The sequence below is a fragment of the Ictalurus furcatus genome, chromosome 16 (assembly GCF_023375685.1).
Source record: "Ictalurus furcatus strain D&B chromosome 16, Billie_1.0, whole genome shotgun sequence".
NCBI lineage: Eukaryota > Metazoa > Chordata > Actinopteri > Siluriformes > Ictaluridae > Ictalurus > Ictalurus furcatus.
In genome coordinates, this window is record NC_071270.1 from 4,610,163 (window position 1) to 4,753,183 (window position 143,021).

Consider the following 143,021-nt stretch of genomic DNA (forward strand, 5'->3'; position numbering starts at 1 on the left):
GAACCGTGATTAATGATTAGATTTTTAGATCAGATTCATTTAAAGCTACAATTAATTACAATATGTTGTGATACAGTACTGCACTGCAAATAAACCATCACAGAAATAATCCTGTGCTCCTCTTTCCATCAGAAGATAACGTAGAGAGGTGCCAATACTTTGTGTAGAGCAACAACGTGACCTGTATAGATAAACTGGCAGCTTGATGTATATTAAAATAAAGTCAAATCAGACAAACTGATCTAAAATCTGATGTAAACCCTTAGAAATGTAGAAGTTTTACGGTTGTTGCTCTGGAGAACCCATCTACGCAGAACCTTACAACACAGTGTTTTCCTATCAAATTGGATTCCAAGTAGAACCTATTTAGAAGCTAAGAACCATTAATTATACAATTATTGGTTATTATTATCTTTTAGAATCTGTCAGGAATTTAAAATATAGCTCTTGGTACTTGGGACACTCTTTTAAAAAAGGATTCTTCAAGAGATCTTTAGGGTTCATTGGTTAATTAAGGGTCCTAAGTGTACATATTAACTGGGTAAGTGTGCAGTACAAACTTCAAATTATTGCACTTTGTTTTCTTCTTAATACCTGGAACCTGTCAGGAGTTTAACTTTTAGCTAATCTGCCTTGGTCAGGTAAAACCCTTTCAGAAGGCTTAATTATCCAATGAATCCATGAATCCAAGAACCATTAAAGAACCCTTTTTTTTTTTCTTAACGAGTATTAAGTAGCTACCAAGAGCTAAATTTTAAACTCCTGACATGTTCTAGGTTTTAAGAAGAAAATCATGAGGAGAAATAACTTTTCCAAGTAATCCATGGACTCTAAGGGAAAAAAAAAAGGTTCCTCAAGTGTTCTTTAATGGTTCGTTGGATAATTAAGGGTTCTTAGCCAGTTCTACTTGGACCAAGACAGGTTAGCTAAATGTTAAACTCCTGACAGGTCCTGGTTATCAAGAAGACAATAACGAGCAATACTTATGTGTTAGTACCACACACTTGCCCAGCTCTCAACAAAAATGGTTTCTTCAAGGGTTCTTCAAGGGTTCAGGGGATGACGGGTTCCTAGCTTCTGATTGTTGTCCATTCTGACAGGAAACTATTGTTCAAGGGTTCTCCACAGCACCTTTAAGGTTCCCCACAGATGGAGGAAGAACTCTGAATAGGAGTTCTGAATTATTTAGGAGCATACATGGTCTGTTCAGTTACTGTACATATTTGGGCTATAAAATACCCTGTTCCTGTTTTTTTAGAACCATTTTCTGGGACTTTATCTAAGGCTCTAGTGCTCTCTAGTGGAGCTGCTTGACACCAGCCTCATGAAGAAAATCATGAATCACATGCTATAACCTAATACTTGGTGTTTACTTTGTAGATGATTGTCAAAAAAAACCAAACAAACAACAGATTAATTAAAGGAATATCGCTACACCTTATTCAGGATCTATGAATATGCACGATTATGCAAATTAGACAGATCCTCCTGTCCTTAATAATAACCTAATTTCACTAATGTTAGCTAATTCAAGCCGGTTTTATATTGAGATGTCCAACCACCTTGGGTCCCCAGAAGCCAGGCCTTCATACACAAATAACGCATGCTGAAAATGTAAATATCAATGTTAATACACCGAAATGATTTATATTGCTGTTATTTCAGTGACAACCAGGAGACACTGCTGCTGCATTACAACAGAGAAAGGAAGCTCAAGGATAATTGATGTAAATGTGTGCAATAGGTGAATAGGGCCCCATTACTATATTTTACCTAGGGGCCCCAAATCACTACATTTACAATGAACAGATTCTGTGACAGCAACATCAGGCCGAAAATCGCACATCGTTAAGGCGGCTTAAGTTAGCTAACCGGCTAAGCTCTAAGAATGGCCATACCCTCCACTGAGGTCACTGAGGTTCTGACCTTGGTATTTTTTCTGAGGTGTAGCCTATATCAGTGGTTTTCAAACTGGGGGCCCCCTTGGGAGCCGCCAGGGGGTGCCCGGGGGGCCTCAACAATTTGGTTGGAGCCACCAAGCCCATCCCTCCCACTAGTGTGTTTTCGCTTTCTCACGCTCAGACAACCACACACACACACACACACACACACACACACACACACAATCAATTCCTAATGTAATGTAATGTAAAGATGTAAGATGTAATTATTAATAAAAAAAGGGGGATATATTCAGAAGTCTTTGTATTTTTTATGTGTTTTAAAGGCACCTTGCAAAAGGGGGGCCTCGGACAAATGTTAATGCTATTTGGGGGGCCTTGCCATGGAAAAGTTTGGGAACCCCTGGCCTATATAAAAAAAAAAAGTTGTGAAATAATTGCCTTCTGGAAATCAATTTGTGCCAAAAGTATTGAACGTAACTTTTCAAGAAACAAACAAAAATATACAGTGAGAAAGAAGAAAAACGCTCTGAAACCGTGAACTCAGTGGCAAAAATTTGCCTTTTTTTTTTTTTTTTTTGCACATGTTAGGGATTTTATTCGTATATGATGTTTCCATCCAGCATTTTTATTTTTAAATGCGATATCCCAAAATTCTAATAAAAATACGTGGATGGAAACATAGCTATTTTCTCAGACAAACTTGTCAGAATGTAGCTAACGCTACCATAACAACCACTAATTTGTTATAATTAACTAAGTTAGCTAGTTTAGCATGCATATTCTGTGGCTAAATTAGTTGGTAGCACGTTATCATCCTCTAATCATCTAATCTCAGACGTGATTGGTCTAGAGATTATTTACTGACAGCACACAAAAAAATGAGCACGTCATAGCCCCATCCCAAATCCGTTTTTACAGAATTGCTGAAAGTATCTGCTTTTTTTTAATTTTTAATTTTTTATCAAACAACAGTCACGGTTCTTTTTTAAAAACGACTTTTTAAAGTTACTGTACTTGTGTTTGATCACCAGATGGCAGTGTGTTACTGCTGAACACCACTCAGGAAGCCTGATAATGATGGACAGTCACCTGAGCCAATTACTATTAATAGGGGGTGGGGCTTAATGTGACCAATATGAGCCATTAGACGGCAGTCATGTGATTATACTCAGGTTTCATGTGAGGTCCAGATGAATTAAACACTCAGAGACAACATGAATGATGATTTGGGAATGTATTATTAGCAAATATAAGATTATTAAGGCAGTTTTTTTTGGACATTTTTACTAAGTTTAATTTATTTTATTTTGGCAGAAAAGTTTGCTTTTAAAGAAATAAATATCTGCTTTTTAAAATATTGAGAAACTTTTGTTAGGGCATTTTTAACCGTGGGTTAATACAGAGAAAAATCAAGAAATTAAATGTTCTAAGAACTAAAGAACACACACACACACAGATCACAGTCACAGATCACAGTCACTCTAATGAAACACAATTGGTGTGTATATTGCAGACACACACTTTCTAATCTCTCTTAAACACACACACACACACACACACACACACACACACACACACTCATATACACACTATTTGTGTATTACAGACCAACACTATCTCATAAACACATTAATTGTATATATTACAGACACACACAATCTCATAAACACACTTTGTATACTGCATTTTTTATACTGCAGTCACACAAACAAATTGTGTATACAACACACACACACACACACACACAATTGTTTATATTACAAACACAATCTTATAAACATTTATTTTAATAAAAAATACACTGTAAATTGCAATCACACACACTGTGTATATCGCACACACACACACACACACACACACACACACACACATACACAATCTCGTTAAAACATTTTGTATACTGCATTTGTGAAAGACAGTTATTTTGCGCGTGTGTGTGGACTCCATGTTTGACTGACTTCAGTGTGTGTAGTCCTGTTACCATGGTGATCATGGAACCCCCAGTTTAGCATTCCAAGCCCTCTGATTGGCTGAAATCCTGTCATAGACATATCAGTATTGTCCAATAGGGGCAGAGCAGCACTGGTGCAGTTGCTATGGGCAGTGAGTGTGAAGCCTGGAATCTGTCTGTCTCTCTCTCTCTCACACACACACACACACACTGAGGTATTCACTGTCTGTGTGTGATTTTACGGCTGTGGTTGTAGACGGATGATGAAAGATGGGAGGAGACGAGGTCATGTTTCTGTATGTGATAAATAAAAGGACGCTCTGCAGATCCTAAAGCGTGTGTTTTATCTGAAAATCACACACATGCACAATGTAAAGTTAATGATGCACAGCTCTTGTCTCTTAATGATGCATAAATTGAATTAAAGGAACAGTTCAGCATCAGTATGAATCTCCACAATGTCCCCTTTACCTCAGATCTCATAGATCAGACAGGACGTGTTTCACGTCTGAGGTTTGCTTGTTTCAGTTCACACTAGTGCATTGATGCTAATGTAGCTAACAAGTAAAGAAAGATTATTCAGTCCGTATAGGATTTGCGCCAAAAATGCTTGATTCTGCTGGGGGTTTTTTCCCAAAAAATTTGCGATGCGACTTGCATTTGAGATTTTTGTGCTTTTTTTGCAGAAAACTACTCGCATCTGTGAAATGGCGATTGCACGAAATTGTTTAGCGTGCTCTTTCACAGCAATGTTTGTCGGTAAACGAGACCTTTTAGCTGTACTCGTGTTCGACGCGCGTGATTCGAAGAGGGCTTTGGATGAAGGTGCGTCAAGATGACGTCACATGATGCGTCACGGCCCAGATCTGTCAAAAATCTGTGGTGATTTTGAAAAATTGCACGCTCCTCAGAATATGATTTTGCGTTCATTTCTACGATCGCAAAATGCGTGCATTAAAAAAAAATCCCAGAGGGACTGATTAAATGAGACAGAGATTCAACTGATCGACTCTGGTTCGACTGAGAAAGAGATTCCACTCTAATGCGCTGACTCAGATCAACTCCGAGTACAATTTTTGCTCCTAAACTACCTCTGCAGCGTAGCGCTGCTTATGCTGTTATTTTTAAAGAAATTAGAACCACAGTGGCGGCCTCTAGTGGCAGACGGTGGAACATCGCGAGTTTGGTTTCATTCATTGAAGACAAACTTTGCAAAACAATTATTTTTTAAAAAAAACCTGCATTATTTGCTAACAGATGATTTGTGTGTTTTATTTTAATGAACAGTTGATTATGAGTTACAGTTTAGAGTTATCAGTGATAAGCCCCACCCCTTCTTTTCCGTCACACATGACAGGACAGGTGAGTTGATGTCATGGATCATCTGGCTCTTTTACTGTTTGATGTATTTGTGTTTCTCAGAGTAGGTTTGAGAGGCAGCTTGTCTAGCGGCAGTGTTGCTTTCGAGGTGCTACTACGGCGCTGTATCAGCTGCATCGCACATGCACAGGTGTTACAAAGTGAGTTTGCTTTGTTTAGCCTCCAAACAAAATTTCCATCATGTGTGCAATGAAAGCCTGGTGGGAAAGACCAAGCACCGGTGTGAATATTGCAAATATTTCACAATTCTAATTTATAAAACACACTCTTCAGAGCATTATGGTACACACCAGCTTTCCAAAGAGACCCCTGTTTCTGTCAGCTAGAAAATGGAGTCAACTGTGGAGGGCTAAAAATAGCTTGCAGTGTGTTGGCCTTGTTCCAAAACGCACACACATATATGCACTGCACACACATTCACATGTACACACAGTCACACATACACACACTCACACACACAAACGTACACACACACACACACTATAGCTGAAGTGCACTCCCACTCGGTCCTGATTGGCCATGCTGCCCTGAGTGGCAGAGAATGGCACACAGGGATTGGCTGCCAGGTTTTGACAGACAGGTGAGCCGTGTGCACGTGCATGAGTCTGCGACCGTCTGAGCATCGGAGAGAGGAGAAGAGGAAAGAAGGAGGGAGGAAGAGGAGGAGGAGGAGAGGAAGAGGAGACAGGTTCGGGTTCAGGGAGCAAAGGATCAGTGGAGCGGAGGAGGAGAAGAAGACAGGACTTTTTTTTTAAAAGGGAGAGGACGAGGAGGTGGGGAACTGCTGATGTCTATTTCTGTGGCTCTGCAACATGAAGACACCTCCTGCATGTGTGTGTGTGTGTGTGTGTGTGTGTGTGTGTGTGTGCGCTCATATGCATTCATAAGCATAATTTGATTGTATGTTAATTATCATTAAATTATCATTATGCGTGTGTGTGGGTGTGTGTGTGTGTGTGTGTGTTCCATTACGATGCAGATGGCATCTATATTGATCTATAAAAGATCATGCATGAAACACACACTTCAATCATGCATTTTGCACGTGTGTGTGTGTGTCCTTGTCTAGTGCAGGCTTTTACGGTGGGTTGCGGAGTGTGTGAATGTGTGCATTAAGCTGCTAGCTACACACTGACCTACATTCACTGGTTAATCACCATGCTGGGCTACAAACCACTAACATGTCATTCTGTAATGCAAAGCTCTTTAAAACACATGCACACACACACACACACACACACACACACACTCTCGCTCTGTTTCACCGCAAATCCATAAATCAGAATCTAAACCTCTCTCCCACGATGCATCACTGCAGGTTGAAACATTTGTAGATGTCCCTTTCAGGAGCGTAATTAACGATCCAGAGTCTCAGCCAATCACACGCTCTCTTTCTCGCTCTTCTGGAACATTAATCAGGCGTCTTTCTCTCACTTGTGGAACGGAGATTAGTTGTTGTATTCTTGTCGGATAATTAGACACATTTTTTGCTCTCTAGAAGGTTTATTTTACATTAGTCTACATGTAATGTTGTTGCGTTCCTTTGTATTCCAAACTTGGGAAAATGATGTGCAGTGGACAGGGCGTGTGAGTTGGAATTCCCACTCGGGAAAGATGAATACAGTCACACTTCATGAGGTTTTATTCTATAAAACAGGGTTTGTTGTTTTCAGTTATGAATAATTTGCTGTAACAGTGTTCTGTTTTGGGATATTGTGACTTATTAGATACCACAACTTACTGTAATGTAACAATGTAGTGTTGTTTTTGAGCTGTTGTTAAGATTAACATTGTTCGTTTGTTAGGATTATTTGCCACATTGTTATGTTGTGTTATTAGGATGTGATGTGTTTTTGTGCTGTAGGATTGTTAAAATGTAACTGGTGTTGTGCTGTAACGTTGTTAGTACGTAACATTGTTAGGGTGTAACATTGTTGTGTTGTAACATTGTTAGGGTGTAACATTGTTGTGTTGTAACATTGTCAGGATGTAACATTGATGTGTTGTAACACTGTTAGTCTGTAACATTGTAATATTGCATTGTAAAATTGTTAGGGTGTAACATTGTTGTGTAGTGTTTTAACTTGTTAGGATGTAACATTCTTGAGTTGTAACATTGTCAGGATGTAACATTGTTGTGTTGTAACACTGTTAGTCTGTAACATTGTGTTGTTGCATTGTAACATTGTTAGCGTGTCACGTTGTTAGTATGTAACATTGTTGTGTTGTGACATCGTCAGGATTTAACATTGTTGTGTTTTAATGATGTTAGGATATAACATTGTTGTGTTGTAACTTTGTTAGAATGTAACATTGTTGTTTTTTAAATTATGTTAGGATGTAACATTGTTGTTTTGGTACATTGTAACAATGTTAGGATGCAGCATCATTGAGTTGTTGCATTGTTACATTGTTAGGATGTGGCATTGTTGTGTTGTAACAATGTTATTATGTAACATTGTTAGGGTGTAACATTGTTGTGTAGTGTTTTAACTTGTTAGGATGTAATACTGTTGTGTTGTAACTTTGATAGGATGTAACACGGTTGTGTTGTAACATTGTCAGGATGTAAAATTGTTGTGTTGTTGCATAATAACATTGTTAGGGTGTAACATTGTTGTGTTTTAACTTTATTAGGATGTAACATTGTTGTGTTTTAATTTTGTTCGGATGTAACTGTTGTGTTTTTGTGTTTTAACTTTGTTAGAATGTAACATTGTTGTTTTAAAATGATGTTAGGATGTAACATTGTTGTTTTGGTACATTGTAACATTGTTAGGATGCAGCATCATTGAGTTGTTGCATTGTTACATTGTTAGGATGTAACATTGTCAGGATGTAACATTGTTAGGGTGTAACATTGTGTTGTTTCATTGTAACATTGTTAGGGTGTAACATTGTTGTGTTGTGCTTTAACTTGTTAGGATGTAACGTTGTTGTGTTGTAATGTTGTAAGAACGTTTCTGATCACAGTTAAGCGTCCCATTTAAACAGAATTTGGGTGAACAGTCAAGCTAGTGAAAGCTAACCTAGCGAGAGTAGCTACTGTGAGGTCGAATCCTGATTCCCTGCTGGAGTGGAGTTACAAGCGGAGTCTCAGACAAAGGGCTGTGGATTAGGCATGCTCATTAGACTATTAGGCCAGGCCCTTTAGGACAGTTCTTTAGTAGAGTTCAGCTGATGTTTGATCTGTCACCATATTTCAATCTTATTTAAACTTTGCTAGATGTTTGATATAACAACTGTACTCATCATGTTGTTGGTTCTACAGTAGCAGGAGCCTTATGTCCTGTAAAGTGAGCACACAGGAGTTAAGTGTCACCTCACCACACACACACACACACACACACACACACTACAAAACACACGGTTTGTCTTCATTATTCGAAGGCACAGCCTCTTGCAGAGTGTTGTGGTAGAAGATTTGAGGAAACTGCGTTCAGACAAAAAACACTCATGACGTCACGTAGGAGACTGCGGCTTCCTGCCACTCACACTTCACATCGCACTGACAAGAAGAGCGGGTAAATGAACGAAGTCACTTTACTACATGCTCTCTGGTGGGCAAACGTTAACTCGAATTATAACTCTGTCAAGCTTGCTAGCAAAGTAACAAAGATGAATGTCACACGAACGAGTTTGTGATTGGCTGATCAGGTTTAAGGGTACTTCCTTCCCTTGTTGTTCCAGAGACTCCTGTCACTCGCTAGGTTAGCTTTCCAGTCAGCCATGAAAACTATTGTGTTGTACAATTAACACCAGTAGTGGTGATGTCACATGATCAAGGAGCTTGTTGCATCGCCGTGTGTTCAAAAGTGTATCAGAAACCGGAACGTGTGTATACACTGGAGTGGCATAACAATTCTGAAGCTCATGGCCAGAAAAGTGTACAAAAGATAGCCATGGGTGGAGCTTCTAAGGCTGAAATGCCCCACCCACTTGATGGAATGTTCCATTTGTGCAAATGTTCGGGGAAGGGGGCCGGCATAAACTTATAAACTAGCAACTTAAAATGCATTAGTGAGCCATGATGGAGATTCGGTGCCACCGAAGTGTGCGTGGATCAGTAGTGTTAAAATGCACACACACATACACACACAAACACACACACAAACTACAGTGTGACTGGAGAATACAGTGATTTGTGTCTCCATTTACCACTGGAAGGTGATTTCTTTTGTTTTACATGGCAGTGTGATGGAGAGAGCATGTGTGCACAGGCGTGTGTGTGTGTGTGTGTGTGTGTGTGTGTGTGTTTGCTGACTGAGCGAACTTAAAACTTCATCCATCACATGTACAGTGCTGCAGTGTCTCCTCCTGCTGCAGAGCTTCAGTGAGCAGAAGGGCTATAACGTGTGTATGTGTGTGTGTGTGTGTGTGTGTGTGTGCGCGTCAGGTGAGGTTGTCCTGCCAGATTGATCGAGTGTGAGGGGAGTAGAGTGTGTTGCTGGTTTCCTTGGAAACGCATACTGTATACCAAAGGTGTGAATGAGCGAGAGAGAAGAGAGAGAGAGAGAGAGAGAGAGAGAGAGAGAGAGAGGAGAAGACTGAAAATACATATAGAAATAGATTTAGAGAAACAGGCAGAAAGACAAAGAAAAATAGAAACAGGTAGATGGACAGATATGAAAATGTATAGACAAGAGAGAAAAAGATAGAGGGACAGAGACAGAAGAAAGAGGGATAAACAGACAGAAAGCAACTGAGATTGAGACATATGGAGAAAGAGACAGACTGATAGACAGAGAGACAGAAAAAAGGCAGAGAGAGAGAGGGAGAGAGAGAAAGACATACAGAGAGAGAGGTGACAGAAAAGGAGGAGCCAAAGAGCTGCAAGCTGATTGGCTGGTAAAAATGGGCGGAGATTCTTTTTTCCCCCCAGCCTCTCTCTCTCTCTCTCTCTCTCTGTTTTTTTTTTTTTTTTTTTTTTTTTTTTGCTTTCTCTTTCCCAGCCATCCCCTTCCTTTCTTTGTCTGTCTGCTGGAGGGGGAACAAACAGGGTGGAAGAGAGAGAGACAGAGAGAGCGCACGCAAGAGAGAGAGACAGAGAGAGAGTGAGACAGAAAGTGGGAGTGAGGGGAGGGGGAGAGGGGGTGAGTGTGCAGGAAGAAAGGAAAGAAAGAAAGAATGAAGGAACTGCAGTCATCTGTGTGACACCGTCTGTCTGTCAGAGTAAGTGCTGCCTGTGTGTGTGTGTGTGAGAGAGAGAGAGAGAGTGTGTGTGTGTGTGTGTGTGTGTGAGAGAGAGAGAGTGTGTGTGTGTGAGTGTGAGTGGCGGCTGTTTAAAGGGACTGAACTCGGCTGCCATTATCTGCAGGCGTCCGGAAGCGTGTGTGTGTGTGTGTGTGTGTGTGTGTGTGCGCGCGCGCGCGCGTGTGCATGCATGCATGCATGCATGCAGGTTCTCTCCTGTGTGTATTCATCATATGCAACAATATAAAAATGCAAAGAAGATACAGATGATTGCCCACAATGCCGTGTGTGTGTGTGTGTGTGTGTGTGTGTGTAATATGATAGCAGTGTAATAGTGAATGCAGGAAGTGAGCTTATTACCTCCGCTTATCATGATCCTGCCCTCACAGTGTGTGTGTGTGTGGGTGGGTGGGGGTGTGAGTGGAAGGAGAAGTTATAAATAAATATATAATGCAGTACAGTCATTTTTGCACAATATGTATTAAACTATTTAGTTTTTCTCTAAATACTAACACACACACGCGCACACACAATAGCAAAATAAAATATCGTGAAACAATAAATGTATTGAAATTATCATTAATAAATTTTACTATAAATTTAAGTTGCTTTTAACAAATGTAAGGTGAACATACACTGAATACACTGTGGATAAAGTTTGTGTGAAGATTGTTGCTAGGCGATTGGGTGACAGACACCAAACAGAAGCTAGCTAATGGCTGAAGTATCAAAGTGCAGCTAGCATGTCTTCTATACAGGCAGGGGAAAGACACAGTGACAGTGAAAATGTAACAGAAATATCCGGAATGTCAACATTTACCTCAGATGTGTAGGTTAAATTACTAGGAAAATCTCAGAATGCCTGAAATTACACTGTAATAATACTTAGCATCAAACGCTAAATAATATTCCATATTCCATGGCTTCTGTCGTTTTGATGCCAACATTGCTGAGCTGTCTGAGGATTAACAACAGTAGCAACAAGGGAGGAGCTTCAAGGTTTTTCTGATTGTACTTTACGCGAACGCGTTGAAATTCTAGCTAGCTTGATTGTCTTGTGACGATTATTTGACTTGAGGTCTTATATACTGTTTACTTGGCAGATACGTTCTGATACGTTCCAGGTTTTCCTGAATGTACTCAATGTAGAAAAAGATTTTAGCTAGCTAGAAATCTAGCTAGCTTCCACCCCCCCCCCCCCCCCCTGCAAAACGGCAGTCGTCTGAGTTGAGTGTTCTTGGTCCTCAGACCTTCCGCAGTGGCATTATTTCAGCCATTGATAAAAGATTAAGTTCTACCAAAGCTTACTAAGTTAGCTGATATTTACGTTGTACTGTACATTCCAAAAGTTAGCGAATGCACTTCCGAAAGTCTGCTGCTACACGTGTGTGTGATGTGTTTGGTTGCCTGCATGTTGCATCCTCGACTCCTTTCAGAGAACCGACGTAGGCGCAGGGTGTCGAAATGAACATCCGGAGTCGCTCCCCCAGAAATCAGTGGGATGTACAGTAAACCTACCCCCTGTCCAATACTCACCCCTAAAATTGGTTTGTTCTGGAAAGTTTTCCTCAGTTTATATATTGGTTTGCTCGGTTTGCCAAGCCTTTCTTCTTCTGTAAACGTTAAACTGGGGCGTGCTGATTTCAATCATCAATTTGACTAAAGACAAAGTGCTTTGCTTGCGGCTTTCGCGTCACACCCTCGCACACATAACAAACCATCCTACACACAGTGAAGCATTTGCAGTTTATGGGGTGGTTCCTGGACACACGCTAATGACATAGTCTGAGATTAAAGTCAAAATAGAAACTTTGGTGCAGTACCTGTGTGTGAATGTTGCGATGATTCTAGGATGTATTCCTATTGGTTTATTTACACACATTCAATTGTTTGTACTCGAAGCAGTAGAACAGGAATCCCCGCATGTGTGTGTGTGTGTGTGTGTGTGTGTTATTGTGTTTTGTTGCCTGCATGTTGCGTTCTGATGATGAACTCCCGAGTCAGTCCAAATCCTTGGTAACTCGATCCCCTTGCCCTTGACCAGTGCTCTCTTACTCCTAAATCCTTCTCCCTCCCCCCTCTCGTCCTCTCTTTCTTTCCTTCCGGCTCTCGGTTTCCCTGTGTAGTTTTCTCTCTGCTCCGCCCCCTCCCTCTTCTCATGTGCTATCGGTTTCAGGAGATTGAGCTCGGTTGGAGATTGTTCTCTTTGTCTCGGTTCAGTCTGAGCTCTCGTAGTCGTCTCGCTGTCTCGCAAAAGTGCAAAGTGAGACAGACATGGATACAGATACCTCAAACTAAGTTTGTATTGATGAACATTAAGAGTGTATGGGTTCATTACCGGGGATGCCCTGATACAACCCTGGCTATTTTTATCATCTGGGGTTGAAGTTGGACTTAGTAAATGAAGGAGCTCTGCTTCTTTTAGCAGTGTGCTAGTGATAATTACCTTCAGATTCTTAGCTGGTATAAACCAGTAACCAGAGCCTCAATGTGTTTATGCCAGTGTAGGTTAGTGTGCCTTTATGATCACATCTGCAGCAGAAGTAGTTACTTTTCCACAGGAAATTAACACCACTTCCGTCTCACCTCGTTCCCATGCCAACTACACTATGCACCTGCCCACACACAGTTTTTCACATACAAATACAGGGTTGCATTTCACCTCCATTTAAAAAAGCTTTAGGCCACGCCCCCTACCTGAGCCTGATGCTTGAGCTTTCTGAGGAAGAAAGTGACTTGACTGTTTGTAGCTCTGCGATAGCCTTTTCTCCATATTTGTAGATAACAGGGTGACATACAGAGTCAGAAACCACATCAGCCATTGTGTTTGAGATGCTAAACAGCAGCACAGTTAGTGCATCATGCTAAACTGGAGGCTGTGAGTTTCCACTACTTTCCACTATAGCGCTAAAGAAGCAAACTTTAAACACAAACATGCCTCAGCTGATCAGCTACATTTGGGGTTTTAGTAACGAAACAGCAGGATGTTAGAATCACGAAGAGGGAGGACGTGTCCGCAAAATTGTGCATGAAATAGATCCAGTTTGATCCATTGGTGATTAGTCGATCATTTTTTGGCTTAACGTGTTCATTTTGCACTGTCTGTAAATCTTAAAACTATGCAAAGGACACCACATTGTACGATGCCCGTAGTTTAGATCTAGCGCACGAAAGAGGTCTTAGGAAACCCTTAAAGGTTCTAACTCTGCAACAAAGGATTCCCTTTCAAATACCCTTCCTCTAGGATGCTGCGAACCCTAAATTATCCATATAAATCTCAAGGAACCTTTTAAGGGTATATAATCAAAAAGCCATAATGTGTTAGTGCTTAATTTGGGATAAGTTTTAGTGTGTATGTATGTGTGTGTGTATGTGTGTGTGTGTATGTGTGTGTGTGTGAGAGAGAGAGAGAGAGAGCGAGAGAGAGAGAGAGAGAATGTGCAAGACAGAATCTTATTGGTTGGCTGTTGGTGTTACGAGGGGAATGTGTGAGCTTGCCACTTACTGTACAAGCAGAACTCTTCACAGCGTTAAATAGGAAACTAGGAAAACACACACACACACATAAACGCATGCCGTGGCCTCATTCCTCTCATTCTTCTCCTGCTGGTCCGTCTCGCCTCCACACTCTGATAATGTCTCTGACACAGCAGTGACATTCATGCGCTTATCAACTCATTGCACACACACTTCAGAAGATCTTGTGTGTGTGCGCATGTGCGTGTGTGTGTATCTGTTTCTTGTCATGGTTTGAGTCATGATCGGAAGGGTTTGGTGGTGTGGTTTTGTGTGGTGCATTTGGTAAAGAAGTGGGGGAAGAGAGAGAGACGACGAGCTAGAGAGGTTTTCCAAAATAAACACAGCTGTGTGGGTATAACAAACTTGACTACATACACCCACAACCGGGCAGTGCAAATGACATGTGTGCGCGTGTGTGTGTGTGTGTGTGTGTGTGTGTGCGCGTGTGCATGCTCTATTTTGGTTCCAGTTCCACTTCCAAACAATGGCTTACTGTTAACGATTTTCCTCTTGCTCCGTTTCAGGACTGGAAGTGAAGTCAGGTGCTGTTGTTGTGGTGTCACACTTCTGCACTGGAGGGATTCCCACACACACTAGTGTGGTGAGTTTTTATTCGCAGATTGGATGCTCACTTCCCTGTTCTGAATGTGTAGTCTGCAACAACATTCTCCGTGTGTTGCCTCAGGCTGGATGTATCACACAGAGCACCAGTATTCTGGCCGGTACTCATGGGACTCCTTCCCCTCTGGCGGTTCCAGCAGGGCTTCATGGGCTCCCGGCTCCAGCCGCCACTTTCCCCCTCCATCCAGGTATGCTTTCTAGTTACCAAAATACTGTCATTCATACACCACTGTACTCATGTACCTTCTCGCCGTACGTACAAAGGAGCAGTGGTGGAGGGTACCAGTCAACCCTGAGCCATGCGTCAGGAAGGAACTATCACAAAGCTTATAACAACAGGTCAGTCCGAGTCTAGACAATACCATTCAGCAACTTTCATGATATACTTTAGCAGACAAGTGGTTCAGCCACTTATACATTTTATTTGCTGTAATCTTTTAAATTTTCTGCTTGCCACCAGACCTCCGGAGTTCAGCAGGCACAGAGTTCACGATCACCCCAGAGAGAGGGGGCCAAACAGTAGAGATCGGGTCACATCATGGTCTTGGGGTTTGAATCAGCACCAGAACCCTGACCGGGCCGCTATGAATGGATACAGCTCAGGATGTGGAGGACGTGTTCCCAGTAATCAGCCTCCAAGGGTGAGCAAGGGTGAAATATAGAGAAATTTGTGAGCCTGTATGCAACCACTGAAAAAATTAGGAAACTTTGTTATTCATACATTCACTTTCAGTAACTGCTTTATCCGAGTCAGGATCTGGCACCTATGCCTGGAACACAGGGCAGGAATATGCCCTGGATGGAACTGGTTTCTGGACTCGCCTAGTACTGGCAACACAATGCTAATATTTCCTGCAACACAATGCTAATATTTCTGTTTTGGTATTACCAAAACAGAATACACCTCAATGTTATTACATATTTCATTCCATAGTATGGAGGCCCTCACCAGCAGCACCGGACTCCAACGGCAGACAGATGGAGTCCGGTGGCCTCGTCCAGATCCTTTCAAAGTCCCTCACTTAAACGTCCAGGCCCCCGAAACCCCTCACCATCGAGAGATGATTGTCCGAGCAAGAGGAGCAAAAGCGTCAGCTCACACCAGGTCAGTGACCCTTTTCTTTAACCTAGCCTTCATATATGTCTGTGAAGGTCTTCAGTCCTTACTGCATAATTTCTCCCCTCTTCCACATGGTTTTCCAAGTTATTATGGCTCACACCTATTGAAGAGAAGTATCTTAGCACCATCTGCTGGTCAGTTTAAGAACCGCTTGGGTAAGATTGATGTATTCCTAAATAGTTTGTTCTTATTTATTCCTCAGCAGGCTCTTCCCTCCAAAATGAAGCACCCTATGCCTATGAATCACCCTTCCTTGTCTCATCTCCCTCACACTTGTAGCCCTCCATACCGCAGTGATGCCCAGTGGAATCAGTCAAATAAGAGACAGTCTGCTTCAGGCTTTCAGGTCAGTCACCAAACGTCCAAATTTCCTCCTCATTTCCTCCCTTGTTTTGGTTTCCCTTAAACTAAGCCTGTTATTATCTCAAAAAGAACATCTAAATATTCCCACTCTGTTCCTGTTTCAACAGGATTCTAGTCAGTCCAACAGCAGAGATCACCTACACAGGATCTATCCAATGTTCTCGTCTACACTTGGTGGCCCTGGCCAAGATTTCCACAACTCAAAGTCCCATCACTCTTACAGCCACCAAACCTATGATCACCTGGGACCCTATGGAACCAAAGGGGACTGGGAGTGTTGTGTTCCGTCCTCACCAGCAAACCTCACCAGAGTGCCTTATAGCCCCCAGCATCAGCCTCCAGCGGGCCCACACAGGCATCCAGTACCTCATGCCAGCCGTGGTTCACCCACGCCAGCCTGGAAGGACAAGCAGAGCAGTGTGAGTGCTGTCATGCCTCATGAGCCATTTAAACCACCTTAAGAGCTTCTATCTTTGGATTTTTGTCCAATCATAGGGAAGAAGTGCGAGCAATCGTATTTGCTCCAGGATGGACTTTCAAATCCGTCAAGCCCTTAGTGAGTAACTAAGGGCTTAGGGTGTTGTAAGATCAGCACTTATCTAGTGAGCTTTGAGTGATATGTTTGTTTATCCTAAAATGTGGTCTGCTTCTGTTTCTGCACAGGAAACCAGGCGCTCTGGTCTAGGGCCTGAAGAGCGGCAGCAACTGCAAGGGTTGAAAGAGGGAGGACGGCATCACAGCACTCCAAAACACACCCAGCTCCGTTGCAGCCCTGAAGGCAGAAGTGTGCGACATGGCACCACCTGCGGGAGAGCAAGCCTGTCCCCAAGCCCACAACCTAGGTTCAGCTCTCAGAGGCTAGAGGGGAAGAAAATCAGGGTTTCTAAACACCGAGCTCCATCGACTTACACTAAGCCCAGCTACTCTAACCATGGTGGCCAGGAGAGCCCAATTCGTCGGCTGGACACAGACATGTTAAAGCATGTTGAAACCAAGAAGAGACACAGAGAGCGAGAGAGAAGACAAGAGAGGAAAGGGGAGGAGGGGGCGGATGAACGAAAGGCGAGGATACTAAGAAAACTGGAGGCAAAGAAAAAGAAAAAGGAGAGGCAAGAGAAAAGGCGTCACCGGGAAAGGAAAGGAAGCCATAGAAAAGGAGAGACAGATGGACAGTCTGAGAGAAAAACAAAAGATGAGAGGAAAAGAGCAAGGAAAGCAGAGAGAAATGGCATGAAGAGAGGGGAGAAGGACCATTTAAGAAGAGTAATGTCTCCCCAGACTCCTTCTTGTGACTCACTGGGTAAAAGTCCAGACTCTGCCATCCTTGAGTCTCCGCCAATGGCAGCTCCTTCAGACACATCACTGTGTATTCAAAAATACACAAAGCATGAAGAAGAGGAGGAGTCCAACTGTGACTCTGACTCTTCACACACCTCAGGGTTCATTTCGCCCTCCACTCCCCCTCCAGCAAATCAGAACCATCCGCTTCGGTGTCAATCAAAGGACATTGCCAATACCATAACCTCAGAAAGTGACAACAGCCTGCCATCCTCTGAGCCTACAAGTCCAAACACCAGCAGTTTTGGGACTCAAGACAAGCAGCTTCACCAGGAGGACATTACCTCTGAACCACCTGCTAGCAATGAGCAGGAGTTGCCAGTGTTGGTTCGCTCCAATTGTTTAGAGGTAAAAGTTCCTCAGCCTGAGGAAAAGAACCAACATGCTCCAGACCTGCTACCTGCCCACAGCAATTCTATGGAGGACCATCTGAGACTGGATCCCTCAGCTAGTCCCCCGGTACTGAGCTGGCAGGGCTCCCCTGTTTCAGATATCAGCGAGGAAGAGGAGGATGTAGCAGGGGCCAACATAGATGGAGTGATCAGGAGACCAGTCCTCCAGCCAAGCCCCACTCATTCTTCTCCAATCCGAGGCCTAGAGGAAATCTGGAAAGAACCAGGTCATTCCTTAGGTCTGGACTACTGCCACAGTGACCTGGCCAAACTGTATGGCATTGCTGAGCCTTCAGATGTTGTGGAGGAAGAAGAAGACAAAGAACCTATGGAAGAGCAGCAGGACAGTAGCACAACAATCTCTCAGGGACCGCATCTGCATGACACTGATGGTACCTTGGCCTCAGACAGCCATAAATACACCTACAGAGGTGGCCCCTTTGGTCGGCCACCTCCCAACACAATGACTGGGGTCAAATACTCTTCCTCACTCTCACTGGGACCAGAGATACACCCTCCAGAGCAGCACAGTCCGCCATCCATATCCCCAAGAGCTGTGTCTCCAGTTGCCGTGCCCTTGACCAGCCTTTCCCCTTCCATATCTACCTCAGATCTTTCAAATCCTGACACCAACATGCAGGCAAATGAAGAGAAAAAAGAGTGCAGAGTTGTTCAGAATGAAAGCGATGACCTGATCGAAGATGTACAATCATTAAAAGAACCAATCTGTACCTCTATAGTGAAGGAGGATGAGGTCAAGGTGTTGCCGTCCACCTTGTTTCCTGCTACCTTGCAGGCTAAACTGGCACACAGCTGTGAGGTGCTGCTGAAGCAGAGCTCCAGTACCCTCTGTTCGTCAGAAGTGAACAGTGGAAAGGAAAAATCTAAAACCAAGCTACAGAAGAAGAAGCGAGGGCAAGGCAGGGACATAAAGAGAGAGCAGCAGAAGAATCAGAAAACAAAATCTGACAGCAGCGGTATAACAGAAGAGCCAAGAACCAGAGAGGGAAGACATAAAAAGCAGAAAAGGAACAACAAAAGTAGAAAACAGCATTGCTCGTCAAGTGGTGAACCTGTCAAACAACTTGCCAAGGTCTGCAACAAACAAGAGGTAGCAGAGAGGAAACCGACGGAGACGGAGCAGGATCAAAGGAAAGGGGATAAGGAGATAGTCAATGCTAAACAGGAGAACAAGGATGGAGATGCAGGAATGACAAAAACAACCTCCTCCAGCGGAAGTGACTCCAGTACAGCTCCAGCTGTTCAGGTTCTGTCCTCTGTGCCACTGAAAGAGCTAAAGATTCAGCTGGTGAAGCTCAAGATCAGTGGGAGGCGAACCTTCACTGCCTCAGAGTTTGAGCAGAAGAGGATCCTGCTGAAAGAGATTAGCATCAACAACAGTGCAGAAGATATCATTAGAGCCTGCAAGTGAGTGTTGCTACTTGTTTGGGCTAGCATCTTCAACCGGTAACATCTTTAGGTGGAAAAGCCTCTTAAGCTGTAACAGCGTCTTTACATGGATCTTTCGATGTACCAATAGTACCAAGTTTAGCTGGAATTCCATTTTAGAAGAGGATATAATATTTACCTTTAGACCTTTACCTGGGTAACATATCAACTTTACCTGACTAGCATCTGTATAAGGAAATAGCATTGCTAGCTACTTTAGCTTGAGTAGCACCTTGAGTTGTTAGCTGCACGTCACTTTAATTACTAGCTTCATGCATGAGATGGATTAGCATGTATTTGAAATAGCTTCTGTGGGTGTAATAACATTGTTAGCTAAACAGGGCCTTTAGCTGGAATAGCATCTTTACCTAAGCAGAACATCACTAGGCTAACATGTTTATTTGGACTAGCGTCTGTAGGTGTAATAGCATGTTTATCTGGAATGTCATGCATTTGAGCTGATTAGCATCTTTAGCTGTAAAATAACCATTTAGCTGGACAAGCATCTTTTCCTGAGCAGAAAAGCATATTTTGCTGGATTCTGTTTTAATTCTGTGTGTGTGTGTCTGTCAGAGATGCAAAGGTGCGAGGTCGTTTCCGTGAGTCCTATCTGCTTCCTTCATTGTCTGTGAAGCCCGTGCTGAACGTCGCGTCTCCTATTCCTCGAGAGAAGCTCAACCCGCCCACGCCCAGCATATACGTAAGCTAGAGATTTCACCTTTTCACATGTTAGAAACCTTTTATGTGTTTATTAGGGGATGTATAATCTCCCTGTCTGAATCTGTGCGTGTGTGTATGTGTGTGTGTGTGTGTGTGTGCGTGTGTGTGGGTGTTTCTAGCTCGAAAGTAAGAGAGATGCATTTTCTCCGGTGCTGCTCCAGTTCTGCACAGATCCCAAAAACCCGGTTACTGTTATCCGAGGCCTGGCAGGATCACTCCGACTCAGTGATGACACACACACACACGCACACACACACACACACACACACACAGGCAGTGAGACACATCATCAACCAACGTACCTGATTAGTCGCAACACTGTCGTGCCTTATAAACCAAAGCTTATAGCTACCAATTTAGCATGGTTCACGAAATATACATTTTAATTCATAACACAGTGGCATTTCCTTAATCCTGATGCTTTAAAAAGGGTTTTATTTATTCGTTAACTGTCTCTTTGCTGTAAATAAACCACAAATAACATGAACGTATGACATCACCACTAGATTTAGTATCAAATACTATTTGAATGTTCAAATACATTAGCTAAGCTTGCAAACAAGCTAGACACAGCAATAGCATTAACTAGCCTGCTAAAAGCTTAGCTAATATTTCTCCAGCAGCAGATATTTGATGTTATTAGCCAGTCAAGTTTGCTAAAGTTAGGTTAAATATTTATGTAATTCAAATTACTAGTCAATTTAACTAGCATGCTAGCTAACATTAGGTAACATGACAATGTTATATTGGCATTGACTAAACAGGGATCTGCTAGGTTTTAGTGGGAGAGTGTTAGATCTCTCCGATGTCAGATCTCTCTCTCTCTCTCTCTGTCAGACCTGGGTTTGTTCTCCACTAAGTCTCTGGTGGAGGCGAATGCCGAACATGCTGTGGAGGTGAGGACTCAGGTGCAGCAGCCGGCTGACGAGAACTGGAACACGACCGGCTCGGCTCAGACGTGGCCGTGCGAGAGCAGCCGATCTCACACCACTATCTCCAAGTATGCTCAGTACCAGGCCTCCAGCTTCCAAGAGAGCCTACAGGTACACACACACACACACCACACACACACTACAGTGTTTATTCCATTGGAATGTTCAACTGTAGGAAGTGAATCAAACATTCCATGAAAATCAACACAGGATGTGAGAACGCAAAAAAAAAACATGCAGTGGAGCACAATATCAAACCGACCAGGAAAATAAAAATTAATTAAAACATTATCATTAAGGGTGCCAATCATTTCGTAGTTCTCTGTGAATATATTTTAACTCTACGGATCGTTACAAGCTTTTAAAGCGCAGATCAAACCTAAAATTGAATGGGAAGCCCTTGTTTTCTGGTCAGGACTTGTTTGTGTTTTAATCATCCCACAGGAAGAGAAGGACAGCGAGGATGAAGATGAAGGAGAGGGAAAAGAAGAATCAAAGTCAGACACTCCAGCCAGTGACTCTTCCTGCACACAGAGGTGTGAAGATACCTCGTTCAGTCATCCGTTTATCTATAAGTGTCCTCTAATGTTCTTCATAGAGGTGTGTGTGTGTGTGTGTGTGTTTGCATGAGGTGTGTAAGCTGTTTGCTTCCCTCTCGTTCAGCTCAGAGCAGAAGTCCGTCGGCAAAATCATCAAGTTTGGTACCAACATCGATCTTTCTGACCCAAAGAGGTAAAACATGCACACACAGACACAGTTGATTTAAACCGGTGTGTGTGTGTTAATTATTTGTGTGTGTATGTGTATGTATGTGTGTGTATGTGTGTGTACAGGTGGAAGTCGCAGCTGCAGGAGTTGTTGAAGTTGCCCGTGTTCATGCGTGTTTCATCCGCGGAGAACATGCTAAGCCACGTCGGACACACCATCCTTGGCATGAACACCGTCCAGCTGTACATGAAGGTCCCGGGCAGCCGTACACCAGGTACACATACACACAGACACACACACACTGAAATACTTTCAAAAATCATTCAGAAAGGTTCACATAAATCAGTAAATGAACAAAACAGCTAAAGGAAAAAAGTCGAATCCTGAAGAAATTACACATAAATTAACATAATTAAACAAACAGAAATGCTCAAAGGTGAGAAATTGTAAAAAAAATAAATAAATAAAGACACAAAAGCAAATAGACAAAAATATAACTCAGAAATATAAATAATTCAACAACAAAGAACTAAAAAACGTAAACAAAGTTAAAACGCAATCATTAAGACGCAACTAAAAAAACACAAAAAGAGGGAATAATACACAAAGAACCATAAATTAAATTTATTAAGAATAGTTCAGTAAAAATGGATTACAATTTAAATCCAAAATATAGTCATAATAACTCATGCTCATAGTAACATTTAAAACAAAAACCAAACTTGCAAAAATAACAAAGAATGACACACACACATACAAAATTTACGCATACCTGCACATACAATAAACTCGTTTGTACGCTACACCCACACCTGTTCATTTATAAACCTTGTGTTGGGTTTTCGTATTTATCTCCTCAGGACACCAGGAGAACAACAACTTCTGCTCGGTGAACATTAACATCGGCCCCGGAGACTGCGAGTGGTTTGCTGTACATGAACACTACTGGGAGGCCATCAGCCACTTCTGCGAGAAGTGAGTCGTGTCTCACATTCTGTCACTAATCCCTTTATCCTGTTCTCCGTAGTCTGATCAGCTTAGCATACAGCTAAACCAGCATTTCCCCAATGTCCCCTTGTTTGTCCCTTTCCTGTCCATCAGGAACGGAGTGGACTATCTGACGGGTTCATGGTGGCCGGTGCTCGATGATCTATATCGTTCCAACATCCCTGTGTACCGTTTTATCCAGCGTCCCGGAGATTTAGTGTGGATTAATGCAGGAACCGTGCACTGGGTTCAGGCCGTTGGCTGGTGCAACAACATCGCCTGGAACGTCGGGCCGCTAAACTGTGAGTGCTGAATAAATACAGAAAAAGTGTAATGATCTCCACCAATAACACACCAAACACTAAAGTTCTGAACTAAACATGAGACTTTCCAGTGTTTTTAAAAAAAATTGTGCAATATTTGGACAGGAACATGAGACACTCTGAGATAACAGAACAGGTTCTGAGCGAAATATGAGATATTAAACTAAATAATACATTCTGTGCTACATATGAGATAGTAAACTAAATACGAGACATCCTGTGTTCAATATGAGGTGCTAAACAAAACACAAGACAATCTGTACTAAATATGAGATACTAAACTATATATGAGACATTCTGTGCTAAATATGAGGTACTAAACTAAATACAAGATATTCTATACTAAATATGAGATATTAAACTAAATACGAGACATCCTGTGTTCAATATCCGGTGCTAAATAAAACACAAGACATTCTGTACTAAATGAGATACTAAATTATATACGAGTCATTCTGCGCTAAATGTGAGATGCTAAACTATATATGAGACATACTAAGCTAAATACAACATATTCTGTACCATATATGAGCTATTAAACTAAATACAAGATATTCTGTACTAAATATGAGATACTAAACTAAATACAAGATATTCTGTACTAAATATGAGGTACTAAATTAAATACGAGATATTAGACGGATCGTGGTTTTCTGACGTAAATATGAGATCATAGCTAATGATAAAATAAACATTAGATATTCTGAAATATATGAACTATTCTGAGGTAAATTAGATTAGTTTGGGAGTGGTCATACCTGAAATCATAATCAGAGTATATCCAGTGTGCTTATAAATTCCCACAATGCACTGTGATTGGTTAGTGTCCAAATGATGTAGTACAGCTGGTACAAAATAGTCACAGTTTTTGACTCACACCGTTTGAGGGGTGCATATTGGAACACTACAAAACACTAGTCATGCAGTGATGCAAATGTTTTAAGATGTAAGAGCACGGAGCAATAAAGCCTTTAATATGGTTAGTGTAAAGACAGTAGTGGAAATGAGATAGAATCATGAGGAACGTCAGCATTTCCATCAGATGTGTGGGTAAATGTGTGTGTGTGTGTGTGTGTGTGTGTTTGCAGCCTATCAGTATCAGCTGGCTCTGGAGCGCTTTGAGTGGAATGAAGTCAAAAAGGTCAAATCGATTGTTCCCATGATTCACGTCTCCTGGAACGTCGCCCGTACAATCAAGATCACCGACCCAAACACTTACAAAATGATCAGGTGACTTCGGTTGAGGGGGTGGGGGGTGGGGGCGAGGGGGGGTTGTTGTGAGATAATATGGGATAAAATAAATTTGAGGCTTTCTGAAAATCAGATTCTATGTTTTGGGCAAAATATGAGATATTCTGAACTGAACTGTAGAATCATTTTCAAAACTATGAAACTGAGTATGAGATGAAACATGAGACTTTTTATGCTAGATGAGATGTTCTGTCAAAAATATGAGACATTCTGAGATAATTGAGATTCTGTGCTCAATATGAACCACGGTGAGGTAAAAATTAGATACTAAATCTCCCTCTCTCTCTCTCTCTCTCTCTCTCTCTCACTCTCTCTCTCTCTCTCTCTCTATATATATGCAGTGCATCCGGAAAGTATTCACAGCGCTTCACTTTTCCCACATTTTGTTATGTTACAGCCTTATTCCAAAATGGATTAAATTCATTATTTTCCTCAAAATTCTACAAACAATACCCCATAATGACAACATGAAAGAAGTTTTGTTTGAAATCTTTGCAAATTTATTAAAAATAAAAAACAAAAAAAGCACATGTACATAAGTATTCACAGCCTTTGCTCAATACTTTGTTGAAGCACCTTTGGCACCAATTACAGCCTCAAGTCTTTTTGAGTATGATGCTACAAGCTTGGCACACCTATTTTTGGGCAGTTTCTCTTATGTGTATATATATATATATATATATATATATATATATATATATATATATATATGTATATATTTATATATATATATATATATATATATATATATATATATATATATATATATATATAAAAGCAAATGATACATATTCTGACAAAAATATGAGACCTTCTGAGATAAGTGTGATTCTGAGATGAGTGAAGCTAATATGAGATACTGAACAATCTATCACACATTCAGAGAGCACATGAGATTTTGAATGAAATGTAGGACATTTTAATGTAAGTAAGATATTCTGAACCACTTGTGGTCCATGTCTGGTGTAGACATTGCCTCCTGCAGTCCATAAAACACATCCAGATCCTGAGAGAGCAGCTCGTGGAGGAAGGGAAGAAGATCTGTTACCAGAGCCGAGTGAAGGACGAGCCGGCCTACTACTGCAACGATTGTGATGTGAGTTATGCACTACATATACTATACGATGAGGACCAATTCATTTTTTCCCCCTAATTAATTTTGTCCTGTGTGTGTGTGTGCATGCAGGTAGAGGTGTATAACCTGCTCTTCGTCACCAGCGAGAACAGCAGTAGGAAGACATACGTGGTGCACTGCGAAGACTGCGCTCGTCGGAGGAACTCCACCCTCAGCGGAGTTGTTGTGCTAGAACAGTACAGAGTGGAGGAACTGATGAGCACCTACGATAACTTCACCCTGGTCAGACACACACACACACACACACACACACACACACACAAAACACATGACAAGACATGTAGCATGTTTTTACATTATAGGATGATTTTTTTTTTTACAGATTTACAGGTTTTACCAATGTTCCTTCATTATCACAAGTGACATCTGTGCAAAAGTTTCTACCCCCCTTTTCTGTATTTGATGCAAATATAAACATTCTCTAATAACTTGTATATCCACTCTTTGCACTCTTCAACTTCAAATCTGCTTCAAATCATGTTAAATTGGTGAGTTTAAATACGGATTACACTGTCAAGTTTACACCAGTTAAGAGAGAAGTAATGGCACCCTATTAAAAGGAGGAAGAGTTTGTGTGTATCTATGGTAGTTGACGCGCTGCCGTGGCTGAGCTGCATTACTGGAAGATTTTAGCACATGCCTCACTTAGAAGCATTTTCTCACCATTTAGTTTAGCATTCTGCAAGCTTTGCCTTTTTACTGATGTAATGGAAATGCGCTTGGAAATTTAAGACTGATTGGTGTGTATTATCATATGGATGTGAAGTATGAAGTACATTTAATGTCTTGACTGTGTTGCACCACTAGGGGGTACTGAGGTGCATGTTTAAAGTAGTACAAATATTAAAATAATTAAAAAAACAAATGAGTAAATGCCCGATATTCCAATACAGAAGGCAGCACAGAAAGATGATTTTCTCTCTCTCTCTCTCTCTCTCTCTCTCTCTCTCTCTTTCTCAGGCTCCGGTGCCGTGTTCAAAATGAACCCGAGGTGTTTGATGTCACACAGCCATGACCAAATCTCCTGCTCGCTTTGCCAGCAGCAGTGCCAACGTTCAGTTCTCTCGTTTATTTTTTATCATTATTTTTATTGTCGTGATTTTTTTTTTTTATCAAAACCACTACTGCGGACTTTCCAATCCACAAGCTGTTTACTCGACACTGTTTACAGAACCACATCAGCAGGTGCTTCACCGACTCGCTCGTCTTCCCCCTTCACCAGCTACTGGAGTCATGACGCTGTTACGATGCTGTTACGATGCATTATAAGCGCTCTGAGGTCAGACCGGCCAGAGACGTGCCACACACATACACACCGGTACACACTGGACCCAGGCGCGTAATGCGAACTGTGTTTAAAAAGAAAAAAATTATATCACTCACACACACACACACACACACACACACACGCACACGCACACAGAGCAAACAAACTGCTGTGATCGTTCACAATCGCCGAAAATGTGTGAACTCATTCAGGTACTATTGTAGTGTACATTTATGCAAATGTCTAAGTTTATTTATTCGGCGTCTCTGGTGCTTTTATACGACACAATATATATAACAGCAGGGGAAGGAGCTATACACACACACACACACACACACACACACACACACACACACACACAGGCATTACGAGGGGTTGCTACAATGATATTGTCGTGAATACATTTTACTACAACGCTAAACTTTCTAAATGCTGTTTGCATACTGATCTGGGTGCTATTATTTTTACTTTTTTTTAATTTTTAAAGGTTTTCAAAAGAGAAAAAAAAACTTTAACACCATTTTGGCCTTGCGACAGATTTAAAAAGGAAAAAAAAATAAAATAAAGAAGAAAGCAGTAATTCAATATTAATAATTTTTACAATATTGCATTTTCCTCAGAGCATTAACAATTTTCACAAATGTTTAGAAAAAAACAAAAAAAACAACAACAATACGGGTTCAAATCTTATTTGCATTTGTCCAGAAAACCTTGTGAGTGTTTAGTGATTTTTTTAGTGTTATTGTTTTTTTTTTTTTTTAAAGAAAAAAGTAATAATAATGATTCCTGTTTTGTTCCCGAAGAATTTGATTTGCATTATTATTATTTTTTTTATTGTGATTTTATTTATTCGACTGCTTCGGGTGTATTTATTAAAGGGTACATGGTGCTCCTCTTAACGAGGAAAGTCCAGATTTTGTAAATGAATTTTCAATAATTAACCCTTTCAGACCCATTTTATAGGCACAACATCACTTGTAAAAAAAAAAACAAACAAAACAAAAAACAAAGCAAAATGACATCAACAACAAAGCATTAAATTCATTCATATTACAAAGGTATAAAAATGAAATAGCAAGTCAGAACTATTCTCCGATTGGTTAACGAACAGCCATCTAACAACCAATCGGTGTAGTGTATGCGTTTGAATGAGTCATAATGGCGTCGTGGGTCTGAAGGGGTTAACTGTGCTGATTTCAGAGGCGGTGCTGAAGCTGAGAAGGAGGACGTTTAATTCGTGATGGTGCTTGATCCCCCTCGGCTCGTCCGTTCCTCGGCGTGTATATGATCTAGAGAATTACATATGAATATTAACGATATTAATCTCACAGCTTGGTGCTTAGAACAAAGTCTGTACAACCTGAATGTCTTTGTACTGTATCAGATTAAAAGAGTTCGTTTTTACCTTTCCCCCCCACCCATTCCATTCCATGAAATGAAATAATATGAGATGTCGTGCTACCTGTGGATGACGACGATCATAATCGCTCTTCTGAACAATCTTTTTAACGATGCTGTTTCTCTTGCAGATTTCGACGAGACTGTGGTCGGTTGCTTTCTGTCCACTCGTCTCTCGAGTGTTGATTTTTTTTCACTCTTTATGATTTTGGATTTTATTGTAAAAAGTAAAAGGAAAAAAGAAAGAAAGAAAGAAAGAAAGAAAAAATAAGAAAAAGAAAAAAATACCTGAGCCAGACCTGTCTTAAACACCTGTGTGATTTTGTGTGTCATAATTGATATAATAATAATAATAATAATACCTATGATTGAAAAAAAAGAAAAGAAATAAAAACATTTTCATAAATTCAGCAAGTTATTTTGGGGGTTTATTACAGAAAGCTTTATTGCAGATATTTCCTTGTCCTCTGTGACGTGTGTTAAAATAAAGATGACATCTCTGCGCCCTCTGCAGGCGGATATCCTGGATCCAAGGACGGGAAATCGGTCCTGCGTGACTCTCAGGATATCCCCTTAAACACTATTTGTTATTCCTCTGCTGCTCCTGTTACTGCTGATGCATGATTCCTACCAAATATTCATCCTCTTTATCTGACTCCGCTCCACATACATCTCCTCTCTAGAGAGGTTGAACTCTTTGTGATGAAGGAGGTGAAGGAAGGAATGCAGATAGAGAGGAACTCAAACTCGTCTGGTATCTCATTCAGTCATCACTCAGTCCTGAAGTCCTGAACATACCACATTCACATTGTATCTCCATAATGTTTCTATGATGAGCTTTGACAAATATACAATTTGGCCAAAAGTATGTGGACACATGACCATCACATCCATATGTGGTTCTTCCCCAAACTGTTACCACAACGTTCTAAACACACAATTGTCTAGAACGTCCTTGTACGCTGGAGCATTATATATAATTTCTCTTCACTGGAACTCAGAGGCCCAAACCTGTTCCAGCATGACACAAAGCGCACAAAAAGTGCGAGCGCCATGAAGACGTGGTGTGTTCAGGTTGGAAGAAGGTGGAAAACTTGAGTACCCTGCACAGAGCCCCGACCTCAAAACCAATGTACACCTTTGGGATGAACTGGAACTGGAGCCTCCTCAACACCCCAACATCAGTGCCTGACCTCACCAAAAACTAGTGGAAAGCCTTCTCAGAAGAGTGGAGCTTATTATAACAGCAAAGAAGCAATAAATCTGGAATGGGCTGTTCAACAGGCATATATGGGTGTGATGGTCAGGGGTGCACATACTTTTGGACCTATCGTGTATTAAAACAGAACCGTTGACATTCAGGGTTGAGGATAACACACCTGCATTTATTTTAGAAAGGAAGTGATCTGAATTTGTAGGGTAGGGTCGTGTGAATGCCGTGACACACACACAGAGGAAGTCTGAGCTAAATTCCAACATTATAAAGTCACTTTGTTTCCGGTGTAACAAAAATAATCACGCTGAAATGACGCATTAATCTTAAACACATGCACACCTGCAATGTACATACATACCTCATCTTGCATTAACTCGTTACTGTGAGGACGTACTCAGTAGAGCAGCTTGGACAACATGTATCATAGAAAAGAATATTTTAATAAGCGATAAAAATGGCTAAAAAACGAATTCACCTAAAATTAGCTAGCCACTCAACACGTACTGAAGAATGTAAATCAACAATGTCGGTGATTATTGGTGATAAAAACCCAATAACACTGCAAAGGTTACGAGAACCTTATGAGGTATGTACGTACAGTACGATGAAGCTGAAACAGAGTGTGTTCCTGCATTTATGAGCCGCTCATTATGTTAAGCTTCCTGTCACTTTCTTTTCAGACGTTTTCTCAGTGACGTTAAGCAGACGTGAAGCTTTCTGCATTCCAGCGGTGAAAAAGTGAGCTAAGAGTTCATATTTGATGGAGTTTGGTGTTTGATGGTGGATGTTTGATGGTGGATATTGGTATTTGATACTGTATATTGGTGTTTGATGGTGAATATTGGTGTTTGATGGTGGATATTGGTGTTTGAGGTGGATATTGGTATTTGATGGTGGATATTGGTGTTTGATGGTGGATATTGGTGTTTGATGGTGGATGTTGGATGGTGGGTATTGGTGTTTGATGGTGGATGTTTGATGGTGGATATTGGTATTTGATGGTGGATGTTTGATGGTGGATATTGGTGTTTGATGGTGAATATTGGTGTTTGATGGTGGATCTTGGTATTTGGTGGTGAATATTGGTGTTTGATGGTGGGTATTTGTGTTTAATAATTAATATTTGTGTTTAATAGTTAATATTGGTGGTTGATGGTGGATATTGATGTTTGATGGTGGCCATTGGTGTTAGATATGAATATTGGTGTTCGATTGTAAATATTGGTGTTAGAAGGTGGGTTTTGGTGTTTGATGATGAACATTGGTGTTGAGTTTGTGCTTAAAGGCCATTTAATTTTGAATTGTGAATTGCTTTTCACACTGGAGCTTCTTTCCATTGTCTTCTCTTCAAAAATACTGTTAAAACATGTTCTACTGGGATTTTTTTTTAAATTTATTTCCTATTTAACTTGTTGATGGATTTGACCATTTGGGTTTGTGTTTCTCTTGCTCTCTCCTCCCATGCTGGATAAGGAGTTTATCTTCCCCACTACTCCCCAACACAAAATTGTGCAGGGAGGAATGTGACGGCTGTAATGGTAGAGTTACTCTTATGTAATTGGCAGACTTGGCTTGGAGTTTTGCATTTTTTCATGAAGATAAATTAGATAAACTGAACAGAAATTAATGTTATACAGTGTTGAGTAAGTCAGGAAAATCATCTGGAAAGCATCATCTGTAGCCAAGGTTGGCTTTTTTTCTCTCAGGTTTGAAAACTGTATATACGTCATTTTTTTGTCCTAGTCCACCTCCTCTCTTCACTCAGCTGCTGAATAAGTTGTACCTCAGTATCCAAACATCCTATCTACCGTGAACAGGAGAGAACCCAAGCCCAAGAGAGGGAAAGGAGGATACCCTGGTCAGAGGAAGGAAAGAGTGAGACAGGAAAAGAGATAGAGGGAGAGAGGGACAGTGGAGGAAGGCAGACTTTTCCGTCAGAGATCCCTGTTTTTGACACTGTCATTGCTTGAGTACCAACGGCTAATGACATATGGTAAGAAGAGCTGAAATAAAAAATCAGGACCAGGAAAAGAACAAAGGACTTTCTGAACATTTTCAAGTACAGAATTGAAGGGCTCTGTTTGCCAACTGGAGGATTAAAATCAACCACCTGAGAAAATATTTGGCAGATTTTGGAGAGGATACAAAGACCCAAAGTTCTTTAAGTTCATCCTAAAGTGAGTACAGTATAAAAAACAGGGAAGGGTATCATTATTATTTCCATGTGTTAAAGGTTTATTGTGTTTTTACTGCCAAACTTTTGGTGTTACAACTTCATCAAAACTTCATCTGCATTATTATTTCTTTCGTCGCTCTGGCTAATAAAGCTAAAACGAGAAGGTTTTACCTTTACCTTTCTTAAGGTTTTACCTTTAGCAAATTAGAATTATGAAATGTTTGTGATCAGTTTTTTTTATGGAAACAGTCCATCACTCAATCAAGAGCATTTTTTGTGGGTTTTTAAATGAACAAAAAGCTCTGATCGCTAATCCTAAAGCATTCTGTTGGGTTAATTTAGGATTTAGAAGGCATTGAAGCTCCTCTTCTGTCATGGGTTATTATCATTAATATAAGCATTGATGTAAAAGAAAGGAGAGTAACTTAGACCTTGATTTAAGTTTTTAGGATGTTTGTCAAATTCAGCATCAATATAGTGTCCTTATTATTATTATTATTATTATTATTATTATTATTATTATTATTATCATCATTATCACAGTGATGTCATGGTATGATTTACATTTCCACAAAATTATAGAACCAAAATGCAGCTAGTGGAACTTGTCTCTCTTCAATTCTCTTTAATTCTCGCCATGAACGATATTTTTAAACCACCGCGTTGGTCATATTAGCGTTAAAACTGGCACAATGATGTCATGCTGTTTGTGCAGGAAATATACAGCTGGACTCATGCCCGTAACCGGTGCAGGTAAAAAAGCGGGCCTTTTTCCTAGAAAGACGGATCTTACTGTTCTCTAGACCAGACAATAAATAGGTGCCAAAGGTGACTAAACCAAAGTGTCTGTAGACAGAGTTTTCCTGTCAGAAAGGGTGCCATATACAATCCTTTTTTTTTTTTTTTTTTAAATCCAAGAACTCTCAATTATCAAGTGAATCCACCAAGGAGAATCAATCCACCAAGGAGAATCATCCACTAAGAATCAATCCACCAAGGAGAATCATCCACTAAGAATCAATCCACCAAGGAAAATCATCCACCAAGAATCAATCCACCAAGGAGAATCATCCACTAAGAATCAATCCACCAAGGAGAATCATCCAGTAAGAATCAATCCACCAAGGAGAATCATCCACCAAGAATCAATCCACCAAGGAGAATCAATTAACCAAGAATCAATCCACAAAGGAGAATCATCCGCTAAGAATCAATCCACCAAGGAGAATCATCCAATAAGAATCAATCCACCAAGGAGAATCAATTCAACAAGAATCAATCCACCAAGGAGAATCAATTCACCAAGAATCAATCCACCAAGGAGAATCATCCACCAAGAATCAATCCACCAAGGAGAATCAAATCACCAAGAATCAATCCACCAAGGAGAATCATCCACCAAGAATCAATCCACCAAGGAGAATCATATTTTTGTCTAAAAATTTTTTAGCTAATCTGTTTTGGTCCAAGTAGAACCATTTTTGGAGAACCCTTATTTATGCAATGAGCCTATAAGGAACCCTTAATGAAGCATTTTATCTACAGTTTAGCTAAATGTTAAACTCCTGACAGGTTCTAGGTGTTGAGGAGAAAATAATAAGCAGTGATTTGGAGTTTGAACTGCACACTTATGCAGTTATATATAAACTTTTATGGGAGAAAAGGGTTCTGTGGGTAAATAAGAGCTGTCAGATTCCCAGAACGGATCTATCTGGAACACACTGGTGTAGAGTTCCTTGCAGAGGGACAACCAATGGACCCTTAAAAGTTGTCTAAGACTGTACTAATCCATACAGTCTTATGCTATTTATTTACAATAGCGATTTGATATGTTTTTTTAAAGGACTAATCATGACTACATTAGCACCCCGCTGGAAGCTCAGGGTCAGGGGGTTATCCGGATTTATTTGTCCCAGCATGAGCAGGAAGCCGTGTGTTTGAGGAGATGTCCTGCTCGTGCAGATATTCGCAGTCGGTTCCGTGCACATGCTTTCCTCTTGGCTCGGTTCCTGCCTCATTGTTTTGTGTTTTTAGTTTTTCTCTCAGTTCCTGTTTCCTCCTGTTCACAGTCACTCGATTATCTCTGTTTACCTTCCATACTCCGTGCCATGGAGTTCTGAGAAGAAGAAAAAACTTGCTTGAATTTTTGTGCGAGGTTATTTTAAGGCAAAGACTGATTTTTCTGTTTCTGGTATCTGTGAGATTTGAGCGATTTTTATTAGTGTTTTAATATGCATCATGCACAGTATTCAACTAGTGTGTCACATGGAGAGGAAAAGACTCGCACCTGTTTTTTAGGCTTTTACTTTTATGTAAATTCAAGGTCACATGCACAGACACAGTAGCTAGAACAGGAAACGTCTTCGACCCAATCCCAATCTTACAGAGCCACGCCCACCCTCCCGCCTAATGTTCACATTTAATTTGGGCATTTTTTTTTTTTTTATTACAGCCTTATTCTATAATATTATGTGATGATGCTTCTCTGAAGGTTATAGATATGTATTTTTGGTTAGCCACATTAGCCTCATAGCTTTAGCACTTGACTAAAGAAGCAAACTCCAGACACTGAACATGTCTGAGGAATTTGTGGACATTTTTCATTTAGGTTTTTGACTAAACTGTTCGTTTTACATATTACTATATGACTATACAAACCAGGGCAAGTTAACAAACAGCTAGAGTCGAAACGACTCCCTTGTCCCAGGCAATTCTTATCGATCTGAACCATTTTTCCTTCCTTAGAGTCCCCTTAGGCCACTTGTCTACTCAGGGCACAGAATCATCCCACACTTTACATCACTTCATGCCATTATAAAATCTTATTTGGATATATTTTTACCTTAATTCTAACAAAATAATTCGAAGCTTAGCTAATTGTTTTGGTACAAAGTATATATGTGTGTTACACAAAGATGATGAAATCACCAATAGCTGACAGTATTTTATGCTTTAGATGTTTTATGAGCTATACACAAACAGTTGTATTGAATTTATTTGCTAAAACAGAATCATAGTAACAGAAACAGAGGCTATCTAGTATAGAAATAGCATTCGGAAAGAAAACTGATCTCTCTAAACTTTGAGACTTCAAGCAGAATTTGTGTAGAATACTTGTAGAAAATAAGTATTTCATCTGCTAAAGATGTTCTTGAATCCCCAGAACTCCTCAGATGCATTCTTCTGAGCTCACTTTCTCTGTGATTCAGGATGAGTTTGTCTCGTAACGGGACGCTGGAGAGGACGCCATCTCAGCAGTTCACCTCTGATGCAGATGACTCCGAGTTGACCCGACTGCATCACGCGAACTCCATGCCCCCAGCGGTTGTTGACCCTGTGACCCCAGCGGCAGTGGTTCCTCCTCCGTACTCATCCTCCAGCGCTTCGGCCGAGCCGCTGGAGCTCAGAGCCTCGCTGGACTGCTGGGCGTGCTCGGTTCTCGTCACGGCGCAGAACCTCATCATCGCCGCCGTGAATGCAGCACTCGCCGCCGTCATCTTTGGAATCATCCTCACTCCGGCGCTCACCATGGTCGTGTTCGGCTTCCTCTGCCATTCCAAGGTCAGATAATAGCATGGGAATTTTGAGTATTTTAAATGAGTCGAATAATTTGACTCGCCCGAACAATGAGGGTCGACTCCCAGACGATTCATTGACTTTTTTTTTTATACTGGATAAAGATTTCAATATTTACATCAATAATTGTTCTTATTCGCCTAAAATGGTTAAACAATACCTTTTAATTGACAAAATGGTGTTAATTTGAAGTGCATTTGAAAAAATCTCATAATAAAATCGGCAAGACACAGCAAATGTGAATTGGCATTTAAAGTTAAGGTCATGTTTAATGCTATCTGTGCTTTGTTAAGAAGTTTCATTTCCATTTATCCTGATGGATATAAGATTGACTTTCCTCCCATCTTCTCATCCAGGTTCAGCCCCATGGTACTTCGGTTTATTGCTCGGACCTGCTCAACGACGCGTCCTGTGTGACTCTGCTGGTCGTGGGGTTCGTGTTGTTGGTTCCTCTGCTGGTGTTGGCTCTAGCGGCGTACTGTAGATTGGCACGTCTCCTGCAGCTCAGCCTCTGCTTCATCCCTTACAGCCGCGCCGTCTATAAAAACCTTCCTGTGTCTCAGCACCCGGGGCTGCGGGGCTGCTGCGGCCAACAGGGGGCACCGGAGAGAGACGCCAAAGCCAGCGTGTGGGTGTGAGGACATACGGGACGCTCTGCAGGGCATCGGGCTGAAACTGTGATGAAGAGTTAATAATCCAGTGATCAACATTTTTTAAAAAAAATTTCATTTGTATAGTAATTATGCACATTTTAAATCAGGCAAGACGAATCCACTGATTTCTTTCTGAACTTTTTAATCAAAGAAATACCTAAATTGCATGTTTTCTTCCCCTTGATTTTATTTTTGCATTTTAATTTGGAGGACTGAATGTCGCATCGAATGGTATTGCATGATTCTGATATGCTTAACATACTTTCATGTCCTGTGTAGTGGGGTTGTTTTAAAAAAAATAATAAAATATATATATATATATATATATATATATATATATATATATATATATATATATATATATATATATATATACAATGTTCAAATTCAATAAACTTAAAATTTTCAAAGTCAGAAGATGTTGATTAATTTTCTAGATCAGCAGGTCTGAAAGTAGCGCAGCTTCAAATCACAGGTTCCAGCAGTAACGTCTCATTTACAGGGACTTGTACGGTGGATGATCCACATAAACAGGTTAACAAAAAAGTGTACTCGTTGATATGTTTAAGTTTTCTGTAAGGAAAGGCGTGGAAGGAGTCTCCAGATTCAGAGCTTTGTAACACTCAGTGGTAAGTTTCCTGACATGTTCAGGATAGATGAGTTTACGCTTCTTTGCCATTTCTCCATAACATTTTTTTTTTGTCTGATTAACTTCAAGACAGAGAAAAGAAAAAACACTGAGACGTGGTGTGATATAAAACCTTTAATGGATGACATCATAAATTACGAATATATTGTATGACATCTTCAAGTATATAAAGTGAATAAGGTGAAATGTTCCTTTATATGTTGCCATGAAATCATTTGGCTTTAGTACGTGTAGCTGCTCCAAATTCGAAGTATAATTGAAAACCCTTCCTGTGTTACAGTACTGTTTTGACTCAGAAGTGCGTATGAAATGTCCGCTCACTGTTGGCTTGCTTATGCTAATTAGCTAGTGCTCTAATTAGCTAAAGGTACATTAGAAAATACCAAACCAAATGTTTTCTTTTTAATACAAGTTCTTCTTTTTTTATAATTGTATGCAGGAGAGTTAAAAGGCGAAAACACAACAACATAAAATTGTAAACTTTGTCAAAACGAGAAATACAATTCTGTGTTTTTGCCTGAGTGTTGCTTTAGGGAATAATTTCTATGAATTCATTCATGTTTTACTGTCATGTGTCGGTTTGGTTTTTTTGGCTGTTCTGTATTCTCTGTGTTGTTATTAGCCGCGGAGATCAGCACGGCTGGTTATTGAGGCTGGTGAGGATTTTGTGGTGTGGTGCTTTGTACATGGCCGTGAAACTGCCTGGAGGGAGAATGCCACGCCCGTCTTCATCGACCTGACCCATCAGAATGAAGCTTTGTCCTGAAACAGAAAAAAGGTGATGGGCGAAAAAAAAACCCATGAAGGAACTGAAGATCAATGAATTTCATAATAAGTTCATTCATTTTTTTTCTTCTGCAGTTAGTGTTGGAGTCCAATTCAGAGCAACACTGTTTATCATTCCTTCTCAAGTGGTCCAATGCAGCTTGCTGGACCATGTTAAATTTTCCTATTTTTTTTTCTGAGTGATTACCTCTGTAATGTAATGTATTGGCATTGCAAAACCACCATTTTTAAACTACGAAACCTACTACAAAGGCCATCTTAGTGTCGGTCATCTTCTGTTCAGGATGGTCCTACAGTGGCTCCTTGAAACAAAAACTGATCTCTAGAGCACATTACAAGGTACATGTACATATATAAACATTTTGCACATCCTTGTTCCGTAGACTTAGAACTTAAGTCCAAACGTAATGCTCAAGATTGCTCACAGTTCCACTTTCAGGGTCAGTTTATAATGGGAAGGGTTCGAGCCTCAGTCTTAATCTTTTTTAGGGGGTACCTGTATATAGTATAGTGTGCATGCAGAACATTTCAGGTTTGAGACTTCTCTCCTTTTTTTTTATGGTGGCATGAAAGCGCTTTTTTATTTTAAATTCCCCTCACTTTCAGGTTGAATATCTCTGGTATGGGACCAGATACAAACCTGAAATTTTCACAGAAATAAGTTTTCTGTAGTAGCATTCTGCTGTTAGAAATCTGGGCCTACTTTATTCATGCATTTTGAGAAATGAACAGAGGTATTATAAGCATAACAAATAATAAAAATGAACAGTATTTTATAGTAATATTAGCATATTCTATTACAGAGTTCACTACATTGGCATGATATATTATATAGTTCTTCAAATCTGCCAAGTTTAGCTCCAACCTCCAAACTTACCTGCCTGTAGTTTTCTAGTAACCCTGAAGATGTTGGTTAGCTTGTTCAGGTGAGTTTGTTTAGGGTAGGAGCGAAACTCTGCAGGACAGTGGACCTCGAGGGCCAGATTTGAAGAACCCTGATATATCGTGTTGGTACAGGTGTACAGTTAAATAGATTTTTATTGAAATATGGGATTACAGTGATCACCTGGGGGTGGTTACAAATGAACAGTGTCATAAACAGAGCTGTGGTGTTGTTTCTCCTGTGATAAAAGCAGTAAGTGACTTCTGAGCTGTAGTCATTGCTACTTCTGCTATGTCTATTGTTTGTCATTCATAATTTTTATGACTATGCCACATTAATTGTTTGTCACTGATACTTTTGGTTACTTTTTGATACTTTTGGCCATGTTTACCATATGTTGTAGGTAATTGTTCTTACTTTTATTGTTTGTTGTGTGTACCTTTTAGTACTTTTGTCCTGTCTAGGCAATTTATGTCATTTTTGCTACTTTAATCATTTGTTGTTGGTAATTTCTGTTGTCTTGTTTTTATTGTTTGTTGTAGGTCATTTTTAGTACTTTTGCTGTATTTGTGGGTTATTTTTGCCACATTTATTGCTGCCATAGGTAATTTTTGTGGCTTTTTAAAATTCCTTTTCCCTGATTTATTGTATTTTATATTTCATTTTTGTTAGTTTTGCCTCAAATGTCATTAGCTGAAAGTTTGTTAGATTTGTTTGGCTGTTTGGCATAGCTTACCTCTGCGTAAGACTGGACACGTCTTGCACATGAGCACTAGTTTAACAGTCATGGTCTCTCCAGACTGACTGATAGTCAGTCCTCCAGCTTTATAAGCCTTAATGATGGAGACGGTGGCCAATAGGCGGCCCTGTGGAGCCTGAGAGAGCGCGTTCACGGTCCCCGTGATCACTACAAAGAGAGAAAACATTTATTTTTTCAGTATTTATTTCTCACACATCTCTGATCTGGATCTGTGACTACGAACAGCATGCTCACCAAATTCACTGCTGCAGAAACTCGTCTTTATGCTGCCGTCTCTCTTGCACGTTTTAGGGCACAGAGGGTTTGGGTCTGAAAATTTGCACAATGAGAAGACAGATAATGTCACAAAACACATTTGATTAAATATCGTTTTTATATCAAGAAAAATGGTTGCTGTTAAACAAAGTATGTTGCTTCCAAGGCATGGAAAGTTTTACTATACTCCACTGTAATGTGCATGGCCTGCATTTTCATACAGAGCCCTGATTGGCTGTTGTATTTTTTGATACAAAAAATTTGATATTCCTCTCTCACCTGGACGTACTGGATTGGGCCGACCTGATTCTGGTCTGCGATTTGGAGGTCTGGCTGGCTGGTTGGGATTGGCTGGTGGGCGTCTGCGTGAAGTTGCGGTGGTGGTTGTGGTAATCGGTGCCTCTGTAGTTGTCGTGGTGATGGGTTTGCGGGTCGCGGCCGGTGCTGGGACGAGCCGTGGGACTGTGGGTAATGAGTGCACACGGGATCCTGGCTGAACAGAATACCCTCTGGGGACACTGGAATACAAGGCAATGAAGCCATCAGAGGTGACGCTCTGGTCTGAGACGAACTGGACCAGGAGAACGTTACTGTTGGTCACGATGGGCCTGGAGATGGAGGGAAAGGAGAAAGAACAAGAGAATATGGATGGAAATTAACTATGTAGTTATAAGACTGACCTCATTTGCATATGATGAGCTAATACAATCATTACCCTTTAATGGTCTGTTTATTCATTTGTTCAAGTACGAGCTTTCTCAACTAGGTTATTGTCACATCAGCCATGGACAATTCACCGCCACGCCACCAGAGGGCACCCTGCCACGAGTTTTAGTTCTTCGTTTGTCATTTTCATTTCCTGTCACCTGCCTATATAAACCACATGGACACTCACACACTTTGTGAAGCCTTACAGTTTGTGAAGACTTCTAGACACCACTAGGTTCAAGTATGTTGTGAAATGAATGTAGTATTTTGTTATTTATTATAATTATTAGAACTGTTTTTAGGAACCCATAACTATACAAAGAACCCTTTTCGTATAAGTGTAGCAGTCACACTAGTTAAACAAATCAAGCTGTACTCACTCAGGTGCCTTGTCACCGCAGAATTTTCCGATGCGTCTCGAGTCATCCCTCTCTACTCCGTTATAAAATGCCACGTAATCGAAGCGGCAGTACGTGTCACGCTCCACATCGAACTTATCGAACTTCACCTCAATCACCTGAAAACACATGCATCATTCATCGCACACCTTCTTGTTTTGTTTTTTTAAAAAAGCTCTAAGCTCAGAAATGAACACAGCTATGAGTTATATTTTTCAAACAGAATTCCATTTAGTGTGTAATAGTTAGACTGTAATGTCCAGGAGCTGTGCCAGATATCTTATATTTTGATTCTTGATTCTCAGAGTATCTCAATGTCACTAGTCCTGACCTTGTCTGGATCCACGGTGATCAGCCACGAGCAACTGATGCCAGGTGGGTAATTTTTCTCGGGCCAGTTGGGCGTATGGATGGTGCCATGTGGTTTTGTCATCTTTCCACCACAGAACTGTTGCTCTGAAAATTTCAAAACAATTGATCAGAAAACCGTGCCAAAATCTAAAGAACCCACATGTCATACTTGATTAAGAGAAAATGATTGCGGTAAAAGTATTTCTCTCACGAGAAAAGTCAAGTATCTAATATTAAATGTACCTAAATGTCATGATGGCATCACATGTCTCAATCACTCACACCTGTGTCTCATTTCTCCATGATTAGCACCACTATATAAATTCCTGTATTTCACCATCTCATTGAAAAGCTTTTGTTGTTGTCGTGTTCATGTGCCACGGTCTCGCTTCTTGCCTTCTTTTTCTTAATCATCATAATTAACTTATGTTCAGGATTTATGATTCTTGTTTTCACGTTTCTAGTTGTTGTGTTTTGCACTTTGTACAGTAAACTATCCGCACTTGCATCCGCCTCCTCTACAAATCCCTGACACTAAGTAGTAAAGATAGCACTTATAAATATTACAGAACTGCTGGTGGTTGTATAATAATTTAAACTCTAACATGTTTAAAATGTAAAAATGCTAATGTTAGCAATGCTAGTTGAGTTGGAAGGATGATGGTATCTAGTACTTCATTTTTGGGGGGGGTGGGGGGGTTCGTTAATTAGTGAATTAAGTGATATAAGTAATGACTACCATTCAGGTGTGGTTTTGCTGCACTAAAGTGGGCGAGGAAGCCACGCCCTCCGGTTGCTGAGTCTGACTCCATTTGCAACATCATAGTGCTGGATGTGGAGATGAGCGTGCCGGGCCGAAACGTCCCGCAAAAGCGACCCAATTTCTGCGCCACGTTCGAGTGACCGTTATATACGTCCACGAAATCGTATCGGCACAGAGTGTCAGCCTCAAGGTCAAAAATCCTGAAGGAGAGCATGACCACGTTGCCTTCTGGGACCTGAGAGAGATTGAGAGACAGACAAGTTTAGCAACAATTACAGTCATGCTAATAAAGCTGTCAGTGTGTATTCAAATACAATTGCGTGTTTACGGTCTTTACGTGAACGTCCTACTTTTGTGCTAACTTTGGAAGTCAAAATATCCCACATAGTTCTCACACAGTGAGTCCTTTAGCAGTTCAGGCTAAGTGTACTTATTGTGTAATTTTAGTCAGAGTCTTTATTTTTAGAAATACACCAACAAATCAGAGGAAAATGTTGACGTTTCGGACAGTTTTGTATCGTTTACACTGTCACCGTACCCTTGCATTGCTACATACTAGCTATTTAAAAATCATAAGCGTCAGTTGTTAGCTAGTTTATGTTCACTCTCTTATGATTCTTTCAAATGTGGTTGTGTTTTCACTGTGTTTAGCAGAAGAGTTCATATTAGTGTCATAATCATTTGCTGCTCATGCTTTACGAGTTAACTTTTTCTGACAGCTTAATGATGACAGCTTAAAGACGTTTGATTAGATTCCAACCCGAAATGTAAGTACAGTCTTTTTTTTTTTTTTTTTTTTTTTTTTTAAATAACTAACATATCCAAGGAAAATATTGACATTCCTGTGTCATTTACACTGTCACTGTACCTTTCCAATGACTATATATCACACTTAACAGCTACACTAGCTAGCTAAAAGTGCATTTTAATGTATGGGGTGTCCAAAAAGTCAAGAACCAATGAGAGTAAACCTACATATCCTTAATTTTGTATTCATTATTTACACCATATACTCTACATTTCCACCATTATGCTCTTATACCCTTATGATTTTGCTTCACATATCCCCATTGGTTCCTGACTTTTCAGTCACTGTGTAGCTGTGTTTTCACATTGTTTGTATGAAAAATGTGCTGTTAATGATTTTTGAGTTAACAGTTTGTTCTCAATACAGCAGGACACTTGGGTTATCGATCAATGCTAAATGTAATAAAAGTGTGATTATAGTCACATGGAGTCTTTTCTTAGTAATTAACCAACACATCTGAGGAAAATGTCGACGTTCCTGACAATCCTATCTCATTTCCACTGACACTGTGTCTTTACAATGACTATATACAGTAAAACACTTAATGGCTATCAGTAGCTAGCTAAATGATTAGCATCAGTCTTTAGCTAGAGTTTGAATCTCTTAGTTCCAGGTACCCATAGTTGCCCAGTTGTAGTGACATAACTTGTTCTCATCACTTGATTTACTTGCACGGTGATTTTATGGTGTTTTGACTCCCCGTGTAGAATGAAATTGATGAGTTCAACTAAAACGCACAGATAGAAATCTGTCTAGAGAGGAAAACGGCATGTTAGTATGTATGTGCTCATTTGTGTCTCAGACTTTGTTCAGTTAAAAACACACTGAATGGACTCATGAATAAGAGGAACATGAATTCACACTCACAGTGATGTACCAAGTGCACTTGCTGTTTGGTTTGTAGTATGAAGGAAAGTCCTCACTGGCCACAAAGCCCGAGTCTCCATCCAGATTCCCTCCGCATTTAAACACCGGCCTGAGAGCAGGATAGAAAGGACACACACTCTATGAGAGACAGGAAACACTTGGGTGTTTCTTGGACACGTGTTTGTTTGGTAATGTTGCCGGAAAACCTCTGCAACGATTACGTTTGATTTGCATGGCACAAGCGATCTCTCTATAATTCATTAGCATAAACCAGCTTCTTTCCTATACAGAAGGTCAGGAAGGTGTCTTCAACCCCGAGGTCAGCATATGATGTCAACGTCGACATGGCCACTCACACCGTCAACAGTAAGTAAAATATCACTTCACTATTTAAAATAAGTTTACAGCAGTATTAATCAACATCGACACATTAGTCGGTTAAATCTAACACTGATTATACTGTACAGTTCACCGTTTTGAAAATGAATACATCCTAAACTCATAAACGCAATGTGAGCTGGCTAGCTTGTTGAACAAAACACTGGAAAATTGCTTCAATCACAGAGTCTTCACGACACACGCATGCTCTTCACATTAAACCTCCCACACACACCTCATTTTATTACAAGAATTACTGTACCTGTGCTGGGAGCTCAACAACTTACCTAAAATCAAGCCATAACTGAAGTGATGTAAAACAAAATCACAGCAATCAAGTGCGGCACCAGTTAATACTGAGGTTTAGACTGAAGTCATTGCAATTAGGGATGCTCCAAATGTTCGGCAACCGAAATTATTCAGCCGAAAAAGTGAAAAGGCCGAATAAATTTGACCGAATAATGACGTGTTTGATGACGCGACCAAATAACCTAGCAACCAGAGTGAGACGCGCGAATGTCACGACCTTGATGAGGGGGCGCGCGCATGTACGAGCTACGTGCACGAGCTACTGCTCTTCGGATGTTTACTGTGCGTTTGTTTTGTTTCTGTCATGTCACAAGACGTAAGGTAGTAGAGTATGGAAGCAGGTAAAGATGTATTTATTTAAGGGCAGACAGACAAATCCAGTATCTACTATAATACTCCGCGAGGTGTACAGGGACGCGAGCGGTATATATCCCCAATATAATCAGCCGTATAGAACCGAATAAAACCATTTTTTGCACTCTTGTCAATGCACTTTTTAATGCACTTTTTTGTTGTAGGCTACAGAGTGTTACATTCTTTCAGCAGTCAGTTATAGGCTTAACATAGGTTATTCAAGGGGGCTCAAAGATGACCACATCAAAATATTTTTATTTTACTCATTTATTTATTTAAAGTTATATTGTGCCTTATTGGTAGCCTATGCCTGCTGGAATGAAAAAAAAATATTCAGTGTTAAATAAATATTTTGAAATTGTAGTTTTTGTAATTGATTTTTTCTTTGAAAAGCAAGACAAAATAGTAAAAAGCACATTTTGACAATTTAATTTATGCAATGGTGAAAAAAATGGCAAAATAAATGGACAAAACGCGAAAAAACGTCTTTGGCCTTCGGCTTTCGGACAAGTTTTTCATTATATTTGGTTTCGGCTTCGGCCAAGAATTTTCATTTCAGTGCATCCCTAATTGCAATAAACGATAAATTACTGTATATAAGGTCCTAGAACAGAATCTTGTGGGAGACTTGTGCTTTACTTTCATAACTTCTTGTATTCTGTTCTCCTCTTGTGTTATTTTGTGTCTTGCACTGCGGTTATTTTATGAGTTTATGGATCGATTCATGATAAAAAAAATTTTTTAAAAGTCTGGAAAATGAGGTGGTCCATACTGATTTAAAGTCACAGAGAAGATTCAGAGAAACAACATGGAGGCAGCGGGTAATAAATGTGGTTATTAATAGATACAGTGAAAGCTGGGTAGGACAGTTATCATGCCATGAACTTTTCCTTCCCTCTAGGCTTGGAGGTTCGAATCCTGCCTCTGCCCTGTGTGTTCTCCCAGTGATTTGGGGGTTTCCTCCAGGTACTCCATTTTCCTCCCCCAGTCCAAAGACATGTGTTGAAGACTGATTGGCATTTCCAAACTGTCCATAGTGTGTGAATGTGTGTGTGAGTGTGTGTGCGATTCTGCCCTGAGAGGGGTTGGTACCCTGTCCAGGGTGTCCCCTGCCTTGTACCCGGAGTCCCCTGGGATAAGCTCCAGGCTCCCTGTGACCCTGTGTACTATAGGTGCTATAGAAAATGGATGAATGGATGGATATTGTTCTTGACAATCAGGGACGAGGGTGAAGAGAGAACATGTTGACAAGCAGGGGGTGAGACAAACAGACAGACAGACAGACAGACAGGACGATGCCTGGTCAAAGGACATGATTATTTGTTATTCAAGTTATTACTTTTTTGATTCCAACAGATATTGTATTTATTATACGACACTTACAGCGGAGAGAAACCTCAGACGTGCTGTTCTGTAAATTCCGTGTACGGTTTTGCAGAGTGTGGAGGTCATAAACTTTGAGATGCTTTTGTAATCATATTCAGTTTTACAATGCTGTAATAATTTCCCTTATTGCCTCAGACTGTCTAGACCCTGATTTCTGCTGAAGCGTTTAAGCCCAGACCTTTAAAATAAAATTGTTCTCTTATTGTTTTAAATGTGAAAACGCTGCCAGCTAGGGGTGGGATGATATACTGTTGTTATGATATTATACTGTGACCATATAGAAGTTTTATGAAGTAGAAACTCAGGACAGCAGATTCAGGGAGACAGCAGTGGGAAATAAACCCAGGAGCTGAAAATGTCACCGTATTTTCACTTCTCCTGTAAAACTCCAGTTCTAAAATTTCGATGAAATACAGACTAAAGCAAAAATACAAGTAGGTGCAAAATGAACTGCTTTTATTTAAAGAGTTCTCACAAATGCAGTTTACTGAGTGTGTTCAAGCGTAGTGTACATCAAGGGGCCAACTCTAAAACAGACCAGATTGATATTAAGATGCACCGGTAATGACTTTATAGGGTTAATTCAGGTCATAAAAGAGTGCACTAATTACTATCAGGTGTTAGATGCTTTTAGGATCTCACATATATGCAAATTATCATTATTACTTTTGTCATTATTTCATCATTATTAAATGATGAAATAAAACCTAGTTCTTGGTGCCGAGTTCAGGAATTTTGGACTCAGCTGTACAGTAAGCAAATTCCCAAAATTCCTGCAGGCTGAAGAGCTCGAAGAACTTTTCCAGCACGTCTGCCAGTGTGATTGCTCAATTTAGGAGAGGAATACACACACACACACACACACACACACAGAAACAAAGGCTTCTTCCACATTTACAGCCTCTTCCAACCTGGCCAGGTGGAATAACACGCACACTTTAACAAAATTGAACAGTCTTATAAATCTTATGTCATGAATAATACAATTGATTAGAACGTATGACCATTTACTCATTATTCATAAGGATCCTATCAACTGCATGTACACACACACACACACACACACACTACCTGGTATTGTTAGTCATCTGGCTATGTGTCCATCCAAAAACCAGCAGCAGAAAAAACCCTAAAGAGGACATGGTCTTGCTCAGATGCTCCATTTTCCCTCAGTGAGACGGAGCGAGGGGAAGAAGTGAGGGAAGCAGCTGACTGGAGGAGGAGGAGGAGGAGGAGGAGCGAGGAGAAAACAGGACAAGAGAGGAGAAGTGTCTTTAGCCCATGCAGTGACAGGGGGTGATCCAAAACGAAGGGGGGAAGGGGGTTTGGCTTTAATCAGCTCCAGATGTAGCTCCGGATCTCCTTTTACTGGACTTCGAACATTCCAGAAAGAGAGAGAAAGAGAAAGGGGGGGGGGAGAGAGAGAGAAATCAGAACGGACATAAAAAATATCCCATTGTACAGCATGTAGCCTGGTTTCTGATTCATCTGCTGATCATGTGTGATGTTTGAACATGAGACATGAGGTCACTGGGTTAGGAAGACTCACGCCAGCAGGGTTTCATGCAGATTGGACACATAAGTGCGTACGGTTTGTCACGGAAAGTCAAGCCAGGACCTGACATTTAAGAGATGTTTCTAACCTTTCAGGATCTAGAGAATCATCCTCATTTACTGCTCATTCAATGTGATTGTGTTGCGGTTGCCAGATTGCAGGTTTGCACTCTTGCAGTGTCGAGGGCAGATTAGATGTATTACTGAATCCTCTGACAGGCAGAATAATTTGAACGGCAGATTATTTAAGACACATCTTCCCTCCAGTTTATAATTGTAGTTAATTTTCTGACTCCAGTTGATATAAGGAGGATGTCACTTGATTCCAAAAAAAATTTACTTTCACTTAAAATGTTGGAAAATGAATTTCTCAGTGTTTAATGAAAGGCCCTTAGTAGTTTACCTGGACAAATGTGGAAAACATATTAAACCAGTGGAAAAAACAGACCCAAAGCAAGCTCAGTATGCAGATATAATCAACAGAGACAAATGGAAAGTTGTCTCAAGTGCCCAAAAGTTCTGAAAAGTTTTTAACATCCGACCTTATTTGCAGAATTTTGCACGTTTAGTTTCCAGATTTCAGATGTTGTGAGGAAACTGTGCTCTATGGCATGTAGGTAACATCAGGCCCTAGAATGACATATTTGCTGGTTTTGGATTCCATGCAGCTTATTCAGCATCTCTGGTTCCCAGGTTTTGTGTTAGTTTGTTGCTCTGCACATGCTGTGTAGTGTGAAATCAAGTCAAGTGTGAAGATAAGACGTGGACATGTGCACGATGAGAGTGACAAGACGTCATTAACATCCCTAATTTTAGAGGTAAGGCCTGTTCATGGATTATTCACATTATGCAGCATGTTTAGTTGCCAGATTTCAGATCTCTGGTGTACAGATTTGTGTGAGGAAATGGGATATAGTTAACAGTCCTGGCTTTAGAGAGACATTTTTTTTGTTCTTGGAATCCGTGCTGCTTATCATGTGCTTTGTTTGCCAGATTTGCTTTTTTTGCTCCTCTCATGTTGTGTAGATAGAAGTCAGAAAGTGAGAAAGTTCCTCAGCATCTGATGTTTTATGGGACACGATAAACATCCTCCAGACTGTCTTTGAATTCTATACAGTTTATTCAGCTAGGTTTGTGTTTTTGTTTCGGTTGCCATGTTTCACATTTCAGACCTTCTTTTGTGTATCATTCAGCTGATTAGCATAATTTTGCATATTTGGTTGCCAGATTTGAGATTACTGGTCACTTTGACCTGTGTGGTGTCCTGTGAGGAAGTTTCCCCAAGATCTTTTGAGATTTATTAGATGTAGTTAATGTGTTTATTATTTTTATTTTTATGTATTTGGTTGCCAGATTTCGAATTGCTATGCCACGTACAGTAGGAAAATCCCTGGCTTTAGAAGGACACATTTGCTGTCTTTGGATTCCATGTGACCTATTCAGCATGTTTGGTTGCCAGATGTATTTATTTTTTGCTCTGCTCATACTGTGTAGCATGAAGTCAAGAACAGGAGCTCACCAAGAATGATTCAAATGACAAGACATCATTAACCTCCCTAATTCTTGAGAGACAGACTCGTGTTTTCCATGATGACGATTCCCAATGTTTAGGTAGAAACGTTCCCTAACTTTTGATCTTTTGATCTTTTATGAGACACATTAAACTAGTAAAGTAGACATCTTTACTGTCCTTTTCCTCCATGCAGCTTGTTCTGTGTCTTTAGGTTGCCAGATTGTTGTTTTCAGGGCCTCTCTCTCAGTTCTGTGTAGGAGTCATAAGTTGAGAAATTTTCCTAGGACTTTTGAGCTTTTAGTAAATGACCCTGACTTTACATAGGGATTGTTATGTTCTTCTTACTTAGTCTGTGTTTTGGTTGCCAAATATAAAATTTTGCTCTTCTCACACTGTGTAGGGAAATGAAGAAACACACTGCACAATTAGAATGAAAAATATGTTATTAATATTACTAGTCTTTTTTCCATGATACATATTTGGGTTATCTGGCATGTTTGTGTTTCGGTTGCCAGATTTAAAATTTACATCTGTGGCATCACGATTTAGGCAAGCACACTAAACGTTTGAGGTTCTATGAAATGTTCCCAGCCGTGTGCTCCAGCAGCTTATTTGCATAATTTTTTTTTATGTTTTTGGCTGCCCAGTTTTAGATTGCAGGTTGTATTGAGGAACTGCCTTAAGGTTTTTTTAAGCTTGTACTCTCTTTCAGCCATAAAATTCCTGATCTTTACTGTTAGTGGAGAAAGTATGGAAGCTGAATAAAATGTCTGTATTTTAGAGTAAGGCGATCAACTCGGTTGCAACAGTCCGAAGTTTACACAGCTCTGGTTGTAACTTATCTATCCAATCCAAGTGCTGAGGGAAAATAACACGCAATGTTGCAAGAATTCGCCCCCTACGCTATTTGGTTTGTTTGGAGGCCTGCAGCAGGGAACACACACGTTCACAGATTTTAAGCCACTCAAAAGACGTTAAGAAGCGGCTGAGAGGAGGTGATGAGTCAGGAGGAGGATGGCAAATGTTCAGTCAGTAGTGCTGCAATGGAAACAGGAAATCTTTTCATTAAAACTTCTTTTAGATGTGAAATGGTTGTATTTATATCATCTTTCATACATGGAGTACAAAAAAATCTCTCTTTCAGGACTCTTTCTGCTTATTCAGGATTCGGGCTGACTTGAGAATCAGAGATAAGGTTCAGCAGGAAACACACAGGAATGTGATGATGTGGGAATGCTGCTTGGGGGTGGATGGAGGAGTGAAGCACATTTCAATGGAGTAACAGGGTCAAAACCAGTGCTGTGTCTAATGCTGCAGAGTTGTAATGACGTAATTTCCCACCTTTTGTTTGTTCTGTCAGAGCACGTAACCTTGCCTCGAACACAGCTATAATATAATAATATACAGCTTTAATGTATATCCCAAACCTTCATGGTTTTGTGCTGTGCAGTGTAGAACTGCAGCAGCTGACCAGACAGGTCAACGCCCCCCCCATGTGTTGACTTTTCCAGTACATGGAAAAGTCTTTGTCCTCTGTGTATCTTGTGCTTTCACCTCCTCTGCACAGTGTCTCCTGTATAGGCAGCATGGATGGTAGTCCATCCTGAATCCACCTGATGAATCCCCTGGAGGACTTCTTGGTCAGTGAATTAGCTGTATTCCGTAGGCAGTCCTTCCTACAGTCTCTGTAAGTCCCACAAGCACCAAACTTCATAGCAAACAAGTATGTTAGGAGCTTTGGACTTGTGTAGAAATTGCCCATGTACACATGGTAGCCAGAGCCCAAAACGTTACTGTCCAAAAGAGACGTCATGAGATAGTCCATGACCAGTAGGAAAACCCGTACCTAGCGTTTCTTTCATGCACATCACATAAGCCGAGAATATTTGTTTTGGATTTGAATCGAGTCATTTAAAAGTAGACATTTGAAGGTTTCTATAGCCTTATTTCTCATGTCTGTGTGACAGTTATACGGCGTTTCGGTTCAGTTTTGTTTGATAGAAGTTCACGGAGAAGGACGCAGTGGAAAGTGGATCCTGTTTGTTTTCTGTATTTTACGATACTGGCTGTAGACCAGAGTACCACATGTTGTGAAAACCATCCTGTTCACTTAACTTTTGTGTGACACTTTTTGTTTTAGAAAGGCTGTATGCAAGGACGTGTCAGTGGTCATGAATACTGATGTTTTACACACCTGGGGAGATAATGACCCACCGCCTAATGGAACCAGCAAGGCCCATTTTTGAGCACACAGATTTGAACACACAGTCACACACCTTTGGGTGGAAAACGTACAGAGAAACAGTTTTTCAGTAAAAATTTCAGAATCTTATTCAATTAGATTCAAAAGCTACTGGAGTAAACGTCAAGAAACTGATCAACAATTAACAGTTTGACATGACATCGATATTTATTTATCTTATGGATTGCTGGAATTAATACAATGGTGTTAGCAACAAAAATAAAAAACTTGCTAGCAAATTTACAAAACTTAAATCTAACTTATATCTCAACATTCATCAACTTTTTATTTGGGAAGCAAAGGAGACAGGTCCTGAATCCAGCAAATGAGAACTATTTATAGAACTATTTATTTAAATGAGACTAATCAGCAGTTTCATTTGATGTGGATTTGTTGGATGTCTTTTTTTATTTTTTTATTTTTAAATAAGCGAGAAAACAACTGATTGGTATTAGATATTTGAATGAGGTCAAAGGGGGTAAAAAGTATGAATGGTTTTAAAAGGTTTTAGGTTTTTGCTCAGCTCAGAGAGGTTAAGAAGTGATTTTTTTTCCCTCCCTCATTGTACCATCTGGACATTTAATCCGGGCTGCTGATTTGTCTCGTCTGTCTTGATTTATTTAGTCTCCAGTGTTTAAAGTGGAACTCACCACAAACCTACAATGAGTCGAGAAGCGTTTGAATATCCCACACGCAAATACGGAAACGTCAAACAGTGACATGGCGAACGTTTCCACAGAGTTCTATAGATGTGCAATACAGAAAACACAGAAGAGAAATGCTCTGTAATACAGCCTAATACATCTTCTGCTACATTACCATAGCAACAGGCAGATCGACTCCATGCACTTTGGAAGGTAGTAACAGTCTACAGTCACACACGACAGAAATGTAGGCAATACTGGGAAATTAACATGTAATATGATTATGTGACGATAAGTAAGTACTGAAACACTCTGTGTGGTGCTGTAATAGGACAATAATCAACGACAGGGTGGTGTGAGTCACTGTTACCACCCTGAAGTGGATTATATGTCGATAGGAGCAGTGTTTTATTCTACAGCGGTTTGCCAAGTACTTCAGTCTTTGTTTTAAATAAAAGAATGAAGCATCACACTTTTTATGCATTTGTAATTAAGTTCAATGTTGTAGAACGTCCATGAGGCAAGGTAGTTCCTGTTCTCACTCACGTTGTAGCAGCTATACCGCTCTTTATTCTCTCTCTTGTTAATAAGTTAATAAGACTAACAAAAAAAAAAAAACACAGTCTGAACTGTACTAGGTGTGTTGGAGCAGAAAACACTGAAATGTGCAGGACAGGGGTTCTCCAAGACCAGGGACTGGAACCTGTACACTATGTAGTGCTTTTATTAAGGGTGTAAGGCGCAATTACAGCACTACTCCACTAGAGGGGCCTCTAGCTCTCTAGCTCTATTGGAAAAATCAACAACAAAAACAAAATAAAACCCCATGCTTTAATGCTTTAATGTTTCAAATTATACAGCATGATTTTTTCCCCCAGCAGACTTCATAATCCGAACTTTCTCCTGATGGTTTTAACTTTAAATCAATTTAAAGAATGCCCTAAATCATTCAATCTAAGCAAGCTTGGTTAGATTTGAATCTGTATCCCATTAACAGTATATATGATGTAAAATGTGGTTAAATAACTCTCTTTAAAAAAAATAGGCCTTGATGATTAATAATGATTAATGTTTTATGGGAATTGTTCTGATCAGCATTTACTATTGACGCAGGCTGGTTAATATTTGTTCCTGTTCCTGTTGTCCAGAGTGTTTACTCTGTTATCCACACTGTCCTGCATATTTATTGTATCGCACTGCACTTCCCACACAATGTGTAGAATTCTCTGTATACCCTGGACCTGCATTTTATCAAATATTACACTGTGACACCGGACACTTGATATTTCATCTCTGTGTGTACGTGTAGAATGATGGAATGGATATTAATGGATTTTCATTCATATCTATAATAGCGATTGGCAAAATAATGGTGTACCGTTGGGGGAACGTTTACAGGTTCACTGTCGAGTATTTCCTGATAAGAAAGGGTTCCAAGTAGAACCGTTAATTATCCAACGAACCCGTTCCTAATGGACAACCGAAGAAGCCACGCTTATCTAACAACTCAGTCGTGTTAGATATGTATGTCCAAAACACCAAGCCCAATAAACTATTCTTTATTATTGTTGAGAAAATGTTTACTGTAGGTTAGCTCGTACACGTGTACGAAATTTCTGGATTGCAAAACACAATCTTTCAAACTTTTAAATGCAACAAAGCAAAAAAAAAAAAAATCAAATGAACACCACAGACACACTCCTTTTTGTTTTTTTAATCATATATTTAATTTATGTTGAACATTGTCATTGTTTCCAAACACACACACACACACACACACATACATTGTAATTTCTAACTCGGAACAATAAACACAGGTCATCATAATGTCATTATTTTCCCCAGTATATATGTATATTTATATATTTATATATTTATATATATAATCCCAAGATGTTCATCGATATAATTAGACACTGACAGATTTACTCTACAACTGTTTCCGTGGATGTCTGGTTATCGAATGGTAACGTTATAACTTCGTCCTGTTTTTAATATCCAAAAAACATTAAAGGTGAAGACAAATATGTGGATAGAGTAGGTAAGTAAATAAATAAATAAATAAAATCTGGCTTTTGTAGGCTGTGTTGCCCGTGTTTATCCGGCCAGGTCCCTCCGAAAAGGCCAGACGAACAGGGGCGACGCAAATCTACATTTCCGAATGAAATAAATAAAGACATTAAATTACAAATAGTGTCAGAAACCAGGCTCTTGGCTCTATGTCTCGTAGTAGCGAATCCAGGAGACTAGATAATCTGAGCGGGTTAACTGGTGTATGGTTTGGATTGAAATTTCTAAACATCCTGGCAGACAAGAACCAACTGTGATTGGTTACTTTCTGGTAACGTGTGACGTCAATAAAATTGTGTAAATTTCACAACATGCCCTGGGTGAGTAGCGAAATGCCTTTAAGATACAAGTCCGGTCGCTTTTAGTTGCTACTACGAGACATCCATTGTGACCTGGATGCCTGAAAAACTTTCACATATTGCCTCTCAGATGCGTTTCCGTTTTAAGCCACACGAATATGCAGCCTCCAACTTCCTGTTCCTCAAAGATACCCTGAAAAAAAACGAGTCTTTTTTCCCCCAGTTCCCATTATGACGTCGACCACTGATTACACCCCGCCCATTTCCGCTAATGAAAAATAAATACAAATCATTCCTCTTTCCCCAAAGCAAAAGCAAAGCAAAGCTGACCCACTGCTCCCTGAAGTGGCCTTTACTAAAATCTAAAATAAGGTCAAATCGAGTTCGAAACAAATGTACGTCAGGTGTGGGACGCTAAAACGTAAAATCTGATGAAATTGTGCAGCCAATTTATTATTATTATTTATTTTATTTTATTTTTTTTTACAATTTCCCTCGATGACGCACAAGAAGATGCACAAACTTAACCAGACTGGGAGCGGTGAAGTTACCCGTGCCTGTTCCCCCTACACCCACCCACACACACACACTCTCTCTCACTCACTGTTAAACCTAAAATAAATAGACAGGGGTACAGCTTCATACACACACATTCACAAAGGGAACAGAAATCATTTCAATCTCACAGACATCTGTTTTTTTGTTTTTTTAATTAATTCCGCTTCAAATCCTTTTCGTGATTTGTCCGTGGTGTACGAGTCCTACCCCGATGCTAAACAAATCAGCCTAATTTAAATATGTCAATTTGGCATGTACCTGAAGAAATGGGCCCCCACGTCCACCAGATTCACCCCACAGCACAACACTGAACACAATATAGTCATTTCTTTCTTTTTTTTTTTTCTTAACAGCTACAAATAAATCAGCATCACAGGGGGAGAAAGGAGAAATAACGGAGTTGTGCTATCGATGTTGAGTGGCTAAGAATAGCGGACACCTTCGTCACCATCACCATCATCATCATCGCGTATTATTCTTGAATTAGGTCCACTGCTAACCTTGAACGAGTAAAATAAAGTCCGAGATCAGCTGATTGAGGCTCGTAGCCCGAGATGAGTCCGAGTGAGGGGCGTGAGGCGTGAAAGGAAAATGCTTTGTCCCTGAACCTGTTTTTGATGGCAGTTTGGCAGCGTTAGCAAGACGACGAGGTCTTTGGTTGGTTTCTGTTCTGGGTTTAACGAGTGAGCGTTTGTTTTTAAAAAATAAAATTCTCCATACAATCATCCATACAAGATGGAATTAGTAATGTTGATTAAAAAAACATAAAGTGGAAAAGACAGCAGACCTCCACAAGCTATAGGTTTGATAGTAGCTAACAAGCTAGTTAGCATAGTTTCAGTGTGGTTTCTTCCAAAACTTTGATCGACTGCTGGTTGAAAATACAGCAAGAACAAGAACAAGAATGATTTAACTTGCTGTTTTTGGATTTTATGCCACCTGAGTGCTGTTGTGTTTCACTAAAATGAAGTAAAGCTATGAATAGCTACACATTTCACATCAAGCTAGTTAGTTAGTTAGCAAGCACTGACCTTTAAATTTTTTTAGAGTATGACTAGTATGATGGCTGATGGGAAGAATGAAAACATAAGAATTATTTTCTCCACCATTCCCGATTTTTACGCAGTCTGAGTGCCATTAGGCAGCAAGGAAATTAGCTAACGTGGAAGCTAGAGGTTAGCTAGCTAGCATAATTGAATAGCATAGTTTCTGGAGGTCTGGATGTTCCATGACTATGCAAATAACAGGCAAAATTATTGGAACAAGGTTTTTTATGCCACTCTTCCTTATATATCTAAAGAAATAACATGATTAAGAATGTCAAAGACGGCACCTCCTCAGCTCCCACACACACACACACACACACACACACACACAGTCTTATTTCTTTAAGCTACACTAGCCTTTGCCTAGTTAGTCCTTCTGGTTTAATCCAATGACGGACTGTACATATGGCCGTGGGGGAGGGGAGATATGAACAGAATGGAGGGTGAGCGTGTGTGTGTGTGGTAAAAATAATCACGTGTGGCTCCACACATCATCACTGGCTCATTTCATGCTGACAGATCGGTCCTACGTGACTGGAGTCCTGTATTTGTGTTTGTGTGTGTGTGTGTGTGTGTTTTTGTGTATGCATGTAGGTGGCATTATGTTATATCACTGTATGCATAAAAGCAAACCGGTGCGAGCAGTGTGGACATAAAGGGACGGAAAAAACACAAAAAACCCCCAGGTGCTTGGCAGTGTATAAACTAGACAGCTAAAATCAACAAACACACACACACACACACACACACACACACAATCTCCAGGTGATGATCTGGTCCCTTTTCCACATGCAAAAAAATGACAAATATACTCTATTTCTACATATAAACATAAAATCTAAATAATAAAATTTCAAGAAAGAAACAACAACAAAAAAGCATGCCATTTAGAAATAATGCGAGCAGTGTGCTTTCAATTTTGCTGGCAGCTCGGCTGTACTTTCAAATTATTATTATTATTATTTTCGGTTTAAAAGCGCCATCAAAAACGAGGTTCTTGTGCATGCTGATTCCCCTTTAATCTTATCGGCCACATGCGTCCGCTGTTTTCCCCAATTACAGACTGTTTGTAAAATATTCCTGTATGCATTTCAGTTGTATAGACAGCATCGTTCTACCCTGCAATAAAGGAATGTTTAAGAGATAAGACACTACAGACTTAATAAAAATATAAATCTATCACCATTGGTCCAAATCATTTCTGTGGCAGTTTACAAAAGTCTATTGTTGAAAAGAAAGAAATACAGATGCACTGACAGTGAGAGAGAGAGAGAGAAAGAGAGAGAGAGAGAGAGAGATAGAGAGAGAGAGAGACATCGGGTTTTGGAAGAGTATCTCGGTTAAAGAAGTAAACTACAAGCATAGAATAAGTGACACACATCGTGCGTTATATACACAGAGATTCATAGGCAGTTTTTTCAAGCCAAAGAAGTCATACAAAAAAGAAAACAATTTTTTTTTTAAAATAATACAAACGCACACCCACATACGAACTCTACAAATAAAACTCTACAAATAAGGACGAGTCGTACACACACTGAGAGATTTACTGGGATTACCGTCTGCTTTCAGAGATCTCAGAAAAGCGGGAGGTATTTACAGAGGACACACACACGCGCACACACACAGGCGCACGCTCAGAGGCCGGACGTGGGGACACAGAAACCGGGGTCCGTACAGGGGGTCATCGAGGGCAGAGATTTACACTCGTTTGTTGGGTAGTGATTGAATAGTTGTAAATCGGGCGCAGGGTGGGGTAGGAAACTCGCCCTTTAGGTGCTGAAGTACACTGAAAAAATAAAGGGCAAATTTCAGTGTTGTGCTTTTAGACGTGGACTTGTTTTCAGTTGTTTTCAGACTATAAGTAAGTAAGACAATAGAAATAAAAAAAACAATGACTAGAGAATGAGACTTTTTACAAAAATTCAAGTGTAATATGGTTAGGCTGTAAATTATACAGCAAGTGAAAGAAGGAAAAATCCATTTAAAAAAATATAAGTAAAAAAAAAAAAGTACAATTATTGGTCGAAACCATTTTTAACCAAATAAAAAGGATATGCGAAAGAAAGAGAGAGAGAAATTGAGAAAGAAAGAAAGAATGTAAGAGAGAATGAAAGAAAGAAAGAAGAAATAAAGAAAGAAAGAAAGAAAGAAAGAGAGAATGAAAGAAGAGAGAGAGAATGAAAGAAGGAAAGAAGAAAGAAAGAGAAAGAAGGAAAGGGAGAGAGAATGAAAGAAAGAAAGAGAGAGAGAAAGAAAGAGAGAGAGAAGGAAAGAAGAAAGAAAGAGAAAGGAAAAGGAGAGAGAATGAAAGAAAGAGAAAGAGAGAGAGAGAATGAAAGAAGAAAACAAGAAAGAAAGAAAGAAAGAGAAAGAAAGCAAGAGAGAATGAAAGAATGAAAGAAGAAAGAAAGAAAGAGAAAGAAGGAAATGGAGAGAAAATGAAAGAAAGAAAGAGCAAAAGAAAGAGAGAATTAAATGAAAGAAGGAAAGAGAAAGAAGGAAATGGAGAGAAAATGAAAGAAGGAAAGAGAAAGAAGGAAATGGAGAGAAAATGAAAGAAAGAAAGAAAGAGCAAAAGAAAGAGAGAATTAAATGAAAGAAGGAAAGAAAGAGAAAGAAGGAAATGGAGAGAAAATGAAAGAAAGAAAGAGCAAAAGAAAGAGAGAATTAAATGAAAGAAGGAAAGAAAGAGAAAGAAGGAAATGGAGAGAAAATGAAAGAAAGAAAGAGCAAAAGAAAGAGAGAATTAAATGAAAGACGGAAAGAAAGAGAAAGAAGGAAAGAAAAGAAAGAAAGAAAGAAAGAAAGAAAAAAGGGAGAGGGAAAGAAAGAAAGAACTCTTCTCTTACCGATGATGACGATGAGCACGATCACACATATCACCCCCAGGATTATCATCATCTACAGACAGACAGACAGACAGAAGAAGAAGGCATTATAATGACATCTGTTTCCTAAAAATGAATTCCAGGTGTTTCTTCTCTGTATAGGACGACTATCATAGGATAGTCCACAGGATATCCATAGGATAGGATTATCAGAGTGATCTCTCTGTGATCAGGTGATTATTGTTTTTGTACCTTGGCGTTCTTCCACCAGTATTTATTCTTGAGTTTGGCGGCACTGGTCTCGAACTGAGATGCTCCGGCCTGCAGCGCGTCGGCTCGGTCATCCAGCTCTGAGAGCTTCTGGTCCCTCTCCAGGACTTTATCCACGTTCACACGCATGATGTCCACCACCTGAGGCAGAATTTTTTTGGGGGGGTGAAATGTATGCACTCATCGAATAAAAAGCCGAAAGGATGCCTTAATGCACCTCACATATCTTTACCCTTAATAAAAGAACTACTACTACTGTTATTATCGTTTGTATTTATATCATTTACCACCTAGTTTTATCTCATAATCATACAGTATGCATTCCTGCTTTATTATTCTTCATTTAGTTGTTATTGTTGTTGTTCTTATTTACACTTTAAGATACTTTAACGTACAGAAGCAAAAACAGATTAGTTACTAATGTCAGAGAAAATTCATTATCTGGCACTAAACTATCAAGCTAACACTGGGGGGATCACCGTGCCTGGAGGTGCATCTGCATATCTAAGTAGCTCTCGGTAAATAACTGATACAAGCGGTCAGTTGGTCAGGTACTGGTTTTTATTTTTCCCTGATTGTGCTCGGGCATGGCGTCTGTACCCTGATACGCCAAAAACAGCGCTATTAAGCTGTACAGTCATTACAATCCTACTGTGAAATGTTCAGCCTCCAGAGTGCAATGAAAAGTGTGTGTACGGTATGTCTCACTCACCTCGTCCACCTGAGCCTGCGTCTGCTGTAGGCGGCGGTTGCTGGTCAGGTTGGGAGGAGGCTGAGTCCCTCCCTCAGGGGCGGGGGCGCCGGCAGGGCCTGGAGCAGACCTGGGGTTCAAAATAAAAACAGTACACCTTAACCAAAGAAAGGGCTGCGAAAAAGGACATCTGACAAATGAAGAGCTCGACATACAGGGGTGAAAATAAATTTAAAAAAAACAAGGTCTTGAGGTAACCTTAGTGAAATCTGAAAACTGAAAATGAAACTGAGCTGATGATCAAAAGGAACAAAAGATCTCCGTTCAGCAAATCTTTTCATCTATGTACATGGAAATCTCAAACAGAATCTGGACAGACATGAAAATACAATTTAAAAAATATAACCAAAAGGCACAGAGACACCAAAATAACTGCTGGACCAACGTTCATTAGTTCTGCAACATCCCTGGCTGATTTTTTCGATTTCAGTCGTTTGTTCACATTTTTTTTTTTCGTTTATGAAAAGGCTTCGATAAAAGCAACTAAAGACAAACAATCATCCAATTGTAAATTATACAGCAAGAGAGAGAGAAAAAAACTCACTACTTACTTTAACACACTACTTGAACTAAAAGTACGAGACAGTCGTAAAGCAGTCGTAATCCAGTAATAACAAGTATTTAATATTTAAATTATTAAAAATGAAAGAGAGCAGTCTACAGATCATTAGTTACACAATCAGGTGCAAAGAATGAGCTGAGAGATGTGACGTGTAATAAGTAATAAGAAAGTAATCAGAATTAGTAATAAGAAAACCCTATCAGTCTTGTAAGAAGAAAAATACTGGAAAATCAAAGCTCTAAATCAATAAACCAATACAAATAAATATTAGGCATCAAGGCATTTCTGTAAAACTGGATCAATTATTCAATCATCATCAGAAATTCACCCTCTTACAGTATACCTTATGCTTGAAATGTGCTCAAATTTTAGTCAACTGGGTCACACCCACCTCCGCTCTCCCCAATCATACTCCATTACCAACCGGGGAGGTTGGTAATGGAGTATGATACCACGTGCCTCCTCTGGCACGTGCCTCAGAGCACGTGCCAGAGAACGTGTTATCACGTGCCTCAGAGGAGGCACGTGATAACACGTGCCTCCTCTGAGACACGTGAACATCTTTTCAAACTGCTGCTCATGCTGCGTCACAGGGAGGAGTAACATACTCAGAGGAAAGCGCTATCTGCCCTCTTCCGCATACATGAGCTCAACGATGCCAACAGCTGGCTAGTGTCGCTGTGATTGACAGGAGAGAGAGAGCGCGCACACAAGAGAGAGAGAGAAAGAGAGAGAGAAAGAGTAATGCCACTCCCACACAGACAGCACTGATTTTGCTCTCCTCGTTAGGCTACAGACCATGTATTCGAGGACCTTGCTAAGGTGGGCGTCATTTTTGGGAGGCATTTGAGCTTCTGTGATAAAATCTGTGTTTTTCAGAAGGGAGCATACGAAAGGCAAAATTACACATCCTTCTCAATTCTATTCACCAGACAAGAAAAGCCTGAAAGCTGGCAAACTGAACTACTGCATTGACTAAGCGATAATCTCTCTCTCTCTCTCTTTCATATATTGTGAAATGGACAAATGTTCAAATTTTGTCTTTTTCATAATCGCTGTGATTGTTGCCTACTGTATAGCCCTGCATCAATAATCTGTTAGATGATACATCATGATCATAACACACACAATATTATCATCTGTTTACACTGATATTTTAAAACTACACTGTGATTTGTCCTGATGAAATTTTGAGCCGTGACTGAAAATGTGTGCGCACGTGGGGGGAAAAAAATGAAAGCTCTGCGATTCTCTGATCTGACCAGCAGACGGAGACAAATCAGGGGATAAAGGTGACCTCTGAACGCTGAATCCCATCACACTTTTGTCTCGTTCTCTGTTAACACAATTACGGCGTATTTCTTTTTATTTTTGCTCAAACAGACAGAGCAGACGGGACGAGAGGACAAATGGATGTGTTCAAATCCAGACACTGCCTACGTGGTGTTTTCACATCTTCCCCTGCCTCCATTTCCGCCTCTCCTTCTCTTTCACTGCTGTCTATATTTAGAGCCTTCGGTCCCCTTCAGAGAGGACGAAAATCACCAACAGCACATCTACACATGCTTAAGACTTCAGTAGCTTGTGCACTCTTGACCAAAACTGTCCTAATCGATTCATTTGAGTCATTTAGGCTATTTTAGTAAAAGGTTTCAAGCCACGTCTGGAACGTAGTAGTTAACTTGAACCTCTGTGTTAACTAGCTGTGTTCTGATGTTCATTTAGATGATCTTCTGAGGTGTTTCAGTATCACAAAGGCTGTGATTATTTTCATATGATTCAATTTTTGCGTGATCACATATGACTCACATAATCACATGAGGAAAAACAGATGACTACGTGAAATGTAGCCTATGAGATTTTTACGTAATAGGAATTGTCCCATTTGGGGATTGAACAGCACCTGGGGTCTCAATTTGCCTACTTTTGAATGAAATAAATTAAAAAGAACATGTTTTTCAGGCAATATCTTTTATCATGGACACTATAAATCTATGCTAACCAAGTGCGATTGTGCATAAATAAATGTCACATGCACAGGAATTTAGCAAAGCGAGGTGCATTTATGGTTAAATGAGAACAGGTAGGACTATAATATCATAAAACTACTATAAAATGTGTTAGAAAAGTTTCATTTCAGAACATAATGTGTTCAGATTTCAAAGACTCAATGACAACCAGTGCAGTTTGTGATTTTTTTTTTTAATCCAGTAGAATTGAGAGACAAAATATCGAAATGTGAGAGAAGCTTCAAAAACATTACTATCACGCGTCCAAAACTCACATAATACACGAGTTAAGGAGTGTGTTTGAGGATCTGCCGTCAATCTAAAGCTTTGTTCACACATCAGAGAGCTTTATCGTTAATAATTTCTTATATTTTACATCAAAAGGTTTCATTAGAAATATCACGTGATCCTTAGACCTATTAGCCTTGCTGATTGGTCAAAACGCCTTAATCATGCACGAAACCTCGAGCCAAGCTTATAGAATACATTTGCTTACATATTATTTTAAAAATAGGGCTGAATGATTTCCAGGAATTTTTTTTTTATTGATCTGTATATAATACATGGAAAACTCTATAGTGTTTGTGAATAGCATTGCATTTCATGTTTAGGGATTGGCTCATTTACATATCATGATATATCAACTCATAGTCACGAGATATATATTGTCAATCCAAACCTCATATTTAACAACTTGGCATATAAAATTTTTTGTCACATTATCAGCTCTTCCACAAATTTGCCAGTCAAACATCATTTTGAGCCATGACATCCACCTTTCTTTAAAAAGAATAAATAATTAAATAAATAAAGCACTACTCTATCTCACCAGCAAATAATAATAACAATAATAAATTATTAATTCAGACTGCTCTTTGCCATGTGGATGATATTAAATGAGGTGTGTGTTTTCCTCGACGCTGTAAACATAAGGGATGTGATTAGGATTTTGAATGTAATCTGGCGTTGCAGCGTTTGTAGCTCGCTCAGCTCGGAGGAGACTCGGGCTCGGCCATCTTGCGCAGGAGACGTGTTAGTGCCAGCCATTTGGTTACAGCCTCCATGTAGGAGCAGTACGGCAGGAGCTTTATGAGCTCCTAAATAAAGAATTCATCTATAGAGATAATAAACCTAAACCAATATTTTTTGAGAAATATACATTTTCTGGAAAGGGTGTGTGATGGATAGGACAGGACAGGACAGTTTTGCTTCATAGGTACAAGAGCAATATGACAATATGACCCTCCCAACCCCCACCACCACCGAGGAACATGTCTACATTAAAAAAAAGAAAGAAAAAGAAGAAAGAAAGAAAGAAAGAATGAAAACATTGATATTTTATTATTTTATGATTGACAGATGATCACAGTAAAGCAGATTTAACCCTGGATTTAGGCCATATCTCATCCACTTTTATACACGAGTTAAAAGACATAATATAAATGCAAACATTTAGAACATGTTCTTGAACGTCAAGTATTCGAAAATATATATATATATTTAAAGTAAATAACAATCAACCAAATTTCCAACAAAGCCAGTCTGATCCAGAGCCTATAGGCGTGTTTCGGCCATGTCTACCATCATTCACAGCTCTATAAATAATAAATATTAAATAATAAATAATAAAATGCGCTGCAAATCATTTACAAAATAACCAGGCAGGAAGGTCTGATAGCTATTCTGATGGACATATATTTCAAATCATTATTATTATAGTCTTACTAGAATTCATGAGTAAACATCATCTGAAGCTGAGATTTTTTTTTTTTTTAAATTAATGAAAATACAGTCATAAACATCCAGCCATATCAATAAAAAAGAAAGAAATTTCCTTTTTTAAAATAAAAAAGGCCTTTAAATTTCTATTTATAATGCTTTCCCCGCTTTGATGCCTTTCACTACCCAGAGCACCTTCTAGAAATAAGCATCCGCGCACGAGCTCACTAATCCCAACCCGAAATAAAGAAATTAATAATAATAGTAATAAAAAAACACACACACAAAAACAAATAGCATATGTGGTAAATGAACCAGTACTCACATTTCTTTTTATTGTTGGCGCGTGCACACACAAATCCGACAGAAAGGTGGTGTAAACGACACGACGACGTATGTTCCCCTCTCTCTCCTTCTCTCAGGTTATTTATTATAAGGACGCGCGCGCTTCTTCTCGCAAACACGCGCACACGCACGCACGCAGGGTTATTTTTCCCCCGCACTGTTTTTTTTTTTATTCTTATTTTAATAAAAATGAGCAGGTTTCGTGTGTCTGCGCTCCGTCACCGAGCTGCCTGCGTACATAAAAAATGGATGCTCTCGGATTAAGAGAACAAAAAAAACAGAGACAGCTAGCTGACGTCACTAGTCATCCGGGGAAGCTGCAGGTTGGAGAGGGTCACCATGACGACCGCGCGCACTAAGCGCACTATCTGTTTGTGCTAGTGTGCGCGCGGACGTAGCCAACATACGCGTGATTTCACGCAGAATGTGGTGAGCTTAATGTGAGTAACATGTGATCACATGCGGTAAAAATAAATAAATAAATAAATTAAGCATCCTTGCTGGAAAAAAGGCCAATTGAAACCCTTATAGAATTTGGAATGATTTTAATTAATGGTTAAAATGGGAATTGTATTGGTTTTAATGGAAACGCTAATGAGTTCTACTGGTAATTTGTTGCTTTCTATTGGTGACATGTTATGTCAAGGTGTCTATTGCAGGTAATTGTTTTGCACGCTCTTTCACATTGATGTTGGTAAATGAGAACTTTTAGCTCGACGCACGTGAATCGAACAGGGCTTTGGTTGAATGAGCGGGTGTGATGACGTCACATGACGGGTCTTGACCCAAATATGCGGAAACATCTGCGTTAATTTTGAAAAATTGCAAGCTCCTGCAAATATTGCGGAGTTTTTTGGGTTTGTGTTTTTTTTACGTTAATTTCTGCGACCGCTAAATCCTGGAAGGACTGAATAAATGCATTCAAATGAGAATATTAATATAATATAATATCATATCATATCATATCATATAAGAATCCATACAATGTGCACCTGTCTGGAAGTTAAAGATCAGTGATGAACAAATGAGCTCTGTTTGTTTAGATTTTGGATTCAATATTTTCAGCTTGTTAGCCTATATTTAGGCTGATTAACTTCATATATACCCTTAATAGGTCCTTAAATCCTTCATAACCTGTATTCGTACTATTAAATACTAACTAGTGCACTATTAGCCTGAGATAGTAACCCAGCCCATAGCCCAAACCCCTCTCTGTACAGTGTGCCTAAGTAGTGCGCCACCTGTGCCTCTCCTGCTATTTGGGAGAAGAGCCATGAAAACGTGCGAGATGGAGGATAAAAGATACTGGACTCGACACGCTGAATTATATATTTGAGAAAAGAAAATGGGTGTTGTTTTTCCACTGAAAGTGAGAGGTAGATAAACAGCTGTCTAATCTAAAGTCTGTTAAACTGTTTAATCCCGTGGTTTATTATTGGTTAGTGAGGATGTCAGAAAATAAACAAAATGGCGGTGTGAATTAAAGCAGCATGGACTGCTTAGAGCCTAAACCTATAGCTAAATATACCGACGAAAAGACTTATAAATTGTTTGTGCTTTCTAGTAGAATGAGTGAGAAGTAACATGATTAAACAGAGAAAAGCTCCCTCACTGGGCACTTAGTTTTTTTATTCTCTCCCTAAGTGATTGTTTGGTTCTGTATAAACAATCAGCGCCGTAGTGGCGCTACATATTGTAGGTTCGTGGAAAATTGTATAATTATATTATTGCTGTAAACATTAAGAAAACAGTGTTGGCAGCGGTGGGATTCGAACCCACGCCCCCGAAGAGACTGGAGCCTTAATCCAGCGCCTTAGACCGCTCGGCCACGCTACCTTAGAAACGCCATAACACGGCGAATGTTATCAGTATAATTGTTGCGTTTAGAGTAACTTTAAAAAGACTTTAAAAGAAATACGTAAACTAGCCTTCTCTGAAGAAACTATCGTTACTTGGTCGATCATGTAATCGCGTTCCATGAACCAATGTGAAAAATGTCGTTGCCTAGGAGACCAAAGGAGCAGCTGCCCTCTAGTCTGTTAACTAGATAATAAGCCAGTGTTTTTCTATGAGTGCCGCAATGATCTTCGCTAGGTACCTGATAAACATAAATTGCGTTGTCTGTGTATTTATTTAGGGATAAATATGTGTCTTATATATACTTCTTTATTTAAAAATAAAATAAAGCTGTAACGTAAGCCCAAATGCCCGCCTCCTGTGTTAGCATTGGCGGCTACACAGTCACGTGCGTGAAGCAGATTGGACACGATGTAGAATAGTTCCTCAGCGTCTGTTTTCTCACCCTAACTTGACTCGCCTCCCTCGCGCTTTCATTTCGCCTTACAAAATGTCATTTTAAACTTTATTTTCTAAACCGTGAACAGTTTAACAGTGTGTGAACATATGACCCATATTCACATTCAACTGCGAGCGAATTAGATATTAATTAAAGCGTCAGAATAACAGAAATAACACGTTTCTGAAACGAACCAATCACGTCGAGTTATGCAAATTAGAGTGCGTTAAAAAAATCCGGAAAAAATATTCCTGAAATTATCTTTTGTGAAACTTCGAGTTTTAAGCACTCTGTCTGAAACGCAGTATTTTAAATTACGTGATATTAGACATAATGGAGCGCTGTAAAAAATATCACAAGAGTAAGAGCGGAATCTACCATGATGGAAAACACGGGTGTGTTACATGTGTTTGGTCCTTCGCCATACGCAAGGTTACATCAGTGAGGTATATCCTTACCTGTTACCTTAGAAATAAGGTTGCAGAACATGATGATTGGATTCAATGATTGCGTGATTATATTCCGCATTTATCAAGGAACCGCAACACCTTGATGAATCCTGTCTGATTCTTGCTTTTGTGTTCAAAAATGAGAAACAATTAAATATGTAGTTAGAGCTCTGTTCTAGTTATGACTAAAGTTGTTCATGTTTAAAGGGAAGCGTGTGTTTTTTTTATTATTATTAGTTGCGTATTCTACTGTGTTCGAATTTTGGCGTCCGTGGTGTTACGTACTTCTAGATTACAACGCTTAATTTATTGGAAGCAGTGACGCCATTTCGCAGTACCCCATATGCACATGGAAATGGCGATGCTGTCGCTGACGCATATTATTTTAAAGAGAGATGTTGTGATGTAACCGGGCATCTAGACGAGGTGGCCGAGTGGTTAAGGCGATGGACTGCTAATCCATTGTGCTCTGCACGCGTGGGTTCGAATCCCATCCTCGTCGGTCCACGTTTTCTGTCTTTCACAATTTACGGGAACGTCTACAGTTATTCTTTATTCCAGTGTTCTCATGCTGGGGTCCTTGGCCCCCTGGGGGTCCGCCAGATGGCGCCCGGGGACCGCACAGAAACCCTACCTCAACAGAATATATATGTGTGTGTTTGTGTGTGTGTGTGTGTGTGTGTATATATATACAGTATCTCAAAAAAGTGAGTACACCCCTCACATTTTTGTAAATATTTGATTATATCTTTTCATGTGACAACACTGAAGAAATGACACTTTGCTACAATGTAAAGTAGTGAGTGTACAGCTTGTGTAACAGTGTAAATTTTCTGTCCCTTCAAAATAACTCAACACCCAGCCATTAATGTCTAAACCGCTGGCAACAAAAGTGAGTGCACCCCTAAGTGAAAATGTCCAAATTGGGCCCAAAGTGTCAATATTTTGTGTGGCCACCATTATTTTCCAGCACTGCCTTAACCTTCTTGGCATTGGAGTTCACCAGAGCTTCACAGGTTGCCACGGGAGTCCTCTTCCACTCCTCCAAGACGACATCACAGAGCTGGTGGATGTTAGAGACCTTGTGCTCCTCCACCTTCCGTTTGAGGATGCCCCACAGATGCTCAATAGGGTTTAGGTCTGGAGACATGCTTGGCCAGTCCATCACCTTCACCCTCAGCTTCTTTAGCAAGGCAGTGGTCATCTTGGAGGTGTGTTTGGGGTCGTTATCATGCTGGAATACTGCATACTGATCATGCTCTGCTTCAGTATGTCACAGTACATGTTGGCATTCATGGTTCCCTCAATGAACTGTAGCTCCCCAGTGCCGGCAGCACTCATGCAGCCCCAGACCATGACACTCCCACCACCATGCTTGACTGTAGGCAAGACACACTTGTCTTTGTACTCCTCACCTGGTAGCCGCCACACACGCTTGACACCATCTGAACCAAATAAGTTTATCTTGGTCTCATCAGACCACAGGATATGGTTCCAGTAATCCATGTCCTTAGTCTGCTTGTCTACAGCAAACTGTTTGCGGGCTTTCTTGTGCATCATCTTTAGAAGAGGCTTCCTTCTGGGTCGACAGCCATGCAGACCAATTTGATGCAGTGTGCGGCATATGGTCTGAGCACTGACAGGCTGACCCCCCACCCCTTCAACCTCTGCAGCAATGCTGGCAACACTCATACGTCTATTTCCCAAAGGCAACCTCTGGATATGACGCTGAGCACGTGCACTCAACTTCTTTGGTCGACCATGGCGAGGCCTGTTCTGAGTGGATCCTGTCCTGTTAAACCGCTGTATGGTCTTGGCCACCATGCTGCAGCTCAGTGTCAGGGCCTTGGCAATCGTCTTATAGCTTAGGCCATCTTTATGTAGAGCAACAATTCTTTTTTTCAGATCCTCAAAGAGTTCTTTGCCATGAGGTGCCATGTTGAACTTCCAGTGACCAGTATGAGGGATTGTGAGAGCGATGACACCAAATTTAACAAACCTGCTCCCCATTTACACCTGAGACTTTGTAACACTAACAAGTCATCTTGACCCCCTTTATGCATTCGTGAAGGTTTTTTTGGTTCATGCATTGTAGGGTTAAATATCAAAAATCTAAAAGGTGTGCGTCATACCTGACACCTAGTCGAACACTTTACAGTTGGTTGTGTGACTGTACATCATTCCCCTTAAATGCTATTGAGCTTTAAATTATGGTATATTTTGTGTATGTTCCCATTCTGCAGTGAAATTCATATCTAATTTACATGTGATTTAATAGTTTATTTTAATAAATATCAAAAATCTAAAAGGTGTGCGTCATACCTGACGTTTAGATGAACCCTTTACAGTTGGTTATATGACTGTAAGTCATTCCCTTCAAATGCTATTGAAGTTAGAAACGTGTTTAACAATGTCGTATGTAACTTTAGAGACGGTCCCTTAATTTCCTCATATCTGCGAATATCGAACGTCAAACCAACTTTATTCCAATTTCATAGAGTTTTATTTTGAACTTGGACTCAAATATAAAGAAATGCGGTCTGTGCTTACAGTTCGAGGCACGGTTTTGACATAAGTGAAAGACACCTGAAAAGGATATTACGCGAAAGAGTATGTATGTTACCTGTAAGACTTTTTATAATGGATACGTTTCTGTGGCATAAAAGGATGCACACTACACAAGGCGGGGGGGGGGCCTCACGCTGAAAAAGTTTATTCTACTGTTTATTTTACGTACTGTTCATCATAAACCCTTATGTTTGCTAATTTGATATGAACATACAAGGTATGTTTACGGTTACAAAGTACTTTAAAAACCTTACAAAGAAGCCTTTTGTCGCCTGGCGCCGTGGCTTAGTTGGTTAAAGCGCCTGTCTAGTAAACAGGAGATCCTGGGTTCGAATCCCAGCGGTGCCTTTTGCTTCTCATTTACCCTCCAGACGTTACTGCACTACATAGACAGGCTATGCGTCACCACATGTACCATTTTATCTGTTTTGAGAGTGTACCGAATATAAACACGTATTTACTTTCGGTTGACTGTGCCATATTGTAGTTGCTCCTCACCTGGTTTTACAATCAACTTTGTCATGTCCCATAGAAACAAAAAGCATCGTGACTGAAAATACCTTCACACTTTTATTAGGCAGTCCTTTCGTCGCTTTGTTTTGACTTCACATCAGTGAGGTATGTTCATATCTGTTGCTTAGAAAATCGTGCTCTAAAACATCACAATTGATTCCATGAATGTATGGGAAAGGCTTGTTGTGTTACGTTTAATGGCGTGGTTATGGTTATGTCGTCATCATTAAACAATATATAATCTTTTTATTTAGAATGTTGCAGGTTCGATGAAGAGATTAAAAACATGAGATAGTCAGGGTTTTTTATTGTAAACGAATTAAGAAAAGAAAAACGTGATGGCAGCGGTGGGATTCGAACCCACGCCTCCAGAGAGACTGGAGCCTAAATCCAGCGCCTTAGACCGCTCGGCCACGCTACCGTGCTTAAGTGTTTAACGTGGTCCTATATCAATCTCTTCCTACCAGACAGCAAAAATTGTAAAAGTTTGTTAGTTAATTTGAACATGTTTGAGTAATTAATTAGTTGGAAGCAGTCAAATCGATGAAATGACCAAAACGACGACGTCAAAAATTCCTACACTGCAGTTACTCATTATTACATATTTACATTTTGTCGAGTGTTAATTGTTTGAAGTTAGCATTTATCTACCTAAACAAGTTACCAAACGCTAATTTGAGTGGTTTTTGTCGTAAAATGAGCATATAAATTTAAAGCTGAAGTCAATATCCATAATAAAACATTATTATTAACTACATATTGAACGTTCATACGTTTTAAGACTGAGTTTACATCAAAAAGACAATAAACCTTAAAAATATTTGCATAAAGTTTAGCCAACTAGCCCTTTTGAGGCGTTAATGATGGTGATGGTGATTATTATTATTCATCATTATTAATGAAAACATTTGATCATTAAAATGTGTTTATTTTAAAATCACTTTACATTGTAAATTTTTTTTCAAAGTTATGTTTGGTGATTATTTTACTTTCCATACTACAAGTAATTCACCACATATATGAGAAGTCTAAATAATAATAATAATAATAATAATAATAACAAAATGGTTGTACATTTTTGACTTCCAGTATTAGAGTAATGTATAGTGGTCTGCCATTTTGACCCACTATTTTTCCAGTATTATGCATTTTGTACATAGTCACAGTCTTACTGAGGACCAGGGGCTGGATTAACATACTGATAAGGATCATAAAGATCCCTGTAGTAATCAGATGGCTCATTGAGGAGATAAGAAGCATCCAAAGTCCTTTTGTCCTCTGATGATGAAGCCAGATGGTCCTTTTCATTCTCTTTTTCTGCTCTGTTGACGAGCAGAGATTTACTGGGGAGGTTAGATAGTGGAGGATCGCTCAATTTTACAGGTCTCGGTAGGTTTTCAATCAAGCAGTCGGGGTCCCAGTAAGGGTCACAGTCATTCTCCATCCCTTTGATGATGCTGGGAGATTTTGGCACAGGCGGATGGGTGGTGGAATGCAGCTCAGCGGCTTCAGAAGGGCCCTCAGTAGGCGTACTCAGCTTACAGCTAGGGTGGTAGCGTGGATCACAGGGTATGACGACAGCACCAGTGGGCACATAGACAATTCTGGGCTTACAGAGCGGGTCTTTGGGATTGCACAAGTATATAACATCAGACTGTGAGAGAGACGGCACTGATGGATGGGTGGTGGGTAGAGGTGGAGGTTTGGTGGTGGGAGGTGGAGAAGTGGTTTTGGGAATCTGAAGGCCTACGATGTTCTGGTATTTGGAAGCGTCTGCGCCGTATTTCTGCTCCAAGTGGCGCATTTGCTGGTAGAGAATCCGGATCTTGTCGATCTCATAGAGCTGTTCAGGAAGAAAAAAAGCACACAAAGGAAGTAAAGCAGCAGGAGTAACAGACAGACAGACAGACAGACAGAGAGACAAACAAATGGACAAAACGTACTCCCTCAACATGTCCAATGCTGCTGTAGTATCCATAGTAGGATTGGAAGTCTGGATCCTTGTGGTACCATTTTGGCTCAGCTGAACGGCGAGAACGCACCAGGAAGTTATGCGCTTCAAACGAGTCGATACTTACAGACTGACCTGATTCTGAAATTAGAATATACTTAATCTGCTTCATCTTCAAAATTTTAGTAATAACATTTCAAATTAAGTGGATAAATTGATACTCAATACCAAGTTTAATGTTTGTCAATAATGTCTATAAGATTATTCTTTTATACTTTCATATCTATAATTTCCTCTGTTATTTCTGAGCTTTATCTTATTATTTTTGTACAGCTAATCAGCCTTCAAAGTGAATAAAAATGTGATAAAGATCTATACTGTTAGCTTCATCAGCAAGCTTTGTGAGAGGCGTCGCCTGCAGAAGAGCTGCACATGAAAAAATGATCATTTAATATAATAGCATGAAATAAATAAATAAAATTGTATAACTGGATGGTAATAAAAACAAGTCTACTTACAATCAGGATTAAGAAACAGGACAATGCCCCAACAAGAGACATGGGGGAGGAGAACATCTTCGAAACCTGAGCAGGATGAAAATGTTAAAACTGTTCACTGAGTTTCTAGAAAAATATACTACACAATATAATAGTATATTTAATATGAGCAGAAAAGGATGTCAATACACTTAAAAAATCATGCTTTTTAATTCACACGTGTGAATATGCATTTCTTTTACCAACCGCTTGAATTTTTAAGCATTTTAGACAGAAAGACTAAATCATTTGGAATCAATGACTGACTGAGACTTTAATAATAATAATAATAATAATAATAATAATAATAATAATAATAGGAAATAAAAATACAGGCCTACCTCTTGCACTCTTTACTCAGCACCCAGGTATGAACTGTTAGCATGAACGTTTGGAATAAATACATTTTGGCTGCCTGATAATTAAGCTCTATATGGAAGCTAAATTAGCCCCTCCTACTTGCTCTAAATCACATGTTGGATGCTGGAATTCTCTGGTAAATGCAGTTCTCTCCAGTTTGCTGTCTGCTTTGATGAACAGCTCAACATCTATGTTTAAAGAATAAAGTAGGAGAGCTGCAAAAATTGAAGCCTTCTTCATGGAGAAACAGCTGGAGATTTATGCTTCAACATCTGCCTCTGTGCTAATGGGAGGGAGGGGGTGTATCCTGTTTCTTTTAACAAACAGCCACAAACGATAACTAGAAACGTCCATCTGTCTAGCAAAAAGTGTAATAATGAATCAGAACAGAGCAGAGAAATGAAAAACAAGCAGGGTCTCCTGTAGATTAAAGAAGACAGTCCTGTACCTGGCGGTGGCGGGGTGTATATGAGTAGTTATGGGGTTCAACAACCAGGTGTGAGAGAAGAAAGCAGGAATCCAAAATATGTTCTAAGCAAAGCAGGATCATGATAGTGAGACAATCAGCAATCATAACAGTCATGTTTATGTTCGGTTCTACAACTAGCCTCATCTTTGCACGTGTTGTTATTATTTATTTATTTATTTATTTATTTATTTATTGAATAAAGGGGTCACTCAGTCACTTAGAGGCCTCAAAGGCACAAAAATAAATGACAGCTTTCATATGTCTGGAGTAAAATATGAAACAAAATATTATCTTATGATAGAAAAAGCACCAAAACAAGCAGCAATGATTAATTGATTCATTGACTCATTGATTCGTTAATTAGTTGAATAATCGAATAATCAATTAACAGAACACACCTCAGATCACATCAGCACACTGACACCTGTTGAAACCTGTAGCAGCATAACTGAGCCTCGGTTGTGTTCATGTGAAAAACTAAGTGAATATATTTGCATTTGTACATGATGTCTAAGCAGTGGGAAGCATCATGCATGCCCAAACAACTTCCTTGCCAATAAAAGTGTCTGTATTTGTGAATAACTGATTTTAAACACTGTAAACTCGGCTGCAATATCTTATAATGTATATAAAATATTCCAAGCTGCAATCTTGAAACACTGAGTCTATTTGTTTTTTAAATTTGCGATTTGATCTACACTAGTGTCTGTTTCTCTTCAATTCCTCTTTAATTCCTCTTTAATTCACATGATCATTGATTTCCGGAGAAGCTGTGCGACTGTGCATTTGTATGTATTTCTTACTTATTGTCACTAGGTGGCAGTAGTAGGTATAAACTAACAATTTAGGTAGCTATTGATGTGCCTGATTCCGGGTGGGGCTTGTGAACGGAAGTGTACTTAAATTAATTCAAATAATAAGCACACAAGTTTAATGTAAAAATATAAATATATATATCCGTGCTTAAACGCGTGGAATTTTAAAAACGCTAGTCAATCGTGCTAACTATCTCGGAACGTTATGTACTGTCGTTTCAAACAGGCAAGTTTCGGACTTCATTCTGTTCAAGTGGTCCTTTAAAATATTTTTTAAAACTATATTTTGTTAAAATTACGCCTGTTAAAATTCAACCTCACTGAAATTACAACTTATCGATGTTGCGTGTTAGCGAAGCAGATTTTTAATCAGGCTCATGTCACGGCTACACAAAGGGTCCTACAGATTCCGGAAGTACACGATCATATACACCAGTTGTTGTTGTTGATATTGTAGCATAGCCACCTAATGTCGATATTTGGACAGTTTTCTGTTATTTTGATATTCACAAGTAAACTATGTTATTTTCCCGGAGGAATTTAAAGCTGACCCTGTTGCTATCTAGTATGGAAATATTCTGCTCCGTTTTAGCGTTGATGTAAATTGGAATTACTGAGTTAGCAGAAATTATAGCAGAGAAAATGATTTCTCAGGTGTTTATTCTGTCATCAAAAGGCGACCATCTAATCTACAAAGACTGTATCCTGACCCTGTGTGTGTGTGTGTGTGTGTGTGTGTGTGTGTGTGTGTGTGTGTGTGTTTGTTTGTTTGTGTTTGTTTGTTTGTGTTTGTTTGTGTGTGTTTGTTTGTTTGAGGAAAAGAATAAGTGGATGTTATTGTTAGAAGTTGTAACGTAAGCAACAGTGTGTATCAAAGTGGTGCATGTTTAAGAAAATTGTAATAATAATGTACTTAACATATATAATGTTTAATTTATATAAAGCTTTTCCAAAGACTAAACTTTATCCAAGATATATTATTCATATATGATTCTCCTCCAGTCTTTATTTATTTATTTGAGTTGTGTTAAGTGTATTTTATAAACATATCTTACTTACTAAACAGTCAGGGACTAAAGGAGTCAATTGTGTGTATGTTCAGGTATCTGTGTGTGTTTGTGGGTTTACTTAACTCTCATTGAGTCCGTGGTGAAGTTGAAAAAGACTCCATGAGCACGTTTTATGAGATGGTGTCATCTCTGAGTGGAGATCAGCCTCCTGTAGTCATGGTAGGTTTTTATGAACTTGTTATTACGTTTATCTTTGTTATGATTAAGAGTGCTGCAGAAGCTGATTGTTCTGTGTCTCCGTACTCTCTAGAGTCGCAAAGGTCTCAACTTTATTCACATCCGGCACGCTGGACTTTACTGGGTCGTATCTACGAAGACGGATCCATCTCCGTTCACTGTTGTTGAGTTTCTGAACAGGTAAACTGAAGAAGCGCTTCCGTATTCATCTCCATCATCAGCGTTGTATGGATTCTTGTGACGATGCTGTGGAGTTTCTGCCTCTGTATGACGTGTGCGGTTGTTCTAATTGTTGCCGTGATGTATGTGTCATGCAGGCTTGTCGCTCTGATTAAGGATTACTGCGGCAGCGTGTGTGAGAAAACTGTCCGCATGAACTTTGCTCTGATCTACGAGCTCCTGGACGAGATGGTGGTGAGTCGTACACACTTTTTTATTTTAATTTTTTTTATCCATTGTAAATCACGTTACTTATGTATTAACATGATCCAAACTTAATGCAAAGCTGTAACTGAGTGTAAAATGTGATAGAGAATGAAATATCTCTAATTCTCATATTGGATATTTTAAAAAATCTAATTGTCTCTATGTTTGTTTGTTTGTTTCTTTCTTTCTTTCTTTCTTTCTTTCTTTCTTTCTTTGTCAGGATTACGGCTACATCCAGACAACCTCCATGGACATCCTGAAGAATTTTATTCAGACGGAGCCAGTCGCCTCCAAACCTTTCAGTCTGTTCGACCTCAGCAACGTCGCCCTCGTAAGAATTTATAATCCAGAAAATACGGTCTGATTGCATACTTGTTAGTTATAGTAAAGAGGGTTAAAAGTGTGTGTGTGTGTGTGTGTGTGCTATAGTTCGGAGCAGAGACGCAGCAGAGTAAAGTGGCTCCCAGCACCGCTGCCGCCCGACCCATCATGACGTCTCACAGTGGAGAGGTCACTCGTCCACGCACGCACTCGTCCACGCACGCACTCGTCCACGCACGCACTTGTCCACACACGCACTCACTCCATCATCCATCCACTCACGCATTCACTCACGCATTCACTCACTCCTCCATCCACTCACTCACTCACTCACTCACTCACTCACTCACTCACACACTCACACACTCACACACTCACTCACTTACACACTCACTCACTTATTCACTCACTTGTCCATCTGTCCATCCACTCACTCATTCACACACTCATTCACCCACTCTCTCATCCATCCACTCGTCACTCACTCATTACATGTATTAACATGATTAATGTGATTAATTTATTCACTATTTAACATTGTCATGATCTTTTATCCAGTCATTCAGGCATTTATTCATTGCACAATTAATTCAGTAATTAATTCATAAATTAATTATTTACTATACTGATTTATTTTGTAATTCAGTCATCTCCCTCTCTCTCCCCATTTCTCTCTCTCCCCTATCTCTATCCCTCTCTCTCTCTCTCTCTCTCTCTGTTTCTCTTTCTCTCTATGATGGATTGAAGTTTTTGCTGCTGAACACTTATTTTCTCTGTGTGTATGTGTGTGTGTGTGTGTGTGTGTGTAGGGAAGTAAGAATGAGATCTTTGTGGACGTGGTGGAAAGACTCTCAGTGGTTATTGGCGCTAATGTGAGTGCTTCAGTTTTTGTTACATGAAAATAATAATACTTAGAGTCGTCTCGTCTCAGTTTCTAAAATTAACAAGAACAATGAATTAAAATATACATTTTCTGTACAGTATATTACACAGACGAAGTGCAGAGGTCTTGACCTGACACTAACAGCATGGGAAGGATTTTGGGAAATTTATATTAATCATCACTGAGACTCAACAGTGTTTGTGTGTGTGTTTTGTGTGTGTTTGTAGGGGGTTGTGATGAAAGCAGACGTGGAGGGAGAGATCAGAGTCAAGTGCTATCTTCCCTCATGTTCAGGTACGATAATGCTCATCTAACACTATCGGCTGCGTTCCAATTCTGTGTTAAACTAGCCAGCTAATCGCCACAGTAGCTGCTTAGCACGCTAGCTAGTACAGGGTTTAGAGAACATAAACGGTGTGTTGATCGTCGTGATCCTGATATTATGATTAAAAAAATGAAGCTTAATGTCTTATTTTATGAAAGTGTTCACTGGCTAGCTATTAAACAGATCTGCATCTCTCACCCGACATGTTCCTCTCACGTGTGTGTAGAGATGAGGATTGGCGTGAACGAGGAGTTCAGCATTGGGAAGTCTCAGCTCAGAGGTAAGCGTCGTCACCACGCTGACTTCTTCATTTACACATTTATTTATGTGTATTTAACTCCACACGGCTTTTTAATACGACTCGTAGCGCGTCCTTTACTAAAATACTACAACATCTGCACGCAGCCACAGAGACGCTTTTCCAGTTACCATGGCAACTAGCTGCTTTTTGCCAGTTGATTTGCTGATATAGTTACAGCACAGCAGTTTGTTGATGCCAATTTAATGCCATATAACCAACTAAATCAATAAACAAATAAGTAAATGTCATATAATTAGGCATAATTATGTATATTACATAATTTTTTATATCATTTCTTGATTTGAAATCTGACCTTGATCCGACAGTTATCATCATATTGAGAGAACACGTTATAATATCTTCATCAGTTGTTTAGTTGTGTGAATATTTTGAGACTAAAGGTTTAAAAATGTACAGCGTTCTATAATTTCCCACATGCTAGTACACTAACTTATTACAAGGCGAATGAAAGAAAACTTAATATTCTCCATTCTGCTCAGGGGAAATATGATGCCATGAGATTGTGCCAAGTGGGCGGAGCCAGGAGTTGTTCAAAGTTGCTGACTTTCAAATTAAGTAACGAGACGTCAGCGGACAAAAACTGCAGTTTATAAACTGCAGACACAGCTTATTCTTTCTCTGGATCTATCTCTACTTTTTGTCTTTTTCATCTCTCTCTCTCTTTCTGTGTGTGTGTGTGTGTCAGGTTACGGGGCGGCCGTGCGGGTGGATGAGTGCAGTTTTCACCAGTCCGTGAAGCTCGATGAGTTTGATACACACAGGATTTTAAAAATTTGCCCCAGCCAAGGAGAGGTATTCAGCATTCAGCTTTGTGGTGTGTTATCGTTTCTAGCCCTCTGTCTGTACCTAATCACTCACTCACTTACTCACTCACTCAGTCACTGGTGTCTCAGCTTAGATAAATAAACTACAGTTGTAGTGATTACACTGAATTTGTCCATAAGCATAATGTGTGTGTATTAGCAAACCCTGATGCAGTACCAGCTGAGTGACGAGCTGCCATGTCCTCCTCCGTTCCGTCTCTTCCCCACTGTAGAAAAGGATTATGGGAGCAGGTAAAATAGTCCACGTAAGAACACTTCAGTTAAAACTTGTACAACACAAACATCACAGCACAGCACGGGCGTGTGTTAAAAGTGTGTGTGTGTGTGTGATCACAGACTTTTTTAAAGAACGACAGCTAAGGATCTAACAAACCTTTAGTGGTTACTATGGCAACATCGCAAGCCACATCCTATCATATTAATTTCAAACATATTAGTTTCTCTCTAATAAATTCCCTTAGAATGAATAATAAATTGAATATTCTCCATCTCTTTGCTCAGGTTGTTGATTTTCCTCAAGCTGCGCTGTGATTTGCCGCCTAAAAGGTGCGTTATAGCACTGTGTATTTGTTATACCTGCTCACAGCGCCAATCTGATCAGCTTATGTGCTCCATTCCCACTGATTTGTTCTGCCATGCTCAGTTGTATATTTTTCCTGTTTCGCAGCTCTGCTATAAATGTTTCAGTGACAGTTCCTGTGCCCAAGGGTTCTCTAAGGTACGCAGAAGGAGAAAAATGTCACGTCTTCATATGACCACATTTCTCATTGTTGTACAGACGAAAGAAATGACACAATACTCATCCCTTTACTGAAAATATTTAACAGATATCTTCCTCCCTCTCTCTCTCTCTCTCTCACTCTTTCACGCTCAGTCTCTCTCAGGAGTTGAGTAGTCCTGACCAGACCGCCGAGCTTCGGCCCAAACACAAATCCGTCATGTGGGAAATCCCACGATTCCCAGGAGGAGCTCAGCTCTCGGCTCTCTTTAAGGTGAGCTCTACATTTTTCTTACACACACAGAACCTCTTAGTGAGTATCATACAGGTGTTTCTGAATGCTCAGGTACAACCTGTGGCACTCCCTGCATACACCAGGACTCATTAAAATGCTAACTCTTCCTGCAGGTGGAAGTCCCTGGTCTTAGCTCCGCCTCTCTCCAGGAGGTGGGGCCTGTCAGCATGAGCTTCGAGCTTCCCAAGCACACGTGTACAGGGCTGCAGCTCCGATTCGTGCGTCTCTCTCCAAACCAGCAGGCTCCGTCTCATCGCTGGGTCCGCTACGTCACACACTCTGAGTCCTACACCATACGCATCTGATGAACATACACCTACATACACACACACCTAAGGGTGTTTCAGTATTTCAGTATTTTATTATATATTGATTCCACTCTAAAGATTTACTCTTTAGAGAATACTCTAAAGATTTGTGATGCTGAGTTTTTTATATATATATATGTGTGTGTGTGTATATGTATATGTGTATATATATGTCTGTGTGTGTACATATATATGTACATCTTTTTTATTTAATTATTATTATTTTGTATTGCTCTTTGTGATTTTCTTTGTAAACCATCCACATTCAAGCTTTGTAAAGGTGCTGTATAAATTAAACAAATTATTATTGTTGGTCGTGTTGTAGGTGTGCTCTTAGACACACACACACACAGAGGCACACACAGAGGCACACACAGACACACACAAAACGTGCTGTAAAGAAATGACGATGGCCCCCTCTAGTGGAGTGAAGTTAAAAGACTGGAATTAAGAATAACAGAAGACGTGTAAATAGTCTATACACCAGTTAAATCCCTGTACAATCACATGAGATGGGAATGTTTTCCAGATGTGTCAATACATTTCAGGAGTTTTTTTTTCTTTTATTGCTTTGATTTATTCCACATTTATGTCATTTAGAAGTAGTGATGGTGTTGATACCAGAATAAGAAACCTCAAACAGTAAAAACACTAATAATAAAAAGTCTTACTTCTGATCCGGGTTGCCAGGTTATTGTGCTCACAGCTGAAAGCTGTCCAAGTTCACTATATCTTACAAATCCACATAAACCGCACAAATTCTCCCTGTCGTTTGTGATTAGAGATATGTCTGGCAACCCTGCTGTAGATGGAAATAAGATCTGAACTTTAACTGTGTAAATTTCTTTCGACTTTTTTTTGTACGTGACGAAACTTAATAAAAATGGCGATCTTATTTAATTAATTTTTATTTTAAACGACGAATTTAGGTGAAGTAAATCCAGGTGAGATGTTGAGGGACAGTTTCATTTAGCCGTTTGTTCTTTTCCTTTCTCACTGAGTGTACAGTAGTAATGGTAGTTGGTATGCAAATAAGATCCTCGGTTACCTTATGGATGCGCGGACGTGATTGGTTGGGTGAGGGCTGTCAGTCAGGCGCAGTGGGTGTGTCCTGCGTGCCGTGTTTAGCTGTAGAAACTCCGTGCGCGCGCACTGACTCGGTGTGTTGTTTAATGAGCGCGGGACAGCAGCACGAGAGTGTGTTTAACTTTCTGTAACTTTATTCACACACAGACAGAGGGGAACCTCATGCTCTGAACAGACTCGTGGGTGGGTGGGTGTGTGTGTGTGTGTGTGTGCGCGCGTGAGGGTGAGGGTGTGTGTGTGTGTGTGTATGGGTGGCGTTTCTTCACTCGGGTGTCAGAGTCGCGGTTTTTTTTTAAATTTTATTTTAATCAGACTGACCCCCGGAGTTTGCTTTAACTGATTTGTTATTCCTCTAGCAGTAAGTAGTAATGGCAGAGGCGGCGCATCAGCTCCAGCCGCTGGACACAGACCCGGATTTCGAGCCTTTTTGCCGGCCGCGGTCGTGCACCTGGCCGCTACCCAGACCCGAATCCTCTCCGGCGGCTTCGGGAGCGGAAGCAGAAACAGAGCCGCGGGACCTGGACTTCATGGGCAGTTTGAGCTTGGCATTGCTCGAGGAGACCGAGACTGAGACGGAGGACAGGAAAGCGCACGGCTTTCAGAGAGATGAGGCGCAGCAGCAGCAGCAACATCCGGCACTGCCGGCCGCTCAGGTGCAACAGGTGCCGCAGCATCATCAGGTGCAGGTGCAGCCTCTTTCCTCCTCTTCATCCTCTACCTCATCCTCATCCTCAACATCCTCATCCTCGTCGTCCGCGCAGAGGAAGAGCAGCTCGTGCCGGAGGAACGCGTGGGGCAACATGTCGTACGCAGACCTGATCACGCAGGCGATCGAGAGCTCACCGGAGAGGCGCCTCACCCTAGCGCAGATCTACGAATGGATGGTGAAGAGCGTCCCGTACTTCAAGGACAAGGGGGACAGCAACAGCTCAGCCGGCTGGAAGGTAAACACACGCACGCACGCACGCACGCGCGCGTACGCACACGGTGAGACGCAAACACCGCGCGCTTTAGAGTTCATGATTTGGTTTTGTATGTTTCCTTCTTTATTGAAGTTAGACACAAGTTCTCAAACTTTGTTTTCCTTTTTCGCACCCAAGGAGCCTTTAACTGTAAAACAAAGCCCACACACCCCATCAGTACACATGTATTACAACCTTTGAAATAATGCAGTTTGTTTTGTTTGTATTCTTTCTTATAGGCTACTCTTTGTGTTGCATGGGTGTAAAGTTATTGTTGTACACCATTTAGGAAGAAAACGTCACACCAAGAGAACCTATTCAAAGAACCCTTGAAAGGTTCTGCGTCTTCTGAAAAGTGTCGTAACTGTTAGGTTGGTTTTTAATAAAGCTTTAACAGTTTTACAAATTAACACAAGAACTCAATTTCACAAATCCTCAATGGACCAAAAAAAAAAAGTGTAAATAATGTCAGGTTTATGTCAGTGAACTCTTTATAGGGTTTTTAAGCTCCTTTTTTTCCCCACACAGTGTTACTGGTTGTGTGTGTGTGTGTGTGTGTGTGTGTGTGTGAGAGAGAGTGAGAGAGAGAGAGAGAGGGAGAGAGAGAGAAAAAAAGTCCCAGAATCAAAAGCTCTATATTAATAAATAAGCTGGAACGTATTGGTGTTATGTTAGAGAAAAGGAATTGTGCTGCAATCAGGATGCGTTTCTTTGCACTTGGGATAAAAGTGTGAGAGGTGACTGAGAGGCGTTGGAGCTCCAGACACACCTGAACAGGTCAGAAAGCCTGAGGTCACGAACAGTCTGGTGATTTCCCCGTTCCGACACATGACTAATCCTGATAAGTAAGGGGTGTGTTGAGTTAAGTGTCTTTGCTCTGGGAAATCACCCGAGTTAAAATATTCTGTCGTATGAACTGTTTTTACTGTGTTCAGTTACTGAGCTTTACATTAAACCCAATAAATTCAATGAGCCAATCCGTTAGACTTCGATTTATAACGAGTTATTAACTTCGATTTTGTTAACTCTGGTTCCGGTTAGAGCATCACACCCAAGAAGCTTAGTTTCCTGTCAAAAGAACGACTCGTCTACAGTCTTTTTTTTTTTTTTCGAAGAAAGTGAATCACACTTTTTATCCATTTATAGTTACATTTAATGTCATGGAATGTCCACGAAACAAGCTAGTTCCTCTTGTCGCTTACGTTATAGCAGCTATAATTCGGGCCCTCCAGGATTTTGTGATTTCACAATCGCAGAAATGAACGCAAAGTCGAGCAAACTCAGCGATATTCTGTGGATTTGGGCCGAGACGCGTTACGTGACATAGTGACGACACGCGTTCAGTCAAAGCCCTCTTCGATTCACCTGCGTAGAACGTGCAGAACTATTTTGTGAAATTGCAATTTCGCCAATCCAAGTAGTTTTGCGCAAAAAAAAAGCACAGAAAACTCCACAGGCCGCAGTTTTGGCCAGAACAATCGCAAAAATACTCGGCGAAATCCTGTACGGACTGAATAAACGGTCATTTCCCTCACCAGTCTCTGTTTACTTCTCTCTCTTGAAGTTATTAAGATATAAAAACAACGCAGTATGTCGGGTTTCTGTTTTGTGTTACAGAGAAAGCACAAAAAGCGTAAACTCTTCTGTCCTGAAGATGTCGGAAAAGCCCTGACACTGGAGACTCCTTCCATAAATTCTAAATAAACGCGTCCTTTCAAAAAACGTCACCGTATTATTACATCCACGTCCCTGTGAATGAGATGTTACTATACAGCTGATAACGTATTAAAATGAGGCCCATTAATAAACTTGCCCTCAGACACCGTGGTATAAGTTTGTCCCCTCAGATACCGTGGTATACGTTTGTCCCCTCAGACACCGTGGTATACGTTTGTCCCCTCAGACACCGTGGTACACGTTTGTCCCCTCAGACACCGTGGTACACGTTTGTCCCCTCAGACACCGTGGTACACGTTTGTCCCCTCAGACACCGTGGTACACGTTTGTCCCCTCAGACACCGTGGTACACGTTTGTCCCCTCAGAAACCGTGGTATACGTTTGTCCCCTCAGACACCGTGGTACACGTTTGTCCCCTCAGACACCGTGGTATAAGTTTGTCCCCTCAGAAGCCGTGGTACACGTTTGTCCCCTCAGAAGCCGTGGTACACGTTTGTCTCCTCAGACACCGTGGTATATGTTTGTCCCCTCAGAAACCGTGGTATACGTTTGTCCCCTCAGACACCGTGGTACACGTTTGTCCCCTCAGAAACCGTGGCATACGTTTGTCCCCTCAGACACCGTGATACAAGTTTGTACCCTCAGAAACCGTGATACAAGTTTGTACCCTCAGAAACCGTGGTACACATTTGTCCCCTCAGAAACCGTGGTACATGTTTGTCCCCTCCGACACCGTGGTACACGTTTGTCTCCTCAGACATTGCTGTAACACAAGCAGAGCTTCAACACATCCTTAATCGCAGTTAAATTCCTGAGTGGCGTGTGTTACTGTACACTGTGGGAGAAGTGGAGGCTCTGATCATGCAAAGCTCATGGTTTGGGAGTATCTTGAGTGAGAGATCATTCACCGCACACACACGCACACACACGCACACACACACATGCACACACATCCTCGGCGTATGAAGCTGAACGGAAGTGTGAGGTTATTTGGGGTGACATGAAAATGTCCTGACACTGACAAGAGGTGCAGCGCTGTTTCACTATGAGTAACGCAGGAAAAGAAGGTGACATACAGACTGTGTGTGTGTGTGTGTGTGTGTGTGTATAAAGGTTTCATTGAGTGAGTCATTCTTGTGCAGCTTAACATTAACTTCCCTTGACCAGGCACACTCCATTTTCTCTCTCTCTCTCTCTCGCTCTCTCTCTCTCTCACACACACCCACACACACACACCCACCCACACACACACACGCCTAAAAACATTCCCATATTCAAATATTTCATTTAAAAATTCATTCGATTATAAATTATATAAACATATTAAGCTGTGTGTGGGTTTGTCCGGGATGTGTTTGGGGGTGTGTGTGTGTGTGTGTGTGTTAGGCGATTCACACTCGTATATCATATTCATATATTTTTGTCAGTTTTCTTTTATTTAATTTCTCTTTTCTTTCTTTCTTTCTTTCTCTCTCTGTTGTTTTCATGTTGAAATGTGGTCTCGTTCTCAGATGAATCTCATATTTCTTTGAAGTTTGAAGCACTTTAACATCCTCTCACCTAGTCTCTAAAGCAACAGACACACACACACACACACACACACACACACACACACACACACACACACACACACACACACACACACACACACACACACATAGTGAATGTATATGCAATGCATGTGAAATGAGGGGCGGATGTTTGCAGCCATTAGATGATCAGATCATATGATGGTGGAGTCAATCTGGGACTGTGTGTGGTCACTGATACTCAAATACTATATCACAGTGGCTGACCTTGACTGGTGCTTTGTGTGTGTGTGTGTGTGTGTGTGTATGTGTGTTAACTCATTGACTCATTGAGTGTGTGATGTGTTATCATCCCTACTGCTCTCAGCCAATCAGAAGGCTTCGTACAAACTGCGATATAAATGACTGAGTCCTGTATGAATGAAGACATAGTGGAGCTTCCAGGTTTCTAATAATATTCCACCTTCAAAGTTTTAGAGGTGTGCCACGAGGGGTGTGGCCTAATGGGCGGAGTCATACTGTGAATTGAATGCCTTTTATTGTCACTATACACATGTACAATGAAATTAAGAATTTGCAGACATGGCAACATAATTTCGGTATGTTAATCATGACGATCCGTTTCTGATGGACCTTTCAGCACTGAGGGTTGAGTTTTCTTGGTTCTGCCGGTACGTTTCAGCTCCTGCAGTGATTTTCTGTGGAAGAACGCTGATGCAGCTCAGGAAGTATGAAGTATGAAGTCCGCCGTATGAAGAGTAGTTTATTCTGATCAGTATCAGTAGCAGTGCAGCGCTCGTGGTTTCTCTGCCGATAATCCGCCTGGTCCGTCATTTGTGCAGGTGTGCAGTGCACAGTTAGCATGGTGCAGACGTGCAGCGGGAAAATGAAAATGTCACGCTCAGCTGTGTAAAAGGCACGTGAAACCCGAAGCTCTTCTCAGAAATCATTTGATATCAGAAAAAAAAAATTCCCCAGTCAAAAATGTCAAGAGGAAGTTCTGTGAGACAATGTGGAGCAGTCAGCAATCTTCACTGCTCGTCATATAGCTTTCATCTTCAATGCTGTACATCATCAGATTCTTACACACACACACTTGCATCATTTACCTGTTAATGGAAGTGTATGTTAGAGGTGTTAATTCCGTGCTCCATGATCCTTGTCCTCACCTGGTTAGTCATGTCACTTAAATTTAGATTTAATGAAACAGAGTTAATTGGCCATTTGTTTGTTTGTTTATTCTAATTACACTTGTGTTGCACCACTTAGTTTTTAAACACTGCTTAACAAAATCATTATACGCTACTGGCCTGTGGGCGTGTCCTACCTCTTCAGTTTCCTGCTTGTTGCCTTGGTTTCATTTGCAGTATATTGCACAAGTGGCAGTGCTCTCTGTCAATCACAGCAACCCTAGGCACTCATGGGTGTCTGTGAGCTCATGTATGTAGAAGAGGGTAAATAGCACTTTCTTCCATGTATGTTACGTCTCCCTTTGATGCAGCATGAGCAGCATTCGAAAAGACGCAGTTGGAGGCTTCAGGTGTCTCAGAAGAAGCACATGTTAACCTTCACCCTCCCCAGCTGGTAGTCGTCGTATGATGGGGAGAGAGGGCTGGTGGGCGGGGCTTGGGATGGATTGTTGTTCAGCAACAACAACTAGATTTTTCTTACTTTAAAGTGCCACACCTCACACACAAGATTAAACCAAATCCCTACTACCATTTAAGTCTCAATTTAAAGTAATGGACAAAGAGGAGTTAAGTTTATTCTAAAAATTGATTATACGCAAATTCGCGCCGGTTATCTGGGCTATTAGTAAATCAAGGCTTGAGAGTTTGGGAAGTGTCCTGATATTGAGACTTTATAAACCCTCTTTCAGCTCCATCCCACATATATATCTATGATAGTTCACGTGTATAATTTTATTATTGTTCAGTATGTGATCTTTATATACAGTCCCCTCTGAAAGTATTGGAACAGCAAGGCCAGTTCTATTGTTTTCGCTATATGTTGAAGACGTTTGGGTCTGAGATCAAAAGATGGAGATGAGCCGATAGATCAGAACTTCAGCTTTAATTTCCTCATCTTTACATGTCAACATGTTAAACAACCTAAAACACGGCACCTTTGCTGGAAGACCACCCAATTTTTAGGTGAGCAAAAGTTTAGGAACAGATAGTCTTGAAGTAAATAACACTTAATATTTGCTTGTATTTCCTTTACACGTGATAACTGCATCAATCCTGCAGCAATCCTCACTGACACCAAACTGCTGGTTTCTTCGTTTGTGAAGCTTTCCAGGTTTTTACTGCAGCATCTTTCAGTACTTGTTTGTTTCAGGGGGTTTCTCCCTTCAGTCTCCTCTTCAGGAGGTGAATCGCTGCTCAGTTGGGTTAAGGTCTGGTGATGGACTTGGCCAGACTAAAACCTTCCACTTTTCCCCCTGATGAAGTCCTGTGTTGAGGTAGCAGTGTGTTTTGGATCGTTGTCTTGCTGCATGATGAAGTTCGTCCTGATTCATTTGGATGCATTTCTCTGTAAATTGTCCGACAGAATGTTCCTGTAGACTTCTGAATTCATTCTGCTGCTACCATCATGAGCTCCATCATCAATAAAGATTAGTGAGAATGTTCCAGAAGAAGCCGTGCAAGCCCTTCTAAACTGGAGGCGCTTCATCTGATGGATTGCATTTGGGGTAAAGTGTCATTATGCACATTGTTTACGCTTCGTCTTCCTGGTAAAAGCAGTCGTGGACGTGAGGTAAAGGGATAAGTATAAAGTATGTCCTGAACCTTCGCCAACACTTCTTTAAAAGCAGCTGAAGCGGAGTCGGAGTTGGATGGGAATTCACCTTCTGCTCGATTCTGCATCAGTTATAAATAGTGACGCTCGCTGTTTTGTACACTTTCTCTGAAAGGAGGAAACAGGGGTGGATTTTTAGAGTGATCGGTGCTAATAATGGGGTAACAATGTATGTGTGAGTTATATGTGTATGTTATTTTTATCAAGCGGAGCCTCGAGCTGTTTGACTCGATGACCTTTGGTTGTACAATCGCACATTTACGGGAATCACGCCGGAATAAACACACAGACTGGCAGCGTTTCCCAGCGTTTAATCCAGCGTAAGTCGAGGTAGGGTTGGTGTAAGAGTGAGTGTAGGTAGAGGTCGAGAACATGTTTAGACATGTTGTTGGCTGATAATCAGATTTATAACTATTTGAATATTGAAATTGGGATAAATACCGTCACAGTAGGCTACATTAGGCTTTTCCGAGATAGCACTATACTATATGTCCAAAACTATGTGCTCCCCTGACCATCACACCCATATGTATTTCTTCTCCAAACAAAGCACACAATTGTGCATGACGCAAAGTGCACAAAAAGTGCAAGCTCCATGAAGACATGGTGTGTTCAGGTTGGATGAACTAGAAGTGGAGTCTCCTTACCCAACATCAGCGTCTGACCTCAACCTCACTAACGCTCTTGAAGCTGAACGAACACAAATCCCCACAGACACGCCCCAAAATCTAGTGGAAAGCCTTCTCAGAAGAGAGAGTGGAGCGAATTAGAACAGTAAACACCGGGGGAATAAATCTGGAATGTGGTGTTCAACACACACATGGGTGTGATGGTCAGGAGTGCACATACTTTGGGCCAAATAGTGTCTTTTAATAGTTTTTTTTTAATGGTAAAACGATACACTGTGATAAATTGTTAGATCATTTTCGTCAGTAATCAGCACTTGTTTAGTTGTGAATTGTTTGTTTTTATTGCTTAATGAAGTGGATTTCCGATGCGGAAACTGAACCCACTGGATACCGACGGAATGAGTCACACACAACACGCTAACAAAAGTGTGTGTGAGTGTGTGAGTGAGTGAGTGAGTGAGAGAGAGAGAGAGAGACAGTGAGAGAGAGAGACACACACACATAGACACGTGTTGTTGTTTATTCGGACAGGTGAGACAGACGGAGTGATGTGTAATTACAGGTGTGTGAGAACGTAAAGCACACAGTCGGGTGCGGTGTTTAATCCCGGCTCCTCCTTTCTCTTTGTCATCTCCTGAATAGAAAATGAAACGTGACCGTCCCCCGTGACCGCGCACCGCCGGGTCACACTCCGTGGTTCTCAGATTCTCAGAGTGTGTGTCACTTTCTAGCCTCGGGCGCTTCAAAAGAGGATAAACGTGAATATTTTTAGGCCCCACTTTAAAAAAAAAAAAAAAGAAAGAAAAGAAAAAAAAAGTTAAGTGCCCTTAGCGTAGCGCACAATAACAGGAGGAAGAGAAGCGGGAGGTGTCGGAGGGGAAACGTCACACATCCTCCATTCCTGAGTCCTGCGTTCACTTCCCTCCATTTACACAGCGCTAAAGATGATGTGATTTTTTTTTTCTTTAAAAAGCATCACAGAGACCAGGTTTAATTAGTGTTACACGATCAGACTATTTACATTTATCCGACCTGATTGCACTTCTTTGTGTTTGTATAATAAACTGCAATTTTGGAGTGGTGTAATTTAATTCAATCGTTACCTGAAAATGAGTTGTGTGCAGTTTTTCAGGACCCCGCCTCCACCAGAAATGTTTTTATTGATGGAAAATAAATGAGAAGAACATAAACAAATGATTTGAGGAGCCGTGTTAATGAGTCTTAGGTGCGTTGGATTCACATACCGTTCATACCTGCTGCATACCGGCCTTTGTATCTGTGAGCGTGTTTACTTTTGAGCCTGTGCCTTTCTCTTTTGTGTGTGTGTGTGTGTGTGTGTGTGTGTGGAATGTGAGACTCAGTGTACCATCCGGCTCGGCTCGCCTCGTCGTCTCTGTGCCAACTAAGAAAGAAAAGTAATGAAATGCATGCAGAGGTGACGGGTCGTTTATTAAAAATGAATCTAAAATGAATCTAAAAGTCAGAAGTCCACCAGACACGTGGACAAACCAGGAAGCACTAATGGAGGAAAACAGGAATCAGTGAGTGTTGGGGGTTCGAATCCCGTCTCCGCCCTGTGTGGGCGGGGTTTACGTGTTCTCCCCATGCTGTAGGGGTTTTCTCCAGGTACTCTGGTTTCCTCCCACAGTCCAAAGACATGCATTACCTGATTGGCATGTCCAAAGTGTCCGTAGTGTATGAATGGCTGTGTGAGTGTGTATGCCGCCGGTCCAGGGTGTGCCCCATGTCTCCTGAGATAGGCTCCAGGTTCCCCGCGACCCTGAAGGATAAGCGGTATAGAAGATGGATGGAGTTCGGCTTCACTCGTAAGCCACTTTGGATGAAAACAGCACGTCCTCGAATGTTTTATTCCTCTTATACGACAGCAATTACAGTTCTTAAAGAATTGTGCTTTTTAGCTGTTTCTAGTTACATTTAATGTTGTGAAACGAGTTTGTTCATGTTGTCCGTTACGTTATAGCGGCTGTAAACGTTCCCTCGCCAGCCTCTCGTTTTTATTTTCTCTATGGAAAACCCCACAAAGAAGCGTAAACTCCTCTGTCCTGAAGATGTCGGAAAACTTAAACTTACAGCTGGACCTCCTTACTAACTATCACACGCGGTTTTTAATGTGCATCGTCCCCGTGAACGAGCTGTTGCTATAGAAACGATAACGTATTAGAACAAACACGTTAATATAAACGTGTGATGTGCAGCTGCGCTACTGTCAGAGCCGCTGTTGTAGAGAATGGACTCCTCGAACGCTCGGAGAACGCACGGAGCTGCGAGCGTGTCTCTCTCACCACACATCCTCACGTCTTCCCCTCGCTCAACACGCCCCCTTTTCCTTTAATGTTTAAAAAAAAAAGGGATTTTTTTTTCATGCCGTGTCCAGCAGCTCCCGGTGGAACCTTTGGGCTCAGGGTTATTTTTATTTCTGCACTTTTCCTGTAAAAACAGCGCAGCTCGTCTGCCACAATGAGCAATGATGTGTTTCCTGCTAAGTGACTGGAAAATACACCGCGTGTGTTAACAGCCTCCTCCCTCCTGAAACACACACACACACACACACACACAGACACACACACACTGGACATAGAAATGAGGAGCACAGAGTTTAAGGGGAAAGCATGTTTAGTGTTATTACTAGAACATAGAGAACTCGTTCATACGGTGTTATTGTGAGGCTGAGCGGCCATCAGTATTACCCATGATGCACAAGGGCAGTGCTCTAGCTAACAATATCCTCATAATGTCAACATATGTTGGCTTATGGCTTACTGGGAACACAGCACATAACAATAGCACTATAAGGAAGGTTATTCTGTTCATATTATGACTGTTAGGGCACACATTAATCCCATATTTAACTAATAAACACTTATATACTTAAATAAAACCAAAACAAAAAAAAGGGCGAGGCTGCTCATAAAACTTTAATTGGTCAGAAAAATACACCAGGATTCCTTTTAAACAGATCAAACTCTGCATGTGTAACTGTAACGTTTAAGGAAGGAGTCTCCAGTGTCAGCGCTGTGTAACAGTCAGAGGTAAAGCTGTAATTTCAGGACTGAGGAGTTGACGCTTTTTATGGTTTCTCTGTAACAACACCAACAACAAAAAACTTTATTTTGTCTTTTTGCTTTCTTTTGTCTTATTAACTTCGAGAGAGAAAAGAGAGGCTGGTAAGCGAACTAACATTCCACAACAGTGACTATAAATGGGTAAAAAGTATCACGTGCCGTTCTTTAATAAATAAAATAAAATAAAAATACATAGGCAGATTCCTGTGCTGCGGCTGGCGACGAGTGAAAATAATAAAAGCGCGATGAGCATGCGTGTGAGAGAAAAACAGGGGAGGGGGACGGGAGGAGTGTTTTCTTTTACTCTATCGCTATACCCCACACACACACACACACACTCACACACACATGCACGTCTCTAGGGCTTTTACTCAGAGCCCGACTTCCTGTACCATACACATGCACGTGTGGACGCAAAACCATAACACACACATACACACACACACTATAGCGGTTTATTTCCCGTGGGTCCTTGTCCACAGAGGACCACATGCACTCTCTCTTTCTCTCTCTCTCACACACACACACACACACACACACACAACCTGAGGGCAACTTGGGCTCTTTAACCCTCGAGGGTGTCAGAAAACTCATCCCTGGTGTCAGTGTTTTTCTCACTGATGTGTGTTAAACCGTTGGCACACGTGCAGAGCGTTAAACTGTTTGTGTCTTTGTCATCCCGGGACGCCTGTGTAAAAAATAAAAAAAATAAATTGTAAAAAAATAAAACGAATATTTAATGTCGTACAGTGTTAAAAACAAAAAACAGTCGGGCCGAGAACTGAGCCCTGAGGAACACCAAACACTGAAAGTGTCCGGTTCATCAGAACAACCGAAACTCCTCGAATATACTGTAGCTAACAGACATTTACATTTACAGCCTTTAATTTAGCACCACGCAGGGCTTCATTTATCATGCAAAGTTATTCGGAAATTGCTCAAAGGAGCGTTTACACGAGAAATGTGCCATCCATCAAAATCCAGTTTGTTGCGTATTCTATCGCTTGCTCGTACGTTTGTGTAAATTTCCTCATAAGGAGACTCTAACGCTAACGTGAACCTCGACTGATCGGCTTTAAATCGTGTAACGGTTATTTTCTGTACAGATTACGCGGTCACGTTTAAATCACTTATTTATTTACATTACACACCAATCTAATGAACATTTTAAGAAACTCGCTCTGTCGCCTCATATTAATAACCCGTAAGAAAGCCATTCCGAAACAAATCCGTAAATTAAGACGGTAAAGTCTAGAGTTTCAATGAGGTCAAAGTAATGGCACCCTATAAAAGGAGGAAGAGTTAGTGTGTGTCTGTGGTAGCTGAGACGCTGCAGTGGCTGAGCTGCATTACACTACAGAGAGACAGACAGATCGATACAACTTTATTGTCACTGCACAGTTACTCAGCAGTTTAGCATCTACCAGAAGTGCAAACTGTAGCATTGTGCAAATGAACAAAATGCATATGTTATGAAGGATATTGGAGTGTTTTTGTCCCCCTGCTGAAAGCAGAGTGTGTGTGTGTGTGTGTGTGTGTGTGTGTGTGTGTGTGTGTGTGTGTGATGTGGGAAAGCCATGATGTGTGGAATCTGACATGAGATAAGCCCTCGTTCCCGTGACCTTGGCACGTCTGTTTGAACACAGCCAGCTTAGTGAGAAATGCTCGGTTCCTGCCAGCATCGTTTCCTGTCATTCTCCCTTCCCTGTGATTCACGCAGATCTCACCGAAACACCGCCACACTCGCTGTGTGTGTGTGTGTGTGTGTGTGTGTGTGTGTGTGTGTGTGTGTGTTTGTGTGTGTGAGTGCAGAATCATAGCTAGTGTGTGCTCTGCTCCATTACTGCCCTAGTATCTGAAAGCAGTTGCAGTTTCTCATTTATTTATTTTGTTTAACACAATATTGTATCGAGTCTGTGTGTCTCTGTGTGTGTCTGTGTATCTGCTCATCTATTTGTCGGTGTCTGTCTGTCTGCTTATCTTCCTGTCTGTCTGTCTTTCTGTCTGTCTGTGGTGTCTCTCTGTCTTGTCTGGTTTTCTGCCTGTGTGTCTGTCTGTCTGTGTGCCTGTCTTTCTGCTTATCTGTGGTGTCTGTCTGTTTATCGGTCAGTATGTTTGTGTATCTGTCTGTCTGTTTGTGTCTGTCTCTGTCTGTCTTTCTGACCCCAGCTATCTGTCTCTCTTATTTGTTTGCTTATCTGTCTGATGATGATGAAGGTGATGATGATGGTAATGATGGTGATGTCAGTGATGATGATGGTGATGAAGGTAGTGATGATGAAGGTGATGATGATGGTAATGAAGGTAGTGATGATGAAGGTGATGATGATGATGATGATGGTAATGATGATGTCAGTGGATGATGGTGATGAAGGTAGTGATGAAGGTGATGATGATGGTGATGTCAGTGATGATGATTGTGATGAAGGTAGTGATGATGAAGATGATGATGATGGTGATGTCAGTGATGATGATGAAGGTGATGATGATGAGAAGGATGGTAAAGATGGTGATGAAGGTGCTGATGATGATGATGATGATAATGATGATATTGATGGAATGTAAACAAAAGCAGTAATGATTCATCACCTTTGAGTCTAAGCTCATACTGGTGGAACAACTGAGTCACACCCCGTATTCTTGTGTGTGTGTGTGTGTGTGTGTGTGTGTGTGTGTGTGAGTGAGAGAGAGAGCGTGTGAGCGAGAGAGAGAGAGAGAGAGAGAGAGTGAATGAGTAAGTGTACTGTATCCGTACACGTTTTTTTGTCACTCCACCTTTCCTGCCCCACCTTCTTGTGGCCACATAACATAATAAAGAGATGGTGTGTGTGTGCGTGTGTGTGTGGGTCACACACTGTGAACAGGTGCATGTGCGCCTGTTCGTACTGTATGAGAGTGTTTTAAGGTGTGGTTTTATATACAGTTATGAAAATATGATAAACCTTAGTGACTGTTAAACCCACCTTGTGACTCATTGACCTCTGTGTGTGTGTGCACGTGCGTGTGTGTGCGTGTGATGGTCTGTGGTAACACACACACTGTGACACATACTACAATGACATAATAAAATAAAACAAAACCACCGTGATTTATTGGAGACATGATTCATCTGACTCATTTTTATACTGTATTTTTTGTGATAGATTGGTATCACAATAATGATTAGTGATAAACAATAAATCCCGTATATATCACTATTAATTGATCATAAATACACTATTCGTATTGTCATTACACACACACCCACTTGTCATTCAAGTAGTTAAAGCTGTTACACACACACACACACACACACACACACTCTCATTAGTGAGTATTAGCTATCCAAAAACTGAGATTAGCTAGCACAAAGTCATTTATACAGATATATAAAGACATAGCGTCCATGGAATTAATACAGAATTATCCGGAACATCAACATTTACCTCAGATCTGTTGTTAAATTTCCAAAAAAAGACTCGGAACAACTAGAATTACTCTGTTTATACACTTAGCATCAATCACTAACACAAATCCTATATGGATTCGGCCATATTTGAGCACCGTGCACACCCTACAGTAATGTTGCTAACACTAAAGGCTAATGTTGCTAACAAGTGACAGAAATCTGTTTCACCCAAAATGATTAATTGTAGTATATATGTGAACTGTTATGATGGCGGCCATTTTGGATGACTAGACTTTTTTTTTTTTTTTTTTTTTTTTAATATTTTTTATCACTGACCCACCTCCTGAAGTTTTAAAAATTGTAGTGGAAACCGGAAGTGATGGAGATATGAATACATTTCCATTTTGAGCCATGCTACTTAACAAAAATGTTTATTTTAAATTGAGTTTAAGGCGCTTAACCTTAACTTTGAATGTGATAGTAAGCGACAATTTAGATTTGACATCTCGTTAAATGTCTATAGAGACGTTACGAAGAAAATTAAAGCTCGGAAGGAAGCAGCAGAGACCTTTTGGTGAGTGTACGTAGCTAGTACAGTTAGCACGCTTTGCTAATCCAGTCTGCGAATGAAGATTGTACGAAGCCAAGCGTGTAACATGTAAATCAAAGTTAATTCAGTACCGTTATTTATCAACTAAAAACACAAACCCCGGAACACGTCTCAATGTAAGGGAACACTGTGGCCCTTCAATTTACTTTACAATAAATAGTATTTTAAAGCATGTATTGGTTAAAAAAAAAATGTCCTCAGATGGACTGGAGGTCAGCGAGACAGTATATCGGTGCGTAGTGAACTACGCTGATGTAGTGTGTGGCATGTTGAAGGGCAGACGGGTCAGGCTATCAGTCAGCAGCAGCTCTTCCTGAACTGACGCATGGGCAGATAAACACCCGTCTCTCTCTCTAACAAGGCCTGTGGGATGCCAGATTTCTCTTTGTCTCTCGCTGGGTCTAATCTGGAGAATAACACGCGTTATTCCACGACTCTGTGCATATGCTGCATTCTGATTGGTCAAAGTTAAAGGTAAACTTAGCTTTTATTTCCTGTCACTTGTTAGGAACTGCGGCAGAACAGAGGAAAATAATAAACGAATGTTAAAAAAAAAATTAGAACACAAACACGCACAATGATTCAGATAAATGAATATTCATGGTTCATAATTAACATGCTCATGTGAAAACACAATCCTGTGTGTGTGTGTGTGTGTGTGTGTGTGTGTGTGTGTGTGTGTGTGTGTGTGAACCCGTGACAGAGTGCTCTTTCTGCAAAACATACGCCTTGCACTGCTCACTGTAACATATACACACTCGATTACTGTATAACTCTCTCGCTCACACACACACACACACACACACACACTGTTCCACCTCATCTAAATGTGACCACACCTTTAGCTGTAAACTTCAAAGAAAGAAAAAGAGAGAGAGAGAGAAAGAGAGAGAGAGAGAGAGAGAGAAAGGATGTGCGCAGAAGGAAGTGGTTAAATCATTGAAGTTTAGCACATTTGAGGCATTTCTCTCTGCAGACACAGCACTACTCTCTCTCTCTCTCTCTCTCTCTCTCTTTGTCTTTACTTTTCTTTTTTCCATTCTGTTGTTTCATCTCAGGTTCACCGTTTCCACCCTCCGTGTACGAAAGTTCGGAAAATACCCTGATTTGTAGCTCTGTGATTGTGTTTATGTTAAGAGGGATCTCAGGGGCCATAAAATTAGCGTTATTGTTTTTTTTAAAAATCTTGTCATTGTGTTGCTCGACCCACGCTTGTGAACTTTACATTACACAGGACAGTGATGTACCGTAATGTCATGTACAGTAATGTTCACTTGTGCCGGCAGGAAAATGAAGCTATAAAGTCGTGTGTGTTTATAAACGTCATCTAACAAGTCTAACATTTGCATATGATTGGATATATACAACATACAGCTGCTTTACTGCAGCCAGTCAAGCAAGCAGCCAATAAACACCAACCTCTCAGACCAGGTGCACCCTGGGTTACAGCACACACACACACGTCTCATATATCACACCACACAGTCCCTCACCAGAAATAGACTAGTCTCCCTTGTGCGTGTACATACACACACACACACACACACACACACACACACACACACTCAGGGTAAGTTCTAACTGTTCCTGCACCTGTGTGTGAGCTCTTACTAAAGAGTCCAGCTGTCTCTAATACTGTACATCATTATACATTCATACAAACGGCGAATGTCAGCATTTTATTTACTTTTACTTTAATATTAATGCGCTTGTTCTATTACGTTACTGTTTCTATAGTAACAGCTCATTCACAGGGACTTCACAAGGAGAACGCTCCGCATAAACTGATTAAAAAAACGTGTGTAAGTGATGAATGATCTGGTGAACTTTTCTGTAAGGAGATTGTAAGTTTATGTAACACGTACGGAAGGAGTCTCCAGTGTTTAGGTTTTCCCATGTCTTCAGGACAGAGGAGTTTACGCTTCGTTGCGATTTTTTTTTGTTGTCTTATTAACTTCGAGAAGGAGTAAAGAGAGGGAGTAAAGAGAGGGAATAAAGAGAGAGTAGAGAGAGCGCGAGTGAATTGAGAGAGTGAAGAGAGAGAATAGAGAGAGAGTGTGAAGTGAGAGAGTGTGAAGTGAGAGAGTGAAGAGAGAGAATAGAGAGAGGGTGAAGTGAGAGAGTGTGAAGAGAGCGAGTGAAGAGAGTGAAGTGAGAGTGAGTGAAGAGAGAATAGAGAGAGAGAGAATAGAGAGTGTGAAGAGAGCGAGTGAAGAGAGAGAATAGAGAGAGAGAGAGAATAGAGAGTGTGAAGAGAGTGAGTGAAGAGAGAGAATAGAGAGTGTGAAGAGAGCGAGTGAAGAGAGAGAATAGAGAGAGTATGAAGAGAGTGAGTGAAGAGAGAGAATAGAGAGAGTGTGAAGAGAGTGAGTGAAGACAGAGAATAGAGAGAGAGAGATTGAAATGAGAGAGTGTGAAGAGAGCGAGTGAAGAGAGAGAATAGAGAGAGAGTGAAGAGAGCGAGTGAAGAGAGAGAATAGAGAGAGAGTGAAGTGAGAGTGTGAAGAGAGAATAGAGAGAGTGAAGTGAGAGCGAGTGAAGAGAGAGAATAGAGAGAGTGTGAAGAGAGCGAGTGAAGAGAGAGAATAGAGAGAGTGTGAAGAGAGCGAGTGAAGAGAGAGAGTGTGAAGAGAGCGAGTGAAGAGAGAGAATAGAGAGAGAGAGAGTGAAGTGAGAGAGTGTGAAGAGAGCGAGTGAAGAGAGAATAGACAGAGAGTGTGAAGTGAGAGAGAGAATAGAGAGAGAGTGAGTGAAGAGAGCGAGTGAAGAGAGAGAATAGAGAGAGAGTGAGTGAAGAGAGTGAGTGAAGAGAGAGAATAGAGAGAGTCTGGTGAGGGAACGAGCGTTTATAGCTGCTGTAACGTAAGCGAGAAAAATTCTGACGCGTTAATAATAGTTGCTTAATTATCTATGAGCGTCTTTACTTGTTATTTATTTTGCATTTTCCTTTCATTTGTCCGTCTGTAAGTATTAGTGATGTTTTCTTTCGAGTCATTTTTTGTAGTTGAACATGTGTTTGAACAGATGAGTAATATTATATTTTAATAACAGAGATTTCCTCTCAGGCAGCCGGTTAAATACGTTAGCGTTTGAAGGTTGACTTTGGGATTGCGGAGCAATTGTTAAACAGATACTATAAAATTGACCTTTTTTCATTTTAGCATGAGTCACTTTTGCAAGTGCACTTTGCAACACTTTCATTTTGTGCAGTTTTTGTCTGTCTTCATTTCCCTGCGCTGGTACGTTTCATCTCAGATGACTCAAAGCGTTCGGTAGGGGCTTTTTTTTCCGCTCTGTGCTTGTCTTTGGGGCTTCAGGTACACGGGGGAAGGCCAGAGCTCGGGCACTGAGTCGCCCACACGTCTGACATTTGCAATGTTCAGCATACAGGTCCACAGCATCCTCACACTGATCTCACACTGATCTCACACTGATCTCACACTGATCTCACGCTCTGATCACGCACTGCTATACCCCCGAAATATTCTCTTCTCTCATTGGCTCACAGGTGTGGGAGGTATGTGATCCTGTTTAGCAATTTGGAATGTGACCAGGGAACGATGAAAATGATTATGTATGTATTGTAGTGCAGGAAAAAATTGAGATAGAGAGAGAGAATGCCTCCTCGAGCCGTAATCATAGCAACGCTATATAACGTTGTGTTGGGATTTCTGTAATTACGAGACGATGATGGTTTACGCGTCGTTCGAACCCCGAATGAACAGATACATCGATGGTAGGGATCGCTTGCTGTTAGCGAAACCATTCTCTTTTTTTTTTGTTACTTTTATTTTAATTCAGGTTTTCACATTGTTTCATTGATGTACTATATTTGACTCATTCCAACAGACAATGACTTCACGATGCAAACAATTAAAACGAGCCATAAACCTGTCAATAAATATGTTCAAGTGGAAAACCTTTCAAAGATAACTAGTCCCGTTAAAACCGAGGAGAATTCTTTCACACTCTTGTGCGCATTAACATTTTCACTGTTTTACGATATAAAGTTAAACAGTAAAAATGTATAAACGCTAAAAGTACACCGCACTGATCACGAGGTCATGGTGACGACAGCCATGCGCGCATGTTTTTGTTTCTGTGTCCACCTCTCTCCACCTCTTCCTGTCCTGTCACTGGTTTGTTGCCTATTGTGTTCACCTGTTTTATGTTTAGTCCTTGTCTGTTTAAGCTTGTCTGTTTATACGCTGCTGTGAAGTGGCATTTTAGTGTGCGTTTTCTAGCGTTAAATCTGTCTAAAGTCAATTTTTTTTTAATTCACCCTTTTATCCAACAGGTGATTTACGAGTTTGATGAAAACGCAAACACTCTTTGGACTTGTGTAAGCTCATAATTACCAAAGCATGTATTTTTAAACATGTTTTTAAGTCTTATTTAGATTTTGACTATTGCCAATTAAATAATACTAATAATAATGATGATGATAATAATAATAATAATTTACAACCTTTGATGGAATGAAGAAATTAGCAAAAGAACCCCCAAAAATAAGTGTTTGAGCAGGTGTTTAAACAATAAACGAAAAGAAAACATGGGTGACCCGAGAAATAGAGAGAGAGAGAGAGAGAGAGAGAGAGCGCAAGAGCGAGAGAGTTTAAAGGGGTTAAAGAGGTTAAAGTGAGAGAGACAGGAAAGGGGAGTTTTTTCCTGCCAAAAGGGAACAAGGGTACTGGGTTCATGTGTGCGTGTGTGTGTGTGTGTGTGTGTGTGTGTGTGTGTGTGTGTGTGTGTATAGCATGGATAAACGCATGTATAGCTATGTATATGTAAGCTCACAGCTACAGGGGATATTAACATTTTTGGTTATACTTACAAGAAATGCACGTAAATAAGAGATAGAGGTAATAAATAAGTACGAAATAGAGGTAATAAATAAATAAGAGATAGAGGTAATAAATAAATAAGAGATGGAGGTAATAAATAAATAAGAAATAGAGGTAATAAATAAATAAGATATAGAGGTCTAAGTGAAATACGAAATGTTTACGGCTTTTTATTGTATTAGTAGCGTCGTGGACATTGTTCCCTTCTGCTCGAAGAGATCTGAGAGATTGAAGGCGCTGTGTGAACCTCACACTGACCTCACGTTCAGCCTCATGGTCCGGTGCGTCATTTCAGCTTTCCTTTTGAGTCCTCTTCCTCCATGACAGGAAATGCACCCCGCTCTCCCAGCTACTTCCTCCTCTCACTTCCTGTTTATAGGCTGAGATTGGGCTTCCCTAAACAAGAAAGGGAATCATGACAAAAACCGTCTGGAATTTGAAAAATGCGTGTTGAGGTTCATTCAAGGCGAGTTTTTCTCTTATCCTCCCCCGATTAAAAACAACAAAAACATGTCGTCTGGTTTTAGGCTGCCAGTGGACGGTTGAGGATTTTTGTTCGCTAGTTACTTTTGGGGCAAATTGGTTTTGGTCAGTAATAATGTTAACAGCTAATTTCGCATTTAGAAATAATATTTAGAAATTAGTTGTTGAAAATCGACAGCAGTTTTTGTCAGTGAAAATACAACAGCACTGTTTTTAATCTGACTGACTGTAATGTCGATTAATGCAGAAATGAACCGTGTGGATGTTTGAATTCGAACGATTGTTTTCAGGAGTTTACTTCTGTGTAGACTGTAATACCAAAATGAAGCCACTGGGGGCAGCAGAAGCACTGTTACTACTGGACCACACGCTGTTTTCGGGTCAAACACTGATAATCAGTCCCTCCGGGATTTAGCGCTTTTGCGATCGCAGAAATGAACGCAAAATCTAAATTTATATTATCACAAAATATTTGCCCAGATCTGGGTCGAGACGCGTCATGTGACATCATCACGACACTCATTCAGCCAAAGCCCTCTTCGATTCATGTGCGTCGAACACGAGTACAGCTAAAAGCTCTCGTTTACCAACAAACATCACTGAACGAGCGCGCAGAACAATTTCGTGCGATTGCGATTCGATTAGTTTTCCAGAAAAAAAAACTGGAACGCAAGTCGCGTTGCAAATTTTGAAAAGTTTTGAAAGTTTTCAGAGTCTGGTTAAGTTAAATTTGACATTTTTAGCCTGTTTAATGACGAAGGTCTGCATGATTTAGTACAGTTTAGATAAAAAGGTCGAGGAAAAAAGCCGTTTAAATAAAAATTCAGGTTTCCTGTGCTTTCATTTGATTTTTTTCAAATCTTATCAAGTTCCTTATTTGTAATTGAAATAGAAACGGGATGTTATTGGAACAGGGATCAGCGATTAGAGTAATCCTCTGATCGAACGGCGAATGAAATTTAAGCTGTTTAGCCTAAATAAACGACTGTCATAATATCTGTTGTTGTTTGTTTGTTGTTGTTTTTTGTAAAATTTTGTAAGATTTTTCTCCTCAAAATTTCCCCAGTGTGTTTTCTTCTCTCTCTTTTTTTTTTAAATTTGAATGCAGCAAATCTATTACGGGCTTATTAAAGCAGTCCTCTCGTAAAGCCGTGATTAAATGTTGTGCAGTTATGATGAGATGTAATAGTAATTCCTAAAACACGTCTGTTTTTGTGTCTTTATCGCTGCGTGATTGGGGTGTGATTCCGGGTCAGGCTGTTCTCCGGGGTTAAACTCGTCCTCGACGTTATTTTCATAGTTTCTATGGTAACGTTATCATGTGACGGTCCCTCAGGCCCTCATGCTGATGGAGCAGATACGAGGGAATCCTGTGTTTCTAACGGCATGCCGTGTTGTTTTCCGTAAACACTCGCGTCTCTCCCGCTGCTGTTTTTCTCGTGAGACGATTTTCGTCCTGCGACGATCGACACACAAAACTCACGTCCTTCCTCACGTCCTCATTATAAACAACAACAATCATAACAGCGTGTTCTTACTTCATCTCGGTCTCACAGATGCTTTCCATTTAAATTATTTCCCTTTTTCGCTTCATATTAAATTTATTTGAGTAATTATTGTGTGTGTATATTTATTTTGTATATTTTTTACTTCCACATTTTATTAAATTGTTTTATTCTTTTTAGTTCATGGTGAATATCTTTTGTTTTTACTTCATATTTCACGTTTATTCATTTTAATTTCTACTCTAATGTTTAATTTCTACTTTTTATGAACTTATTTTACTTTTCATTCCTCATATTACATTTCTTTTATGCAGGTTTAAGGCGTTTTTCTAATCGTTATTTTCATTTCGCTTCTTGTTTTTCATTGTATCATATCAATATCATCAGTAAAGTGTGTGTTTACACACAGCTGTGTGAGTTAGTGTAAGGTGTCTGGGCGTGCATGAGTGTGTGCGTGGGTTTTAGCTTTAACGCCATCTTGCAAGTAATTCATGCTACATGTGTGTACATGCTGTGTGTTAGCAAGTTAAATATAACCACACAAACTAGTAATCTGGTAATCTACAGGTCCTCATATAACCGTTAATGAAAGCTAATGTTTATTTAGCTAACTTCCTGAGAGGTTTTTTTTTTGCAGCAGCGTGCCTTTACACCTGTAACGTTTCACTTAAAACTAAAAACATCACAGTTCATATTTTTCACACGTTTCTCTTTTAGAAATCTTACACATCACTTTTTTTTTTTTTTTTTTTTGCAGAACTCGATTCGTCACAATCTGTCTCTGCACAGCCGGTTCGTGCGCGTACAGAACGAGGGCACGGGGAAAAGCTCGTGGTGGATGCTGAACCCTGAAGGAGGAAAGAGCGGTAAATCGCCGCGCCGCAGAGCCGCCTCCATGGACAACAACAGCAAGTTCACCAAGAGCCGCGGCCGAGCCGCTAAGAAGAAGGTGAGACCGAGGAGCCATGCTAACGCTTATGCTAATGTTACCGCTAATGCTAATGCCAACGATGGCGCTGAGAACCGCTGACTTCACCCACATCGAGGCAAAGTACAGCGTAGTGACTGAAATAACACACAACAAAACGGAATAAATATAGAAACAAATATACTGCATATAACATCTCAAATAAACCGATAAAACATTTCTGAGTGAAAACCAGATTCTAGAAAATAAATAATACATTTTAAAACTGCTCAACGATTACTAATTGCTACCAGAGAATTTGAATATGACCATAAATGGATGGATCATTTTAAAATAAATAAGTTGAACGTACTGTAAATGGTAAGCGAAAGATAAAAAATATCAAACTAAAATAAAACACGGAAAGACACAAAATAATACAAAAACGACAAAAAGTGCCCAAACAAAAGAACATTTCAAATTTCATGTCAATAATACATTTTTAGTTTATACACTTTCATATTATGGTTTTATTTAAAAGCTAAATCGAGCAAAAAGAACATGACATTCTGAAATATTTATTTAATTGCATTTTTTTAAAAACTGATATATAATAAAGGTAAAAAAGTGAAAATAAAGCGGGTCGTTAAACAGGAAATAAATAAATAAATAATGATGGCTGCAGTAAAAGCTAAAAGTAAATTTGAAGAACATTTAAATGAAAAGATCTAAAGTGAGTAAATATCATTAGGAATATGATGTAAAAGTGAGGATTGTATGATGATGATGATGTGTGATGATGATGAATGTTGTTATGGTTATTATTGCTGCGTGTTAATGTAAGAGCGGGGTGTGTCCTGGTCCTCGTGTCCCAGCAGGTTGGCCTGGACGGCGGCTCGAACAGTCCCGGTTATACCAAGTGGCTCGGAAGTCCTAACTCTCACAGTAATGATGATTTTGAAGCGTGGGGAAGTTTCCGAACACGGGCCAGCTCGGACGCGAGTACACTGAGCGGCCGGCGCTCACCTTTCCTCCCCGAGGAGGACGTCTGTGAGGGAGGAGAACTCCACCTCGGATACCAGGCCACTAAATTAGCCTCCAAACTGCCCAGTCTGTCCGAGGTGACCGGCTCTTTCGGGTCCAAGAACCTGATGATGGAGAACCTGTTAGAAAATCTGAACCTGCTTTCGCCCAAGAACAGCACAGAGGCTACAAGTGCTCAGTACGCCCCCTACAGCGCAGGCCAGGACTTCCACAAGTGGCAGAGCGGCGGGAGCATTAACGCTATGACCATCCAGACTCTGTCGGACAGCAAGGCGGTGGGTTATAACCCCTACATAGGACAGTTTAATTGCCCTACTGGGCTTTTGAAGGAACTCCTGAGTAACGACGGGGAGCCCAGAGGAGATGTTTTGCCCCCTATGGAGGCAGCAGGGCCACAAGGAGGGAGAGTTTTACCTCCCTATAGTGCTCAAGGGCACATGGGGCAAGCAGGAAAAGCCATGGGCTCAAACACACACGCTCACACACACACCTCTACAGCAATGGGCATGAACAGGTGCGCCCTCCTGCCTCAGGGACATCTCGGTCGTCATGGCAACATGAAGCCCTACCCTCACCTGGCGCACATGGGAGGAGGAGGAGGAGGAGGAGGAGGAGGTGCTGTCGATTCGGTGCCGCCCAATTACTGCATCGTCAACGGTAACGGTTTCCACAGACATGCTCCGGTCCTGCCGCATCCTCATCATCATCATCATCACCATCACCATCACAACCACCTGGAGCGGTTGCCTAGCGACCTGGACGACATGGCGATCGAGCGGCTGGAGTGTGACGTGGAGAGCGTGCTGCACGACACGCTGATGGACGGAGACGCGCTCGACTTCAACTTCGATCCGGCCGCCAGCCAGCAGCAGGGCTTCACACACACCGCTGTCAAGAGCCACACACACAGCTGGGTGTCGGGGTAAACACACACACACGCACACGCACACACACGCATGCACGCACACACACGTTGTGAAATGTTGAGAACCAGAAGAAAAGGAAAAGTTCAGCACAATTCTTATTTTAAAAATGTATTTTAGGAACAAATCATGGATCTGTACACACACACACACACACAAAAAAAAACAAGTCAGAAATATTTTTTAATTAACCCAAAAATCTAAAAAAAAAAAAAAGCCCTCCTTCATTCTTTTTCCTCCCTTAATCAGTCTGTTTTTCCTGTTTTTTTCCACCATTACAGTGAATTAAAGGAGAGGAAATCTGCTCTGAAATTAGTATACATATAATAATAATAATAATAATAATAATAATAATAATAATAATGATAAAACCTGCCAGACATGTATCTGCTGTTGTTAATAGCCTATGTGCCTCTAAAAAAAATTTTTTTAGTTAAATGAAATGAAACAGAGCAGATTATAAAGTAATGTTCGGCTCGTGTTGATGTTTTACAGTTTTAATTGAGACTTTTGTACAGAGATGTATATAACTTCATTGTATATATAACGTGTCGTTTATACTCTGTGTATGTGTGTGTGTGTGTGTGTGTGTGTGTGTGTGTGTGTGTGTGTATATATATATATATATATATATATATATATATATATATATATATATAAAATACACATACATATATACACATACATATATACACATACATATATAATGTGTGTGTGTGTGTGTGTGTGTTTGAGGGTCTTAAGAAACCTTTTGGCTCTGCTTTTATGACCTGATGTGCTTAAAATTGTTTTTTTTAAAACACACTTTCGGTGTCCGTTTTTTTTTAATGCTTTTATATTGTATGGTGTCTTTTCTTAATTTCTAAAACCTTCCTTAGTAAACCAGCCGCAGGACACGGGGCATTCAGCCTGGGGCTTTCCATGACAGATAAAAATGATATTATGTTTCAGTAAACAGTGAGTCTGAGTGGAAAGAACTCGTAAGTAAGATGCGGTGTAGAAATCATAAAATAAGGTTTGGGATTTAATTTAAGTTTCATTTTAAATTTAATTAAACCACGATGTTTTGTTTTTTTGAGTTAGTTTTGTTTGTTGCAGACTCTCTGAAGCCCTAGAACTGAAAAAAAAAACCCAAAACAACTTAAAGTCGGTTTTAAACCCTCTTTCTTTCTCTCTTAATCGTCGTTCTCATTTCAAGGCTCGTCTCGTGATTAAATGGCGTGTGAGCTCTTTCTGCTGGTCCACGCGTTCACGTACACACAAGTCGTTTAAAAAACCGTCCGTAATAAATGATCTTCTGCTAATTAACTGCGTTCAGCGTAAGTTCTAACAACAACGTTAAACAAAAGAAACTTATCTTAAAGATTTCAATTTGCATATTTGGGTGGGCGGGACTTTTATTTATTTTTTCAATTGGAACCTGATTGGCGTGTGAAAAGTGGGCATGTCCCGAAAACAAACATAATGGCTGCTCTAGATCCGAGGCTCTCTCTGCATTACTCCACTGATGTGTTTTTTTGGTTCCACCCCCCCATCCCCCAGGTAACTACAGACGTCATTCTCACGAGGACTGACACGCAATTGTATTTTTAAAAGAATGTATTAAAAAAAAATAGTCAGTCTGTTTTGATTAGGTGTGGGGGGGAGGGGAGGTGAGACATGACGTAAAATGATTGGTTGATATATTTTTGTCCCTCCCACAATTCTACGGTGATGTAATAGATTTAAATAAAAATCGGAGGACTTTTAGAGGTGGTGAAATGTCTCTGGAAGATTACGGATTAAAAAAAAAAAAAAGTGATTATCACAGATCGTGAACAACAAAGAACCGGTTTCATTTTGATTTCAGGTCGTTTTGTACGAAGTTTAATTCAATTTTAAATACAGTTTAATTCGCTTAAGTTGAACCGGTGCAGCTGGACATTTATTCTCACAACAGCTTCAGTCCCTGTAATGCAAATATTTAAATAAACACACACACACACACACACACACACACACACTTTTCTTTCTTTATCGTGCCTCTGAAGTCGATTTTTTTTTTTTTTTTTATAAGCAGAAAGAACAATGGGGGGAAAAAACGGTTTTGTGATGTAATATCATTTATAAACAGTCTATTTTCACACTTTTTATTATAAAACACTGGGAGATCTTTTTTTTTTTTCTTCAATCTATTTATTTCTGACCAAAAAACCTTTGGTGGCACTGAGATTGATTACTGCTGTTTATTTCTCATAAATATGTAGATAATTATTTGAAGTATGATTGTGTTTATGTGGATTTGCAGTAGGTGTCGTGTTGTTGTATTAAGTTCCTGATTTGTTTTGTTTTTAAAGTCGTTTGAATCGTACGTTTTATCATTTGTGTATAATGTCTTAACTTCACTGGTGAATCGGATGTTAATTAAGCGGCCGGAGTTCTGGTCTTTACTACCTGGATTTTTTTTATTTTTTATTAACAAAAATCCGAATTTGTGTAAAAGATCAAAGTGCCTGTAGGACGCAAATCCTAGCTGTAATTAGCTGTAATGAGACGTTTTACTGACACGAGTTGTTCTGTAAAGTTCTGACGTACATAAATGATCTCATGAAAATAAAACAAGTCCCTGCGTTTATTTCTCTGTGTGCGTGAGAAGGTCTTCTTAAATTGTTGTGCACAAATACACATAAAACATTGAAGTAAGAATATATAAAAATGCAATAAAATTTCACAGTAAAAATATGACGTATATGATGAGTAATGAAATAAAAACAGTTCTTGATCGTGGGATGCAGACTTTTGGACCTGAGTGTACACTTTTGCATTGATCATGTGACCATGTGTCGATGGACTTTTATAATAAACACACACACACACACATGCGGGTGTGGATCATTGACATATATTACAGAAGGCCACATACGGTGTGTGTTAAACAGCCACGCAGTGAGAGACGTGAACATGAACAGAAAGTGCGACAGGACGTGAAGTCTGTGTCTCTGCACACTGCTGCGTCCATTAGCAAGGACCTCTGAATGTAAAAATGCTCGCCTGGGGGTCTGCTTCTCACCCGGGGGTCTTTATATCTACACACACACACACACGTAAACACTGCCTAACACACCGCAGGAGGTCCAGGAGCCGTCATCTTCCCATCTCATGTGATTACAGAGACATGAACGACGGCAGAGATTAAAACCCGCTCCCGGGTGGGGGGTCTGAGTGCAAAACACACACACACACACACACCATTAGGAATGAATGTATAATAATCCTCTGTTCTAATACAAAATGGTCATTTTAAAGGAAGTATTTTGTAAATGATCTCGATAATACTACAATACTGTGTTTAACAACAAATTACTATGAACGTATTCATTTCTTTTGTTGTTGTTTTCATTTTAAGTCAAAAATTTTAAAAAGCAAATCCGTCCATCCTGTCGTCTGGTGAATAGAATTCATGAAATGTGACTTCAAATGTCTTGTTTCAGGCACATTTCATAATTCCCCCCAAAAAACCCTGTTATTTTGATTGTCTGTATTTAGCAAACTAGTACCTAGCTAGCAAGTACCTTGTGCTATCTATCTTTATTTAGCACACTAATGCTAGTTAGCAAGAGACTTTTGCTATATATCTATCTATATCCATAGCTATACTCTATTTATCCATATCTTGCAAACCAATACTAGCTAGCAAATAACTTGTGATAGCTCCTGTATCTCTGTTTAGCAAACTAATGCTAGCTAGTGACGTTTGCTAGCTATATGTATATCAGAGACACACACGCACTAAAGCTACGTCCACGCTAATCTGGATAAATCTGAAAAACGTTTATACAAAATGTAAAAAGAATTGCAAAAGTCCTCGTCAGCATGGCCATGCCTGAAAGTTTAGGGCCGTATTTTGAGTTTAAAAATAATTTTCCACCTCATTTTAAATGGAATAATGTACATGTCACTGTCACTTTTATGATCTGGATGATATTAAAAATAAATAAATAAATAAATAATAAAATGCCAAGTAAATATTATAAATAATATGATGGAAATGGGTGTTCCCTGGAGTCATGTCACTAGTGTTACCGCTGAACAAAAACAATTCTTATTCTGGAAAAAATCCAGACTTTTGACATCACTTTGTGTTTCCTACATCCTACTTCCTGTAGATCCATCAAGAAAGGCACAGGGTGAGTCTGCTGAATCTTTTCAGTGAACAGAAATGTTCTTATTTAGCTCATAATCTCATGCGAGGCGTTTCGTTTAGGCCACTGGTATAACCTATTGTATTATATTAAAAATCATTTTAAAAGAAATTGATTAAATGATATGGTTTAGAGATGAAAGCAAGATTAGCAACGTGTTGTCTGAGGTTATATTATAGCTGTCATGTTGTAAAATGTGTTGTTTATGAAGTTTGTCACTGGTGTTTCTGCTCCTCATGTGAACACCAGTCTGTGGTGGTGTTTGTGTCACTGGTGTTACGGTGTTTTCTTTTTGATCACAATAAAAATAATTTTTAAAAAAGGGCCACATTTGACATAAATCATTTCATATTAATTGATTGTTACTATCATTAATATCCTAACTCTTGAATGAAGCATCATTACATTTTTAGAAATATTTTTTTTATGATTATAGCAAATACGTGACGGAGCAGACGTCACGCAAATCACACACTCTTTCACACACTTGACTGAAATAAATCAAAGCTTAATCGTCTAATTTTCTGCGTCATCATTATATCCATTCTGCATGTGCAGAATAGATCATAGGAATAGAGAAATAAACTTTTAATAAAATAAAACACCAGTGACAAAAAGATGGCATAAGCTTTATTTAAATCAGTGTCAAATAAATAAATAAATAATAAATTTTTAAAAAATCCAATGAGCTGCTATCTATGTAGACTCCTAAAGTAAAAGAGTTACTTGATATAGTAGCCTAATGTATAATAATTACATCAGTTTTAAGAAGTACTGCCTCTCTAAAAATGGACTTTTCTGTGGAATGACCCTTCTATCTAACAAACTAATGCTAGCTAGCAAGGAACTTGTTCTGTTTGGGCTGTATCTAGTAAAGCAGTGCTAGCTATGACGTAAACCGTGATATCAAGCCACATCTAGTGAACTCATGCTAGTTAGCGGGAAACTGTTCTCTAGTTTTTATTGTAATTTTAGTTTCTTTATTATTATTAATTTGTTTGCAGCTGATACGAGCGACCATTTTATACTCCTCTCTCAGATTACTGAAAAAGAATTATGAGCAGAACCTCGAGTTCCGCTGGTTCGTCTTTGGTCTGTTTTTGAGCAGGCAGATTCAGCAAAGCCCCAGCCCAAATAAGCAATAACACACACACACACACACACACACACACACACACACACACACACACACAGAGGTGACCTGTGATCTGCAGAGTCAATTGAGTGTGAAACAGGCAGCATCTGTTAAAGTACAGTAAAGAGAGAGAGAGAGAGAGCGAGAGAGAGACAGACAGAAGGATGGAGAGAGACAGAGAGAGAGAGAAACAGAGGGTGAGAGAGACACAGGTAGAGAAACAGAGTGAGAGAGAGAGAGACAGGGAGAGAGAGAGACACAGAGAGAGAGAGAGACAGAAGGAGAGACAGAAAGAGAGAAACAGAGGGAGAGAGACACACAGAGAGAGAAAGAGGTAGAGAGACACAGACAGAGAGAGGGAGACAGGGAGAGAGACAGAGAGAAGGAGAGGTAAGAAACAAGTTCATGATATATCTCCTCACTGTTTGATGAAGTTAGATAGAGGCTCATTGTGTGTGTGTGTGTGTGTGTAAATGAAACCACCACTCCAACACCACTCTGGTCTCCATGGTTACTCCACACACAAAAGTCCGTATTTAAGAGCAGACTTTAGCCTCTCGCTCCTCCTCACCTGATCTTTCCATGACATCGGCGACGGTAAATGGGTCGTTTACGAAAACAAAGGTAGCGAAGCGAGATGGTGCTAATCTCTGATCTAATCCTGATCAGAGGTGAGCTCTTGGTCAATGTGAGGTGCTTTGAATTTTTTAAAAATAGATTAGTATTTGGAGGGTTCGATTCTCGCCGCTGTCCTGTGTGTGCGGAGTTTGTATGTTCTCCCCGTGCTGCGGGGGTTTCCTCCGGGTACTCAGGTTTCCTCCCCCAGTCCAAACACATGCACTGTAGACTGATTTGCACGTCCAAAACTGTCCGTAGTGTGTGAGTGTGTATGTGATTGTGCCCTGTGATGGATTGGCACTCTGTCCAGGGTGTACCCCACCTCGTGTCCCGTGCCCCCTGGGATAGGCTCCAGGTTTACCTGCGACCCAGTAAGGATAAGCGGTACAGAAAATGAATGGATGGATTAGTATTTTCACATTGTTATAACAAATTAAATTTGTGTACAGGGTAATTCATAAACCTCAACAGAAATCTGAGCCAACAGAAAACAAGAACACAAGAGGGCGGAGCTGGTCTCACTTTTCTGAAGAAAAAAAGAAAGCACCAGATGGTGGACGAATTCGGAGATTTGTTCTCAGGTGTGTTTTCACACGAGAAACCAGGGCCGATTGTACCTAGCTAACGTAAGCTAGTTCTTTACAGTGGAGTCCTTTAAAAAAAAATAAAAATCCACTGCAAAACGTGCCTTTGTCCTTTTTATTTAATAGAAACATCAAACAAACACTGATGACATCAGAATGCAGTGATTGGCTAAAAGTAACGCTGTTCTAGAAACATGTTCTAGTTGGGAAGATCACATTTTTCAAGGAGATGATAGAAGGCATGTTATTGAGAACAGGTATGGAAATGGTAGCAGCTCTGAGTGGGTCGGACCACAGAATTAAATGTGGGCGTGTCTTGGAGTTCATATATGGAAGCAAGGAGATGGAATTAATTGGTATGCTAATTTTAGAAGTAATCTCATTCCTGTAATAATACTAAACTCAAGGGGCGTGGCCATATCTGTTCTCAAAGACCCGCCCATCTATCTGCAGTCTGCACACGGACCCCAGTTTGAGTTCCACTTTTCTAAGAACCAGGAACTGTTTAGCTCTCAGGCCATAATTTTGCCTCCTGGCTATTTTCATGATGTCGCTTGTTTGTTAAAAAAAAAAAAAAAAAAGCCAAACGATCTAGCAACCAAACATTAGCTGTTCAATAGACCATCAAACCTCCGGCGTAGTAATCATCAGGTCGTCCATTTTGTCATTTTTTCTGGAAACTATAGCCAGATAGTGAAAGCTGTGACACCGGCTGAGCGGCATTCATTTCCGGAAGGATGTGATACCGCGCGTCTCTGATGGATCCTTGTGTCTCATCAAGGTCGTAAAACCGAGTTTCATGGCCGCCGAGGATACGGTCATTACCGTCACATCCACTATAGCAACTATAGCAACAGCAATCAGCTCGTAACGAAGATGCATCTCACACACGGAGTAATGACCCTGTTTAACGGCTTTCCCTTCCTCGCTCGGGTCAGAGTGGAGACTCCGAGTGTGAGACCTCGTCCTGTAAACAAGGGACTTTACAGCGTGGCACCAGAATCTGATGACAACGTTACAAGATTTTAGAGTTCTTCTTACAAAACCCTCAACAATTTCACTTCTTCTGATCTTCATCTTCTTTTAACCCCAACCTCAGGTTCTTCATCCCCGCTAAAAGAAAACAAACCCCAAAACCATCAAATTTTTTGCATCAGATACCTTTGGGTTTCCATTTGTGATTTTCAGGTACTTAATTAACACCACCAGAACTCCTCTTTTATTGGTAGATGATCAGCACCCAAATAAGATGAGATAAATCATCAGGAACCATTAAGAACAAACAATACATTCCATTCAACTGCTACTACAAACCAACAGGAACACATTAGGAACCAGCAGAAATCTCTAATGATTACACCAGCATATAGAACCAGCAGGAACCAGTACAGACCTGCGATGCTTTGCATGATTTTATTAACAGGCACAGAATAATAATAATAATAATAAAAATAATAATAATAATAATAACTATTATTTATATTTATACAGCACGTTCCTCGGAGACAGGTCATTTCGCAGTGCCGTGTAAACAGTAGTTGTGGGGGAACGTGTTAAATTGTCCAAACATGTTGTATTTTACTTTTTATTTATTTAAAATGATTGCATAAGGACAATATTGAGATGGCTGACTGAATTCATGAGACAAATTAAATGAAGCTTAAAAGGAAATTCCTAAACGGAGCATAAAACAGTGTAATACGATACAAAACATTTCGATATGATATTATATGATAAGATACAATATGAAATGATACGATATTATATGATCAGATATAATACTATACGAAAACGATAATATGCTAAGACTCCATACGAGACGATACGATATATGATACGATATAATATGATACTGTACGATAAGATACGATACGATATATTACAATATAATATAAGACATAATACAATATAATGTGATGCAATATGATAATATGATTACTTGATACGATATGGTGTCCCAAAAGATCATATTTTGGTCCCCCTAGTACACTTCATTTACATCCATCTCCTTTATCTTTTACACATAACACACTTCAGTATTTTGAAAGTCAAAGAGTTATATAGATACAGACTATTAGCTGTGTAGATCTCACACACAGCATGACTTTATCCTTTATTATATAGAAACATTACAGTAGGAGTTCTCATGTCCTTTTATTATTATTATTATTCATTTTGCAAATTAATATTAAAAATATGACTCTAACTGTGATACTGCGATACTGTTTTTGAGCATCCGGACACTATCCTGACATGCTGCACTAGCGTAGAAGTTTCAGGAGACCAATTTTCCCACCAATCTACCTCCACTAATTCCTTGCTAACATCGCGTGACAATTGAAAACATCAAGAAAGTGGAGAAAACCATCACAAAAATACACTGAAGACGAGAAACCAAAACGCCAGGGGTCAGGGTCACATTTTGGTTTGCCCAAAAAGGTTTGAGAAGCCCCGCTTTAGAGTCTCCCAAACGAGGTGTTGAAGTATTAGCAATGGTTGCTAAGCAGTGATTGGATGGACAAGAAAATGAGACCGGGCTTGGGATCGGTCAATTAACCACTTACTGTAACAGGAGCTTTGTGATGTACGTCAGTTATGTGTTCCGTTAACAATATAACCATTTAGTTAAGCGTTCTTCCTATGTCCCTTTGAGGAACCCTTAAAGGTTCTATAACAGGGTGTTTTCATATCAATAAGAACTCTTTAAGAGACTAATAACCCTGATAGAACCTTTTTTGTCTAAAAGTATGCATCACAGCACATTGTCCCACTTGGACGTGTAAGATTTATAACAAAAGTAAAACGAGAAGTTCTCGGATTACTGCGACCGTAAACTTTTAATCATGGTCTTAATGAGTCACAGGAACCCTCCTACACGGAACATCTCCCGCTGGACGTGTTAAACCCCGGAGGACGACGAACAATAGGGACAAAAAAAGTCATGAAAATAGTGAAAAGGCAGAAAATCCTCTCGTTCTCCCACGTACGGAGGTGTAGAAAGGACAGCTGGACAAACTTAATTTATATATTTCCTTTCATGTGTTAAGAAGCGAAAGTGTTGCTTTTTTGAAATCTATTTTTTTTAAGTCTACTTTTTGTTTTCGCAGAAGAAAAACTAAACAAGTTTAAATACCGAAAAACGTACAGTACGATCAGTATAACGGCGACGTGAAGAATAAAAACGCTGTGTATACAGTTTCAGTTATTCATCCTGAGCTTGTTATATAAAATATTTAGCTGTTTAAGAATGTAATTTTCACTCCAGTCTTTCAATATACTGAATGAGGAATGTTTTAGTGCTGCGTAACAGCCTTCTGACGTTCGTTCGTCAAGCTTCCCGACTCACTTTATCCTTTACCGTCAAGTCACAACCTGAAAATAAATCTGGAATTAAATCTTTTAAAATTATTTTAAGAATTTTAACAGCAACAGGCCGAGTCTCCATGTGCTAAAACACAGAACCAAATAAAATGCAACAAGGGTTAAAAGCCCAACATATAAAAATACATTTTGCCTTTGGTATTTTTATTTAGAGGCCATTTGAGAAGCTGCCCCATTTTTTTAAATGGCTAGTTCCATTTAGACTGAAGATCTAAATGTCAAAAAAAAATATGCATGGAACCTCTCTAACTTCATACAAATTAAAATACAGGCTGATGGAAGAAAGAAAAACCAGTTTCTGCACTGAATGGACTGAAACACCAACCTCTTAGAGGTTAGGAACTGTTTTGTGCGTCACTCAATTGAAGGGCTAAAGATAAATGAGACGCAGCCCAATTAACGCTAATCACTCGATATTATGCTCATTGCCCTAAAAGCTTTATGCAATGCACGTGTTATTTTCCTTTAAGCCGTAAAAAAAAACTTCGTCCAAAGGAATCACGATTAAGTGAAGTCCAAGCTTAAATATTATATCACTTGCTAGATGTGAATTGAGACACAACCCTGCAAGCAAAAAATAATAATAATAATAAAAAAATTGGGAATAGAAAAGGGCCTAAGAGAGAACCTAGTGGGACACCGGATCATCCCTTATTGTGTACATGACTTAAACACTTTTTATCAGGTGTAACGTGTGAAATGAGACACAACCCATCTAGCACTGAGGAATCATCATTTGCTAGAAGGTGTACTGGGGACGTAGATCTCATGCTTCACTTGCTGTGAGACATAAAGCTTCAATCACGCGATCATTGACAGGGTAAAATCTATTCCCATGCTTGCCAGAAGCTAAACGAGACCCGGCCGTCTGAGAGAGAATGAAAACACGGCACGCAACGGCTGCATCACTCGCTTCCAGGCATAAAGCTTTAACCAAAGTGTGAAGCGAGGGACCAGAGCTCATCTTCAGCGCACTTCCACTTCACTTCACTCACGCTCCATTCCCATGCTAGCCGGCGGCAACTAAGAGAGAGAAAGACACAGAGAGAAACAGAGAGAACTTCTCTCGGGGAATTAAAAATGAACCGATAAGAATAATAACAATTATAATTGGGAGGGCGCCGTCCTGCTGTGGGATGTAACATGGCCGCCGGAGCCCCAGCTGTGTGTCGCTGCTTAATTACTGCACTTTAAACATGGATGAGGCCCCTGTGAGCAGGAGACGTGAAGATGTAGAGCACTCAGGCAAGCCCGGACAGGTGAGGAGAACCTGTGCGAAGGCACTGAGCAGCTCACCTTAGGTCTCCGGAGACAAGACGCCGTGTTTGGTGTTGATGAGCATCGAAAGTGAGAAGGAGCACCGAGGAGAAATATTCTGAAAATGAATAACCTGGTGTATGATGTAAAACATTTTACAGAAATTTAATTTTATTTCTATGGCACATTTAACAGTAAACTGTACTTTTCCTTACTGCACATCTTTCAGTACCTTTAGTACCTTTAGTCAGTTTAGTGGGAAGGTGCATGTGGTGTAACTTGAATGATCTGTAAAGGTGAGTAAAGCTTTAAACGTGCAACAGTAGTCCTTAAGGTCCAGGTAAGGTTTTCTGAAGAACACTAGTGTGTGTGTATACGTGTGAAACTTGACAAAAAGTTCAAATAATTTGTTACACTATTAAAATGCTCAAAGGTTTTGTTACACGATACAAAGTCCCGAAAAACTTTTTTTTTTTTAAACATATTACACCATCTCAAAAAAAAAACTCCATCAAAAAACTCATTACACAACAAAAAGTTCGACGAATTTCTTACACTATAAAAAGTTCAACCTTATGACAGTGTGAAAAGTTTAAAGCACATGCTACTCAACGAAAAAGTCTTTTGATCCTTCTGATAATGTACTACTTGTTCTTTGTAATAGTAAGTAAACGAGTAAGTCCTCGTGTTTTGTTTTGTTTTTTTCCCATGGAACATGTCTGCCTTTAATAATCCACCATTTTCAGAAAAGTAGAGCACTATACTCTTCTCCTGCACTTGATTATGAAAAAAGATTCTAAAAAGAAGTCCTTAACGAGCATCAGACCCTCTTATTATTCATAACCAACTTGTCCTAATTATAATAATGGAAATCTGCAGAACATTAGCGGAACATTTTCTCCTGAAAGGCGTAGCTGCGTATAGCGCTAATGCATTAGCGCTCCGGTGAGTAGGTGGGTGGATGTGATGTAGCACTTCAGATGTTGCGATCTGACGGTTTCTCAGGTCCGTCTCTCTCTCTCCTCGTCCATTTTTTTTTTTGTGTGTGTGTGTCCATGACGAGAACAAAATGCATGGACGCACCGAGCGGACGATCCGGCAGAGAGTGAATTAAAGGGACGTTCCCTGCTAATGGAACAGTGGATAATTGCTCCGTCTGATACAAAAAGAGAAACATGGGGGATAAGAGGGTGTCATTGAACATGTGAAAGGGAATAAAAGCGCTAATCACAAGGTCTTTTTTTTTTTTTTTTTACAGCGTGTTAGCAAAAGGTCAATCTTAATTAGCCTGCTACTTTTAGCTCCTTGCTCGATCTTCTACTGTCACACTGTAATCGTGTCTTTATGAAAAGGCAGCAGATTTGATCTGAATTAAAGACCATCAGGGGGAAAAAAATGTAATGACCCGCGCAATTGCATTATGGGTAATTCTCTCGTATGACCGCGAGGAAGAAAAGTACAAAACGGCGTTGTTTAGGAGACGAAGAAATTTACAAGATGAGCATAATGAATATCCAATTACAGACGCCGGAGTTCAACCTTTCAGAGATTCACTGCCATTTTCTGTCCAGGACACGATGATGACACTTTATTCCTTCACTCCGGTAGCTAATGAACAAACTAGCTAGTTAGATTCTGTCTGGTGTAAGTGCAGAAACTTTTCTTAAGATTGTCCGCATTACTTTACCTTTAAACAGATGTGATTGGGGTTGTCCTTGTAATATTTTCCTACTGCGGACAAAACTGGATAAAAAAGTTCAACCTCGAACTCAAAGTGAAGTCAGAAATTCTTCCATCTGCTGTTTTTTGAAACTGCCGCGCGCAGTTATAGCTAAATAATCGATGCTGAAGTAGTGCAATGTGTGTGTTTTATTCCTCTTAGACCGCAGCAATTTGACAACGATTATAAATCATTTCTCATTTATTAAAGAACATGAGCTTTTCATCTAGTTACAGATACATTTGACTTAAAACATGAATAAATAATCAAGCTAGAAAGCTAGAGCACATAGAAAACGGCATTTTTGCCCGTCCTAGCCCTCTATAACGCCACTTTACCTTCAAATATAATTATTAATATACATCAGATATATTTGTGTTCATGTGTGAATCCAGTAAACATCTCAGCAAATCAGTAAACATGCTTGATTCTGTCGCACAACTTCGATTATGGATTATGGACGAACAATTTCCCATTTTAGTTTAAGTTACACAAGTTCACCCCTATGAAACATTTGGAAGATTCCACAAGTCACACGTTCAACAGGAAGTTGCATCATCTGAATTTCCTGATGATTGTGGTAAGAAGAATAGTAAGCCTTTTCATTCTTTTTTCTTTATTTTCCAGCATGTGATACTGACTGAAAAGGTCGCTCGGATAGTCCAACACGACGTGTTAGACGTTTTGTTATTCATTCGAAGCAAATAAATGCATTTTAAGTAAATCATTAGGATGCCTTTAATGTCCTCGCTAACGACAGTTAGCATGGATGTGTGTTTGCTAATTCTGTGCTAAAAACTCAACCCTGTTACTAGTTTGAGAGAAATGAAACGCAGCAAATAAACTGTATAATCGTTTCTCTCGAGCTCTCTCTCTCTCCTCCTCGGAGTCTAATCTCCCTCAGTAGAAATGCTGCCTCTCTTTAACTCTCCAGGAAATCGTGTCCAATTGGTGACGCAAAGCAAACGATCACGGGCTCGGGTGATTGGATTACGGCTCGTCTAATCGAGTTACGGCTTTAATGCATTTCTCTATTAAAGCTTGGCCTTCGCAGATTCCCCCTCCATCACCGAGGCCATGATTAACCGCAGTTTAACTTTCCCAAAAAAAGGACAAGCAGCTGCGTTACAGCACGGTGTCAATTTTACAAGCTGTAAATTTGCACAGGAAGTCCAACTGTAAGAGGAACATACGACGCGTCAGAAAAATCTCTAACGCTTTACTGTAAGTTCCACAAATAAGCATGGATTAATACTTAACCACGGCTGTTATATGTACAAAATAAAACTCCGTTTCATGCAGTTATAGGAAATTAATCAACGACCGAGCGGTGTGATGAAGCAGCGTTACTGTTTCCACACCGAAGCGGATTAGTTTCCTAAAATAGCACATCCCCATGTGTTTTATTCCTCTTATATCACAACAATTTATTAAAGAACGACATGTCGTACTTTTTATCCATTTATAGTTACATTACATTTCATGTCGTATAGTGTCCATGAAATCGCAGCTTGTCGTGGGAACGAGAAACCGCAAAGAAGCGTAAACTCCTCCGTCCTGAAGATGGCGTAAAACTTAAAGTTACAGCTCTAAACTCTGACTGTTACACAGCGCCGACACTGGAGACTCCTTCCATACGTGTTACATGTTACACAAAACCTCACCGTATCAATGATTACACACGTTTTTTACCCCTTGTGAACAAGCTGTTACTATAGAAACCATAACGTATTTTTACTGCTGTTATAGAAAATGAATCAACACCTTCTGATCTGACCAATCACAATCCAGAATTCAACAGCACAGTGGTGTAACTGTATTTAAATCATCTAAAAACAAAAAAGGATCTGATCTCATCTGATGGTACGAGGACTAGCCCCACCCCCTTAACCTGAATCTTAACTTCGTAACTACGATTTGAAAAAACAAACAAACAAACAAAGTGAGCAGTGTGTTAAAGGAGATTGAAATCGATCTCGTGAGGGTTTCTGACAACTAGATGAGCAGTTGTATATCACGTATTGTACAGTAGTAAAGCTCACGTGTTTGATAACCGAATTAAAATAAAAAACGTCTCGGTGCTGCACTCAGATATAAATTGAGATGTGTTATTTCTTGGAAGCTGCCAGACTTCAGTGACTTTTGTGCGGTTTGTGAGAAAAAAACGAGTTTAACACATTATCTGTGCTAATTAACACCACGTTGCTCATATTCGAGTCAGACGGGAGTCATCGCTGGCCATCTGTGGAGACGCGGCTCCATGTCCAACTTCTGTTCTTCTACCAGGTGGGATGACTCCTTCTGTCCGACTCAGATTTTAATAACGTTCCGAATTTATTTATATATTTATTTTTAAGACTTCATTTAGAAAAACCTTACATACAAAAGATGTTTTTTTTTTAGTTGACTGTGTGATGATTTAAATACTTGTATGCCATTACTTGCTAGAAAAAAAGGTTCTTCAAGGATTCTTTGGAGTCATTGGATAATTAAGGGTTGCTAGCTTCCCAAAAAATGAAAAAAAAAGACAGTTGTCAGGAATTCCCCTTCTTTCACATCTGTTCTCGTGTTCTGTCTCCGCTCCTCTCATGATGTTGGTTGATTACCTTAATGTGTTCGCCTGTACTGTGTCTCACTGTGATGAGTCTTGTTCACTGCTTCTGACCCTGAATCACTTGGAGCTTGGAACCATTTACCTGTACGTTTATGGCGGTTGGCAGACGCCCTTATCCATTCCGACTTACATTCATCTCATTTATACATTTGAGCAGTTGAGGGTTAAGGGCCTTGCTCAAGGGCATTTGATTTGATCTCACGACCTTCTGGTCAGAAGTCCAACGTAATGTTTTATGTAAAACCTTTAAGGGTTTCTCCAGAGGGACAACCCAAGAACCTTTAAGAGTGTACATTAAGCTTGAGCTCCAGTGTAAAACGTTCACACGCTGAACAACGGTGTGGTCAGCTCCAAAATTATTGGCACCCATCAAGAAAATTCTTGCAGAAATGAAATATAACACAATCATTCAAATTTTCCACACAAATAAGTAAATGAAGAAATGTTGTAACTTCCCTCTAAATGATGTCATGCTTATAAGAAACTGGTTTTTTGTTTGTTTGTTTGTTTGTTTGTTTTTTACATAATTACATAAGGCAACATGGGTAAAACACATGTACAACGGTTTAACATTTCCAAGATGCTAGTCCTTCGGTTGACCAAACACGTTAAATCCGTTCATCATCCATTTCTTCTCTTTGAAGAAAGCGATTCCACACAAGAGAGACGGGTTGATGTTGACCTGCAGAAGTCTTGCATTGCATGAATATAAAAGTACACAAGCCTTTAAAAGCATAATTTAACAAAATCAAGTCCATAACGAAAAAGAACAAGGTAACAATCTGCAATCAGGAACTGCAGGAAGACGTTAGAGCGAAAGGTAAAGAGCTGTTATTCTCTTGACTGGAAAGTTTCATCAGATATGATCTGTGAAGTGCCGATAATTTAGCAGAAATTAAAATTGCGCTAATTAGGAAATTTTTTAGAATTGGTATAAAACTATACAACTCCATGTCCATGTGTTTCATCTCAAAATAATAATTATTGCATGTGTTATTTATTTTTTATAAAGGGTGCCAATAATTGTGTAGACTTAATCACCAGGGGCCCTGATCATTTTCGTTCGATAGTGTCCCTTTGGGTCGACTAATCAGGCCCTCTGGAGTCCCCCTCATTTATATAACCCTTAGTATGACCCGTCTCTTGTGAGGTGAGGGTGAAACACTGATGAACGCTCGATTGTTTGGTTAATTGGTGTAGGTTAGGGGTGAAGATGGCGGAGGAGATGCAGGACAGCTGGAACACTGACGGAGCGTTCAGTATCTCTGCACTTCACAGTGAAGCAGGTGAGGAGGTTAAACGCTTCTCCGCAGACCTGTTATCCGGTTTCACTGATGATAATGACACGTAAGTGAGTCCTGATGGATTGTTTTTCTGCGGGTTTAAAGACTTAAAGACTTCATTTTTCTGCTGTGAAATCTTCATTTTAAAAGTACAAGTGAATCAATACCTACCATGTTGAAGAAACCTCTAATGTGCCTTACCCTGCGTTCACAAAAGTCGCACGCCAACTGACACACTCACCAGACGCACTAACTTCTCTCCAAGCTTAATTTGTCTTTGTAAAATCTCTAGCCCCTTTTATTGAGAGGTTGTATATAATGGGGTCAAATGAAACCATGATTATAGGTTTTTCTTCCATATTTCTGTGTCAAACAGTAAATGGGAACTAACTACTGATAGGTACTAAAGTTGTTAGCATGCTAAGTGGCTAGCATGTTTGCCTTGAACCCCCGTTCTTCGGGGGTTTCCTCCAGGTACTCCGGTTTCCTCCCCAGTCCAAAGAAATGCACTGTAGGCTGATTTCCAAATTGTCTGTAGTGTGTGTGTGTGTGTGTGTGTGTGTGTGTGTGTGTGTGTGTGTGTGTGTGTGATTGTGCCCTGTGATGGATTGGCACCCCATCCAGGGTGTCCCCCACCTCATATCTCCAGGCTCCCCGCGACCCTGTGTAGGATAAGTGGGACAGAAATCTGATGGACGGATGGAGAAAATCTCATATTTATATGAAAATCTCATATATAATCACAATAAATATTTTCCCTCACTGAGAAAAGAGCAGAAAGTATTTACTCCAAACTCACTTAAAACTGCAGTATTATTACATGTTGTCTCCTTATTATTATTATTATTATTTTGTAACCAAAACCAAAGCCAGTGTTCATATGAGAGAGATGTGAGAGACAATCTTCCCCAGTCTGTTCTCATGAACTTTTATTTTTCCCTTTCACACATTGCATTGATGCAGTAAAAAGTAGTTCCGGTTACTTTACACTTGAAGATTTTGTGGTATCCATATGTCGCCCCCTTTTTTTTACTTCCTCTGGGGCCTACAGATGTTTTCCATCTTCACAGCTGGTAGTTTTGCACTAACCTAATTGTAAGCGATCATTAAAACCCAACAGTTATTAAAGTGTTATTACATTAATGATATTTCAACACAGTAATGTGGAGTTTGATAGCAGCAGTTTGAAAGATAAAGCGCCTTAAAAATCAATATCATTTACCTTTAGTTAAATATCGCCCTCTGCTGGGCTGGAGTGGACAGTGCAGGAAATTCACACAAGGGTACAAAGACATGAGAGAGCGAGAGAGAGAGAGAGAGAGAGAGAGAGAGAGAGAGAGAGAGAGACTATATACTAAAATAAAATTAAAAATCTATGAATAATCACATGCTTATATATAGTGCACTCAAAAATAAGATCAAAGAAAGAAAATGTTACTGAGAGAAATTATTCAATGATTAGTTCACTGAGGATATAATCAAAAGAGTACATATTGTTGACCTAAGGTGTGAGGTTAACAATTAAAAATACAGAGATTATGTAGAGAAATATAGCCTATAGTTAGTTTGTGCTTTTTGTGTTAATGGGTTTCCATGGCAACGCCAGCATTTTCACATTACTGTATCTGTAATCACATTACTGTATTACTGTATATTATGCATGACAAGATCATGCATAATAACTCAGTAACGTTTGAGAGACGCATTATTACACACACACACACACACACACACACACACACACACACACACACACACACACACACACACACAGGCTTCCATTTTAACCCTGACATCAAATCATATCTTGCTGAAATTCTCAACCTGACCACTAGATGGCTCCCAATAACCGAATTCCAATTAAATCCTATAATGGATTATTGTATCAGTTACAGCCCGGGTTTCATTACTGATCCCAACACACCTTCATCAACTTCCTCTGCCTGCATCGACCCACTGTCCCTTTTACCCCAAATAAACCTGATCAGCCGAGACTTTTCCAAATTAAAGTCAGTGAACATGTCAGAGCTAATCAACTATGTTTGTAAAAGGGTGTACATCTGATTTCCTCAGTGTATGTTTGTGATGGTGAACTTGGTTTATCCTTCGGTGATGTTGAGTTCTGGATTGTGATTGGTCATCAGTAGCTCTGACAGTCGTGCATCTGCAAATCACAGGCTTATATTAATGCGCTAGTTCTAATATGTTACAGTAGGCTGGTGAGGGAACTACTGTTTATAGCCGCTATGAACATTAAATGTAACTACAAATGTATAAAAAGTTTGACGTGTTGTGTTTTAATAAACAAAAAAACTGTAATTGTTGATAAATTGTTGTGGTAAAAGAGGAATAAAGGACTAACTCTGCTCCATCACATTAGGTTACTGGAGCAGAATGACACACAGTGGTTTCTTTCTTGCGTGATGTTCCTCTTGGTGTGATGGAGCGTTTGTAGACAGGGTGGAGACGGGTGGGGCCATTTTTGTTTAACACCAGGCTTTGGAGTCGAACATCAAGGCCGCTATCAGCTTTTAATTAGAAGTGTTACAACGCAGCAGCTATTAATTACACAGAGAAGCTCAGAGAGCCGAGGTGGTCGTTAGGCTGCAGGTAAAACGGTGTCGTGTCTGCAGCTAGAAGAATCATCTCAGAATCTCTACTGTGGACGACAAGACGGAGAGGACACACACTCCACGTGCAAAGGTTTCAACTTTCCAAATAAGGTTTGGGTACAGACACACACTCGTGTCTGTGTGAAGCCTGTACACAGAAAGGGAAAAGAGTGGCTCGATGTGGTGCTAGAACATAAAAACATTTTTGCACAAATTAAAACATTTTAAGGAAAAAGTCATAATTGTGTCATAATATTAACATTCAAGTGAAGCAAGTTGTCACTTTAACTGTATAAAAACACAAGGGTTTGCATTTTGATGCATATTTTGTACAATTCCTACACAACTTGTGAAATTTCATTTCTTTAAATGTATTGAAACAAATTAGATTTTCAGTGTAATTTTTCACATTTGGTTTGTGTGTTATTTTTTTTTCTTAAACCCAACCAAAAGATTGCCTTGTGTAAAAAAAAAAAAAAAAAGAATAATAAAAAAAAACTGAGGATATCTCCAACACTTGATGTTAATGTTATACTGAAAAAAAAGCTAACAAAAAAAAGGTCTAACTTTTTTTTCTAATTATTTGAAATGATCAGATCATTTAGCTTCTTTCAAAAAAATATTTTTCAATAAATAAAATTAATAATTACAAAACTGTAAAAATGTTCATGAATAAAATAAGTAATCTCATCATTTTTCTTTTTTTAGTCATTTAAGAAGAATTACAATACAAAATGAACAAACTGAATATATATGTGTGAGTGTGTGTGTGTGTGTGAGTGTGTGTGTGTATGTATATGTGTGTGTATTTAATAACAGATAAATTATGTACAGAAACTTATCAATAGATTTTTTTTATTAATACATTGGCAAAAAAATTAATGTTTAAAATAATAAGACATAAAGGATAATTACATAATAGTAAAAATGTATCTTCATCAATTTATAATTCTTTTAGATTCGACTAAATCGTGAATATTATGACATAATCCACTTTTATTCACGACTTTTTCAATTGGTAGGTTTTTTTACCGCTATGCTTTTGTGATTCTCCATCTTGACGTGCCTCAGTGTCTCAGGTTTAATAATCTCTTCACACTGATACAGCGTCTTATAAAGTCTGCTAGAATCTCACTGTGTTAGCTTCGACGGGCTGAGATCAGTGCGAATAATTATAGTGTCTTAGAGAGCAGCTGGCACCAAATCTCACACACAGACACACACACACACACACAAGTGGTTTTCATCACTTCAGACCCCCTGTTTCTCAATATGGCAGAACCCACAGCAGTTACATTAGCGACTGATGCTAAGTGTAATAACACTTTCATTTTAGCTGTTCTGAGTCTTTTCTTAGTTATTTATCAACACATCTGTGGCAAACGTTGACGTTCCGGATAATTCCGTCTCATTTCCGCCGTCACTGTGCCGTCACAATGTCTGTATTAAAGACGTTTCACGTCTACATGATGGGTAGCAAGACGGTTGGCCTAGCAACAGCACTATCTCACCCTGTTACACTCTCCTCCTCTAGTGTTATAAGGGCACGCCCGTGGGCCATAGGGCGTGTTGTCAGTTTGTAATAACAACATTAAAATGGGGCGGCTGTGGTTCAGGTGGTAGAGCGGGTTGTCCACTAATCGTAGGGTTGGGGGTTCGATTCCTGGTCCACATAGGGGGGACCAGAATCCGTTTTTCCAATCTTCAGCTGTCCGGTTTGGGTGATCTCGTGTCCTCTGTGTCCTTCAGGGTCTCAGATTCCTGTTCTTAGCTGACAGGACCGAAACCCGATGTAGTCTTCTGCCTTCTCTCATCCGCCTCATGGGCCAACATGTTGTGTGTTCTGAGATGCTTTTCTGCTCACCGCGGTTACCATAGCCTTCCTGTCAGCTAGTCTCCATTCTTCCCTTTCTCCTCTGACCTCGCTCATCAACAAAGCGTTTCCAGATGCTCATTGGATGTTTTTTGTGTTTCACACCATTCTCCCAGGAGATCAGCGGTTTCTGAAATACTCAAACCAACAACCATACTGACTCTCTGATCACTGGGACTTTTTCCTCATTCTGGTGTTTGATGTGAATATTAAAGTGTGTGTGTGTGTGTGTGTGTGTGTGTGTGTGTGTGTGTGACTGTGATGTATTCAACACATCTCTTTCTGAGGTGAGAAACCATGACTCGTTAGCAGGTGTGACAGTGTGTGAGTGTGTCTATGAGTCTGTGTGTGTGTGTGTGTGTGTGTGACTTCACTTCACACATCAAGCTCATTGTGTCTTTCATGAAGACTGTAAATGTGTGATTTTAGGTGTCCAGCCCCCCCCCCCCCCCCACACACACACACACCCCCAACACACACACATACACAGCAATGTCCTTATACAGCAGAAGTAAGGGAAGTTTGATGGAAAACAGCTCTCTACATCATTCCTTCGGGTACTTTAACAGAAATAAAAGATATAAAACAAAATTAGCTTTAGCCTTTTAGCTCATCATGTTACGCCATGTCTGTTTCCCAGCCTGCTAATGCATTAACCCTCAATGATTGAAACACACGTCTAACATACCTTACGGATCTGGAGCTTAGAAAGATCCCATGACAGCGTAACAACCAAATGATTTATGGATTTGCCAGAGCGTATTGTACTCAGCAGCACTGCTGTTATTGGCCAGCGGCCGGCTGTTTAACGTCAGTTCAGTGACTCAGTTTACAAGCAGAAACAACAACAACAAAAAAAACGTTTTAATAAAGTCTTAACCAAGCTGTCTTGCGGCACATCAAAGACAGTGCCGTCTTTTTTTTTTTTCTTTCACCACAGAGCTGCTAAATTCTTGAGTCAGGTGTTGATTAATTTTCTATAACAGAAGCTCTGACAGTAGTTCTGTCACAGATTTATATTAATGTGCTCGTTCTAATGCGCTATCGTTTCTATAGTAACAGCTCAATCACAGGGGCGCGGACGACTGACGTGTAATCATTGATCTGTATGTAACATGTAAGGAAGGAGTCTCCAGTGTCGGCGCTGTGTAACAGTCAGAGGTAAAGCTGTAATTGTAAGTTTTCCGAAGTTTTCAGGACAGAGGAGTTTACGCTTCTTTGCGGTTTCTCGATAACGTGCGTAACAAGCTGCGATTTTTCTGTCTTATTAACTTGAAGCGAGAGAATAAAGAGAGAAAGAAAACATTGTAATTGTTGCTGTGGTGTAAGAGGAATAAAACACTTGATGTTAGAGATAAATAATCAACTTCAACATGGTTACAGCCACTCGGCTTCACCACACCACCCTGTTATTGATTAGTTTATTAGGACAGCACGTCACACAGCGGTTTATTTATAAAGGAGGCGGAGTCTTGTACACTACTAACGTTATTCCAAACGTGATTCCTTCCGCGTTTCTTTCGGACACACCCGTGAGTCTTGCGCTCTGTGGGCGGGGTTTTACCGAGAACGAGCGCACGCACTTCGATCGCAGTGTCGGCGCGTGCATATGTGTGTGTGTGGTGGTGGTGACCGAACTGGCTCGCGCTCTGTCGGTGAGGAAACTTAAAGCAGCGCGTGAAGCTTGCGAAGATTCTTTTTTTTGTGCATGAAAGTTCTGTTGTAGTTGTTGTTGTTGTTGTTGTTGTTGTTGTTTTGCCCAAAAACTATCCGCGTTTATCTGAGAGGATCTGAAACCGGGGCATGTAAGAGCTTTTACATTTTTACCCTAAATGTTTTAATTAGATGCTTTTGAAGTATGCACGTGTGTTGGTGAAAAAAATAAAAATTATATATATATATATATATATATATATATATATATATATATATATATATATATATATATAAAATATAAATAATAATAATAATAATAATGATAATAATAATAATAATAAAAGCTGTGAAAGACCAGGGTGTGTTAGTGTAGATTCCAGAAGTGTGTGAAGTGATAATGTGATTCAGAGCTTTCATTTACACTATCAGATAAAATGGGCGAATATTTAACCACCTCCTGTGTGTGTGTGTGTGTGTGTGTGTGAGAGAGAGAGAGAAAGAGAAATAAATTTAACAGCTCAAACCTTCTGTATTATCATTAAAACTACCTGGAAAGTTCACTCTATAGACAAAACTACCACTTGAACCTCTTAACCAAACACATGATTAGGAATACTCACACACATTTTGAAGAGAAGAACTGGATCCTTTCAGTCTCTGAGAACTGGGTCATGTGCACTTCCTCAGAAACATTTTACGCCTGTGTTTAATCTCACCTGGATGCTTTAGAGCTGCTGTGGTCATCATAAACACGGTCCTGTTGCTCATCCCAGGAATGTTCACAGTAAGCTTCGTTTACTCTTCTACACCTGTACAGTTTACTGTGATGATTTATAAACCCAGAAGAGGATGGGTTCCATTTACAGTCTGGTCTCAAGGGTTCTTTCTCATGTTGTCTCAGGGAGTTTTTCCTTGCAACTGTCACCTCTGGCCTGTTTATTAGAGGTCTAAATATACGTTTATTTACATTTCTAGAATGTAAATGTACATTATCTGCCTACTTCAGATTGTCTGCACTTGTTTTTACTGTTCTGTTTTTATTACATTTATTAAGTCACTGTCACTGTATTCCACATGCCTCCTATTCCACATGCCTCCTATTCCACATGCCTCCGTATTCCACATGCCTCCTATTCCACATGCCTCCGTATTCCACATGACTCCGTATTCTAGTTGACTCCGTATTCCACATGCCTCCTATTCCACATGCCTCCGTATTCCACATGACTCTGTATTCCACATGACACTGTATACCACATGACTCCGTATTCCACATGACTCCGTATTCCACATGCCTCCGTATTCCACATGACTCCGTATTCCACATGGCTCCGTATTCTACTTGACTCCATATTCCACGTGCCACTTTGTTCCATATGGCTCTGTATTCCACATGACACTGTATTCCACATGGCTCCATATTCCACATGGCTCTGTATTTCACATGACACTTTGTTCCACATGACACTTTATTCCACATGAAAGTGTATTCCACATGACACCATTCTGCATGAGACTGTATGCATCTAACTTACTTACTGACTTACAGATGTGTTTTATTAGTATTTGGTATCTGAAATGTCATGTGTTATGTTTATAATTGTCTGCTGCTGTGACAAAAAAAATTCACTCAGGTATCAATAAAGCTATCTATCTGTCTGTCTGTCTGTCTGTCTGTCTGCCTGCCTGCTTTGTGATGATGTCTATTTTTAAAAGCACTATATGAATAAAACTGAACTGATCCATCTTAACAAATAAACTTTGCAGGAAATTCACAGGAAAGTCACGAATTTGAAATAACAAGTACTTTGAGAACATTGCACCAATTGTACCATAAATCAGTTAAATATTGGCTGCTCTAACACACTGCTTCCTAAACTGGGGTCTGTGATGTATATTTTCATGTATAGTAATTGTTATTTATTTTAGTTTTAAGCCTAAATGACTGGTTTAATATGATGTTAGATGTATTAATGGGTTTCTTATGGGAACTTTTTAAAAGCTCAATAACTTTGACAACATATGGTTGTATTTTCTGGTTTAAAAATGTGCATGGCCTAATTTAATGTCAGCCACAACTTCAGTTGCTGTTGTCATGGTAACAAAATGATATCATCTCTTAAGCCTTTCATTTTATCAGATCATGACTCCAGCCCTGAGTTTGGTAATCCAGAATCAAAAAAGTTCTAACGTGGCAGGTTGAGATTAAACATGATGAATGATGAATGATAAATGGAATCAGGTGGGTTTTATCAGAGGTTTTTGATCCAGCTCCTCGGGTCACCACACATATCTAAGCACTGTCTGAGGTCCACACAGACCTGATTACCTGGCTCAGGTGTGTTAGGTTGAGATTAAACATGATGAATGATGATCAGTGTAGAGATCATGTAATGTCTGGAATCCAGTGAGGTTTGGTGATGTTTGTCTTCTAACAGACTTGATTCATCATCATTACTTCACGAACAGGTGTGTTTAAGCAGAGATTCTTCATCCAGGTCATGTTTGTCTTGGGCATATAGTTCCTAACACACCTGAGCCAGGTAATCAGGTCTGTTTGGACCTCAGACAGTGCTTAAATATGTGTGGTGACCCGAGGAGCTGGATCAAAAACCTCTGATAAAACCCACCTGATTCCATTTATCAGTTCATGACCAGGTTGAGGACCAGTCATTATCAAACACTTCATGAGGTAACAGATAACCATCTGATGGACATCAGACGCACTGTACGGGACCAAAGACAAAAACCGACTTAGGTGTTTCATTCTCTTTTCCTTATTATAGGTCTGAGCTGGAGAGATGGACACCAGATCTCCAGTTTTACTAAGCTGAGATCCAAAGGACTCTACACAGGACATGTGGCTCAGGAAGGTACGAGTGTAGAACCTTCACACACGTTAAAATCAGATCGGTGTGAGAGATGGGCTCCAGTCTGACGTGTGTCGGCATAGCATGGGCTCTGATCTCACTGCTGTGCGCTGCCGCCTCCTGTGTGGGATTCTTCATGCCCTACTGGCTCCTGGGCTCTCAGATGGGGAAACCGGTATCGTTTGGGACGTTCCGGCGCTGTTCCTACCCAGTGCGTGATGAGGTTCACGGCGGTACAGTGATGATGGAGCATTGTGGACGCTATGCCTCGTTCCTGAGCATCCCCAGTCTGGAGTGGAGGATCTGTACGGTGGTGACGGGAACCGGGTGTGGCCTGCTGCTGCTCGTGGCTCTCACGGCACTCATGGGCTGCTGTGTGTCGGACATCATATCACGCACCATCGGGCGAGCGGCAGGAGGGATCCAGTTTGTGGGAGGTGAGTTTGGAGAAAAGAAGACAGATGGATGGATGAGATGCAGTTTAATGTTTCAAATCTGGACATCAGATAGAGATAGATCTTTGTATTATGTATTAGATGGATGGACTTTATAAACACATTTGTATAAATGTGTTTGGATAGATAGATAGATGGGTAGATAGGTAGATCAGTTAGAAGCAGTTTGAAGACATGGATAAAAGCTTGCTTGATGGACTTTATGGATGTTTGGATGGATGGATGGCTGGATGGATGGGTGGGTGAATTGGTGAATAGATGGACGCATAGATAGATGGATAAATGAAAGGATTGGTTGGTGGGTGCATTCTTTATTGTGTATGTGTATGGATGGGTTGGTGAATTAAAGGATGGCTAAATATATAGATGAACTATGTGATGGATAGATGGATGGGTGAGAAGCTATTTAATCCCCATTGTTTGGTTATGATACTTGCATAATCAACTAGGTAAAAGGATGAATGGATGGATTGAGGGTTGGCTGTATTAATGTGTCTGTGGTTGGGTGGGTGGCTGAATTGGTGGATGGATGGATGAATATAGATGAATGAATGAAAGGAATGGTGGATGGGTTGATGGCTAGAGGTATGGGTGCTTTATTGGATATATGGGTGGATAGATGAATGAAAGGATTGGTGGGTGGGTGCCTGTATACACATTCCACATGTTAAAAAAAAATAGTTTCATCTTTGTTGGGGCGTTTGCGTGTGTCTCATTGTGACTGTTTGTTGGAAGTTGAGAGGTCATGACCTTTTGCTGATTAAATTTTAGGTACCAAACTTACTGGAGGGTGATAAAGAGTGGAGCTGGTGTAGTGAGACACAAACACCATTTTCTTTCACTCAGGTGTGAAATGTTTCTCTCTCTCTCTCTCTCTCTCTCTCTCTCACTCACTCTTTTCTCTGTACACTTGATCACACACTTGTGGACAGAAATAATAACAATAATAACTGGTGATGCCCTCTGCCTCAGACTCTCAGAAGTGTGTGTGTGTGTGTGTGTGTGTGTGTGTGTGTGTGTGTAAGAGAATGAGACAGAATTGCTCATATAAGGATATAAGAAGTGTGTGAAGGACTCTTCTCTTTTCTTCCTCTCCCCCTCTCTCTCTCCCCCCTTCTGTGTGTGTGTTTGTGTGTGTGTTTTCCCAGGGGTCTCTCTCATGTCTCACTCAGGAATGTAAGGAATGTTTCCCACAGTGAGGTGACAGGATGTATGTGAGAGAGAAAACTGTAGATAACCCACCACTTCTGTTTGGTGTGTGTGTGTGTTTCCTTATCAGTCCAGCTCCAGTCTCTTATCTTTATAGGTTTCGATGAGAGACAGATTTTTGGGAATGAGATGAGAGTCTTTACTGGCGGATTTCATCAGAAGAATATTCCCGCCTCAGGTGTGTTGCTTGAAGAGCGTGTTACCGGTGTGTAACGTAGCAAGCCATGATTATCTGCTCAGTTCTCTCCTGGTTTTTGTTGTTGTTGTTGTTGTTCTTCTTCTTCTTCTTCTTCTTGTTCTGGGCAGACTCAATCATAATCGGTCAATCTTAATCAGAATTCTTTCCTTCCGGCTCCATTGTGGCACAGAATAAGTCAGAGTTCTCTATCGCTAGGAGATCACGATCATGTAGCTGGGAATCCGAAGCCCCGCCCACACCTATACAGCCATTTCTGAGAAAATAGATATTTCTCGGTGTTATGGCCTCCGTTTCTACTGTGTCTGTGTGTGTGAATGCTTTTGTTTTTGTGGACAGAGATGTGTTTGAAAACGCTCTTTGGATGGATAAAAACAACATTTTCCAATGAGATAGTGTATAACCGTCCTGTTGTCTGGGTGGGCGGGACATACTTCCTGTCTTCTCTGCCAATCAGAGCGACGCTAGCCAATCACAAAGTCCGTACAGTGTTATTAGCGCTCTTCTGCTGTGATTGTCCGGGAGGAAGCACTTCGGCAGCGTGAAGGTTCGTCGCTAGTGGGCGTGAACATATTGTGAAACTGGGGCATAATCGTGGGCATGATGTTTCATCGCACACACTCTCCTTCTCTGTGTCCGTCTCTTTCATACTCACACACATTTGATCAAACTTTCCATGAGCGACGAAACAGTAGTGTCTCTGTGCGCCTGGTCTCTATCAGGTCCTCTCTGGTATGCAGTGCTGCATTCTCCTCAGAGCAATCAGTCTGGAATGTTCCCTTGTTCGCTTCTGAGGGAAAAATAAATCAGCGAGCGCGCTCCACCGCTCATGGGCTCTGCAGAAACTCTTTCATTGTGTAGCAATGTTCCTGTAACGTTAAATTCATTTCCTGATTTCCAGTGTGAACAAATGGAGCTCATGCTTTTGAATTGAACTTATTATATGTCAGGACGTTCACTCTAGGGCTGAAGAAGAAAAGAAGAATGCCGCAGTGTTTCTGAAATAAATCTCACATTGTTCTGCTCATAAACACGCTTTTATCATCTGCCGGTGAAAGGAAAATTATTTCATGTCCGTGCTTGAATACACAAACGTCTACTGTGTGTGTGTGTGTGTGTGTGTGTGTGTGTGTGTATAGAGTTGAGTTATGTTCTGTGTCTTATTGTATTGGTGTGTGTTGACAGCTTGGGTTCTGAGTAATGTGTTGGCAGCAGTTTAGAGGCCTCGTTGAGAAACCAGCAGGCTGTGAAGCTCACACACACACACACACACACACACACACACACACACACACTTTCAAATCTACTCTCCAAAATGGCTAAATCTGAAAACACTAATTTTGTGTTTGATGCATGATTGTCACGTGACCTCCACAATTCCAAGATGGCGGATTTTATTGCCACCTTTTCTGTTTATGAAGCATATATTATATATTCAATACAATGGAAAATGACGTGAGGAAATGATGTAAAGGCCACACACCAAGTGTGTATGCAATTTTGTATAGTGTTTCATTGTGGACGGGAAATATTTTTGAAACTGACGGCTGAACACGTGATTGCGACCCAAAACGTAAAAACGGTGTTCTCAAATTGACCTGTTTTAATGTGAACTCAACTTTAAATTCTAAACACGCCCTAACATATTTATATTTATAGTGACTGATGTGAGGAAATTACTCTCCACACCATTAGGGGGCAGCGGTCTGTATAGTTTCATAACGCAGAAATGAAACCCAGAATGGCCGAGCTGTAAGTCATGTACTGTTGTAGTGCAGCAGCGTGTGAGACGTAGTGAATTTATGGATTTTTTCCATAGCACTTTGTTTTCGAAGCCTGCGCAACATAGCAAAAGGGGCGGAGTCGTTAGCTGCTTTTCCGGTTTAAAAAGCCGATTGATCATCAAATTAAGTTCGCAAATTAGAAACCGGTTCTGTTCTGTTCTGTGATCCTGTGTGCTGATCCGTCACTTCGCTAAGAGTTTAATTAAAATTTTTACAGCATAAACGTCATGTACAATAGTGTAAGTCATTAAAAAGAGTTCTTCAAGGAAGGGATCCTTTCTGACCTATTAAAGGGCTCTACGTAGAATCTTTAGGGATCTCCTAGTTTGTGATCCAAGGTTCTCTTCCAAAATCACAGTTAAAACCTTGCATTTGGGACGGCACCGAAAATGTATACATTTCTTCTAGAGATGTATAATCGCTCTGCCATTTTCAAGCAAATAAGCCTACCAAAGGACCCTCCGAGGAACCTTTGGGCGGTGTTCCCAGTTCTTTTCTTGTGCATCTGTTTATTATTTTTAATCCTTTACACGTTATATAAATTTATATGTTTCAAATTCTCACTCTAGAGCTAATCAGGAGCCCCTGAAAGTCCTCATGATCGTGGTTTTAGCGAGGGGGGGGGAGAAGAAAACGAAACGTGGCTTTCTGCGACACCCGCCGTGCCCTTCTGTTGTTCTGGAAAATTCCACAGCCGACCCGAGGAGATAGATTTTCCGCTTCGCAAAAAGCGCGACTGAACTGAAACGTCATTAACGAGAGAGTGAGCTGTGTGTTTTCCTCCACCGCCGACTCCATCGATTACAGAAGAGGAGGTGTGTGTGTGTGTGTGTTGTGCCTCAAAGTGAGGAAACTAATGAATGCTTGAAATAAGCAAAATAATCCCCTGTAGCTAGCAATAAGCATAGTCTTGTTAAATATTAATAAAAAATATTGCTGCATTCAGGAATGTGTAAGATGTGTGTGTGTGTGTGTGTGTGTGTGTATTTCATTTTATCAATCTTGTGGATTATTTCAATTCATATCTTCCTACTTCCTGTATAAGTGCACCATGTAGGCACCCTCATCCCATGTACTGCACTATATGTTCAAATGGTGATAACTTCTGAGGAGAAGTTGGTCATGTGACCTAAATCATGTATGGTGATATTAATTATTATTAATTATTATTATTAATATTATTATAGTAATTAATGATTATTTACTCTAAATTAAACGTATTCTTCGGGGGGAAAAACACGTAAAGGTGTAAAGATGGAATTGTGGTCGCACACACAAGATGCACACCTTCAACAACTACGACTTATTTTGAATCTTATTTTACTTTTTGTTGCACAGTGACTAAAACAGCTACGCGTCTCTCACTGTAGCTAGAGCTTACATTAAAAAAAGTAAAGAGGCAGTTATACATCGCACCATCGCACGCAGCGTCTCGGATTATTACTAGTTTCGATTTATAAGTTAGCGACTTTCTGTTTGTGCAATCAAATTCATTAAAAAATAACTCTTGGTGTTACTCGCACAACTAGCACTCATATTCAATATTCACCACCCCCTACTGGTGATACTGTGAACTGCAGTAGCTTGAAATATTTCCGCCTGTGTTCCTGGGATCTGTAGTGAAACTGACCAGAATCCAGTGCTTACTGAAGATGAATGAATGAATGAATGAAAGGTAGCTGGCATTGTGATTGATATTAAGGACGGTTTCGAGAACGGGTGTTCGAAATATAAGTGTGAAATAAACAGCTGTTCGGGCCAGCTCTAGTACTTTTCTGTGTTTGAACTCTAGAGTGACTTTTAAACGAGCTTTAAGACAAAGCAGCATAATAACAGAATATTGTCCGCGTAAATAATTTTCACGAAAATGATAATCTGGGAGATAAACAGGCAGTCGGAGATAATTCAAGTGTGACTTTTATTCTCTTTTATAATGAGCTACGGGGCGACTGAGCTTCATTTCTCTCCTTCCAGAGCTGCTTTTAGAAAATTCAGCTATAAATTAAAAAAACATAAAGCTGTGTGAAGATTCCTAATGAGAGGTTTGAGGCGTGTTTGAGGCGTGTGTGTGTGTGTGTGTGTGTGTGTGTGTGTGTGTTTGAGTGTGTGCGCCGAGATCTCAGACACACAGTGTTAATAATAGGGACAGGACAAAAACACATACACACACACATAGAGAGAGAGAGAGAGAGAGAGAGATGTGTTTAGTATGATAATGCCCTATGTTCCAGTACGGTCTGTAGTGCACCCTTGTAGACTTCCCCTCAAAAGTATGTATCAGCTACGTGTGGAATTTGAATCAGATTGCAATGCATTCTGAGTAAAACGTGCAGTGATGACACGGTGAAGGTGGAGTGAACGAGGGCGTGTATTGGAACACAGCCGTGATGATTTAAAAGGCACGGTGCCGCGATCACAGACCTCGAAAATAACCACCAGCTATTTGATGTGAACACCGAGTCACCTCTGTATGACCTTTAACCTTTGCCCAGAGTGGAGCTGTGACCTTTAGAAGCGTTAGGTCGCGAGATTTGTAACTGGGGGAAAAAATGTCAAAATCAGAGTCAATATAAGTGAGAGTGATTTTTTTATTTTAGCATAAAATTATCTGATGAAGGTTTGTTAGATTCAGTTTGGCTAAACATGCTAATATTGCTAACTGCTATCAGTTTGAAACTCCAGATGATTTATAATGTTTGCGCATTATAAAGGGATCTGTGCACTCTACTTAGTGCCCTACATACACAGCGCAGGGAGACATTTTAGATTCACTCACGATAAATACGTAACTTGTTGTGTTTTAACGTCGTTTGTGCTCAGACGTCTAGGTTTGGGGAAAGTATTGGCACTTTCGACTGCGTTTGTACGCTTGTACTCGCCATGCCTCGTACTTTTTGAGGGAGACGTGTGTTAAATTCGGAGACATCCGAGATCTAACCTGTGGAAAAAGCAGATGATGTTCCAGCTCGCTTCGTTCATTTCAGTAAGGGGGGTTTTGTGATGTGACCCCAGGTCATGACCTTTCCCCTCCAAGACCTGAGTGGAGACGAACAGCTGCTGAGTGCTAACAGCTAACGAGGGACCTAATTAAACAATAAACTCATAAGAAGCATTCATCATTCACCACCATGTTCGCATGTTTGTGGTCTTGACGCTAAGCAGAAGCAGATTGACGGGACGTCTGCGGGATCTTCGCCAGCTGCTTTCGCACACATTTCCGATGCCCCAGCGGTCCGGACCGGCTCGAATGGAGGGAATGTCTCACTGCTTTCCTGTCGTCTTCCCACTACGACCAGCTGCTTATCCTCCCCCAATCCCCCCCCCCTCCACCCTCTACACGCTGCGATGACGCAATGCCTGGATTATTTTGAGCGCGTTCTTTATTATTGGTGTGTGAGATGGCAGATGGTGCGGTGCTGAAGGGGGTTTCAGTGCTCTGAGGTCTCAATTCAGAATGACATTTGGGTCAGAGCTATTTAATATTCGACTAGAGAGCTACAGTGATAATGTGTCTGCTCGTAACGTAATGATTAACAACAACAACAACAAAAAGCCCTATTTGGACAAGATTAGGTTTACAGTGAGACAGTTTCGAGGTGCTTCTCTGTGTTACGTCTGGATCGTCCATGTCTGTGATTATTCCTCCTCCTTTCTCTAAGAAAATGAAAGACTACTGATTATTTTTTGACCGTCTCTGTCGTCATCTGATCCTGTTTAGTGTGGACTTGTGGGAAATGAGTAAAGGAGATTTTTAAACTAAGGGAACGCAAACCAGACATTTTTCCCCATAGGGGTTTGATCATTTTGTTTGTCTCTGATCACGAACACGAGTGTGGGTTTAATGCAGAGCAGAAAAATAGCAGTGTGTTTTTAAATGTCTTTTTTTTTAATCATTAAAATCTTTCTAGTTATGTTGTTTGCTTTTTTCTAGGTATATACATATTTGGTATAAGATCAGGAACCCATGTTTCCTGTGTGTGACTCAGTCAGTCTTACTGTAATGATGGGCGATGTGCAAACGATTCCTCCTTCAAAGTGAATCATTTTGAGTGAGCCACAAAGAAATAAAGGTTCTTCTTGCGCCAGTGCACTCGTTCTGAAATCTCAGCGTCTGACACCGTGGCCCACGAAATATTTTTGGATGCTACTCTGACTGCTGAATCGGTAACCGAATCAAAGCTGCAAAGTTTGATTCAGTGAAAAAGAGTCGACTCTGTGAACTGACTCTCACTGCACATTGTCTTCACTGTGTCTCAGCCCTATACACATACACACCTGTGTATGTGGGTTGCGGGTTGTCAACTAATCGTAGGGTTGGCGGTTCGATTCCCGGCCCACGTGACTCCACATACCGTAGTGTCCTTGGGCAAGACACTGAACCACAAGTTGCTCCCGATGGCAAGCTAGCACCTTGCACGGCAGCTCTGCTACCATTGGTGTGAGTGTGTGTATGAATGGGTGAATGAGACACAGTGTAAAGCGCTTTGGATAAAAGTGCTATATAAGTGCAAATCATTACTCATCATCATCTGTAGCTGTTAATATGCAAATTAAACTCTGTGTGTGTCTGTGTGTGTGTGCTCGCAGGTTTGCTGATCGGCTCTGGTTGCGCTCTTTATCCTCTCGGATGGAACAGCGAGGAGGTTAAACAGACCTGCAGCAACACCTCTGACCAGTTTAACCTCGGTAACATTACAGCATTTATTTCCAACGTTATTTTCCTGTAACAGCACGTCCCCAAGTGTTATTCCGCTTATCCTCTTATACCACAGCAGTTTACCAACAAGTATACATTTTTTGACTAATTAAAGAACACATCATGCTTTGTATCCATTTATAGCTACATTTAATGTTTGTGAAGGGAGTTAGTTCCTGTTGTCACTTACATTATAGCAGCTATAAACACTCGCCCCATAAACGTTACATTTACAGAAAACTTCACCAGATCACGGATTAATTCATTCACAGTCCCTGTGAACGAGCCGTTACTATAGAAACGATAACGTACAGTATCAGAATGAGCGCATTAATGTTAATACAAAGCTGGGATGTGCAGCTGTGCTGCTGTCCGAGCTGCTATTATAGAAAATTAATCAACACCTGATGACCAATCACAATCCAGAACTCAGCGGCGCTGTGGGATAATAAGAAAAAAAATAAAAATTCATCAGAAAATTATTTTCTCAGAGTTGATTAGTTTATTGTATTACAGATTATCATAAGAGATGTGAGTTAGTGTTTGCTAAGCTAAGTGTGTGTGTGTGTGTGTGCAGGTTCGTGTGAACTCGGCTGGGCTTTTTACTGCACGAGTGTTGGAGCTGCCGTCACCCTGCTGCTGTGTACGTGGATGTCCTGCTTCGCCGGGAAAAAACAGAAACACTATCTGTACTGAGAGAGCGTGCAAACACACACACAGACACAGACACACACACACACATGTGCGCCTCAGACATGAAAATTTTAACACACCCCTGTACAGAGGGGAAAAATCTTCATGTTTTATGACTCTTGAATTGAAAGAGCAACTTTTTTGCATGACTGACCTTTGACCTTTCAAGGTGTGTTTTTGGATTATCCTTTTTTTCCCCAGAGTGGAAAGGACGATCTGCTCTTTATTTACTAAGTCAGTTTTGATTTTTGTGTTGTATTTTGTTGTGGTCAGTGTGTAACTAAAGTGATTCAAGTAACTGAATATTCAGTTTATTAGTTATTGATGATAAAAAATAAACTTTAGCGCTCTGGATATTTTATTGTATTTTAATGTAATGTTATGCTTTATATTTAAATAATATCACCTGTTTATTGCCTTAAATATCTCACATGCAATAAAAACCAGCTCGTGTGGAGCATTTATTTGAAATGTAGAACAAATGGTGTAGTTTTCATTTTGCCAAAATATGTTAGTTATTATAATTTCCTCTTTTCCCCAATAAATGAAATCTTTAAGCCACGGCTGTTATTTTTCAAGTTTAATACCATCCCCGTTTAAAACTGGAAATTTAGCAGATGCTGTATCATATACCAAGAAAATGAGAATTGGTCTGGATGGAGATCAAGCAGGGAATTGAGAACATCTCTCTGAGATCTCACACATGACCCAGAGGAACATTTCCAAATGAAATGACCTCAGTGATGTGTTTCAGTAAGAAGAACATGCTCATAATCCAGAATAGGTGGTTTCTTAGAAATACACACATTTTCCAGCATTTATTTGTGATATGTGGGTCACAGTCGCATGGGATTGTTTGGAAACGAGTGTGTATTTATATACTGCACCATGTCCAAACACACATGAGGGTGTGCGTGTGCAAAAAAACCTGACCTCATTCCACACTTTAGTAAGAATTAAATTTACTTTACATATATATATATATATATATATATATATATATATATATATATATATATATATATATATCGTCTACATTTAAATGAGTGGCACATAATAGTGATCATCAGCTAAATATTGTGTTTAACACCAAGATTGGAGGAGATTGAACACGATCCAACATGGCAGCTGTTCCAAATTCTACTTTTCACATAGTTTCCCATAAATAAGGGCTTTTATTTCAGTTTATGTGGGTCACAGCAAGATGGGAGGAGGCTTAGAAACTACTATGGCTAACAAAAATGTTTTACAGGTTTAATATTACCGCAGTAGTGGTGGTTTTCTGCCATCTAGTGTCACTTCTATATGAGCATTTTATGACCATATAATAAAGATTAGTGAATTATATGAATTTCTCTCGTAATTTGATAAGATAATAACATGTAAACGTGCACATTAATTCGAAATCCAGTTGAAACCACATCACACCAAGACGTTTGGCTCGTTTTCTACGAATCGATTCGGTTCTGATTTGATTTTTTTTCAGTGAGTCGGATCATTTGACTCGGCTCACCAGTAACAACTCCCAAATGACTCGCTGAATTTTCTTTCTAAACCGGACGATGTTTTGAGCTGCGATTGTTTTTCTTTGCCCAACAACGGATGGAATTGTTTCGTTCATGTTATTGACGCACAAACGGCTCGTTTATGCGCGATTCAGCATGAAGACGCCATTACTGCTTCCATGGTTACAGCACCGCCTTGTCTGATTGGTGGTTGTTTCCTTTAGGATTGTGGGTAGTGTAGTATTTTCACAATTACTTCTGCAATCAAACTAAAGTTTAGAACCTTATAAACTCGACATTGTCGAATAATATCGCTTAAATAATTAACAATATCAATAATAATTACATACTGTACAGAAAAAAAATACTGGAGTGGTTATTTCCGGATTCTTGCTGTTATTTTGGTTCAAAAGAAACGGTTGGAAAAGAGAGCGTTACGGCTCGTGCTGACACGTGACCACCTTTCTTTACTTTGATTGGCTAAATTGAAGGCGTCACAAACATCAAATGACCAATCAGGACGAAGACCTCTAGCGCCAAAGTCAAATCAGTTTGAACGTTTAGTGTTTGAAAGCAGCGGCGTGAGAGGAGACCTGATAGTGTCTTCAAAATAATCTTAAAAAGTTACATTGTTTTGGTTCTTGTACAGTTCTTGGGACGATAATTAACGACTATTATATTTACGAATCTTCAAGAGTCAAGGTAAGTTGGTTTTTATTTTTAGCAAACGTTTTATACGTTGCTAAATGTAATAAAAACAAGCCTGAATCACAAATCTAGTGTACTATTTCAGATTTTCATACAGAGTTTAACTAACTAAACGGATTGCTAACCATAAATTTGGGTGGCATTAAAATTTTTTGGACTAGTATTAATTATAAGTAACGTCACACGTCTAGTGCAGGTTCACGAATGCTAACTAGCTAATGTTATTTTTCATTGTTTGGTGTCCGAACGTTGTATTTTAATTAGGGAAATTAATAATAAGTGCAATGGCGTTATAACCTGCACAAAATCGAGAGTTCATCATTATCATCCAAAAACCTCCACCAGCGCTGTAACGTCATTGTTTTAGGGGCTGTAGCGTAAATCGCCGACTGCGCATGCGCGACACTAAAACCCTCAAATCACGATATTACGATACTATTTTATCACGGTTTATGGTTTTAGGGATTTTTTTAGTTAAATGAAACATCTGTCAATATATTCCTCAGTGGGAATGACAGCGCTGTGTGCTATGGGTTTTTTTTTTCTTCCAATTTTATTAAACTATACAGTGAAGAAAATAATGAAGTTTTCTCATAATTTGAATTTCTCCAAACTGCCCCTGGTGCTGTTGTCTGAATAAGACAGAATTGCCCCCTGGGGCAGAGACTGCCTCAAAAATGCTGCTTTACCAGGCGCCGCCTTTTTAGTGGAATGTGGAGGGAGTTAAGATCTCAGTAATAACAACATGCTCTGTGTTGGACATGCGTTCAGGCTGGAGGCTGCTCGTTAATGATGCTCTGTCACCTCTTAATTAGCTTAATTGATTTTCTTTTTGTGCGCAGGTGATTATTTAACCCCATCAGACGAGGAGTGAGCGAGCGAGAGCCTGCAAAATGGACACGGTGGTAAAAAAGGTAACAACCTAAAAAGTGACCTGGGGTGAATGGTGGAACTAGACGTTAGGACGGGCTGCGTATGTGTGAATAAATGTTATGGTGGTGTTTATTTGTTATTTTATTAATGATTCTGTTTCAGAGTAATAAGGAAAACTCCAAGCCGGAGGTCGGTCCAAAAAAAAACGAGTCCAGAAATTTCATATCGAAGCAGAAGCTGACGAGACCTGTGCCGCTACGGTCAAAAAACGAGCCGAGGGAGGAAAACGGAGGAGACGAGTCTGAGTCTAAAGCGCAGGTGAAACCATCAAAACCAGCCAAGAGCAACAATTTGGATCCCATGCGACGGAAAACTCTGA

General features: G+C 40.1%; 9 protein-coding genes and 5 non-coding genes across 26 annotated transcripts in view; 9 read left to right on the forward strand and 5 right to left on the reverse strand.

Annotated features, from left to right (window-relative positions):
• Positions 1-9,514: 9,514 nt before the first annotated feature.
• On the forward strand, positions 9,515-28,361 carry kdm6bb (lysine (K)-specific demethylase 6B, b). 5 transcript variants are annotated; one of them, XM_053644984.1, is made up of 21 exons: positions 9,748-10,407; positions 14,472-14,548; positions 14,633-14,756; positions 14,833-14,907; positions 15,029-15,209; positions 15,503-15,673; positions 15,891-16,034; positions 16,159-16,470; positions 16,715-19,209; positions 19,804-19,930; positions 20,070-20,175; positions 20,788-20,993; positions 21,327-21,418; positions 21,546-21,614; positions 21,716-21,864; positions 22,451-22,565; positions 22,692-22,879; positions 23,989-24,130; positions 25,121-25,247; positions 25,338-25,508; positions 26,247-28,361. In XM_053644984.1, the coding sequence occupies exons 3-21, from the start codon at positions 14,638-14,640 to the stop codon at positions 26,268-26,270; spliced, it is 5,013 nt and encodes a 1,670-aa protein (XP_053500959.1). In that variant the 5' UTR covers positions 9,748-10,407; positions 14,472-14,548; positions 14,633-14,637; the 3' UTR covers positions 26,271-28,361. The 5 variants fall into 5 exon arrangements, 4 of the variants coding, with proteins under 4 accessions (XP_053500963.1, XP_053500959.1, XP_053500961.1 ...); XM_053644986.1 differs by having other exon boundaries at positions 15,894-16,034; XM_053644985.1 differs by lacking the exon at positions 9,748-10,407 and adding an exon at positions 13,402-14,295.
• Positions 28,362-29,893: 1,532 nt separating this feature from the next.
• tmem88a (transmembrane protein 88 a) lies at positions 29,894-35,868 on the forward strand. Of its 2 annotated transcripts, none has more exons than XM_053645008.1 (3): positions 29,894-31,344; positions 34,507-34,904; positions 35,276-35,868. In XM_053645008.1, the coding sequence occupies exons 2-3, from the start codon at positions 34,554-34,556 to the stop codon at positions 35,555-35,557; spliced, it is 633 nt and encodes a 210-aa protein (XP_053500983.1). In that variant the 5' UTR covers positions 29,894-31,344; positions 34,507-34,553; the 3' UTR covers positions 35,558-35,868. The 2 variants fall into 2 exon arrangements, with proteins under 2 accessions (XP_053500983.1, XP_053500982.1); XM_053645007.1 differs by having other exon boundaries at positions 29,896-31,344; positions 34,553-34,904.
• A 452-nt stretch (positions 35,869-36,320) lies between these two features.
• pcolcea (procollagen C-endopeptidase enhancer a) lies at positions 36,321-46,473 on the reverse strand. Its single transcript, XM_053645000.1, has 9 exons — positions 46,299-46,473; positions 42,801-42,909; positions 41,102-41,360; positions 40,343-40,467; positions 39,994-40,130; positions 39,185-39,513; positions 38,885-38,959; positions 38,627-38,797; positions 36,321-36,983 (listed from the first exon to the last, which is right to left on the reverse strand). The coding sequence occupies exons 1-9, from the start codon at positions 46,388-46,390 to the stop codon at positions 36,853-36,855; spliced, it is 1,428 nt and encodes a 475-aa protein (XP_053500975.1). The 5' UTR covers positions 46,391-46,473; the 3' UTR covers positions 36,321-36,852.
• A 7,152-nt stretch (positions 46,474-53,625) lies between these two features.
• On the reverse strand, positions 53,626-63,969 carry vamp2 (vesicle-associated membrane protein 2). Its single transcript, XM_053645009.1, has 5 exons — positions 63,621-63,969; positions 58,967-59,075; positions 58,237-58,395; positions 58,006-58,057; positions 53,626-56,942 (listed from the first exon to the last, which is right to left on the reverse strand). Coding segments are annotated over exons 1-5 (339 nt in total). The 5' UTR covers positions 63,623-63,969; the 3' UTR covers positions 53,626-56,925.
• A 1,425-nt stretch (positions 63,970-65,394) lies between these two features.
• trnal-aag (transfer RNA leucine (anticodon AAG)) lies at positions 65,395-65,476 on the reverse strand. The gene has a single exon. It is a non-coding gene; the product is annotated as a tRNA-Leu (tRNA).
• An 895-nt stretch (positions 65,477-66,371) lies between these two features.
• Positions 66,372-66,504, forward strand: LOC128620907 (U8 small nucleolar RNA). Its single transcript, XR_008388194.1, has one exon. It is a non-coding gene; the product is annotated as a U8 small nucleolar RNA (small nucleolar RNA).
• Positions 66,505-66,805: 301 nt separating this feature from the next.
• On the forward strand, positions 66,806-66,887 carry trnas-gcu (transfer RNA serine (anticodon GCU)). The gene has a single exon. It is a non-coding gene; the product is annotated as a tRNA-Ser (tRNA).
• A 2,000-nt stretch (positions 66,888-68,887) lies between these two features.
• On the forward strand, positions 68,888-79,579 carry ap4m1 (adaptor related protein complex 4 subunit mu 1). Of its 4 annotated transcripts, none has more exons than XM_053645003.1 (15): positions 68,888-68,995; positions 74,700-74,826; positions 74,918-75,024; positions 75,162-75,258; positions 75,491-75,601; positions 75,700-75,780; positions 76,401-76,463; positions 76,702-76,768; positions 77,026-77,079; positions 77,807-77,913; positions 78,085-78,176; positions 78,447-78,491; positions 78,613-78,663; positions 78,820-78,937; positions 79,072-79,579. In XM_053645003.1, the coding sequence occupies exons 2-15, from the start codon at positions 74,767-74,769 to the stop codon at positions 79,261-79,263; spliced, it is 1,245 nt and encodes a 414-aa protein (XP_053500978.1). In that variant the 5' UTR covers positions 68,888-68,995; positions 74,700-74,766; the 3' UTR covers positions 79,264-79,579. The 4 variants fall into 4 exon arrangements, with proteins under 4 accessions (XP_053500978.1, XP_053500980.1, XP_053500977.1 ...); XM_053645005.1 differs by having other exon boundaries at positions 68,983-68,999; XM_053645002.1 differs by lacking the exon at positions 68,888-68,995 and adding an exon at positions 73,550-74,297 and having other exon boundaries at positions 74,741-74,826.
• Positions 69,228-69,301, forward strand: trnat-agu (transfer RNA threonine (anticodon AGU)). Its single transcript has one exon. It is a non-coding gene; the product is annotated as a tRNA-Thr (tRNA).
• Positions 69,806-69,887, reverse strand: trnal-uag (transfer RNA leucine (anticodon UAG)). Its single transcript has one exon. It is a non-coding gene; the product is annotated as a tRNA-Leu (tRNA).
• Positions 70,635-71,589, reverse strand: and3 (actinodin3). Its single transcript, XM_053645888.1, has 2 exons — positions 71,410-71,589; positions 70,635-71,309 (listed from the first exon to the last, which is right to left on the reverse strand). Exons 1-2 carry the CDS (start codon positions 71,587-71,589, stop codon positions 70,635-70,637), a joined length of 855 nt encoding a protein of 284 aa, XP_053501863.1.
• Positions 79,580-79,793: 214 nt separating the features above from the next.
• Positions 79,794-105,336, forward strand: foxo1b (forkhead box O1 b). Of its 4 annotated transcripts, none has more exons than XM_053644997.1 (4): positions 79,794-80,535; positions 80,709-81,296; positions 102,623-102,814; positions 103,648-105,336. In XM_053644997.1, exons 2-4 carry the CDS (start codon positions 80,721-80,723, stop codon positions 104,740-104,742), a joined length of 1,863 nt encoding a protein of 620 aa, XP_053500972.1. In that variant the 5' UTR covers positions 79,794-80,535; positions 80,709-80,720; the 3' UTR covers positions 104,743-105,336. The 4 variants fall into 4 exon arrangements, with proteins under 4 accessions (XP_053500972.1, XP_053500973.1, XP_053500970.1 ...); XM_053644998.1 differs by having other exon boundaries at positions 80,712-81,296; XM_053644995.1 differs by having other exon boundaries at positions 79,794-81,296.
• A 21,798-nt stretch (positions 105,337-127,134) lies between these two features.
• On the forward strand, positions 127,135-140,029 carry lhfpl6 (LHFPL tetraspan subfamily member 6). Of its 2 annotated transcripts, none has more exons than XM_053646105.1 (4): positions 127,135-127,802; positions 130,440-130,960; positions 138,755-138,853; positions 139,441-140,029. In XM_053646105.1, exons 2-4 carry the CDS (start codon positions 130,576-130,578, stop codon positions 139,557-139,559), a joined length of 603 nt encoding a protein of 200 aa, XP_053502080.1. In that variant the 5' UTR covers positions 127,135-127,802; positions 130,440-130,575; the 3' UTR covers positions 139,560-140,029. The 2 variants fall into 2 exon arrangements, with proteins under 2 accessions (XP_053502080.1, XP_053502082.1); XM_053646107.1 differs by having other exon boundaries at positions 127,135-127,652.
• A 991-nt stretch (positions 140,030-141,020) lies between these two features.
• Positions 141,021-143,021, forward strand: part of si:ch211-266i6.3 (cytoskeleton-associated protein 2) — a 6,489-nt gene continuing 4,488 nt past the window's right edge. The window contains exons 1-3 of the mRNA XM_053646144.1: positions 141,021-141,763; positions 142,612-142,683; positions 142,805-143,021. The exon at positions 142,805-143,021 is cut by the window's right edge and continues 829 nt beyond it. Coding sequence (XP_053502119.1) covers positions 142,663-142,683; positions 142,805-143,021 — 238 coding nt within the window. The 5' untranslated portion in view covers positions 141,021-141,763; positions 142,612-142,662. The remainder of the gene's footprint in view (positions 141,764-142,611; positions 142,684-142,804) is intronic.

Coding starts and splice junctions, on each gene's coding strand:
- kdm6bb (XM_053644984.1), top strand. CDS start 14,638: ATGTATCACACAGAGCACCAGTATTCTGGCCGGTACTCATGGGACTCC. Junction 19,210..19,803: donor GATATCATTAGAGCCTGCAA/GTGAGTGTTGCT, acceptor TGTGTCTGTCAG/AGATGCAAAGGTGCGAGGTC. Junction 20,176..20,787: donor GGCAGGATCACTCCGACTCA/GTGATGACACAC, acceptor TCTCTCTGTCAG/ACCTGGGTTTGTTCTCCACT.
- tmem88a (XM_053645008.1), top strand. CDS start 34,554: ATGAGTTTGTCTCGTAACGGGACGCTGGAGAGGACGCCATCTCAGCAG. Junction 34,905..35,275: donor GCTTCCTCTGCCATTCCAAG/GTCAGATAATAG, acceptor CTTCTCATCCAG/GTTCAGCCCCATGGTACTTC.
- pcolcea (XM_053645000.1), bottom strand. CDS start 46,390: ATGGAGCATCTGAGCAAGACCATGTCCTCTTTAGGGTTTTTTCTGCTG. Junction 41,361..42,800: donor AGTGCACTTGGTACATCACT/GTGAGTGTGAAT, acceptor AATCTCTCTCAG/GTCCCAGAAGGCAACGTGGT. Junction 38,960..39,184: donor GCCCAATCCAGTACGTCCAG/GTGAGAGAGGAA, acceptor GCAAATTTTCAG/ACCCAAACCCTCTGTGCCCT.
- vamp2 (XM_053645009.1), bottom strand. Junction 58,396..58,966: donor CGCAGGCTCAGGTGGACGAG/GTGAGTGAGACA, acceptor ATTCTGCCTCAG/GTGGTGGACATCATGCGTGT. Junction 58,058..58,236: donor ACTGGTGGAAGAACGCCAAG/GTACAAAAACAA, acceptor GTCTGTCTGTAG/ATGATGATAATCCTGGGGGT.
- and3 (XM_053645888.1), bottom strand. CDS start 71,589: ATGAAGCAGATTAAGTATATTCTAATTTCAGAATCAGGTCAGTCTGTA. Junction 71,310..71,409: donor GCATTGGACATGTTGAGGGA/GTACGTTTTGTC, acceptor CTTCCTGAACAG/CTCTATGAGATCGACAAGAT.
- ap4m1 (XM_053645002.1), top strand. CDS start 74,240: ATGATTTCTCAGGTGTTTATTCTGTCATCAAAAGGCGACCATCTAATC. Junction 76,464..76,701: donor CAGTGGTTATTGGCGCTAAT/GTGAGTGCTTCA, acceptor GTGTGTTTGTAG/GGGGTTGTGATGAAAGCAGA. Junction 78,938..79,071: donor AGCTCTCGGCTCTCTTTAAG/GTGAGCTCTACA, acceptor CTCTTCCTGCAG/GTGGAAGTCCCTGGTCTTAG.
- foxo1b (XM_053644995.1), top strand. CDS start 80,721: ATGGCAGAGGCGGCGCATCAGCTCCAGCCGCTGGACACAGACCCGGAT. Junction 81,297..102,622: donor ACAGCTCAGCCGGCTGGAAG/GTAAACACACGC, acceptor TTTTTTTTGCAG/AACTCGATTCGTCACAATCT. Junction 102,815..103,647: donor GCCGAGCCGCTAAGAAGAAG/GTGAGACCGAGG, acceptor CTCGTGTCCCAG/CAGGTTGGCCTGGACGGCGG.
- lhfpl6 (XM_053646105.1), top strand. CDS start 130,576: ATGGGCTCCAGTCTGACGTGTGTCGGCATAGCATGGGCTCTGATCTCA. Junction 130,961..138,754: donor AGGGATCCAGTTTGTGGGAG/GTGAGTTTGGAG, acceptor GTGTGCTCGCAG/GTTTGCTGATCGGCTCTGGT. Junction 138,854..139,440: donor CTCTGACCAGTTTAACCTCG/GTAACATTACAG, acceptor GTGTGTGTGCAG/GTTCGTGTGAACTCGGCTGG.